We start from the raw sequence: 144,179 nt of genomic DNA on the forward strand, positions 1-144,179 counted from the left end.
TAAATAACAAGTCAACATTTGGCAATATTTTTTTTTCCATGTTACAAAAGAAAGCACACATAATATTTTAGAGTAGACTAAATGTGAATCAATGCTAGTTACTGTCACAAGATCCTCCACATACAGTACTTTTGAAGGCAGAAACATGGGAATATCTCCACTATTTAGTTGAATGTACAATTAATAGCACTGCAAACAACAACAACAACAACAATAACATCAACAACAACAATAAATGAGAAAGAGATCCTTGCCGTTTAATAGAAACCCATAAAGTATGCCAGCCAGTAAATTCATCTTACCAGTTCCCACTATGCAAACAAATTATGTAAATACATCACTGCTGATTTCTGATCACAAGTTTACTTCCAACTCTATTTACATCTTTTTTGTGCTTCCATTGGAAAGGTAGCCAGTGCAGTCTTAATGACAATCAGTCACAATGACAAGATTTATTCTACTCACAGGTAGATGATATTTAGCTTGTTATTCATTCATTAAACATTTGTCTGTTGACATGTTATCTGACCTTTGTATGTTGTGTGTTTGAATACTGCACTTTTTATTTGTTTTATGTTTCAGGTCTTTGCCTGTTATTGATTCATCTTGGTGAGTTTTCTTATATATTATTTCTGAAATCATTTCCTTGATTTTTACTTATCCAATCAATATACTGAATCATTTTGTTTAAAATTAGGTTCAGCCTATCAGCTTATATGTTACTTCACCAACTGGGCCCAGTACAGACCTGATCCTGTGAAGTATGTGCCTACCAATATTGATCCCTTCCTGTGCACACATCTGATCTATGCGTTCTCCATCATTAACTCTGCAAATCAGCTGGCCACCTACGAGTGGAACGATGAGACTCTCTACCAGTCATTCAATAGTCTGAAGCAAAGGTGAGGTTTTCCTTTATTGGAGACATGATATTATAGTCTGGGTTAAAAACTGACTTGCTAATCCTAGATACTAATTCATTTAACAGTAATCCAAGCTTGAAGACACTTTTGGCTGTTGGAGGATGGATTTTTGGTACAAAACAGTATGTATTGGTTTTTGGTTCAGCTGTAATGTTGTTAAATCTCTGCAAAAGTAAAAAGGACTGAACTGCATTCTCTGTGTCCAGATTCTCTATCATGGTGTCCACACAAGCAAACAGAAATACATTCATCCAGTCCTCCATCAGCTTTCTCAGAAATTATGGATTTGATGGACTGGATCTAGACTGGGAGTATCCTGGAGCCCACGGCAGTCCTCCAGAGGACAAGCAAAGATTCACTCTGCTCTGTCAGGTCAGTACATCACATCTTTATTCTCTATATTGCCATCATGCACTATAGTGTTATGCAGATAGCTAAAAGATTAAAGGTGTTCAAAATGAGGCTGGAAAGAAGGGCATCTCCTATCAATTTTTATCAGTCAAAATTTTAAGAAAGGTGTATGTCCAAAGGATTATCTGATATGAAATGTTATTTGAAAAAAATTAAATAAAATAAAAATAAATCCTATAAATAATCATGACTGTGCTTCAACTTGCTTCAGGGAATGTTGAACCTAATATTAGTCTGACTCATCTTGATGAAACCAACTTGATGAAGTTGATATAATAATAAGAATAATAAGAAAAATACTAATATTTAAAAACAAGTTATTGTTTTTAAAATTTAAGTAAAAAACAAAAAATAAGATAAAACAGCAACACTAAACAGTTATGCTGTCTTTTGAGTTCTCTTATAATTTCAAAATATTTCTTGGATTTATTTGATAATGCAAAATAAGTGTAATATAGGGCCAACTACATCCAGTATAAACTTTATAAGGTACAAGAACAATCCCATAGAACAGGGGTTCCCAAACTAGGGGTCACTTGATTTACAAATCAAGGGGTCCCAATTGACTCTCTTTTGTTTCATTCATTCATTTTTTTTTTTTTTTTTTTTTTTTTTTTTTTTTTTTTTTTTTTACAAATTAATATTAGAAATATTGATGAGAGATTTTGTGTACTATTGGGGTTGCAGAAAATGCATTATGCACATCTGGGGGTCATTTGCCCAAAAGGTTTGCAAACCCCTGGGATATTTTTGTTGGTTTCACAAAGGACTAATTATTTCCTGCTACAATTAAATATTTTGGGAAATGATTCTTGGGTAATTGTGGCACCTAGTATATGGTCATACAACAATTGTGTGCAATTGGCCAGATTACAACTTAACCACTGAGTGTTTTTACCTTTTTCTTTCATACTAGTACAGTTTTAATAAATGTGTGTTTTTGCCCTGTAGGAGCTTAGACAGGCCTATGAGGCTGAAAGCAGTGCGACAGGACGTCCCCGGCTTATGGTCACAGCTGCAGTAGCAGCTGGGAAATCAACTATAAATGGAGCATATGAAATTCCTCAGATTGCTCAGTAAGTTTTGTTGGATAACATGAAATAAATCGAGAGAACCATGTAACAGTTTTGATAGAATTTCAGAGGGTTTCAGTACCTGCAAAAATATCAAGAGAAAATATCCTAAATATAGTTGAACTGATCTAATATTTTTTATTATGAGAATGATAAAGCAATATTAGATTATCAATCATGTTTCTACTCATTTATACTCATCTTAAGATTGAAATGAGTACACATGCCAAGAAATATGTTTAATAATTTGATCATAATCTCATAATTCTATACTAAATATTAAATAAATATTCAGAAAATGTTCAATTGTTAAAAAAATATAATTTCACTTCATATTTTTGCAGCGCTCCAAATTGCTTTATCACGTATTTACATCTGTGTTTAAATGTTCTAATTGGGATAAGATTTACAGTGTCACTGATCTGGTTACTTTATTAATATGCAGGTACCTGGACTTCATTAGCGTGATGACCTATGACTTTCATGGGTCTTGGGAAAGTTTCACTGGCCACAACAGTCCTCTGTATCAATGGTCTCAGGAAACAGGGGATCAAATCTACCTTAATACTGTAAGACAAACTTTCTATAACTTCACTTATACCTGAGCTTGGCAATCAGAGATCTGCACGACAACATTTTGTTTCTGATTTTGCAGAATTATTCGATGACATACTGGAAGAATCAGGGTGCTCCAGTGGAGAAGCTGAGGATGGGTTTTGCTACGTATGGCAAAACGTTCCATCTGTCATCTACAGCGAGTGGCCTGGGAGCTCCAACAAGTGGCCCTGCTTCTGCTGGCACCTACACCAGAGAGGCAGGCGTCTGGTCTTATTATGAGGTTTGTACACCACTTAGGTGAGCCACGCGAACCCGTTTTTATTGTTTTATTAAGACTTACATATTTATTTTTATTTTAATTTTTTTAAAACAATTGTTTACAAGTGTTTACCCATACTTTAGATCCTTTTCTAAACTCTTTACACAGAAACACACCTACGTACATCACACATTTTGCCAAATAGTTAATTTTCTGCTCAAAACCACATTTTGTTCATTAAATACCAACTCTACATTTCAAAATGCAAAAAGCCTTTCTGTACACACACTAACTCTATCAAAACACAGCAAACCCAATATCTAATTATTCTCTCAAAATGCTAGCACGTTTTCTATCTGACAGGACCATTTAGTCAATCCTGCACAACGGCTATCAAAATACTAACAGTTGACTGCATTATATAAACTGCATTACTTGTCAGTTCAGTTCTACCTGCATACAGTAGACAATATGAAATCCATTGCTTTTTATCATTCAGTTTCCTTTCACTGTAAACCACTCATTTTTGGTTGAGTGTCGAATGTGTGCATTCTTGGCCACATACTATCTAAAAGTGACTTTATTGCTTTGCAGAAATATACAGAAGGTAAACCAGACTTGAATGGGCTGCAACCCATGTCCTGATATTTCCTTCTGCCTGTTCCCTTTCTGCTTCTGGCACTAGTTATTAGTGGAGGTCATCTAAAAACAAAAGAAAGCACTCCAATCTGGCATTTCTGCCGGGCCAAACCAGTACTCGTGATTGCAGCACACATTGTGATATTTGCTCCTCTCTGACACAACACCTCAACAGTGGCCCTTTTCCCAGTGATGTTTCTTCCCTGCTGATATTTTTTTTTTTTTACAGGTTAAACCTTGCTTCATCTACATGAATGATTTCATGCAGGGTTTGATTAGCCTCCAACTCCATGAGTCTCTGAAAGAAATCAAACACAGAATGTGTAAATGCTTTTCATTATGTCCTACTGTATGTATATGTAACCCACGTTAACATGTAGCGTCAACAAGAAATACTGGATAGACACATTACCTGAACATATTGGTGCGAGCCGAGCAATGTCCTCGCAACAACTCCGAGCAATGTTAGCCAGGCTGATGCTTTACACATATGTAAAATATCAGGTTGTCCTCTACAATTCTGTTCTGATTTTCTCTCATTATTATTGCATTGTCAGCAATGACTATTGCTACAATGGCATACGCTTGATCTTCACTGAGGACATTTCCTCTTCCCCGAGATGGAGGAAGATGCTGTGTCCTTTAGAGGAACATAAATACAATATATATATTTGCATTGGGACTGGTGGCCTACAGTTATTGTGGGACATAGCAACAGTAATGATAGAAGAAGCCCCTGTGAAATGCATTACATACCTGTTGGTTTGTTGAAAATTCCAGATAATGGAAGCCATGGTTGCCTGTCTGAGATTAGGCTGGACTCTTTCACTGGACTCTTTCATTAACCTCTTTCACCAATCTCTCTCAGTGGTAGACCATGGTTTATCACATGGTCTATGATGGAGGTTCTTATTTCATCAGTGACAACAGCTCTTACTCTCCTTTGAACACCACCACACATTCTTACTGCTCTCCCCCTACCTCTCCCTCTCCCTGGTTCAACTACTCCTCTTCCTGGTCCCTGGTACAACTATTCCTCTTCTTTGTCCAGACATTATTATTTCCCTCTCTGCTCCTCTGTGTTGTTATGTATTCACACTGAACAAAACCAATCCAAAAATCCCCTTTTTACTGTGTATGTACATGTAATGGAAAGAACAACTGGCTATGTAACTGATTAAGATTGGGATAATCTATTTCTCAATATTTCAATGATCTGTTAATTAAAAAATGCTTATCCGCTGCTTCAAGGTAGCCTTTGAGCTGCTATTGTTGCGAAGTAGAGGCTTTATGCAATATTTAGGTCTTCATTTCTGGCATGCTGTGTGAAAGCATTTGTAAATAAGACAAGAAAGATCCATGATTTTACTATAGGGTAAGCTTGTATAAAAAAACATTTAAGCATTTTAAAAATGAGTTAATTGACTGCATAGTGAAAACAACCTGAATTGTGTTAATGGTATGGTCCACAACAGATGGATGTTGTGCTAATTGTTTTTAGAGGTTTGAAAATGTGACTACAGATTGGACAAAAGGATGGTTATTTCCCATCAGATCTGCAGCTTCCTTCAAGGAACCAGCATACATTGGATCCAGGATCAAAAAGTACCATATGCCACGAAGGGGGATCAGTGGGTTGGCTTTGACACCAAGGACAGCTTTGACACAAAGGTTAAAAAAAAATCTGAATTATAACATTTTAATAATGAGATCAAAAATCAATTTGTTGTTATTTGTAGTAAAACTCTATTGGAATTGTACTTACACATCAACTTACACATTCCATGCTAAAAATAAGAAAAACTTAGACAACCCTACAAATAAGCTAATGATCCCACAGTACATTAAAGTGTGACTATTTACAATGTAATTGCTAATCAATAAAATGCAATACAAAAAAACAAACAAACAAACAAAAAATAAAAAAAACAACTATAGATCATATAGAGTGCTGAATGCCAGGGGAAAATAATGACTGCTGAAATGTGAGGAAGAGCATTAATGGAGAAACAGCAGATACCTAAATTCTATACAATTCATAGAGTGACCTTATTGTTCTTTTTATTTTTTTTATTTTTTAGGTGACCTATCTCAAAGATAATATGTATGGAGGGGCCTTTGTGTGGGCTCTTGATCTGGATGATTTTCGTGGACAGTTCTGTGGACTGGGAAGCTACCCTCTCATCAGCCAGCTCAAGAAACGCCTCAGCAGTTGTATATAAATTAATTACAATGCACCATTTTCAGCTACTGATATATTACTGATATTTTAACTCCATCTGTATTTATTACCTCATCTGCTCCTCTTCTTTCTCCTTTTGCTGCAGCTCCTACTGATCTTCCTGCTGCAGCTGGGTCAGTCCATCTCAAGTGGTCCAATAATAGTACAGTTGGCTGCTTGATCATTTTTATTTTTTCAATTTTTTTTTAATGAATATTTTTATGTAATGCCATTGCAAAACCACCAGGTTTAATATATATATATATATATATATATATATATATATATATATATATATATATATATATATATATATAATTTTGTTGGTCATTTCAACTACGATGGCCATCTTTTTTGGTTATACAGCATAATTTTCAGATGTACTTTTCTAGTAATCCTGAATACCTTGGTTTGCTGGTTAAGGTGTGTTTGATTATGGTTGGAGCTAAACTCTGCAGGACAGTGGACCTTAAGGGCTATCATGTTGGTGCAGGAGTACAGTTGGTACATGTTAGGATAAAGCAAATAACAGCTTTATCTTCACCTTTCCTCCGTCAGCCTTCAGCCATTCTTTTCTATGCTACTGCGTGGAAGTGGATTGCCTCAGAGCGTATACGGCCCCGGAGAGAGTCTAAATGAACACACTGGCAACCAGAGCAGTTCAGAGAGACTTCTGATTTATTGTAGAATAACAGAGGTTTATATACATATACAGAGGTACAAATAGCCGGGGTAGGCGTACTGCTGTGTGGAAATAATGTGGCAGTTAAACTGACTGTACACATCACAGACATGTCTGGAAAGTTCATGAGACAGAAATTAAACTATAATCAAAACATACTTATACATATCTGAGGGAGTAGAGAATAGAGAGTTTCCCACAGTACAAGTGAATAGATTTTATCCAAATATCTCATTACAGTGATCAGTTGCATGTTTTACATATGAACAATGTCATAAAACAGAGCTATGGCATTCTATCTCCGGTGATGAAAGCAGTAAGTGACTACAGCTCAGAAGAAAAGGGATTACTGTGTTCAAGGATAGGATGTGATGAACATCACATGTTCATTTGTAAAACACCCAGCTGAACATCCATATTTGGCTAAAATCTATTCACACATTCAGCATGATAGATCAGGGTTCTTGGAATCTGTCCTCTAATCTGCCCTAATCTAACACTCTAAGTGTTGTACAAGCTAACCAAAGTCTTCAGGATTACTAGAAAATTACAGCCAGGTAAATTTGGAGGATGGAGTTAAACTCTGCAGATTTGAAGATCTCTGTGATTGATCAGGCTTCACTGTTGCCAAAATAGACCATATTGGCTGGCAAGCATAAGCATATATGTGTGCATATATACAGCATACACAGTATATACAGTATATACAGTATATACAATATATATATATATATATAAATATATATATATATATATATATATATATATATATATATATATATATATACACACACACACATTTACCTTGTAATGTGCTCTAGAATTCTGTTTTCCAAGGCGCTAAGACCATCCTGAGCTGTGATATTGAGGTAAATAGATGTATAACCTAAATTTGGCAATAAGATGGCTGTCATATTGAAACCAAGGAAAACATGGTGGTTTTGCAATATCAATATGTAAAATTAAATTTTTTTTAAAAATTACAAATGGTCAAGCAAACTGTATTGGACCACTTGAGAGGGACTTCTGATTCTCCTGCTGCAGCTCCCACTGATCCTCCTGCTGCAGCTCCCACTGATCCTCCTGCTGCAGCTCCCACTGATCCTCCTGCTGCAGCTCCCACTGATCCTCCTGCTGCAGCTCCTACTGATCCTCCTGCTGCAGCTCCCACTGATCCTCCTGCTGCAGCTCCTACTGATCCTCCTGCTGCAGCTCCTACTGATTGATCCTCCTGCTGCAGCTCCTACTGATCCTCCTGCTGCAGCTCCCACTGATCCTCCTGCTGAAACTCCCACTGATCCTCCTGCTGCAGCTCCTAATGTTCCTCCTGCTGCAGCTCCTAATGAGCCCCCTGCTGAAACTGATGAAACTGATCCTCCTGCTGTAACTCCTACTGATAATCCTGCTGAAACTCCTGCTGTGTTATGAAGCATGCTGTGGGGTGCTACGTCACTTCATTTAAATTAAAACACTTAATGGAAATGGAGGAGCATGTTACATCACAGAGAACACATCCTCTAAATTATGGAATTTACATTAGAATGTAGCATGGCATAACTTCAAAAACATAACATCATTTCAAACGAGTAATATTTTGATTTGTAATCATTTGTGTGTGGGAATGTTAGAAAGTGTAAAAGCAGAGTGTCCCTAGTTAAATCATGCCAATTACCCACTAATTCACTGATTCCAGGCTCTGAAAGCTAAGATTCAACCCCAAAGCTTGTGAGTCGATTCTGTACACTGAAAATCAAACACTGCAAGCAAAATGTATTTATCATTGGAGTGTTTCAGTTAGCAAGACAACCCATGGATATTCATTTTGCCTTTATTTTGAATTTGTCAGATTTTGAATTTGGAAATGAACAAATCAGAAATTGAAATGCAGATACATACACTCACCATCCATTTTATAAAGAACACCTGTACACCAGCCATCTGGTACCAACAACCATGACAGTCATGGAGATCAAACTTTTACTACATTCTGATGTTAGCTGAAGCTATTGAACTGTAGCTGCATGATTATTTGTATTGCACTGCTGACAAATGATTGGCTGAAAACCTACAGAAAGCCTATAGAGCCAGTGCAACATTAAATACGTGAAAAGTGCAAGTCATCTTTTGTCAATAATAAATTTTTCTTGTTACAAAAGAAAGAACACATGACAATATTTTAGCATAGACTACATATGAATCATTGCTGATTACTGTTGCAAGATCCTCCACATATAATACTTTTTTAAGCAGAAATATGGGAATAGAAAAATGATACAGATTCTCAGCAACTTTGCTGAATGTACAATTAATAACATTGCCAAAAATGAAAAAAAGACAAAGAGATTCTTGCCCTTTAATTGAAAACCATAAAGTATGCCAGCCAGTAAGTTTATTGTACCAGTTCCCACTATGCAAACAGATTATGTAAATACAACATTGCTGATTGTACACTACAAAAAATCTATTTACTTCTTTTTCGTGCTTCCACTGGAAACTGCAGTCACAATGACAAGATTTATTCTACTCACAGGTAGATGATATTTAGCTTGTTATTCATTCATTAAACATTGTCTGTTGACATGTTATCTGACCTTTGTATGTTGTGTGTTTGAACACTGCACTTTTTATTTGTTTTATCTTTCAGGTCTTTGCCTGTTATTGATTCATCTTGGTGAGTTTTCTTATACATTATTTCAGAAATCATTTCCTTGGTTTTTACTTATCCAATCAATATACTGAAGCATTGTGTTTGAAATTTAGGTTCAGCCTATCAGCTTATATGCTATTTCACCAACTGGGCCCAGTACAGACCTGACCCTGTGAAGTATGTGCCTACCAATATTGATCCCTTCCTGTGCACACATCTGATCTACGCGTTCTCCATCATTAACTCTGCAAATCAGCTGGCCACCTACGAGTGGAACGATGAGACTCTCTACCAGTCATTCAATAGTCTGAAGCAAAGGTGAGGTTTTCTTCTGTTGATATTATATTATGGGTTAAAACTGATTTGCTAATCCTAGATACTAATTTATTTAACAGTAATCCAAGCTTGAAGACCCTTTTGACTGTTGGAGGATGGGACTGTGGTACAACTCAGTAAGTGTTTTTTTTTTTAATCTTTATTTAATTTTAATTTTTTTTTTCAAATATTGTTGAATCTCTGCAAAAGTAAAAAGGACTGAACTGCATTCTCTGTGTCCAGATTCTCTATCATGGTCTCCACACAAGCAAACAGAAATACATTCATCCAGTCCTCCATCATCTTTCTCAGAAATTATGGATTTGATGGACTGGATCTAGACTGGGAGTATCCTGGAGCCCGCGGCAGTCCTCCAGAGGACAAGCAAAGATTCACTCTGCTCTGTCAGGTCAGCACGTCGCATGCTTATTCCATATATTGCCATCATGCTTCACAGTGTTCTGCAGGTAGCTAAAAGATTAAAGGTGTTCATCTTGAAGTGCAAAACATGTGATTTATTGGCAGCTTATGTTTGAGACAAATGGGGTAAAATAAAATAAGAGGGAATGGTGTCTCATCAATTTCCATCAAATTTCATGATAAGAACGGATGTATGCCTGTTGTCTATAAAATATACTACTACTACTACTACTACTACTACTACTAATAATAATAATAATAATAAAGATTTTAGGGGTATATTGAACCTAATTGATGGGTGAGTTAAGCCTTTATTTGACCTACAGTGGAGATATTGACCTTTTACTTTCTTTGTTTTAAATATTTCAAAATTCTGAAACCTTCTGTTTAGTTCCAATTGGAGTTTTCAACCCCACTGTCTGTCTTCAAGCAAACAGCTGAACATAATCAGAAATAATTTGTTTCTATAATTAACTTTATCTTTCTACTAGTTTGTTAACTTTATTGACATTATTAAACTAAGCATGTGATTTTTTTAAAAAGTGATCATTACAACCAACTTGACAATGTTTAGTAATATTTTAATGCATTAAGTACAAAAAAAGTACATAAATAACAACATTTCAAAAGAAAACGCAGTGAACATCTATTCTGGCTTTTGGATTCTCTTATAATTTCATTATAAATCAAACCATTTGTTGAATTTATAGGATAATTGTCAAGTATATTAATAGTAGCTCTAGCTACTATTTTCTTGAAAAAGGCATATCCCACAGAATTTTTTTTGGTTGTTGTTCTTCCACAATGGAAGAATCATTTCTACCATAACAAACCTTTCACATAATGTAGAGCCTTTTTGAGTCAATGTTGGGAAATTATTATTCAGTTTAATGTGGCACCAACACCATGGTTGAATAATCATACTGTACATTAACAGTGTTTTTTCCTTATTTTGCTCATGTTGTTAAAGTGAAGCTCCAGGGCATTGTAAATGTGACTAATCATTGTATATGCTCATGATTAAGATGATGATCCATCCATCCATTCATTTTCTATACCACTTATCCTACTGGGTTGTGGGGAACCTGGAGCCTATCCCTGGGAGGATGGGGCATAAGGCGGGGTATACACTAAATGGGGTGCCAATCCATCGCAGGGCACAATCACATCCACACACCCATTCATACACTACAGACACTTTGGATATGCCGATCAGCCTACCATGTATGTCTTTGGAATGGGGGAGGAAACTAGAGTACCAGGAGGTTACCCCCAAAGTACATGTAGTACATGCAAACTCCTCATGCAACAGGGCTGCGATGGGAATCAAACCCACAACCCTGGAGGTGAACGTGCTAACCACTAAGCCACCATGCGCCTATGATGATGATCAGTTTATTATTATTATTATTATTATTATTATTATTATTATGAATGCCATTCTAAAATGCTATAACATAGTTCGGAGCATGTCATTGGAGTAAGGTCTGATCAGGTCAGCCAGATTTTTGATGTGATGTATAAGGTTGTTCATTATTATTACCTACCACTTTCCCCATATATTTCACACCATCAAAGCCTCATTGAAATGATGGGTACTTGCCTAATACTGTATATGGTCATATGACAGTTGTGTACAGTTGCCTAGATTACAACTTACCCACTCAGGCTTTTTTCCCTGTTGTCTTTAGTTTTAATAAATGTCTGATAGTTTTAATAAATGTGTGTTTTTTGCTCTGTAGGAGCTTCGACAGGCCTATGAGGCTGAAAGCAGTGCTACAGGACGTCCCCGGCTTATGGTCACAGCTGCAGTGGCTGCTGGGAAATCACCTATTGATGCTGGATATGAAATTGCTGAGATTGCCAAGTACGCTATGCTAGATAAGCTGACTACACAATTGTTATTTAGGCCCTGATAAATAAAATCATAGAATTGAAGGGGGGTGTACGGCCTTTTCCCATAACTGTGTAAAAATTTTAGCCTGTTTCTACACATTTATTCATGTTTAAAACTGTTTTGTTCTAGTTGTAGATTTCTTGAAGTAAATGCATTAAATAAGCAAAATTACCTGTTAATAGAAAAAGATACTTTTAATCTTGAAGACAAAAAGAGTCAAGAGGTTTATAATGTGTTTAATCATGATTTCATAATGAGATATGTTAGATAAATCTTCATGTAGTTTCATGTAGTTCACAACAGTTTGCGGAAGACCCACATATGCGTGTGAAGGTCCATTGTCCACATACTTTTGGTCATATAGTGTATCTTTGCAGTGATGCAAATTGCTTTAGATAGTAGTTTATTTGTCTATAAAGAACAAAATGAAAACAATGTTCTAATTGGGATAAGATTTACAATGTCACTGATTTGGTTACTTTATTAATATGCAGGTACCTGGACTTCATTAGCGTGATGACCTATGACTTTCATGGGTCTTGGGAAAGTTTCACTGGTCACAACAGTCCTCTCTACCAATGGTCTCAGGAAAAAGGGGATCAAATCTACCGTAATATTGTAAAGACAAACTTTCTATAACTTCACTGATTCACAATTTCACTACAATCATACCTGAGCTTTGCAATAAGAGATCTGCACGACAACATTTTGTTTCTGATTTTGCAGAATTATTCGATGACATACTGGAAGAATCAGGGTGCTCCAGTGGAGAAGCTGAGGATGGGTTTTGCTACGTATGGCAAAACGTTCCAACTGTCATCTACAGCGAGTGGCCTGGGAGCTCCAACAAGTGGACCTGCTTCTGCTGGCACCTACACCAGAGAGGCAGGCGTCTGGTCTTATTATGAGGTTTGTACACCACTTAGGTGAGCCACACAAAACTCACTTTTTTTTTCTTTATACATACATACATACATACATACATACATACATATATGTTTATATATATATACACACACACACTTGAACTTGACTTGAACTAGCATTGAATGGTTATTTCCAATCAGATCTGCACCTTCCTTCAAGGAACCAGCATACAATGGATCCAGGATCAAAAAGTACCCTATGCCACGAAGGGGGGTCAGTGGGTTGGCTTTGACACCAAGGAGAGCTTTGACACAAAGGTATGAAATCTGTATTATGACATTTCAAGAGTGAGGTCAAATGTCAATTTGTTGCCATTTGTAGTAAACACATGTACTTACGCATCACCTTACACAAGCTTAACTTAAGAACCTACACATGGGTGATTCCACCAGGACATTGTGATGTGAGTACATACCATATTAAATGTGCAAGTGTGTGTGTGTGTGTGTGTGTGTGTGTGTGTGTGTGCAACAGCAGCTACCTAATTTCTGTACAGTTCCTAGAGAGACCTTGTCTGTTTTAGGTGACCTATCTCAAAGATAATAATTTTGGAGGGGCCTTTGTGTGGTCTCTTGATCTGGATGATTTTAGTGGCCAGATTTGCGGACTGGGAAAATACCCTCTCATCAGCGAGCTCAAGAAACTGCTAAGCAATGGTATTTAAATTAATTACAGTGTATTGTCACCTCTAATAGTATTGATTATAATATGAATACCACAAAGTTTGCAATCTCATCTGCTCATTCTATCCCTCTTCCTGTTACAGTTCCTATTACATATACTGCTGAAGCTCCTCCTGCTCCTCTTCCTGATATAGATCCACAGTGATATTGTGCAGCCATGAAAGATGATATCTAGCCAAATCCTTTTGATGATAAATCTTTCATCCAGTGTGCTGTTGGGAAAATATTTGCATGTCCCAGCCGTGCTGGCACCATCTTCAACAAGAGCTGCCAGTGCTGCAACTGGCCATAAAACTGCCACAGGTTGTTACACATGATGTAACATAATTTAAATGACATTTGCAACAGATTAACAAAATATCTGAACAGTTATTTGAGCATGGCTTCACTGGCTTTATACATACTTACTTATGATTGGTATTTTTATTTATTTATATAGTATGGGATCTAAAAATGTTATATATTAGACAAGTTAAAATGCTCTTTACTGTCAGAAACCCAGTTCTGTATATAAATAGTGTTGTGAATGTCTTGCAGTGTCCAATATTTACTTTCAGTCACATTTCTACATGGTTTTCCTAAGTGTATTATACAACATAATTATGTTGTATATGATCAAATTCTCCACCTTCTGCATATATAGAACCACTTCTGAATATACTTTCACATGAAATTCCAGCTCTGGTGTAAACAAAACTCACTATAAAGAGAGCAGAATAGTTGCACAATACACTGACCTTTATGCCACAAGTTTCCAGGGATTTTGGGAACAGCCATTGCTTTAATGTGGCCTTCATAGGACGTGGGTGTGCTTAATTTTGGTCCCATCTTTTATCTATCATACTAAAAGAGAATTTAAATAGCTCTATTGTTTAGTACAGACATATACATACATACATACATACACACACACACACACACACACACACACACACACAATTATGTATTTAAAAAAAATTGGAAGACATTTTTCTAAAAAAATATTTAATTTTCTCTATGTATGGAAACTTTGGGACACCCTGTAAATAGTACACAACACACACACAGGGAAATTTAAACTATATTTAAAGATTGATTACAATAAAACAACCTTAAAACAACCAAAAAATGGTTTTCACAACCATAAGAAACATTCATTTCTTTTATATTCTAACACTAAAAAAGTAATTGTATACATAACATTTCATCAAATAACAATTAGTTTCGATAACAAGCCTTCACAGCCAATGTAACACTAAAGACATGCAATGTGCATATCATTTAGTAATAATAGGTTGGTTTTTTTTAAATATCTGCTAGTCATTGTCACAAGATCCTTCAGACACTTTTGTAGGCAGAAGTACAGGAAGAGAAAAACCAGACAGGGCAGCTTTGTTGACTGTACAATTAATCAACCACAAACTATTGAATAAAAATCAACAATGCAAATAAAATTCCAAAGAATAAAGAGGTCATAAAGTAAAGCCAGCGAGTAAGTTCATTTTTTTACCAGTGCCCATGAGGCAAACAGATTATGCAAATATAAGACTGCTGATTGGTTACTGTTCACAGGTTCATGTATAATGCTATAATAAAAATATCTCCACCTGAAAGGTAGCCAGTGTAAAACTGCCACCACTATGACCAGACTTATTCTACTCACAGGTAGTGATCTTGTTATTCATTAATGTTATTTATTAACACAGCACTTGTGTTTAACAGTTGTATTTTTCATTTCACTTTTCAGGCATTTGCCTGTTATATATTCATTTTGGTGAGTTTTCTCTTTGCACTATTTTTGAAGTAATTCCCATGTTTTTATTTTCTCAAATCAGATCAAATCACCTGATGCATTTTGTTGGAAATTTAGGTTCAGCCTATCAGCTTATATGTTACTTCACCAACTGGGCCCAGTACAGACCTGACCCTGTGAAGTATGTGCCTGCCAATATTGATCCCTTCCTGTGCACACATCTGATCTACGCGTTCTCCATCATTAACTCTGCAAATCAGCTGGCCACCTACGAGTGGAACGATGAGACTCTCTACCAGTCATTCAATAGTCTGAAGCAAAGGTGAGGTTTTCTTCTTCTGGGTAAATTATTTTATACTCTGCGTTAAAACGAATTTGCTAATGCTAGATGATAATTAATTTAACAGTAACCCAAGCTTGAAGACACTTTTGGCTGTTGGAGGATGGAATTTTGGTTCAACTCAGTAAGTGTTTTTCCATGGTTCTGCTGTAAAATATTTTTAAAAGCAAAAAAGTACAGAACTGCATCCTCTATATCCAGATTCTCTACCGTGGTGTCCACCAAAGCAAACAGAAATACATTCATCCAGTCCTCCATAAGCTTTCTCAGAAAGTATGGATTTGATGGCCTGGATCTAGACTGGGAGTATCCGGGAGCCCGCGGCAGTCCTCCAGGGGACAAGAGAAGATTCACACTGCTCTGCAAGGTGAGCCTGTTTCTCATGTTTATCATAAATATTATCCTCATATCGGGAGCACAATGGCTTATTGGTTAGCACATTCGCCTCACACCTCCAGGGTTGAAGGTTCGATTCCTGACATGACCCTGTGTGTGTGGAGTTTGCATGTTCTCCCGGGTACTCCAGGTTTCCTCCCCCAGTCCAAAGAGGTAGGCTGACTGGCATGTCCAAAGTGTCCGTAGTGTATGAATGGGTGTCTGAATGTGTATGTGATTGTGCCCTGTGATGGATTGGCACCCCGTCCAGGGTGTACCCCACCTTGTGCCCCATGCTGCCTGTGATAGGCACCCTGAAAATGGTTGGATGGATTATCTGCATATTCTACAGTGCTGTTGTGACCCAAACTACAATTATGCTACTCCCTATATATACACACAACAGATTTCAATATGTAGTCAATTCTCCCAAAAAGTAAACCTACATTCACAAACCAGGTGGGAAAATATAGGTACATCCCTCCTACTTCCACAATCCTTAAGAGAGTAATTAGAAGACAGGTGTTACTAATGAAATACACAAGATTAATTAATCATCAAGAAGTGTGACAACTTCTAGAAAATCTGAACTTTTGGTAGTTCATTCCAAGAAGAAAGAACATGATCCATGACCTCAGAGAAGCAATTGTTGCTGCTCATCTATCTGGGAATGGTTATAATGCAAACAATTTGAAATTCACCATTCTAAACTAAGAAGGACTGTTTACAAATGGAGAGCCTTGAAGACAGTTGGATGTGTTTTGCAGTCACTGGACCTAGTAAACTTGCAGTAATTGAGACATCGATAACTCCGCTTTATACCAGAAAATTCCAGAGACAACTGTGAGACCATATGTCCAGCATCTTAAGCTGGGCTGAAATTAAATCAAGCAAAGGACAATGATCTCAAGAACATCAGCAATTTTACATCCGAATGGCTAAAGAGGAAAGAAGTCAAGGTGCTGGAATGGCCAAGTCAAAGTTCAGACTTCAACCCCATTGAGAAGATCTTAGGAGAGCTGTGCTTAACATCAATTAACTGAAGTAATATTTTACAGAAGAGTGGGCCAAAATAATGTAAGAGACTCATAAAAAGTTATTGTTGCTAAAGGTGGTTCTTAATGTTATTGAATTATACTGAATTATGGTGTGGACTTATTTTTCCCACCTAGTTTCTGAATTTGGATTTAATTTTTGGAAAAATGATTACATGTTGAAAACGGTTGTGTTTTCTTGTTGTCACCTGAGGTTATTTGTTTGTTTATAGAAGGTTGGTAAGGACCACATACATATGTAATGAACTCACTGGTACTGTAAAATCTTATGAGACAGAATATACAATGCTGTAATTAGGGAGAAACGGCTGTTCATGTAAAAAAGAAAATGGAGATATTGACACAATGACAATTCTTCAAAGAAGGTTACAAATCGGTTCCCAACACAGCACAGCAACTTGTCATTTCTACTAAGGAAACAGACAAACAAATTAGCACAAAAAAAAAGCCAACACAAATAAATAAGATGATACACACTCCCAGTACTCAGCGCATACATGATGCATTGACTAGGACACACAAATGAACAGATGGCTGGAATCACACTTGCCACAGTTTACTAGGATGTAGCCCTGTAGGAGTATGGGAATGGCATGTCCAATAAAAAGGTATGTAATTTTGTCACCATATAAAACTATTAAAGTGATACTTCAGGGATGCAGCACTCTGTAACAATAAGAATAATATTAATAATGGTAAAATACCAAGATCACAAAAACAGTGTTAACATTCTGACCTCAAAAGCACATTGCTGTGTTATACACAAGATCAAAGGCACAGGCTAACTTATAATTTTCCATGAGACTCACACTAGTCTCAGATATTATACTGAAATAGTAAACTCAGTAGTTTGATAAGAAAAGAGAGAAAAAATTAATGTACTACTACTGGCATCAATCAAATTAAAGTTATTCACTTCCTTCACAAAGAGCTTGCACCTGACAATCCCAGCCTGGCTTACAGTGCTGGACCCCTGGAGAATTATTCATGTATAAATCCAGGGAATTGGTTTGTTAAAAAAAACAATTGGGGAAAATTGATACACTGGAATTTAGTGACACTATCAAACATATACTGTACATATCAAATGCACAGTCTACAGTACATTACATTTTCAATCATTTCACCAAAGGTATGTAACAAATTTGACCTTAACCTAACTTAATTTAACCTACCATATCATGTTACCATGTGCCCAATTGTGTTTGCAGAGAAGAGCACAAACGCTGTAAAAAGTATAGCCATTGGCTACACTCAAAATGTTTACTTACCCACTGAATCTTTTTACCTCGTTCTGTGCTAATGGCATAGTGTTAATAAATGTGTGTTTTTGCCCCACAGGAGCTTCTCGACGCCTATGTGGCTGAAAGCCGTGCGACAGGACGTCCCCGACTTATGGTCACGGCTGCAGTGGCTGCTGGGAAATCAACTATAGATGCTGCATATGAAATTCCTCAGATTTCCCAGTAAGTTATGTTGGGTATGGGTAACATAAAAGAAATTAGGTAGTGTCAAACTCAGTACTAACAGATTTGATGGATTTTAAGAGAATTACAATACCTGCAGAATGTATCAGGTGAAAATTTCATCTTAAATCGTTGAACTGCTCTAATATTTTACATTATTAGGCATGATAAAGCTATATATGCATATTTAGCCTATTTCTACATATTTATTGCAATGTAAAGCTTGCATATTTTTTTGTCCTAGTAGCAGATAATGTTGCCCATATCTAAAAATAAATGCGGAAAAGAATCAAAATTACCTGCCAGTAAATTACCTGCCAGAAATTAGTAAAACTGTGACAAAATATGCTTTAATAATTTCTTATCATAATCTAATAATGATCTGTATGAGATAAATGTTTAGAATATGGTCAACATTTTTTTAAATGTCATTTTTGCAGTCCTGTCAACTGCTTTAAAAAGCACTTATATCTGTCATGTTTAAATTGAGATAGATTTACAGTGTCACTGATCTGGTTACTTTATTAATATGCAGGTACCTGGACTTCATTAGCGTGATGACCTATGACTTTCATGGGACTTGGGAAAGTTTCACTGGCCACAACAGTCCTCTCTACCAATGGTCTCAGGAAACAGGAAATCAAATTTACCTTAATTCTGTAAGACAAAGTTTCTATAACTTCACTTATACCTGAACTTCACAATAAGAGATCTGCACAACAACATTTTGTTTCTGATTTTGCAGAATTATTCGATGACGTACTGGAAGAATCAGGGTGCTCCAGTGGAGAAGCTGATGATGGGTTTTGCTACGTATGGCAGAACGTTCCAACTGTCATCTACAGCGAGTGGCCTGGGAGCTCCAACAAGTGGCCCTGCTTCTGCTGGCACCTACACCAGAGAGGCAGGCGTCTGGTCTTATTATGAGGTTTGTACACAGCTCACTGTACATGAGCCAAACAAACTTCACTGTGTTGTTCTAAGAGACTTGATGAACTAGCAGTGAATATTTCTTTCCAATCAGATCTGCACCTTCCTTCAAGGAACCAGCATACAATGGATCCAGGATCAAAAAGTACCCTATGCCACGAAGGGGGGTCAGTGGGTTGGCTTTGACACCAAGGAGAGCTTTGACACAAAGGTAAGTAATCTGAATTATGACATTTCATGAGAGAGATCAAGACTTAATTTACTGCCATTAGTAGTAAATATCTATTGATATTTGTATTTTCACATCATCTTACATATACAGTGTACCACAAAAAAATGTGCAAAAGTTCAATCCTGCATACAGCATTAGACTCTGTACTGCTTTGAATTACTTTCAGTATTGACAAATTGCAGAGAGCATATATAATGAAGAAACATCAGCTTAACTTATTTCTGTATAGATCATAGAGTGACCTTACTGATTGCTTTTCTGTTTCAGGTGACCTACCTCAAAGATAATAATTTTGGAGGGGCCTTTGTCTGGGCTCTTGATCTGGATGATTTTACTGGACAGTTCTGTGGACTGGGAAGCTATCCTCTCATCAGCGAGCTCAAGACATTGCTAAAGAATGGTGTATAAATGTATGAGAATGCGCCATCATCAGTTACTCATATGTTACTCATAATATGAATCTCTCTGAATTTACATCCTCCTCTGTTCCTTTTTACCATCCTCATGCTGCAGCTCTTATTTCATTATATCCATATTTTATTTCTCTTTCTTTAAAAAAATATTAAAACAGATAATCGAAAATGCTCACTAACTTTACTAGCATTGATCTTTTCTAATCAAATTTAATTGTGATTGGTATTATCTGTTGGGCTTGAAAACTACTATGTTATCTTTGAGAAATGTTCTTTATTGTTAGTTGTATTAGTCCAGGTTTACCAATATTTATGGTAATAAATAGAATAAATCACAATTTTATTCCTGGGATCAAAACCACAGGCTTACACTATGTATTGATTCAGTTTGAATGCATAAAATTGTTTTTGAAAAACACAACCCAAGCAATTCTTTACAGTCTCAGAGGTCTAAAAAGACCAGCAGGAGAGTTCATTAATTTTCACAGAAGTGGGAGAACGATCAGATACTACTGAATCTGATGCTGAATCAGTGTCATATGGAGGAGTTGCTAGTTTCCTTGATGCATATCAATGCAAGGCCAAACACTCTCCAAAATCTCTTACTCAATAGCTTTAACACTTTAAATGTTCAATAATGTTGATAAAGCTTAGCAACATACTAAATAATCTCTATATATTGTTGTAGTGTGAAATGCTGAAATGTTTCCTTGTCTCCTTCATTAACATATTTAAAGCATGGTGGCAGAATACTACCACATTATGTATGAAGTGGTTTTTAAAGCACAGTGCAGGTTCTGGAATTCAAGCTGTGCATTCAGATATAATCTTTTTATAACATCCTGTGTAGTATTTTAAGCAACACAGCTTATTTGAAAAGACACATCATCAACTTGCTCCTTGGTTTGAAGACATTATTTGGCCTTCAAACATTGATCACAATTATTTTGAAACAGAGACAATAACGAAATGCAAGATTATATTATATAAGCTGGAATCACGCAATAAGCACCATGATATTCAATATTTGTGATAAATTTTTGACCAATTAAATCAATAATTTTATGATCTGCGACGCCTACTTCGATAAAAAGGTGCAGGCTATTTGTTGATTGCTAGAATAGTGAAGGCTACAGCAGGGGGAAGCCCCACAGTTATGGAACAACCTCCCATTTAGTGTTTGGGATTCAGACACAGTCTCAGTGTTTAAGTCCAGGCTGAAATCATATTTGTTTAGTCAAGCTTTTTTCAAACAGCTTTTGTCTTAGATAAAGGAGCCGGTCTAGAGGGCTCACAGGCCTAGAATGTTGTGGTGAACTGGGATGTTTGGATGCTCTCAGGCCAGATTCAGACTCATATGTAAAGTCTACAAGCGCCTGAGGGGATTTTTTTAGCAATTAAAACCACCAAGTAAGTTTAAACTGTGCAGTGTTGAAGTAGTTAATTAGCCAATAGTAATTCCTGTTTTTGAATAATTTGCTGGAACATTCTCACCTGTTTCTGCATTAAAACTAAACTAAACATTTCCACAACACAACAAACAGCAGTCACCCGCATCAGATCTGTCCAATACAAATGCTATTAACACAAACAGAGATCAGAGGGTCAATCTATTTAATTAATTTTCCCACATCAGAGAAGAATCACCAATCAAATCTCCTCTGAAGATTTTTCACAAAGCATTGAGCTTACAAAGGGTGGTGCAATCAGCTGGGCACACTATCCACACTGAGCTCCCTGACCTGTAGGTCAGCAGCATCTACAGCAGGCAGTGCTGGACCGAGGCCAGGAAGATACTGAACTATCCGAACATGGACTCTTCTCTCTGTTGTGGTCAGGGAAGCATGATTCTGCTCTCTGAAGGCCAACACATAGAAAATTGAAAAGGAGCTTCTTCCAACTGGCCATTTGGGTCTTGAACCAGGATAACACCTAGGACTAGACTTTGGATTTGTTTGCACAACCATTTACCATGTATTTATAAATATTTATTATATGTGTTCGTTATTTCACTGCTACTACCTCAGCCTGATGTTGCACAGCATTATATTGTACATATAACTGCACACCACTGTACTTTATTCCACATATAATCCTTACTTTTTCCTGCCATCTATCCTTTATATTCTTTATATTAATTTTTAAAATATTTTTCTTGTATGCAATAATCTACTTGTATGCAAGCAAATTCTGGGAGACTGGAGCATACCTGGACAGAATGCCAACCCATCGCAGGGCACAATCGATTACACTCACATACCCATTCCCACACTACAGACAATTTAGAGATGCCAATCAATCTACAACACACGTCTTTTGACTGGGGGACAAAACCGTAGTACCTGGATGAAAGGAATGCACATGGGTGTGAGGGTATATATATATATATATATATATATATATATATATATATATATATATATATATATATATATATATATATATATATATACACACACACACACACACACACACACACACATATACAGTTGTTGAAACACCCTCTTTCAGTTCTATTTTTTAGTTATCAGGGTCTAAATAACAATTGTGTGGTACTCACAAACTTCTATACACTAACAAATAACCTCAGTTGACAACAAAAAACAACTGTTTTCATTCAGAAACCAGGTAGGAAAAAATAAGTACACTCTTCCTACTTTCACAGTTATTAAGAGAGTAATTAGCAGCCAGTTACTAATAAAATGCACAAGTTTAGTTAATCATCAAGAAGTGTGAATACCTCTATAAAAACAGAACTTTTGGCAGTTTGGTGTTCTGGAACATTCCCGTGTTCATCTACATCATGCCAGGAAAGGACAATCATGATTTCTATACATTTTCCATTAAATTGTGTGATGTAATGAGCATTAAGTGTCGTATAACGCTCTCCCTCTGTCTAGATACCGGGATAGATGACTATGACTCACAGACAGATGATTTGCTACAGGTCTGTCAGTAATACTGTGCTTATAATTCCCAACTTTCACATAGCAGACACTTTCATCCAAAGTGACTTACAAATGAGGATATACAAGCAAAGCAATATATATAACGCAGAGAACAATACCATACAAGATTTTTAATTGAGTGCTAGGGGAACAGAGTAGAGGCGTAAGAGCTCAGATCTGTATACTTCTCTGAAGAAGGCACTAAGTATGATTGAAAAAACTGAGAGAGAATGAGTACGATGAGATGAATGAGGTGATTAGTAATAAGTTTAGTCCACTGTAAATAATCTGAGACATTAAAAAAGCCATCTGACATGACATTTTCTTATTTGAAGACTGAGATGTTAACCATTACCTGACCTACTTACCTGAACACCCTTACTTTATTCAGCAGATGTATTAACTTATAACAGTATAAGGTTATTTGCCTTACCTTGAAGGTGGTCCTGCTGGTCTTTTTTTTTTTCCCAGACGATTTTTCCACTGTTTTCATATATGTGTATTTTGTGTGATAGTCAAGCAACAACAGCATCAGCTGAATCATTATGTTAAGCGAAGTTTCTAGTAGGAATTTTCATTTCTACTCAAATGAGCACAGAAACTGAGGCCCTACCCATTGTTCATGCTCATCAATACCTGAGATATGGAATTGGAAACTTCTGCTACTTTGTCTTTCTTCTCACTTGCAAGAGTTTGTTCACATTGCAGGTGGTTTTGAATACACAGCAAAAAATTGGGGGTATTTCCAGGGACAGCTCTAGCCAGGGACATGTTGCCAAAATCAGGGATGTCTGGTCACCCAAATCTGAATTCATTCTGCTGCTACAATTATGCGTTACGTCATCAATAAAGATTAGTGAGCCTGTTCCAGAAGCAGCCAGGAAAAGCCAAGCCATGACGCTAACTCCACCATGTTTCACAGAGGAGTTTCACCTTCTTTGAACGGTGGATGATGATACTTTTATTACTGCTCTGTGGAGGTTGTTGATGTCACTGACTGTTATATTTGGGTTTTTCTTCACAGCTCTCACAATGTTTCACCTTCAAATGGACCCATGCTCTAAGTTATTTAACACATCTAGATATAAATATGAGTACATGAAAGCTGAACTTCTGATCTATCGTTTCATATTCATCTTTGATCTCAAACCCAAATGTCTTCAGGGTCTAGCAAAAGCAAAACAACTGATCTTGCTGTTCCAATATTTTCAGAGGAGACTGTATGTATTTTCACTTCTTTATCTTTTTGGTCACTTTCACAATTGCTTTTTTATATCAAATAACATGTGCAAACTCTTTTTAGAGACTCTTTTCCAGTTTGATGAGCATCAACAACTCTTTTTCTGAGGTCCTCAGAAATCTCCTTTGTTCATGCCATGAGACACTTCCAGAAACATGTGTTGTGAAGATCAGACTCTGATAGATCACTGTTCTTTAAATAAAACAGGTCGTTCACTCACACCTGACTGTCATCCCATTTATTGAAAACACCTGACTCTAATTTCACCTTCAAATTAACTGCTAATCCTAGAGGTTCACATACTTTTGCCACTCACAGATATGTAATATTGGATCATTTTCCTCAATAAATAAATGACCAGGTATAATATTTTTTCCTCATTTGTTTAATTGGCTTCTCTTTGTCTACTTTCGCAATGGCACACCTAAATACAGTCACTCTCCCTCCCTCCCTCTCTCCCTCCCTCTCTCCCTCGTTCAGTAGGTAGCGAATCAGTATATTGTGTACATGAGTTTGGGCACTGGTAAGGACCCTGGCTCATTACACATTGGGCCACTGATAACTGAATTTCCAGTGACATGACTTCGTACTCACGTTGGAAAATTGGAAAACATCATCAAAAATTAAAGATTTAAAAAATGCATATAATATAAATTTGTTACCTTAATCACACAATTTTTTGTCATAATATGTCTAGTAGAATCATAGGCAAGCTTGTGGATTCTTCTTAATCTTAAAAATCGTTAGAATCAAACAAACCACATATAGAACATCTAATAATGTTTAAAAATGCTCACGTAAGAAATCATTTGAGAGCTACGACAACATTAACAAGCTACTTACATTTGTACCTGGAAGTTGGCTGAGAGTTTGTCCCCCATTTTGTTTTGGCTGAAAGGCTTCAGAAACATTTCCTGTAACATAATGTTCATCGATGCCCCATGTTTTTGCGGTGCATTGTGGGATTATTTTTGGGAGTGAAAGTTCCAGTTCATTGGAAGGATTTTCCAACTGAGACAGCCCTTAAAATGGCAGACTCCCTGATCAGTGGACTAACTACTGAACTAGGGAGCTGGTTGAGACACACCCAAACACAAACACACAAGTAAACTTGGGCTAATCCAACACAGGTGAGAATCACCTGCCGATTCAACCCGCCTCCTCTCCATCCATAGCCGACGCTTGACAACGCCCCTGCCTCCACAATCGCATATGTAGAGTCCAAAATGTTACAGTGCAAAATAAACACCGAAATGAAATGGCCGGATTTTTTCCAGTCTGCTTTTCCAGTAAACTTTATAATTCCTGCACACGTTGGCCAGCACCACAATTTCTTAGTGGAAACGCTGGAGAGTGAGTGTGTGTGTGTGTGTGTGTGTGTGTGTGTGTGTGTGTGTGTGTGTGTGTGTGTGTGTGTGTGTGTGTGTGTGTGTGTGTGTGTGTGTGTGTGTGTGTGTGTGTGTGTGTGGGCTAAAATAGTTATGAGCTAAATTCATAAATTCAAGGAAACATTGAAAGAACATTCATGATTATGGCACGGAGCTGATGTGTACTAACACTAATGATTACACTCAGTTTGCACTTCCTTCTCTAGAAATATTTAATAGCAAATTAAACAGCATGAGTATGAAGGTATGAAGCTAAAGACATTTACTTTTATAATTTCTGTTTACTGTAGAACCTGAAATTACAGTTTGTTCAGATTTTTTTTAAATTTTTTTATTTTACTTAAAATTCTTAGATCTAGTGCAACACGGAGAACATGTTTAAATAGTTGAGCATGTTTAAAGTTTTTCAAAACAAATTCCATTTTTTGGCCATTAGTAAAAAGAGTTAAAGAGTTTTCCTCACACAGACAGCTTTACATGATATCTTTACATTATATTTATTATATTATATCTGTCACAAAAGCTATAACCATTTCTCAGCTTTTCATTTCAGACATTGTGATTATAAGCAAGAAAAGCAGTGATTCTTGGTTATATCGACTGGCAACTTCCTTTTAACTCATGTTCTGCAAAATAAATAAATAAATAAATAAATAAATAAATAAATTGGAAAACGTTCCAATATTGAGCAACAAGACACTGTTTCTGTAAACCTTATGCAAGAATACTGAAGACTATGTTCTCTAAATGCATTTTGGTTTTAAAGTAAACACATGGTCGAAAGTTTAAATTAATAAATTAATAAATAACTAAAACTACTGAACTGTTTTAGATTTTCTTTTGTCAGGGAAATGAAATAGGTTATAGAAATAAAAATGTGAAAACGTATTTACACAACATTACCACTTCTTTTCTTCACTTCTTTTTTTAATGCTCTGCCTCTAAAAAGTGGGTTTTGTACTGCAGGGGAACAAAGCTGCTGCATGCATATTGTCATCAAATAAAAAGTTCTATTGATATAACACCTATTGAGGTTTTCTGTCACATATGCTTTGGTACCATTATATTTAGTGCTACAGTGTAGCACTACAGACGTGAAAAGTGCAAGTCATTGTTTAGCAATAACAAATGTCCGAAAGAAAGGACACATGACGAGTGATACATTCTAGAGTAGACTGCATATGAGTCACTAGTCACTGTCACAAGATCCTCTACACACTTTTATAGGCAAAATCTATGGAAATAGAAGAAGAAAAAAAAACTTTTTTCAACAGCTTTGTTGACGGCACAATTAATGAACCACACGGTATTAGTATTGCAAAATAAAGCTTTAAAAAACAAAGAAGTGTTTACAAATTAATTAAAAGCCATAAAGTAAGTCCAGTTCATCTTATGTTCACATTATGCAAACAGATTATGCAAATAGGACACTGCTGATTGGCCACTGCTCACACATTCAGCTTCAGTGCTACAATATAAACAGACACGGTTCTGGTTTTGCTTCCACTTGAAAGGTGGCCAGTGTACAACTGCAGCCACAATGACAAGACTGACTCTACTCACAGGTACTGGTCTTGTTAATCATTTATTAACATTTGGCAATTGACATATTATCTGACATTTGTACACTGTGTGTGTGATCACTGCACTTCATATTTGTTTTTCCTTATAGGCCTTTGCCTGTTATTGATTCATCTTGGTGAGTTTTCTCTATCCATTATTTCCAAAATCATTTCTTTGTTTAAACTTATCAAGTCAACATATTGAGGCATTTTGTTTACAATTTAGGTTCAGCTTATCAGCTTATATGTTACTTCACCAACTGGGCCCAGTACAGACCTGATCCTGTGAAGTATGTGCCTACCAAAGTTGATCCATTCCTGTGCACACATCTGATCTACGCATTTGCTAGAATTAACTCTGAAAATCAGCTGGCCACCTACGAGTGGAACGATGAGACTCTCTACCAGTCATTCAATAGTCTGAAGCAAAGGTGAGGTTTTCTTCTGATAGGTACAGAAGTTGATTTTTTTACTCTGGGTTAAAAGTTATTTGCTAATCCTAGAGACTAATTCGTTTAACAGTAATCCAAGCTTGAAGACACTTTTGGCTGTTGGAGGATGGAATTTTGGTTCAACTCAGTAAGTGTTTGATTTATTTATTTATTTTCATTGTTCTGCTGTGAAATATTTTGTTAAATCTCTGCAAAATGTAAAAGAAAAGACAGAGACAGAACTGCATTCTCTGTGTCCAGATTCTCTACCATGGTGTCCACACAAGCAAACAGAAATACATTCATCCAGTCCTCCATCAGCTTTCTCAGAAATTATGGATTTGATGGCCTGGATCTAGACTGGGAGTATCCTGGAGCCCGCGGCAGTCCTCCAGAGGACAAGCAAAGATTCACTCTGCTCTGCAAGGTCAGTACATTGCATGCTTTTTCTGGAGAGTGTCATCATACTCTAGACTAGAGTGTTATGATAGCTAAAAGCTTCAGGGTATTTAGAATGATGTGGTGACAGATTGTTTGTATGGGGAAAATGGGGCAAAGAAAAATAAAACAGAATGGAATGACATCACTTATTCATTTCTCTCAAGTGAAATGATGAGAACAGACACATGCCCAAAAGCTTTAAATATATTTTATAAAAATCCTCTGAACAAAAAAATGCTTGAACTTGCCCCAGCTTGGGTGTATGGGGATTCCTGACTGACAGGTGAATTAAGCCTTCTTAAATTGACTCAACTATATCTTCAAGTAAAGAGCTGAACATAATCAGAAATAATTAATTTTCTATAATTGACATTATTATTATACTTTAATAATTCTATTAACGTTGTTAACCTAAGCGTGTGATTAAAAAAAAAACAAAAAAAAAAACGGCAGTTAAAACAAACTCAATAAAGTTTAACAGTAATATTTTAATGCTAAGGGGGGTATTAGTGGGTTAGTGGTTTGCATGGTTGCCTCGCATCTCCGGGTTTGGGGGTTCATTTCCCGCCTCTGTAGAGCATTCTTGGAGTTTGCATCTTCTCCCTGTCTCCCGGGTTTTCAGCCGGGTATTCCGGTTTTCTCCCTCAGTCCAAAGACATGCATTGTAGTCTGATTGGCATCTCTAAATTGTCCATAGTGTGTGTGTGTGTGTGAGTGATTGTTCCCTGATGGGTTAGCACCCTGTCCAGGGGGTTCCCTGAAATAGGATCCAGGCTCCTCGCGACTCTGTGTAGGATAAGCGGTACGGAAAATGGATGGATGGATTGACGGATTTTAATGCATAAATTTCATTAACCTACCACTTTCCTTATTTGTTTTATTTCATCACAGCCTAATAGAAATATTGGGTGCGGTGCTTGCCTAATATATGGTCATATAACATTTGTGTACAATTTCCTAGATTACTTACCCACTGCTTAAACTTTTTACATCATTCTCTACAAATGCTGTGGTGGAGTTTTGATAAATGTGTGTCTTTGCCCCATAGGAGCTTCGACAGGCCTATGAGGCTGAAAGCAATGCGACAGGACGACCCCGGCTTATGGTCACAGCTGCAGTGGCTGCTGGGAAATCAACTATAGATGCTGGATATGAAATTGCTGAGATTGCCAAGTAAGTTATGTTACTGTACATAAGCTGAAAGAAAGAAAGTTGCATCAAACTGAGTATGAATAAGCATGAAAGAAGCAAAATTACCTGCCAGTAGAACTTGTAATTTTAAGTTTGAAATTAGTACATTTACATTTATCCATTTAGCAGACGCTTTTATCCAAAGTGACATACAAATCAGGAAATACAAGCAAAGCAATATATCAAGCGGAGAACAATACAAGTAGTGCTACCATACACTATTTTTAACTGAGTTCTAGAAAAGCAAAGTGCGCAGAGTAGAGGTGTAAGTGCCAGAGTAATTTATTTATTTATTTATTTATCCATCCATCCATCCATCCATCCATCTTCTACCACTTACTCCTTTTCTTAAGGATAATGTGGGGTTGGTATTTTAGGGGTTAGTTAGGTGTTCACGGAAGAGGTGGGTCTTTAGCTGTTTTTTGAAGATAGTGACAGATTCTGTGGTCCGGATTGAGGATGGAAGTTCATTCCACCACTAAGGGACAGTTAGTGTGAAAGTTCTGGAAAGGGACCTTGAGCCACTCTGAGTAGGCACTACTAAGTGCCGGTTGTTAATCAATCGCAGATTGCGTGAGGGAATGTAAGCCTTCAGAAGAGTGTTGAGGTAGCAGGGTGCTGTTCCAGACAAGATCTGGTACGTGAGCATCAAGGCCTTGAAATTGATACGGGCAGCTATAGGAAGCCAGAGTACTTTAGTAAAAGTAAAAGTGAAATTTTGTTAAATAATTATTCAATAACCTTAATACGATTTAAAAATATCATATCATTTGATATTTTGGAGTGCAATGCTGGTAATTGTTTGAAACATTATATATTATTTAGAGTGTCACTGAACTGGTTACTTTATTAATATGCAGGTACCTGGACTTCATTAGCGTGATGACCTATGACTTTCATGGGACTTGGGAAAGTTTCACTGGCCACAACAGTCCTCTGTATCAATGGTCTCAGGAAACAGGGGATCAAATCTACCTTAATACTGTAAGATAAACTTTCTATAACTTCACTGATTCACAATTTCACTACAATCATACCTGAGCTTGGTAATCAAAGATCTGCATGACAACATTGTTACTGATTTTGCAGAATTATTCGATGACATACTGGAAGAATCAGGGTGCTCCTGTGGAGAAACTGAGGATGGGTTTTGCTACATACGGCAGAACGTTCCAACTTTCGTCAACAGCGAGTGGTCTGGGAGCTCCAACAAGTGGCCCTGCTTCTGCTGGCACCTACACCAGAGAGGCAGGCTTTTGGTCTTATTATGAGGTTTGTACAGAGCTTACTGTACATGAGCCAAACAAACTTCACTGTGTTGTTCTATAAGAGACTTGATGAACTAGCAGTGAAAAGTTCTTTCTCATCAGATCTGCAGCTTCCTTCAAGGAACCAGCATACGATGGATCCAGGATCAAAAAGTACCCTATGCCACGAAGGGGGGTCAGTGGGTTGGCTTTGACACCAAGGAGAGCTTTAACACAAAGGCAAGTAAACATGCGTCAGAAAGAATTTCAAGTGTACGGTCAAATTTAAATTTGGTGCAAAAGTAATTTTTTTGTATTTGTACTATGTGTATACATCAACTTCTACACATTTAACAATTCCACCAAGACATTGTAGTGTAAGTACATACCATATAAAATGTGCAAAAGTGTGAGCTGATACAGCATTGAATTGAATTCAGAAAGTGGAGTGCTGGGGGGGACCCTTAATATTAAAATGGGAAGAAGTGCACTTAATGGAGCAACGGTAGCTACCTAATTTCTACACAGATCATAGAGAGACCTTACCGGTTACTTTCTGTTTTAGGTGACCTACCTCAAAGATAATAATTTTGGAGGGGGCTTTGTGTGGGCTCTTGATTTGGATGATTTTACTGGACAGTTCTGTGGACTGGGAAAATACCCTCTCATCAGCGAGCTCAAGAAACTCCTAAACAATGGTATTTAAATAAATTACAAATGTGCCATCACCAGTAATACTGTTACTGATAATATGAAATGAGTTTAATACTTCATCTGCTCTTCCTGCTGAAGCTGCTCCTGTTGAAGGTCCTCCTGCTGAAACCACTCCTACTGAAGGTCCTCCTCAAGAAACTCCTACTGCTGAAACTAATCCTGCTGAACCTAATCCTACTGAAACGAATCCTGCTGAAGTTCCTACTGCTGCAGTTCCACATCAGTATTGTGCAGACAAGAAAAATGGTATCCGTCCAAATCCTTTTGATGTAAAATCTTTCATCCATTGTGATAATGGGAGAACATTTGTACAACCCTGCCCTGCTGGCACCATCTTTGACAACAGCTGCCAGTGTTGCAACTGGCCATTTATTGCAATTTAAGACTTGTTTCTACATGGCTACACACCTGGTTTGATATTTATGCAAGCACTTTATTTCTTTATCTGTAAAAAAAAAATAATAATTCCATAAAGTTTCCATTTTAAATCTTTTATAATAGGATTTAATTAGGACTAGTATTTTCTATTTTTATATACTATTGGCTTGAAACAAATATGCCATATAAACATTCACACAAGTTACGATGCTCTTTGTTGTCAAGTGATTTATTCCAGAATTTGCAATATGCATTGTTAAATGCAGTAAATTAAATGAATCACAATATTATTCCTATGATCAAACCCACAAGCTTACACTATTCAATGATTCAGCGTGAATGCCCATACCATCAAATACATAAAATGCTTCTAAAACATTATGCAACAATGCAATCAATCCTTTACAATCTCAAAGTTCTAATATGTTGGCAAAGTGGTAAATGATCTGCCAGTTACAGAGCACAGTAACTTAATTTGGAGAAGGATCACATACTACTGGATCTGAAGCTGAATCAGTGCAATGTATAAGTGCATTGAGGAGTTGCAAGTTTCCCTGTTGTACAGCAATGCAATGCAAAATCTCTTTGTGCATTTTACTCAGTAGCTTTGACTCTTCAAAACACCAGTTCAATGTACATGTTCTCTGTATAAAACTCTAAAACAGGGGTGTCCACTCGTATCCACAAAGGGCCAGTGTAGGTGCAGGTTTTCAGTCCAATCATGCAGGAGTCACACCTGATTCTACCTGTTGAATCAGTTGAGCTTAGCTTTCAGTAGACTCTGGTGTGGCTTCTGCTTGATTGGACTAAAAACCTGCACCCACACAGGCACTTTCTGGATAAGATTGGACACCCCTGCTCTACACGGAGGATACTGACATATCCATCCACTCACAAGTCAACAAAACAAAAAACCAATCACATCAACACATCACAAAAAGGCACATCAACAGCATGATAAATAACCTATGTAGTGTTGCATTCTGAAATGTTGTAATGTTTCTTGGTCTGCTTCATTAAATATGAAACCATAGTGGTGGAATACTGCAGTATGTATAATGTATCACACAATCACACTGGCATTCAGGCTGTGTATTTAGACCAAAGTATGTGGACACCTGACCCAAACTGTTGACACAAATTTGGAAGCGCACAATCTTATATTATGTCTTTGTATGCTGTATCATTACAATTTTCATTCTCTTGAACTAAGCGTGAGGTTCATGAACACTTGGTTTACCAAGGTTGAAGTGGAAGAACTTGAGTGTCCTGCACAGAGCCCTTATCTCAAACCTACTGAACACCTTTGGGATGAACTGGAATGCTGACTTCACCCAAGGTCTCCTTTAGCATCATCAGTGCCTCACCTCGCCAATTCCCATACGGCTAAATTGGAAAATCCATACAGTCACGCTCCAAAATCTACTGGAAAGCTTTCCTAGTAGAGTGGAAGTATAAACGCAAAGGGGGACTAAATCTGGAATGGGATGTTCAACCAGCACATACTGTATGGGTTTGACTGTCAGGTGTCCACAAACCTTTGACCATACATGGTAAGCTTTTAACAACATCCTGTATTAGTGTTATTTTAGCAACACAGGACTTACAGTATACGTTCCTATTAGAGATGCACAGATGTATTAGCCAATACCAATTATATACCAATACCAAAAGGCTATTTTCGCACTATGGACCATCGGCCGATAGTTTAAAAACATCCGATGATCAGGGCCGATTATATCCTGTCAATCAAAAGAGGGCGGGAAAACACATCATTTCGTGCTGTGTGTAAAGAAGATGTCTCTTGTGTGGAATGATGACAAAACTGCAGTTTGTAAGCTCTGTAATATTTGTAGTGTATTTCAAGTATATTTGTAGTGTATTTCATATCCAGTTAATGTTAATATATAAAAAAGTTGATATTATATATTACCAGTTTGATGTTCAGTGATATAGTAGAAATGCTTTTGCTTGTGGTGAGTGAATGTGAGACTAACAGGAGGTTTTTTAGAATTCAGTCAATGTTAATATGAATTAATAATATTCAATAAGTTAAGAAATCTTACTTTAATCTTCAGAATTTAGTTCATGTGTTAACGTTAATTTGAGTAATGTGTTTTCTGTTTGAGAGACCAGCTACTGTGAAACAACTTGTTGAAATGGAGAGAATAAAGTTTTTATTTGTATTTCTTTCAGAGTTGTGGAATTAATTATTATTAATTTAAAAGAAGGTATAAAAGGCAGAACTATCGATATCGGTTATCGGTATCGTCCAATATCACTCTGAATAATCGATTATCGGTATAGGTGCATCTCTAATTCCTAAGTTTGAAGTCATTATTTGCCCTTAAAAACCTCAATCACATTTATTTTGAAACAGGGATAATAAAGAAATGACATATCATAAGTTGGAATCAGTATGTAAGCATCATGATAATATTAAGCAGCAGAGCTCTTGTTATTTCCAAAGCAACTAAAACTGATCATCTCATCTAAATCTCATCCCCTCATTTAAAAATTGTTCCTATTGACTGAAGACTAAATGGCCAATTACCAATTCATCCCATTTTCATTACCACTATATGATTATAGTATGATATCATAAAATTCAGTCCCTACTCCAGTTACGTTAACATATGATTTGGATACAACATTCCTTCATTTGTGTATATCACATTGCATTTAAAATGATCCCTGAGATTGGCTGCCACTGATTAAAGTGCTAAAGTCAAATTCATTCACACAAAAATTCAGACAATCTGGAATAAACTGAGCAATCAATCTTAAATCGCAAATTGCCTCATACATCAAAATATCTGGATGTTTTGATTAGGCAATCTTTTTTGCCTTTAATTGTTAATTGTTAATTACATAAGAGGCCTGAAACACACTTTACCAGAACAGATCAGAGTTCATGTTGGCTGGTGTGCGATGGTGGTAGGTTTTTGTTGTCACAGTTCTGGATGAGTCGAAAGTAAAAAAGGACAATCTCCTCGTAATTCTTGGAAGAGATCCTTTCATTGATGCCATGGAATCTAAACATGGGTGTAAAACGGAGAAAGAATTGATCTCATATTATAGCATTCCTACCTGAACTTTGACCTACCATGTTGCTAGGATCTGAAGACATATGGACTACAGTTGCCTAGAGAGATTTTAAAGAGATATGTATGAGTAAGTATATACACAAGAACCTGTGCAGTGTTGATGTATAGCATGCTAACTGCTTAACACAAAGCAGCTGCTTACCTAAAGCACCTCACAGCAAGACAGTATACTCTGTATTTTTAGGCCTGGACAGGTCAGAAGGACACATTCAAACGTAGCTCAAGTTAGTAACTCATAAGTCAAAACTTGTCTATTTTCTCTCTCCAGCTCTCGTATTACTCTCCTGTCTTTATTTCATTTTGCACTTCTCTTCACTTCCAAAATTTATTCAAAAAATAAGCTCAAGACTACAAGTAAATAAAGATTACTTAAGTGTTAATCTCTCACATAAGAAAGGCAATCTCAGGCCTTTTCTTCCTTGTGTGTTTTTGCTCATTAGACTTCAGGGGTCTCATTTATCAAACTGTGTTAAATGCTGCTTGTTTCAGACAATATGGAACATGCCAAAAGGTCTAACAATATGAATGTCACTGACAATGAAGTTAAGATAGTGTTGCATGAAGAAGAGCAAAACCGTCATTTGTAGTATATATTATATTACATATAATGTAATGTATTACAGTGCGAGTGATATGAATGAAGGTACTCTAAGATGTGTCATTATTCAACAGGTAGTTGCTACAGAAATGCCTTTATCAGCTAGAATATACCCATAGCTAAAAGCCCTAGAAGAGAGGTCAACTAAAACTGACCCACTCCTCACTATCAGCATAGAGTTTCCACAGGTGCTAAAACCACATTCCCTCCTCAAAGCTGCATGCACCAAATCTTCCAACGTGCCATAATCGCAATGGATCATTAAATGTTCCTTTTACTTTACATCCTGTCACCTGTCTGACATCTTGTGAGTGCCGAAATCAGTAATTACTCTCTCAGTTATGCGGAGAGTAAATTTACCTGCTGTTTCTACCACTAGTTCTTGCATATGCATAGGCAGGAATGTGCAGAAATATACACACATCCTCATACATAAACAAAACTTGATGAATCCCATTCAGTGCTTAGAAACGTGTGTAGCCCGATCAAATCTCTGTCACTCATTAATTTCATTTATAGTACAAAATATACATTACTTGATGTTTTAAACTGCTTCCTTATACAGTTCCCCTTAACAAATCATTATATTATGATACAAGCCCAAAAACATTTTTTTTACTCATTCATAACCACATTGCTGCATAAACAGCAGCTTTTTAAAAACATTTTTTTTAAAAAGATATTTTTGCGAGAAAATGATGAATTCAAGTGTTTTGAAAGGCTTTGACAAACTACACTGTATCACTTTAAATGAAAAAAGAAATCCATTGAATATGGAGACCTCACATACTTATGTATAATATTAAACCAAGACATGCATTTAAGTAAATAGGCTACTGAATCCTTGGTCAATACCACATAATACTTATCTTTGGACCTTGTGCCATGGGTGAAACGACAGCTTCCTTGAAGTCTACATATTGTACAACCATGTACTGTATATGTTGAAAAAAGGATGTTACACAATTCTTTCACAAGTGGTATTAAGCCCTAAAAGGCCACCCCTAACACCACTAAATCCTGCCTTTAACCTTTTTACTTATAAACTCACCTCTGGGGGTCACCTGGTTTGAACCAGGTTGGGGCGAAGCGATAAATGTCCTTGGTCAGCGGGGTATAATGACGGCTATCAGTGTTGCCAACACAGATACCTGAGAAGCAATAGAGCAGCAGCGGGGGAAAAGCAAAGATTAACCATGATTTGGATAAAATGAAACCTGGTGAATTTTTTTTTTTAATTACAAAATGAAACTTTGTGTTCAGCTAGTCAGCTTCAGTAGTGGTCAATCTAATCAATAATAGTTTTACACAACTACACTATATGGTCAAAAGTATGTGGCCACCTGACCATCACACCTATTTGGGGGCCTTCCTGAAACTGTTGCCACAAAGTTGGACACACACAACTGTATAGAATGTCTTTGTATGCTGTAGCATTACAATTTCCCTTCAATGAAACTAAGGGGCTCAAACTTGTTCTAGCAATGCCCCTGTGTACTGTGTCCATGAATACATGATTTGACAAGATTGGTGTGGAAGAAATTGAATGGCCTGCACAGAGCCCTGACCTCAACCCCACTGAATAGCTTTGGGATGAACTGGAATTCTGACTGTGCCCCAGGCCACCTCGCCCAACATCAATGCCTGACCTCACTAATGCTCTTGTGGCTGAATGGGCAAATCCCCACAGTTCCAAAATCTATTGAAAAGCCTTCCAAGAGGAGTAGAGGTTATTATAACATCAAAGGGATCAGGAATGAGATGTTCGAAAAGCACATATGGGTGTGACGGTCAGATATCCACAATACAGGCCATACAGTATAGTGAAGTAGAGTGTGTTATTTTTATAATTGGTAAATACTGTAAGTATAAAGTTATGTTTGTTTATTTGCATAACTTTCTGAATGTTTGTTTGTTACTAGCTTCTTCAATGAAATTTAGCTAGCTAGTTAGCAGCTTAGCTGCTTTTTAGTGCAACATGGCAGACACTGATAATGTTGTCGAACCTATTTTGGAAAAGCCTTTTGATGCTTTTACTTAAAATAAGTGACTGAGAACAGAAGGTCAGATCAATAAATGAAAACAGAACACACACAGATATACTGTGACGTCCATCCACATTGGATCTGTCTAAAATAACATCAACTTATCTTTGACTAAGGATAGTTAACTTCTCTAAGACTAATCTTAAACACTCAATAAGGCAAACGCTCAGTTTGTGCAGTGTGTTGAGTACAGGATATTTGCTCATTCTCACGCCGTCGTTAGAAATAGCTTTATTTGTGCTAAGTGTATACTAGTTAGCTCTCTGATGGAGACAACTGCAGCATTAGAGGTGCACATCCAGACTCTAGAGGGTTAGTGAGAGAGAGAACAGCGTTGTTTCTGTAGGGGAAAGTCTGGATGTCTCAGGCGGAGATAGCAATCCCCCAACACCGGCATTAGAGCCCTCACAGCGGGGAAAATGGGTGACGACTGGGCGGCATAATCTCAAAGCCAAAGCTAACGCTAAGGCTCACCCACAGGAGCACCACTCCTCTCTGCTTCATGTGTCTAACAGGTTTGCTCTCCTCCTTACTACTGTAGCAAAATTAACTAGGAATAAAACCACCATAGAAACATGCACAAAATCATTATATAACAGCGATGATTTCATTAATTTTTTCATTGGCAAAATTAAAAATATTAGACAACAAAATTCAGATTATACATTTAAAACCAGACAGTCTAGACAAGTCTATAACAATATCAGAGCAACGATTAGAATGTTTTACTCCCCTTCGAGAGAGCAAAATAATTTAATTGATTTCTTCATAAAATCATCACTTGTACACTAGATCCCTTAACTACATGTTTCTTCAAACAGATTATTCCAGAAGTAATCAAACCCCTTCTAAAAAATAATAAATGCTTCACTTAGCACTGGTTATGTACCTAATTCATTTAAAGTAGCAGTTGTTAAACCCCTTAAAAAACTTGACGTTGACCCCTATCAATTGTCCAGCTATAGGCCAATATCAAATCTCCCCTTTATCTCCAAGATCTTTAGAAACAGTTGTAGCACAGCAGCTATGCTCGTAACTACATAAGAATAACATTCACTAAATGTATCAGTCAGGATTTAGGCCTCATCATAGTACAGAGACAGCGCTAGTTAAAGTGGTAAATGACCTACTACTGGCCTCTGATCAGGGTTGTGTCTCCTTGCTTGTATTACTTGACCTTAGTGCAGCTTTTGATACCATTGATAATGCTATTCTCCTTGGTAGACAAGATAATGTTGTTGGTATTAAGGGAACAGCCCTCTCCTGGCTCAGGTCTTATTTGACTGATCGTTATCAGTTCGTAGATGTAAATAGTGACTTCTCTATGCATACTGAGGTAAAGTTTGGTGTTCCACAAGGTTCTGTTTTAGGCCCACTATTTTCTTCTTTATATATGCCATCTCTGGGTCAAATTATTCGTAAACATGGAATTAGCTTCCATTGTTATGCTGATGAGACACAGTTGTATGTTTCAGCAAAGCCAGTTGACAGACACCAGGAATGTGTAAAGGACATTTGGCACTGGATGCTTATTAACTTCTTTTACTTAATACTGACAAGACAGAAGTACTTGTACTAGGACCACATGCAGCTAGAAGGAAGCTTTCTGATTACACAGTAACTCAGGATGGACTTTCTGTTTCATAATGTGCAGGAGTAAAAGACCTTGGTGTGATTATTGACTCCAGTCTTTCATTTGAAGCTCATGTAGATAATATTACTAGGATAGCCTTCCTTCATCTTAGAAATATGGGTAAGATAAGAAATATAATGTTACTGAAAATTAGTTTATGCTTTCGTCACCTCTAGGTTGAATTGCAATGCCTTACTGTCTGGATGTTCCAGTAGTAGCATAAACAAGCTCCAGTTAGTCCAGAATGCAGTTGCAAGAGTCCTTACTAGAACCAGAAGATATGACCACATCACCCCTATCTTATCCACACTGCATTGGCTCCCAGTAAAATTTGGCACTGATTCTAAAATACTACTATTGACCTATAAAGCACTGAATGGTCTCGTGCCACAGCACCTGAGCGAACTTTTGGTCCTTTATGATCCGCCATGCCTACTTCAGTCAATAGGTGCAGGCTATTTGTTGGTACCTCGAATAGTGAAGGCTACAGCAGGGAGTAAACCTTCCTTGTACAAAGCCCCACAGTTATGGAACGGCCTCCCAATTAGTGTTTGGGACTCAGAGACAGTCTTAGTGTTTAAGTCTAGGTTGAAAACTTATTTATTTAGTCAAGCTTTGTGGTGAACTGGGATGTTTGGATGCGGGACATTACAGGACAATAAACATATCTAATAATCTCTCTTAAAAACCACTTAAAAACCATAAAGATGGCTTTGGACCTCAATTCATATGAACAGTTATGCTATGATGGATAGGACTACAGTTGCTATGATAGCTTTAGGACTGCAATTGCCATAAACAGTTTTGAACTCAAGTCTCCATCAATGCACAGTGCATAAGTTCAACAAAACAGACTTCATGTAAAAACTGTAATGAATTTTCCTGGTTACACAATTGCACTATTTGACCATGTAGTATTAGCACATTTATAGAAGGGATTTATTTATAATCGTACTATCCAGTCTTACCCAGATGAGGATGGGTTCCCTTTTGAGTCTGGTTCCTCTCAAGGTTTCTTCCTCATTCCTCATTAGCTATAAATTTATACATTTAAAATATATATCCTGAATTTATATATTTCTGTAAAGCTGCTTTGGGACAATGTCCATTGTTAAAAGTGATATACAAATAAAACTGAATTGAATTTAATTTAATTGAAGTGAAAAGTCCAATCATGGACTCTGTGTGTCTGTTTCTCTAAACTGTTTATACTGCGGATATAATAAATCACATTTTAAAATCAATTATACAATTTGACAACTATATAAAAAAATATTCTTTTCAAAGTAGTGCACAGTACATAAGGAGATGGAAATGAAACAGATTTCAACAGCTTAAGATTCACTTCGATTGGATGAGTAAAATAAAATTTTCACCTGGAGCAACAGTGACCTCAGGAAACATGTCCAACACTGTTTTCTTTATAATCTGAAACCCAAACGACTGCTCGTCATAGGAACTGATGGGCAGGGGGTCAAAGCCTTTCATCAGCTTTACTTTTACACGATCATCTGATATAGTGGATTCAATCAATTCCAGTACCTACAGAAGAACAGGTGATGAGGAGGTGAAGAAATAAAACAAAATGGGAGGATAAATGCATTTTTTCGTTTTCACATTGTAATATAATGCCTGCTTTGTATGTCTAAATTCATGCCCAACAACCTGCAGCATGATAACTATAACTGAAATAGCAGAAAGGAGATTTTAGGATAATATTCCCCCTAACCAGGGGGACACTGCCTCATGAAACGATCCATCTATTCCATACTAAAGGACCTGTACAATAAGTAAAGCATTCAAGCCAAACTGCACAAAGGCAACATCTCCACTGCAACAGTATGATCTCTGACCTCTTGCAGTGTTTGGGCAGAGTGGATGCGCAGGTTCACAACAGCCTCTGCATGTGATGGAAGGACATTGACCTGTTGATAGAGAAGGAAAGATGTGCATCCATTCAAATCATTCATTACTGTTTGTATAATAAAAGAAATAACAGTATTTTACCTTCACACCAGCGTTGAACATAGTGACTGCTGTGGTAGTCCGCACAAAAGCATTCATATCAGGCCTCCTTTCCATTACCCTGGAAATACACTTCCGTTTAGGTCAGGTGCATAAAAAATTGGCAGTGTCACTGGGAGTTAATGTTGAAATTATGGAATAGTTAGCACCATGTTCTGTATAAAATGATACTATACAACATATCTATGACCTGCTCATCAAAGGGTTGAAAAGCCACAAATTGGACATGATGAATCTGAGAGGCAGGCTGAACTGCAACAAAAATCACAGAAGATTAATCGAATGCATTTAGATCACCTCATTGTTTTACAACGTCTGAATGTGGTTTTCCCCTTTCTCAATTTACCTTATGTGCAAGATGTTCAAAAGTGCTTTGCTCAGGACCAGAGCCAAACAGTCTAGGCATTGGGTATTCCTCCAACCTGCACATAGAACAATGTGAAATGCTGTGTGCTATATTTAACAAAAGTTAGCTTTAATAAAAATGTTCAGCTTTTTTTCTAAAAAATAAATAAATAAATAAACTCTACTGTATTGTATTAAACTGTTATCTGCAAGAACTTGGACACATTTACAAATGCTGAAAATAACTGAAAACTCCATTACTATGGAAATTTAAGGGCATTAGTTTGTGAGTCAATAAACGTTATTTTGAAAAAGCATACATCTCTGTAGGGCAGCATGGTATCTTTCCTCCCACCTCCCAAAAACATGCTGGTACCTGTACAGTAGCTATGCTAAAGGTGTGAATGTGTGTGGGATAGCCTATGATAGGTAATACACCAACCACGGTGTATTCTGATACTCTGACCATAAAATATAAAGCGGTTACTGAAGAAGAATGAATGAACATATCGTTGTGGAACATTTTCATGCATTTCTTTATTCAGAGATATTTAAAGATTAACAACTAAATCTGCATAATTCATCGTCTTAGAGCTGAGATAACTTTTTTAGTGGGAAGAATTTCTGGTTATGTATAATGCATGTAGACACATACGCAAGGATTCAGTCTCATTTTGAACCAGCATTGGTGAGGTCATAGGAACAGCTTTGATAAGACTTTCTCTCACACTTGTATTATTAGATTAGAATGATTGTGGTTTTGAATTTGCAACATATTTCACATTTATTTTACACACTGCAACATATTTTAGATGTACATTCGGTTCAGGGAAAGTTTTTGAAATTATTGTCCGTGGTAATTGCACAATATCCTACAGGTGGATAACTGTTGAAATTCCTTTAATGCACAAGTAACTATGTAGTTTTTAGTGCTAGTGGAAAAATCTGAATTTTTAATAAGGGATAATAAAAAAAAGTACAGATGTCTTCACAAGAAGACAAATCAAGTGTAAGTATAAGATAAAATACAGGGAAATAATAAGAATAACAATAATTATATATGATACTAGCAGGTTGTGTGGTTCACCTTGTGACTGCAGCAGCCAGGATGCCAATGCTGCTCTGCTTGGGAGGCATGGACGAATGGCCTGGCTTCATACTCACACTCAGCTTTACTGTGGCATGCCCTTTCTCACTGATACCTATCCTACAACATACATATACAAATGAGAAAAACACCTGAATAAACACATGTCTGAAAAGAAGAACAAGACTAATTACATATGGAACAGCTCAAGAATAATTGGCATCCTTGGTAAAGATGGGTTTTAAAAAATTTATGAGTTTATTTGGATTAATCTTACCCAGAAAATATGAGAGAAACTGGGCTTTTTGATAAAAAATCAGTGTTGGTTTGGCATAAATAGAAGGATAGATATACAGAAAAGAACCTAATTCCCACTGTTGGGTATAGGGGAGGATCTGCAATGCTGTGGAGCTGTTTCTATTCCAAAGGCCATGGGCACCTTGTTAGGATACATGGTATTATGGACTCCATGAAGAACCCGAAGTTGAAATGAAAACCTGGCTGCCTGTGGCAAGAAGCTACATCTGGTTTGTAGTTGGATCTTCTGGGAGGACAGTGATCCAAAACATACATCCAAATGCACACAAAAAAGGCATCCAAAAACACAGAATCAAGCTCACCTAATAGCATGAGGGTGGATCCTGAAGGATCTGGATAGATTCTGAAGAGTGCTCGCAGATTCTTTTTTTTGTATTCTCAAATCTCATCAAGCATTATAGGAAAAGATGACAGTGCTATTATATTGGCAAACAGAGATTCCACAAAGTAGACGCACAGGTGCTAATACTTTTGGCACAGGTAGTTGTGTTTCAGTTTTGCTTTTTTTAAAAATATATTTACTTCAATTACTGGTTATATTCCTCTTATGTTCTCTTATGTTTTTAGTGGGGGACTAAGGTAATTAACCACAAAGACATTTTTTTGTAACCCTTTTACCCATCTTTATCCAGGGTGCCAGTAATTCTGGAGCTGAGTGCATGTTAGACCATAAAGGGAAAAGGCTCATTAATAAGGTCTTACACCGCAGCTGGTCCATTCAGACCACTTATAATTCCATCCAGTACAGCAAGGCCTTCATCTACAAGAAACTGTAGCTTCACCCCACGACTCTGTAGCACTTTGACTATGTTTGCAGCTCCAACATAGCCACTTATCTGTACAGACAAAAAAGAATGTCAACCATCATCAGGTCAAAATTGAAGTCATTGTGTTTTGCTTAAAATCCAGAAAATGTGTGAAGAATGTGTGTGTAATGTCGTAACATCCATGGTCGCTGAGGAATATTGTTAAATATTTTATTCTATTCACCTTAAAATGCCACTTTACAATTATTTTAAGTCTAAAAATACTAAAATATAATCGCATGGCTCATGATCTCTAATGAGTATAAAATATAAATGTACATATAATATTCCTATTAAAAAATTGTACTTTGTACATTTTAAACAAACGATTTCAGACCCTTTTATATTACTTCATTTCTGCACTCAGACCTGCTATCAGAAGGCTCTCCAGTCATATGAACAGGTTTTGTGTATTTATTTCCATAAGAAACATTTGTTAATAATATGCAATATACTGGGGTCTTTGTAATATATTTTACAAATTTAGTGCTATGCAATCAAGAGATGAGATGTGGGTCAAAGGGACATTCACTACTATGTGAGTGTTTCACCTCTTCATCGTGACCCAGGCCAATGTAGAACCCTCGCCGTGGAACATATCCTCGCTCCAACAAGTACTCCAGAGCCTGAAGGATCCCCTTCACAGGCAGATGTAATCATATTCAAGAGCAGTTTTCCACAGACAAATGTAATATTGTTTTTACCAACAAAAAGAGATTGCTGCCCGCTAGGCCCACCATACCATGACAGACTGTTTATTGTCGATGGTTCCTCGTCCATAAATAAATCCATTCAGCTCTTCGGCTGAGAAGGGTGGCACCTCCCACCCGTCAGTCTCATTGGCTGGCACCACGTCAATATGTGCCAGCAGCATGTAAGGCACCAGCTCAGGATCGGTGCCTGACACGGTGAACAGGTGGCTGTAATTCCCCACCACCTCATGCATAACCAGATTGGATGAGAAGATTGTTGGGAAGACTGAAAGAGACAAATAGTTAAAAAGTCAACTTATAGTGGCAGGCAGATCCCAAGTAACAAGAAAAAATATCAAATGGTTGTTAACTTTTAACGATTAATTACATTTGGTCTGGCCCTATGTCCAGACCGAAGGATGTCTAACCTCTTTTTAGAAGATGGTCAAACTCTTGCAGAGCACTTGTGTTCTGGTGAGTCTCTGAGAATGACACAGTCGGAATACGAATGGCATCTAGTAAAAGGAACAGAAAAAAAAACTGAAATATTTTCTTTCGTGAACACTTAACTAACCCCTAACTTGTCCCCTGGTCCACCCTTAATTAAAAAATAAATCTGCACCTACACTGGCTCTTACACCTCTACTCTGTGCACTTTGCTCCTCTAGAACTCAATCAAAAAGCATGTATGGTAGCACTGCTTGTATTTCATAATTTGTAAGTCTCTTTGAATAAAAACATCTGCTAAATGAATAAATATAAGTCTTCAGTAAGTTCCTTATCCTGGGATCACTTGATGCTAGGAAGATAGTGCCTATTAATAAAGGTGTTACACTTTATCAATTAACACATACAATTTACATTTTGTAATAAATTTCATAATTTAAATTAACAAAAAACAGATCAGTCATATGGAAAAAGTAATTACACCCCTACATTTATCAGACCTTCAAATCCATATAATTAGAGTCAGGTGTTCAAGATTGGGTGCCAGTGATTAGAAGCTGCTTAGGGAGTGCAAGTGGAACCTGTCTTATTTATACTCCTCTCATATCTGTGTTCCCTTAGCTATTGAGGTGTGTGGTGTCACCATGCCAAGATCTAAAGAGTTCTGTAAAGCCTTCAGAAACAAGGTTATTGATGCCTATGAGTCTGGCAAGGTATTTAAAAAGATCTCCAGGTTATCTGAAATACATCATTCCACTCTAAGGCAAATCATCTACAAATGGTGCAGATTTCAAATGACTGTCAATTAGGCCAGGACTGGCCATCAGAGCAAATTCAGCCCAAGAGCAGACCATCTAATGTAAACAGAAGTCTCCAAGAACCACAAAATTTCATCACAGCATCTGCTAGTAAGTCTTGCAGCTGTTAGTGTTAAAATGCATGCTTCTACAATCAGAAAGATATTGCACAAATTTGACCTGCATGCGCCAGGAAAAAGCCTTTGCAAGACTACAGTTCGGCAATGAGCATATAGGCAAAGACCAGGCCTTTTGGAATAATGTGCTCTGGACAGACGAATCAAAGATAGAATTGTTTGGCCACAGTAAATGCAGACATGTTTGGCGGTAACCAAAGACAGATTTTCAGGAGAAGCACCTCATACCAACTGTGAAGCACGGAAGTGGAAATATTATGATTTGGGGTTGCTTTGCTGCCTCAGGGACTTGACAGCTTGCATTCTTTGCTTCAACTATGAATTCTGCATCAAATCAAAGGGTGCTTGAAGATAATGTGAGGCCATCTGTCTGGAAGTTGAACCGAAACTGGACCTTTTAACAGGATAATGATCCTAAGCACACTAGCAAATCCAAGAAGGAATGGCTCAAAAAGGAGAAATGGAGGGTTATGGAGTGGCCTAGTCAAAGAGCAGATTGAAATGTTGTGGGCGGATTTGAAACGGGCAGTACATGCAAGAAAACCCTAAAAACATATTGCAACTGAAAGAATATTGCATGGAAGAGTGCTCAAAAATTCCAGCAGGCCTGGTGGACCATTATGCAAAACGCCTACAAGAAGTTATTTCTGTTAAAGGGGCAATACTAGATTCTAAGGCCAAATGTGTACTTCCTTTTTCCACAGAAGAATATTACATCTATTAATATTTCTGTATAATAAATGATTGAAAAACTAATTTTCCTTGTGGTTTTGGTAAAGTATATCAACTTCATTAATAGGCACGGTTTCAAAGAGGATCAAATGTTTGCTTATCCAAATATGTCAAAATGCCAGCAATTTCCGTAGGGTGTACTTGTTTTTTCACATGACTGTACATGTTTGTTACATAATATGATTAAAGAAAACAAACAAATAAACAAACACTACTCCCAAAGTCCAAAAAAAAATCTTTAGGCATGACCTGATCCCTTCTAGAAATGTTTATGTACTTCTGTACAATTCTTCGGGGGGATCTGTGCCCCAGTACTGATCAAACTCTAGAAACGCCCCTGCTTCACATAGTTAGAATGGGAGTGAATGACGCCATGTTGTCCGCCATGTTATAAAACATGTTATAAACATAAAACTAATAAACACACTGAATCCATAATCATTGCTGTATCTGAAACTGCTCCTCATCTCCTATATAGTGTACTATATAGGGTGTCGGCCATTTTGTAATGGTGTCCGAATTCTGAGTGAACAACTTCTTTCCCTACATTCGTTCACGTATTTATACCCAGAATGCACTTCGATCCACTCACCAACGCAATATTTCCCATACTCCAACGAGAGACGGCGATGGAACGCAAAACCAAAATAAACATGGCGGATGGCAACATCGGAGGCAGCAACTTTAACAAATGTAAGTGTAACTTTTTATTAATTAAAACACATCTGTATCAAGATATTTCGAAGCGAAATGATACAGATTATTGATTGGCCCAGTATTTATTTTCAGCCACTTAGTTTGCGATTTAACTTTTAAATTACCAACTATACATATCAAATGATAATTTGGTGGATTGTAGACATTTATATGTGAACACATTCAGAGTACAGTATTCATATACATATTAGAAAATAATGTATTGATGACTTTTTAATTAAGTTAAGGATAGATGGAGGAAAATATATTTAGTTGCATTTGTTTCTTACAAGAGTTGGAAGGATCTAATCATCAGATGTTTAGTTAACGTCTGGATGTATTTTGTCTAATGATAGATGGCATCTTCGAGCTAACAAAGTACGCCTTAAAAATGTTACTCTTTCTGAAATCCACCTTTTTCTTCTCCTCAAGAAAAAGAATTGTCACCAAAACCAAAACAATCCAGGAGTAGATTTTACGGTTTACACCTTTACCTCAGGAGTCAGCTTCACCTCAGGAGTCAGCTTCAGGAGACTGACAGGAAACCCTATGTAAATCAAACCCAGCAAAAATAGTTCTTTTCTGCTTTTTTCCTTTTTAACACAGTAGTGTTTTTATTCTTATATATATATATATATATATATATATATATATATATATATATATATATATATATATATATATAAAATAACTAAGTCTAATAGTAAACAAACATGACAAGCCATTGTTTTTGTTCTCTTTAGAAACTAATACAATAAACGTGATAAATGAACAGTGAGAAAATTGACTTTACTGTTTTAATACAATCCCTAATGTCCACGGAATTCGCTCACTCATTTTCCTTCACTTCTTCCACATAGAGTGATCGAGTGAACGAGTGAGTGGTTTCAGACATAGCAAATGTTTTCTAAGACCAAAGGCGTCATGGGGCGGGGTAACGTTTGTTTCCCCGCCCACCACAACAGCCACAAGTCTACCAACCAATCAAATTACTTATGGGCGGGATTATACGTATAATCCCTCCCCCTGCCAAACTTCCTGACGCAATGAGGGTTAACTGCAGAAATTTTGCGGCACGTGAGAGTACAAAGTGTCATAAACAGACGTATAAAGTGTTATTGGGGGTTTACAGATAGCTGCCTGTTCGGAGGAGTCTTTTTTGATTAGTTATTTCCCTTTTGTAAGTGTACTGCCAGTTTAATGAGACTCATTAGCATGTGGACAGAGCAGCACTGTATAAGTGAAATGACTGACATTTACACTCGCACACAGAGTCAGTCCTTAAACTCAGTAGGACTTCAACTCGATTGATTACCTTTGAAATTTGCGAGCAGGCCCGCCCTCTGTTCAGTGCTTATATCAGCCGATATGTATGTTGTTTTCTCCCACTGTGCAAGCTGAAGTCCTGAATTTACTTCTAACGTGAAAGTCCTTGCTGTAGCCAAGAGAAACAAAATAAGCAGCGTGAGTAAGAGACTTAACGCCACCACTTTCAGAAATCGGATTATTCTCAGCGAGGTGCTGCTGCGGCCTGTCATTTTCAGCAAGTGTTTCAATCGATGGCAATGGGGTTGCCAGATCTGCGTGCAAAACACCCCAAATAATAAAACTTTTTCGGTATATGAATTCATTCCAAAGTAGGTTTTAATTTAGACCCGTTACCAACATACATAACACTCTGTGTGTGTGTGTGTGTGTGTGTGTGTGTGTGTGTGTGTGTGTGTGTGTGTGTGTGTGTGTCATAACATTCGCACAGTAGCATAATACATTCTTAAGAGTGGCCTCCGTTATATATTTCCTAAATAGCTGACAACACCATTCAATCACGTACAAATTCTACATTAAAAGAAAAGTACACAGCAAAATCACCAGTGTTGATTTCACACCCTACAGTATTTATACGAGTCCATTGGACTCGTATAAACACTGGGTGTTAATTCAACACTAGGGATTTTACTGTGAATTCAATTTTAACTTCCTATTCATTTATTGTGCTTATTTTCCACACTAATCAGCCTGTCCATTCGCCATATTCTTGTCATAAACGTGCAATAATTGTCTCTCCTTTTATATTTATATATATATATATATATATATATATATATATATATATATATATATATATATATATATATATATATATATATATAGTGTGTGTGTGTGTGTGTGTATGTATATGTATGCATAATTACACACCGCGGAGCTGGCAACACAGCTGTAACATTAAAGGACAGTACTCGTGGACGCCACCTGCTGTTGTGGAATGAAAAGTAACGGTGTATCAGCACTTAAATGGGAAGTGACATTTTATTTGAAAGGAACTTAATAAAAAATAAACTTGAAAGCACTAAAAAGCATTATATACATTCATAACTCTTATAGGCTATAAAATTAAAAAGTTTAGGTTATTACATACAACAGTACTCATACATAGTCAACCAATTATTTATTTATTCAAGAACATGACACAATGGAATAAAAACACATTTGCATACAGTACTCCTGTGGGTCCCTGTGGCAACCAAGACTTCAACGGTTAATTTTATTCATCTACTTCAAACAAGGTAAAATCCTACACAAGTAGGATCAGCAGCTCAAACCATATACATCCAAGTGTATTTGACTTGAACCAAGAGAACATCACTATTACTATAAAATTCTGTGCAAGTCCAATGCACAATAAACCCTCTATCAAGTTTGAGTGTCCTGAGAGTTAGGGACAAGTGCAAGGTCATCACTGCTTGGCTCGTGGCTCGGGCCGTTTAGCAATACGCTGAAAGGATTCTCCAGTGGCTCTTCCATTGATACATAAATGAAATATAGGAGTGCAGCCACCAAAAAAAAGACCACAACCTGCACCCATAGAGAAACCAGATGCTGCCGGATCTCCCGTCTCTCCAGTGATGCAGGACTCAGTGGGGTTTCTGGGTATTTGAACTGTACAGGACGACCTGCTGCCCCCTTTATAGATCGTCTCTTGGTGGCACTAAAGAGCAAGGAAATAAATTAGATGAAACCATTATCTGATGATGAATAATAAAAGTAATGATTAAAGCTATAGGATGTAGGATTTAATGTCATTAATTTGATGTAATTTATTACAAGCTACTTTTGGAAGAACATTTTATAACACGGGTTGTGCTGTGCTCTTCCTACCTTAATCTCACTGTGCACACAATTAGGTAGAATTCAAGTCTGTGTCTTAAAGTAGTGTTAATTAGCAAAGACACCAATGATGTGGTGACATACTATTTGGTACGGTAGTATGCACCTTGGGACACGGCTTAAATATTAGCTCGTGATTACTCAGTATTACAAACATGTTATGGGAATAAAATACATTTATTGTGCACTTCAATTTGACCATCACCGTTACCAGACGAATAAGCAAAACCTCTCAAAAAGCATGTTTTTAAGCTACCATCAGCCAAAGCTTTTACTGTGACTGCCTGATCAAGCAGCAGTACCCCTGCATCACTATCCTGCAGTCATTCTGTAGTATCATAAATCAGCCTAACATTAGCTAGCTAGCTACAGTATAAGCTTGAAGGGAAGATGCTAGCCCTGGTGTAATTGAATAGCACACTGCATGAGCAGGTGGCTCAAATCACTCAATCTTGCCCGATATAACAGAATCTGGAATACAGAGAAACTCGGCAACACATCCTGTTAGTCACTGGTGACTCTCAGGAGTTCTCAACTCGGTTACAAACACAAATTCCCAAATGAGAATAAATTGGCTGACTCATCGTTCATTCAGTAAGTTACAACCAAACCCGAGACCAAATAAATCCCTTAGCTGTTCAGAAAGCATAAAAAATAAAACAGCATTAGTCCTGAATACGTTTTCCTATTATAATGTAATTATAGTGTCTCTCTCTCTCAGTGTTTGGGTGTAATGACATGTAATGACATCTCAGATAGTGTATGAGGAGTACAAATTTCCAACCAATTTTAAATTGAAGAAGAAGAACGCCTACAAGCACACGGGAAAAACTACAGAAGGTTAGCTTAGTTTAACAAGTTTAGCTCCGCCCCGACTCATTGAGAGGAACAGAGAGGAAGGCTAGCATCGGTTTCCGGTGTGCAACCGATGCTATCGTTCATTTCAAACAAAACAAGGAAACACCTGGAATTTGGCGAAGCACCTGAAAGACAGTTCTATATTATGTTTGTTTGAGGCAGCTGGCATTGTGGCCGTGAAACCAGCTAACGTTATGCTCCATGTAATGTTTGCGATAGCCAGTTATTTGTTAACGACGCTAACACATTGCAATGTTATAAACTACCTCCTAATGGGCCACCATGCATCGCCATTCAGCCCGTGTCCTGTCAGCAAAACGTAACCTAATGTCACTAATAATTATTCAAATGTTCATGCTTTTAATAAATCTTTCTGTCCTGCCACCATATCAGCGAATTTAAACTAACGCTTGCATTCAGAGTATAAGGGATGTGTGTGTGTGTGTGTGTGTGTGTGTGTGTATGCGTGTGTGCACGCGCGTCTGTGTGTGTGTGTGCGTGTGTGCACCTCCACTCATTGTCAGACAGTGTTTGATAACTAAAATACCTCTCTCTCTCTTTGCCAGTATCAGCCAGGGGAGGATGTCCTCCAGGAACTTTTAAATTAAACTTTTTTAATTTTATTTTTAGACCACACCGTGGTATCAACTTTGGTATTGAGTATCGTGTTCTTTTGGTGGTATCGGTACAGACTTCTAGATTTTTGGTATCATGACATCCCTACCCCTGACACATCACTGGGTACCTAGTAGCTCAAAAACATCATATGATCCTAGCTAGCTAACATTAGTGCACTTGTTCGCTTGATTCAGCTAGGTATCGAATTTCCTATGTTTTCTTTGTTTTTCTTTGGTCAGCGTGGTAAATTGCTCTTATTTTCTGCTAACTATGAGAGGTTAGCAACTTGCCTCTACTCCAGGAAAACTGCATCCGCCGCCACCTCCGCTGTCAAGTATTGAAGCTTATATACACCAGATACGAATACCTTACTGTTGTCAACACTCGAGAGACAAATAAGCAACTGCAGCTTCAAAAACATGCGCAAAACAAGCCCAATATTATTATAGCCTGTTATAGCCTCAATGTAAACAAACGCAATAAATGAGTCTGCAACATTTTAAACTGAAACCACTAACAATTTGAAAAGCAAGAACATAATTAATTTCAAATTTTCAAATTTCAAATCAAACGGCAAACGACAAAGTTTATAGGGAGGCCAGGAATTATACACTCATCTATGTTTGCCTGCGAGCAGAATATGATTGGAGAAATGGAAAAGGAGATTACATTAGAACCATAACTACTATTAGTATACGAGTATGTTATACTTCTTGTAACAATTGTGGGAGGGCGAAATACACTGTAGCCTTTCTGTCAGCTCGAACCAGTCTGGCCATTCTCCATTGACCTCTCTCATCAACAAGGCATTTCCATCCGCAGGACTGACACTCACTGAATGTTTTTTCTTCATTGCACCATTCTGAGTAAACTCTAGACACTATTGTGCATGAAAATCCCTGGAGATCAGCAGTTATAAAAAATATTCAATCCAGCCTGTCTGGCACCAACAATCATGCCACAGTCAAAATCAATGCGATCACATTTTGTCCCCCTGATAGTTGACGAACATTACCCGAAGCTGCTGTCCCGTATCTGCATGATTTTATACACTGCACTGCTGCCATACAATTAGACAATTACATAACTGCACGAATGACTAGGTGTTCCTAATAAAGTGGACAGTGAGCATATAGGTCCATAAATATTTCAACATCGACAAAGATATTGTTTACCACAGTATACTGGAGTTGAAATTAAATACTGAATATGCTTTCATTTGAAAGTATTTACATCCAAATCAGGTGAACGGTTTTGTAATTGTGGCACTTTTTATATGTGGTCCTTTTTAAGGGACCAAAAGTAATTTGACAAACTAACTATCATAAATTACAACTTTTTAATGCTTGGTTGAAAACCCTTTGCAGTCACTGACTGCCTTGAAACCCTCAAACATCACCAGACACTGGGCTTCGGCCCTGGGGATGCTCTGCCAGGCCTTTACTGCAGCTGTATTCAGTTCCTGCTTATTCTTGGTGCGTTTCTTTGCTTTCTTTTGCCTTCAGAAAGCCATTGCAGAATGTTCCACTTCTTTGCCTTAAAAACTCTTGGGCTGCTTTCGAAATATGCTTCAGATCACTGTCCATGTCCTGCAGTGTGAAGCACCGTGCAGTGTGTTTTGAAGCATTTGGCGAAATCTGAGCAGATTGATCTCATCTGTCCATAGGATGTTGTTCCAGAACTGTCTGGGCATATTTAGATGATATGGTCTGGTCACATTTTGTTGTATACCCTCTGTATTTATTCTAGTAATGTCTTCTTTTGATTGTTGAAGGAGTTTTCTTCAGCAGGGAAAGAATTCGTCTGTGATCCACCACAGTCGTTTTCTGTAGTCTCTGGGCCTTTTGGTGTTCCGGAGCTCACAAGTGTATTCTCTCTTATTAAGAACGTACCAAAAAGTCGTTTTGGCCACACCTAATGTCTTTGTTATCTCTACGATGGTTTGTTTCAGCCTATTGATGGCGGTGCTTTACTCGCGATGACAACTCTTTGGACTTCATATTGAGTGTTAGCAACAGATTCCAAATGGAAATGCCAAACCTTAAATCAAGTCTGGACCTTTTATCTTCTTACTTGCAAGTGAAATAATGAGGGCCATGGAACAGCTGGACCAAAAAAAGAAGTGCTGTAATTCCTACACTGTTCACCTGAATAGGATGTACACACCTTCAAACTAAAATTGAAAGACTGAGGTCATGTTCATTATTTAATTTCAACTCCAATATACTGCAATAGGTAAAATAACACTAACTTTTAACTTTTTCAATTACATAATTATCACAGTCTATTTTACTGACTATGTAGAAATACAGTTTATTCAATTCTGAAGTAATTTTAGCCATCTTTCACCTCTAATCACTGCAGCAAAGCCAGAAATTCAGTCCCAAATATAGCAACAGAATAATCCCATGACAAACACTAGAGTAGATTATTTGTGTTCTCGCCTGACAAATTTTTTTTGTAGACAAAAGTCATACACACTGTAACTTTAAAGAATAAGAACGATAATGTTTGCAATGAATTTCTACTGGATGGACTCACGTGATCCCAGTTGGAGTAACTACAGTGTCTGGGAACATCTCCATCAGAACATCAGTCATGGCTTCCTACATCAGTAGAAACAGAAAAGAATTACATGAAGCAACCTGACAAGACAAAATGGTGAAGTAAGGTGAGGAGTGGAGACTGAGAGGACAGCAAACCTCTTGAAAGTGACCAAGAAATAAAAGTGACAAAAAGAACAAGACTAAAACCTGTGTCTTTGGAAATGGTGAGCAAGCCATTGGATTGTTCAAGATGAACCAGAGAAAAGGAAAAAAAGAATCACTCAAAAGTTAATAAGGAGAAAATTATAGTTAAGCTCCTGCAAGTACAAGAAAAAACACACAGCAGAGTGTGAGGAAAGATACACATCAAACAAAGAACTGAGTTACAATAGCTGGTTTTATTGTGGTAGTTTGTTTCTGAAGAGGTGAACACTCAGGGGTCAGATAGAAGGACATGTTCGGTGTGCTTCCTTTGAGCTGCTGGGAGTATTAAAAACACAATATAGATTTAACCAACAAACAACTCTACATTTTACCGTAAAAACCACACAGAATGAAATAGTGTATAAATATTTAACAAGCTGTAGCCTATAATTTTAGCTGATCCCAGTGTGTGGGGGGGTTGTGAGTGTGAGAGAGAGAGAGAGAGAGAGAGAGAGAGAGAGAGAGAGAGAGAGAGAGAGAGAGAGAGAGAGAGAGAGTTAGTTTACCCACACATTTAATAGGATTACTGACCAATTGTGCCCTGCTTGCCACTGGTGTCTGGCTACAGCTTCCCTTAGTCTCTGCTGACTTTGATTGTGGATTCAGCCTGTTTTCAATCTGCAGGCCATACAGCCACTTGGATTATAATTCTCACTCACAAACAACAAACAAATTTATAGCAATCACAAAAATGTAGAATTTCTCACAGAAAATAATGTATGTGCAACGTACATTATAACAGCAGAATTATTCATGTCATGGATGCAAAATACCCATAAATTAATGGTAAAGTGATGTACAGTTGCCCAATATTCATCATTCTATCTTTACTCCAAAGAACCTGAGCAAACGGCTAAAATTAATCTAGACTCAACATTTTAGAATTTAGTGGACACTTCTCATTCTTGAAAATATGTTTTGTCCACCACAGCAAGACAATGAAAACATACATACCACACTTGCCACATACCATACTTGCAAAATAGCACGTTCACAACTTTCTCCAGCACACACAAACAAACATACACAAACACACACACTCCCCTCCTCCACGAGCTGTGTGATGCTGAAGGACAGGGAGCTGCTCTGGAGGCTGTCCAATGACTCCTCTAGATTCTTGTCCTGTAATTCATATACTAGTTCAGTAATAACTACAATTAAATCGGCAAATGCTGTGCTCTGCATCCATACAACAAACTCCACCATTAACACAAGACAACATAATTTAGTACACTAAAACACAACTAATTTAACCCAAAGAGCAAACATAAAACCTAACACCTTGTGACATTTTGGTGCAAAATGAGCTTAGAGCCTAAACATCATTTTAATCTAGTTAATTTCCATTTGATCTAATAGTATATGAGAGAAGACAACATAGAATGGCAAGGGAATGCTTTATTTTCGCTGCACAAAATACACCTCCACAAAAAAAAGGAAAACGTGCAAATATGATGTGCTGGCTACATTTTTAAAATAGATGAATAATAGCCAAGATCTAAAAATCTTTTTATTGAGATAATACCAGAAAATTATATGCAATTAACTGATACTGATGAATGTTTAATCAGAAACAGCCATAGTTTTGTGTACGTGCTCAGGAACTGGTCAAAATCCACATTTTGAATCTCTCAATATTTTAATAAAAGTACATTTAAAGCAGTTTCATCTGTGCTGACCTATAAATGTGGACCACTGGAGAGTTTTGCTCACTGTGATCCGGATTATTGCTGGGGGCGCGCGTGCAACACACACATTTTCTGCATGTGTGCATCAATGCCAATATCTTCCAACAAGGTCACATAGTGAGGTATGACACAGAGTCAATATTATGAGGAACAGGACTCCTTTAAAGCTGCCCAAAAAAGTGCTCAGAAATGGCTCTCACTCCCACACCCTCTGGAAGGGTGACATTAACCTTGTAGAATCTGGAGAAAGTGCATATAGTGATACCAATGAAGCAACAGCGCAGACTTCCTGGAGCAGCGCACCTCTAAATAAGGCCCAGAGGAGGATACGTGTAGAATATCATGTCATAGTTGAAGCTGAGTGACCAGCTGGTCTATAAACCTATGTGATGACATCCACCACCCAGTCGACCGGCTTCTGATTAGACAAGGGAGGCATCCACGTTTTACTTCCATAGCAAATGAACCACTGTTCTGAGGATAAGATTTCCGGTCCAAATATTAAAATTTGTAAATGTCCAGTTATATAAATGTCCTTGCTTATAGAGGTCTGGATAAGCAACTAACCTGACTGAAAGGTATCAAGTTACCTTTTTCATACCTAACCTTTAATAATTAATTTATAGCTAAAACAATTTGAAGCGGTTCGTTTTGTAGCGCAGTTTCACATTACGACATGTGACAAAAGCCATGGACTCATGAGACACATCTATATTGAATTTGATGTAGAGAGTAAACTAGAGCTGCAATAACTACTCGATAAAAATAGATAATAATCGATTATGAAAATCGTTGTCAACGAATCTCATTATGGATTAGTTGGTCTGCGCACAGCACGGGGTGCATTTACTCATTATGTTATTTCTGTTCCGAAAACACGCATCGGAGAGTTAATACTAAAGTTGTGTCCCAAATGATGCACTATACGCTTACACTATGCACTCTAGTGTATGAATTTTAGAAGGGTCTCAAATGGAACACTAGCGGTTGTTTTCCTAACCGGAAGTATAAGCTGTTTCTTCAGTTTACCATTCACATCAGCGTTACCTTTTATGCCCAACATAAGCTCAGTCACCATCTGATGGAGGTGTAATCGTCAAGTGACAGCAGAAAAACGTGTGCTCTAAGTCAGGGGAGCATTTTATATTAAATGCCGTGAAGCAGATTGTAACTGGCAAACTTTACAAAGTGGAAATTGTGTAGCACAGAAGCACGACAGTGATGTGCGAGCACAAACTTATGTTTATATCCAAAATGCTCCACTGTGTGCAAGGTGTGAGTTGCTTAAAAGGTCTGGTTTAATTCATGTGTGATCAGGGGTGTAGAATCCCCTGAAAAAAAGTAAATCCACTTTTAATAAAACAAAAAATAAAATACTTTTTTTTTTTTTATCCCCCCACATACTTTTTCACTGGCCATGGCCAATTTGTATATCTTTGATTTCTATACATATACAGTTCTATAAGACTTTACATGACCTGACATTGCCATGACAACTGGTCACTCACATCATGTGTCACGTCCATGCTCACACCCACGCTGAGTGCTCAGAAGTTGCCATGAGCTCAAAGTGGCAAAAAACTATTCACTCCTCAGGTCTTTTGGTATGTGGTATTCGTGTTGCACAGTGATGAATAATTTGCTACATATTTCCTTTTAAACGCTGCCTATTTCCATTGATGAATAATTAGCGAGATTTGATGGTAATATTAGCTTACCCGCAGCCCCGCACAAACGTGCATTTATTTTCAAACTCTTTTGTAATGTCTTATTTTTATTACAGATGTGTTATCTGAGTCCTTCACATTAGAATAAGATGGTGAATTGTTAATGTTGAATTCGGATTTGCATGGATTACATATGTCTGGATATGTCTTCTTTTACTGTTGATATAACATATTATCGTACTGATAAGGTCTCCTTACAGTCACATGTTTGTTAGTTTAGTTCAATTACAGTCTCTTTGCAACAGTGTGGTTTGAATGACATTTCTTTTCTGTACTGTGGACAATTGAATAGAAGAAAATAATGAAGTATATACAGTATATATTATATACTGTGAATATGCAATACAATGTACACTAAACAGAATTTGCAATATTTAAAAAAATACAGTGCAATATACAATATAACATGCAAGTACATAATCATAAATTGCATATTAAGCCAATTAAGAGCAAGAAGACATAAAACCCATCAACTAGACAAAGGTCAGGGAAAGGGGGCTGGGAAACCCCCATAGAATAGCCTTGACATTCTCCATTCTATTACCACCCCCCACACACACCTGAAACGATGGTGATCCATTACATTTAGACCCAGTGATAAACAGTGGGAGCGCAAGTAAGATCAGTAATGTCTAATTAAAATACTATGATCAAAGTAAACATAAATTAAAAAAAAATAGATATGCTTAAAGGCACTTGAACCGCAAGGTGCAGTGAAAGTGAGATTTTATTATTAATTTAGGATTATAGTTTAATTATCAGTACTTTTTGTGCCTCCATTAAAAAAAAATGCATTTTATATTATATGTGTACAGTTGTGTTAGTGTAAAGTTGTGTGTATTTTATTTTAAACAAACGAAAACAAATGGTATTGAAATTTTGAGGGTTTTCTCCATCCGATTAGTCAATTAATCAAAAAAAAAATAATACTTAATACTACTTAATTTACATAAATGCAAATCATAGGATAATCTATAAAAAAAAAAAAAAGGATGTGCTACAGAAGCCACACTGATTCATATTTAGAAAACAAGAGTTGCTAAACCATGGGAATTTTGTTTTACCCAAGTTGATCGACTCTGCTAGAGTATATTCAGAGTGTTTAATTACTGCCACATACAAGTTCAATGTAGATGGGGAATTTCCACTGTCTAACAGTCCCTGAAGCAAAAAAGTCAATGTGTGACACGATAATGGGAACCAAGGTCTTGCCAGGCATCTCTGGGGCACACAAGACACTATAGCCTAGATGCTGAATTTTGTGCACTGTGGGGGAAAAAATCATGGGAAGGGCATACAACTGTGAGCTAGTCATGGGTAGGGCATAAAGGGAGGGCCACACCTGGTAATGGGTTGATTTGGCACTGGCAAAGAGGTCAAAGTCTTGCCAAACCTCTCAAATCTCTGGGTTTAAATGCCATTCCCCTGAACATACTGTATATGCCATCTTTATGGTGCATTCCCTGCACAATTGTATAACCCTGGTAGGTGAGCTGCTCTCAGTGAGGCAAGTTATGCATGAGCCCACCTGTGGAGTCTGACCTCATACCATCTTGATATTTGATATAGCTGACAGTGACAGCATTGTCTGAACGGACCAGCATAGGTCAATGTCTGATAACGGGCAAGAATATCTTCAAGGACAGATGCAAGACCTCAATACCAGCTAGGTGGTATGTTCTGACCTTACACTGGGGGCCCACGTTCTGCCATGTGGATACCCCACCACGGTGCTACACTCCCAATTGGACTCTTTCTCTTAAGAACGTCCTCTACCTTTGGGGGCCAATGCTTGAGCTCTGATAACTGAGATAAAGAAATTTTATAGTCCTTAAATTTCAGTTTGGGCAGTGGGCTGATACGCCACTTCTGGAATGCCCACAGCTCCAGCATGCCCAGCAGGATATCACATGCAGCCGCAGTCACACAGATGTGAATACCAGCCACAGTAGCCTGGCTGAATCAGTCAAGCATAATAATATACATCACACGTAAGGGTGATAGAGTGGCTAGTACTTTCAGTAAATCTAGCCTCATTCCAATGAATTGTGTGACCTGCTTCAGTGTTTTGGAGCTCATTTTGGACCCACCACGACACAGAGTGCTGCAATGTGGCAGGCAGGATGACTTGCTCCTTGGTGGGGTCACACAGGAGTTGGTCATCCAAATACTGCAGTATGCTATTGCCAGTGGCTATCGGGAGAAACCTGAATGCTTTTGATTTTGTTGGAAATGTGTATATGTACATGCAGTAGGAGCTATCTAGGTGTTTCTCGCTCCTAGCAGAACCTTTTAATGCTAAGAATACTTGTCATTAAAATATTTATTATTAATTGATAAATATTTGAGAAGTGATTTAAAAAATAAATAAATAAATAAAAACACACAAAGTTTTACTAAGCCATGTTTAGGTGCTGATACTGTACCTGTCTCACAGGGGGGACAAAGCACAGGGGATAAAAGGTTTCTTTGCTCCGACAGTTCAGCCCCACCTATACATGTACAAAATGTAGCAGAAAGCACATTAAATCTATGCAACATCCCCAGCTACAAGCTGGTCAAAGTATGTACCATCCTATGAAAATACTGCAAGGTTCTCAAAAGCTGAACAAAACGTAAAAATGTTTGAAAAATGAAATGAACAATATATTTATAGATAGTGCATTCAGAAAGTATTTAGAGTTTATTCAGAGAAAGTATTCATTCTGTTACAGTACAGGTTTATTCTGATCAAAAAAGATAAAGTAAAAGCACCTTACAATGAAAAAAGCATAAATAGGTTTTCAGAAAGCATCCTAAATGATAAAAAAAAAAAAACCTGAAACATCACATTTACACAAGTCTTCAGAGTCTTTGCTACGTCACTTAAAACTGAACTCAGGTGAGGCCTATTTCCACTGATCATCCCAAGAGCCCATGATTTGATACTGTCTGTCGACACATTTTTAAAAAAAAAAAAAAAACTTTTTTAAAGGAACTTTTATTAAGTCAGGGAGGGAGCATGTCAAAGGACTTAACTGACTTCCACAACAGTCAATAACATTTGAAATAAGCTATTCCACATGTAAACAGATCTAAACAAATCTAAAAAGACTCAATAGTAGATTAGAAAACCGATTAAACAAGTATGAGAGTGTTTAAAGAGTGCTTTTCAGCTGTATAGGGTTTCTCACTGCCAATTTGCCCATGGCGACTTCCTAGAGTCTCCTCGGATGGGTACCAGGCTATGGGTCATTTCTTATCGGCCTGCAGCAGTTTATTCTTCCTCACGTTAAATGGTTCTCTCCCCCACGGAAAGCTTAATACGGTCACACTGCGATTTAACACAAGGCACTAAAATAACACTATCAAAAAATTAGCTTTTGGGACAACTTACTCACAACTTAAAGTGAGAGTGAACTTTACTGGCTGTGTTATCCAGACACATTAGTTGTGTACTAACTGCACAGACCACTATCGCCAGTGCAGCCATAATGTTCTGAATGAAGTCGTGCATTTTTCGCACTTAACATCATGAGTTTGGAAGGGGAAGTGGCACAGACACATATAGTATGGGATGGTTTGGGGTTCAGGGGAATTAATAACCAAAACTACACAAACAATCCATGTTTGATGCCAACTTGCTGTTGCTATAGAGCAATACTTGGTCTGTTTACAGAGTGGGACAAATGCGTTAAATCAAGTATCTTATTGGATTAAAGTATCAAATTGGACTAGAACAGAATGAGTAATCAAAAATAAAATTAAAATAAGAATATCTAAAACATACTGTATGTTTGCCTTTTTAAAGTATATAATGGCTTATTTGTGTTCACAAGACCGAGACTTTAACAAAAAGCACATGATGATTTCATAAGATTCAAGTTTCTACAACTTGACTAAATTTACCTGTGGTAAATTCAGTTCATTGGATAGTTTGGAAAGACACAAAAAGCCCATACAATATATAAAGTTCACAGCTGATGTCAGAGCGAAAACACAAGCCATGGGGTCAAAGGAACTGTCTATAGACCTCCAAGACAATACTGTGCTGATGTACAACAAAACATCTGGAGTTTTGAGGGTCCTGCAGAGCTTAGTGTCTTTGATCATTTTTAAATGGAAGAAGTTCAGAACCACCAAGATGGATGGGTCACAAACTGAGAAAATCATGGAAACATTTATTTTAGTCCGGGAGAAGACCAAGAACCTGAAGAACATTCTAATGGGACTCCACCCTTAGGGTGGTGGTAGCATCACGCAGTATCAAGTCCTGAACTTTCAATACGTCCAGTTTTTCCCATGGGTGAATCACGTTACACATACTGCTAATTAAGAGTGCGCAGGGACGCAAACCACACACATATTATAACATGATAAAATCATTGCTGACGTAAATCCATTTGGTTTCCTTTTACAACCACAGCATGTCGAAAGACGGTGGCAAGTAGTCAAGTGTGGACATATTTTGCCTACCTTGCAGATGATCAGGGTAATCCAAAAGACCACCTCAATGTAGCAAAATATATTGCTGACAAGCATCCTGACCTTAATTTCATCTTAACCAACTAGAATACTGTAGAGTGACTCGTTATTTTTTTTTTTAAACAGGTTACAAAACACAAAAATTATTGCTCTTAGATAAATATCTTTAATTTTCCATGTGAATTTAAACAAGCTTTTTGACACCAAAAGTTTTGGTGTAAGTAAATGCATCAGTTTAATTAAGCAATGTGTCTCATTTAATTTTATTAACCTCACCTAAAACAACAACAAAAATCCACTTAAGAAGGAGTGCAGTGAAGCTTTACTAAAGATAATCAAAGTATCAAGTCATTAAAGGATAGATAGATAGATATTTCTGTGGACTATACTATAATTGTTATATATAATATCTTATAATTATTCTGTTATTCAAAACTAGTATGGACAAAAAATGTCATTAATAATTGCTTAAGCAGAATCATTTCTGCCATAGTATCTTATTAGTATTGAACGTTGTGATAGTCAAAATTCTTACAACCCTAGAGATTAGGAGATTACTCAAGATCGGTAGAAAGATGAAGGTGCAGAGACATTCTCAGGGAAAAGCTACTTAAGAGTGTTGACAACCTGGAGATTCACCTTTCAATTAATCAGTTACCAGAAACACACAGCCAAAAGAAAGCTGTAACTCTCCCTTCAAATATCCAACTCTGTCAAGATCCCCAAGTGCTCCGACCATATAATTATATTATATTATATTATATTATATATATATATATATATATATATATATATATATATATATATATATATATATATATATATACACACACACACACACACACTTAATATATATTATTATACACACAGCCATATAATTTGCTTTAAGCACATACTGCTTTAATAAACCTATGTAGCTCATTTAAAATCTACTAACTAGGAAACAAGCTAGTAGATTTTAAGTGAGCTTCATACTGCTATCAAGAAACTAGCTATCTAATGCTAGATAGCTAGGTCATGCTCTTACTGAGGAGTTATCTCGAATGGACACTTTTAGCTTGCTAACTTTGTTCAGCTAACAAAGGAGTTTATGGCATCTGGCTGAACATTACTTTGGCTTTCAGTGCCATCCTCGATGTTGTACTTGTAAGACATTACACACTGAACATGACCACAAAATAAAAGTTGTAAGCATCAAGAGAAAATATGCCTTCACTTTCCCTGTAGTATGAACTATTATTGATGAGATATGTATACATGTCTAGCCACTGCATTTTAGACCACTACTTAGGATCGTTTGACCACAGACAGGACGCTAAACCATACAGTAAATATCTTCTCGAGTTACGCCATTTGAAAGTTTTAGTTTAGCCGAACAGCACTCATTGTCTTTTGCTGGCAATCCATTATAATAAGTGGATAACATTTTAGTTAATGTCAATCCAATTCATAAACAAAATTCTTGATCGATTCTTCAGTCAGATTATCATCAAGTACTGTCAGGTTGCGAGGCTATTCAGGTCTTTTTGTAGCCTGGATGCACGAGCATCTCTTTTTGTTACCACCCCTCAACTAAATTTAATAATTTAACTAAGGAATTACAACTAGGCCAATCAGTTTGTCAGTGCTGTCAGTTGTTGCTATCTGTGATCCAGAAAATGATCAAATAAAGTACAAAGTATAAAGTGTCTGGGTTGTACAGAAGAATATGAGATTTTACACACCGCACTACGCGTCGCACCGAGATCAGTATGGGACACACTCTCTGGGCCAGGCTGTTCTGATCCTGTACAAAAAACACACAAAAGTAAAATATTAGCAAAGTAAAGTTTTAACAGACATTTTTGCAACTCGTTACTGTCCAAAACCCCCAAATTTTTCAAGTCACACCACATTTAGTACTCAAGTACTCTAGCTCTTATCATGTGTGCCAGGTGATGTGTCCCAAATAAACCGACTCAGATGTGTAAAAATTTGTAACAATGTTTATGTTTTATATATATATATATATATATATATATATATATATATATATATATATATATATATATATATATATATATATATATATATATATATATATATATAAATAAAAAGGACTTTAAGGAATAAATGAAATAATAATCCATACCGGACTCCTCTTCTTCTTCTTCTTCTTCCTCCTCCTCACTATCAGAGTATTTCCCATCATCTTTATTGTTGACACTGTGCTGTGAGCACTGGGTCATCATCCTGTGCAGCTTCCTCTCATACAACGCTCGCGTGCTAGCTACCTCCCCACACACACACACACACACACACACACACACACACACACACACACACACACACACACACACACACACACACACACACACAATTAATGTTAGGATCCATCCATGTAATATCATTCACCACCACACAGTGTAATTTTCAGGCCGTGAATAAGCCTTCTTCAATTGTCTACCTCTACAGTAGTAACCCAATCTATTTATGGAAAAAACATTAGTTACAGTTTATCAAATGTTTATTCATTTCCATTTTAGATTTATAATTATTTTCATCTTAAGTATCATTTGCATTATCCTCTAGCCTGATCACTTGTTTTTCAGTGTAAATGTCAGTCATGACATTTGATGAACGGGGTCCTATTCGTCACTCTTGGCTCAACTGATCCGCTCTTACATTCATGCTGAAATAATTGCTTGACTAATTAATTCGGTGACTTTTTTTGTGTTGGTGATTTGTTTTAATGTGCATTTTTATAAGTAGTGAAACATTTTGCTGAAACAAGCCAATTGTCCTTTTCCGTCTCTACAGAGTCCACAGCACATAAGTATTTATTGAGCTTTTCAAACTAACTAATTAGACTCAAGTCTGTTTTGCGGTGGTGTGTAACCAACAACTTGATCAAACCAAAACCAAAAATAAATAAATAAAAAATCAGCACATTAGGAAAGCAAACTAGCAATTAAAACAATAGACTGACTTTTTACAGTTCGGTTTGTTAAGCTGGCCACTTATTTACCCAACATGATGGCAAGGTTAAAATGTTTAACACACACACACACACACACACACACACACACACCTGTTTCTGTTTTCTTAAAGTAGAAATACCAAAATATAATTACAGGCAAAAAATTTTATCTTGGTTAAATGCTGCTTATTAAATAGTTTTTGGCTGGATGTCAGAATTCAGTCACAACGACATCCATCAGGTTTTCCCAGACCACCATACAGTTATTGTATTACTAATGTGTATGTAAAATCAGTCATTGATTACAATTCTATTTGACCTCTACAAAACAAAAATATTATCTAAATTATAGAGGAAAATTTAGGTTAAAACATCAGAATATACTGGAGCAGTTTGCGTTTTAACTGATCATCAGTCAGTGAGCTCAGGTTCACCATGTCTGAATCCTCTTCTCTCTCTTCTTCTTCCTGTGTTATCACACACACACACACACACACACACACACACACACACACACACACACACACACACACAGTTACTTCACCAGGATACTCCATTCAAACATTTCACATGCTTAAATAAGTAAAATAGACTGAAGTAGACATGACAACTACAGAATAATAAAAAGGATAAAAAAAATTTTAACTCGATACTCTTACGGTATTTACATGGACATACTCGGATATTAACCCGATTAAGAAACTACCATGTAAACAGCAATTATTGATGACCTTAATCCGACTAAAGTCATACTCGAAATAAACACAAATCGAATTCATACATGGAGTATTCCTGTTTTCGTCGCATTATGGAAGTGCATTACAGACATGTACACACTTTAATCACACTATTAACGTCGTGTGAGAGTTTTCACCACATTTTGCGAGAGGACACGTGCACACATGGCAGTGCTCAACCGTTTGACGGCAAACAAGAGCGCATGACTGCGTCCAAAACTTACCTACTATATAGTAGACTAAAATGCATGTATCAAAGCTACTATATAGTAGGTAAGTACGCGGTTTCGGCTACTATACAGTAAGTAAGTACGTGGTTTGGGACGCAGCCCATGGCTTCAAGCAGTCGTCTATTTGCACGTATAGCATGACAAATAATTTAAAAAAAGCTTTCGGAAAATTTAAAATTAAAAAACACCCAAAACTTTATACGTTACCATAACGAAGACGAACTGTATGTTGATACGTGAAATTCTGGAGGGAACGTCGGACGGCGTGGCGTGGGGACGTAATGACGTGTTCCGTTAATCGATCTATGTTCTATAACATGTAAAACCTGAACATGAAATTAATATTCTAAAAGAAACTCATGTAAACACCTTAATCACAATATTGTCTTATTCAGAATAAGGTCAATAATTACATTACTGCTGTCCATGTAAACATAGTCTTACACAAACTGTTTAAAAAGTCACGTAGTTCGGTAACTAGTCGAGAGATTTGAAATGGTTTTTGGGGTTTTTTTCGGAGAGGCAATATAGCGGTACTGATCATAAACTGTAAATCCGACACCCAAGAAGTTTCTGAAGCATGGCTCAGATTCACAGCCTTGTGCAAGACTCTCCCTGCCACACACATACACCCACCAAGTAATGTACTGATATTACACTCTGTGGCTGGTGGATGTATAACGGACAGCTGCAGCAACATTCTGAACTCATGTTTCAGAATCTTAAAAACCAAAATGGAAACCCTTTCTATTTTGGTATCCAAACTTAAGTTGGTCAGCTAATAATGAAATTTCACAGTAGGCAGTTAGGTTTCTGGTTATATGTAAATGGAAAATAATAAGCAGCGTTCTGATTTGCATGAATACACCATGGTGGCAGCGTGTAAACTAAAACAATTTCAAATAAATGACTACATATTCATAATTATTAACAGTATTTACTTTATGCTGTGTGTACCCCCTATTTAAAGTCTGTCTGACATCGAATCTGTTAAATAGCCAGTCAGGAGAGATTTATTACTCTCAAAGCAACCGTCGAGCTTTTCCTTACAGCTTCAGCAGTATCAGGTGACGGAAAGTCACCCCGTCCCACAGGCCCATCCCATGGTGGCCATGCCAATCATTTTTCTTCTTGTGTCATTACACCGTAAAGCACGTCATTTAAATAGTACGAAAGCATGGTTTTTAACTATATACTAGAGATGTCACGATACCAAAAATTTAGAAGTCTGTACCGATACCACCAAAAGTACACGATACTCGACACCAAAGTCGATACAAAAAAAAATAAAATTTGATTTTTTTTTTTGGTCAGCTCCCTGACTACGTGGGGAAGTTTCGCAGTGGCAGGAACTGGGAGACTAGTCAGGATCGAGGGAAAGATGAATGCAGCAATGTACAGAGACATCATTGATTAAAACCTGCTCCAGAGCGCTCTGGACCTCTAACTGGGGCGAAGGTTCATCTTCCAACAGGACAACGACCCTAAGCACACAGCCAAGATAACAAAAGAAAAGCTACAGGACAACTCTGTGAATGTCCTTGTGGCCCAGCCAGAGCCCAGACTTGAACCTGATTGGACATCTCTGGAGAGATCTGAAAATGACTGCACTGACGCTCCCCTTACAACATGATGGAGCATGAGAGGTCCTGCAAAGAAGAATGGGAGAAACTGCCCAGAAATATGTGTGCCAAGCTTGTAGCATCATACTCAAAAAGACTTGAGGCTGTAATTGATGGCAAAGGTGCTTCAACAAAGTATTGAGCAAAGGCTGTGAATACTTATGTACATATGCTTTTGTTGTTTTTTATTTTTAATAAATTTGCAAAGATTTCAAACAAACTTCTTTCACATTGTCATTATGGGGGATTTTTGGAAAATTTTGAAGAAAATAATGATTTAATCCATTTTGGAATAAGGCTGTAACATAACAAAATGTGGAAAAAGTGAAGCGCTGTGAATACTTTCCGGATGCACTGTAGATGGATGGAAAAATAGATTTTTTTTTTTGCTTTTGTGTTTTTTTAATTAGTTTTCATAACCTTTGATTTAAAAATAATAATAACTTATGGCATTTATAAAACTATAACAGACAGGTATGGAACATGAATGATCAAAAATGTTTCTGAACAGTATAAGTACTTTGAACAAGAGTACTAGGCTGTAATAACGTGGACTATTTTACATGTAAAACATTCGCATATGAATGATGTAAATTGGTACGAAGGGCGCATCTCGTTATTCATGACATGGTTAAATCTCCGGCTCTCAGCCACTCAGACACAGAGAGAGGTGTGAATGCAGCAGGAAAGCAAAACCTCGAGCTTGCAGGACAGTACTGACGACATTTGAAAAGTCGCTAATGTTTGTACAAAAAGTCACTGGATTTACCACTAGGCACTTTTTTTTTTTTTTGCACAAAAAGTCACTAAAGGAGGCTAAGCTCCGTGTCTCCCCAGCATAAAGAAAATACAGAGGGAGAGGGAACACGGGGTTTTTCCATTTAAGAAATTCTATTTGAAAAGCAATAAAAAAAAACACAGAATCCCCAAATAACACCTTATCTATCTTTTTTTGTTGTTGTTTTTTTAAATTTAATTAATTAATTTAATTAATTTGCACCCCCTGGATTATAGGAACATTTCTCAAATTAAGTTCTTCAAATACAGTAAGTAAGGGTAGCTGGAAAAATGTTTCACAGACAGATATTAAAGTGGCAAACAGCCTACTGCAGAAAGTGAACATGTCTTACATAGCACTCATTTTAAAATGAGTGCTATCCTAGTTCGTGGACTAATTCTTTCTTGTCATTAGCAGCCTGAGGAGTAAAATGCAGAATGAAGCATGTGGGGTTGAAGCAAGCTACTCTGGTGTCATTTCAAAGGTGTGTTGTGCGCTGTTATTGCATTATCACCGAACCCTGGTTCCATATAGTGCTAAAAGCAAAATACATATTTAGTCTCTATGTTTTTATAGACAAATGACAGATGTACCTCTTCTCTCAGACAAAAGGTTTTACCCTACAACTTTTGTAGTAGTGATGCCACCCTTGAATATTACATACACCTCAATCACGTCAAACACTATTAACCAAATGTCTTTTTAAAGTCTTATTATTATTATTATTATTATTATTATTATTATTATGGTGAAAAATCACAACACATCATTATCGAAGTTATTATATTTACTATTGCATTGTTATAGTTATTATCCCGTTTGACTGGTCACTTAAACTGAATGGGTTTAATTCAAACCTCAATAAAAAAAAAAACTACAATATATATATATTTTTTTTTTTAAAGAAAAGAAAGAAAAAAAAGTAACTCTACATATAAAGTCAACTTTAATCTGATCCAAAAAATAAAAAGTTTGTTTGTTTTTTAAATGTGTGGACATTTCAGGGATAAACAGCTCCATACTCATTTGAATAATACGCCTAATGTTTGAATAATTTGATTATGTTTGTTAAATTAATCTGTACTCTTTTTTTAAAGTTTGTAAAACCCCTAGTCAGGACAGCTAACACACAATATAAACAAAAACATTAATGGTGTACTTTTTCATGTGAACTTACATTTCCATTTTGGACCTGCTCCTCTTCATCACTAGAGAAATCGGCAGTGTTTTTATTCCCCACATGCTTCATATAAACCTCCAGATAAACCTGTTTTTCACTCTCTGCAGGTGGTAACTCCACACTATGGGAAATTAACTCCGACTTCAGACGATGTTTAGAAAATTGAGCGGGATTTTCCACAAACACAGGCATAGCAGCGCTTAGAAAACAATTTCACCTTAAATACTAAACACACATCCTGTACATACACACTAACTCTCTCTAGTGTTGCAGTAGGACTGAACTGGGCTTTTTTAAGCCTCTGGTAACCAAACACTTACAAGTAAACCTACACAGAAAGTTCTCAGGTTGCAAGCAGACATGCTTGAGTGTGTGGAGAACAGGTGGGGTGTGTGGAGAACAGGTGGGGGGGGGAGCACGATGTGTGTGACAGAACGCACTGCTACAGGCCACGTGAGCTATGTAAGCTATGCTAGTTTACCTTACTTTACCTTTTTTTCTTAGCCAACTAGTCATGTCTCGCCAGTTAATTAGTCAAATCGTTAATATTAAATGAAATGTAAATATTTTCGGACAACACAACTGTATACAGACATCCCTGAGTCGTAAACTCACCTCAGATTGTGATTATTTACTCCTCGTGAAGGGCGGAGACGCTGCAGCTTGGAGAAGCGATAAAGACTGACGTTTTTCACGCCAATTTGTAATGACGTTGAGCAGAGCTCTATACTTTATAATATTTGTTATTAATAGTTGTTCTCAATTTGTGTGTGTGTGTGTGTGTGTGTGTGTGTGTGTGTGTGTGTGTGTGTACGAATTAATTATCCCTAAAGGAAGAAGCCTAGTTGTAAACCTAACTTTAGAATAGTCTAACTCAGGCAAATGTTTGTCTTTTATTTTGTTGCTGTTGTTGTTAATTGTGTTCTTTTATTTAGAATTTGTTGTTGATTTCTTAGAATAACTTTTTACACATTTTGGGTTACTAGCTTTGTGACTCACAACCCTGCTATAAATTTAAAAAAAATAAAAATAAAAAAATAAATCCAGATTGGTCCAACCAACTGCCAAAACACAGGCTGTTTGTTCATGTCTATAGCAAAACTCAGTTATCCAGTAGGCTTAAGTCACTTTCACTAGTGTGTACAACAACCAAAAAACATGACTGACCGATTGAAAGAGTCCAAATTTACACTTTAAGAATCAAAAGGATTCAGGACTTGCTGAATTTTTTATTCATTCATTCATTTTCATTAAGAGCTTTATTCTGGTCAGGATAACCCCACTGCACCATGCCATCACAGTTAGTTTTTATTATCCAAAACAATGTTCTGACATGTGATTTACACCATACCATTCCTTTTAGAGTTTCACTAAGATCTTCAGTCCTACATCTTCAGTGCATCAAGATACATCATAAATTCTGGACTGACCTAGATGAAGATCGTGAAATGATATCTATGCTAGTTGGCTGTCAGATATTGCAACCAGTCCAGGAACCACTCAACCAGTTTGAAATATAGTACAGCATACACAGGTAAATAAAAGAAGTATACCTGAAGTGGAACTTAAATGTTAGTCTCATAACTACCATAAACTTTGTCTGCAGGTGTTTGTACAATATAGGGTTTTGTATTTAGTACTGCTATGTATGACATTCTCTAGAATATTTGGTTAAAGCCTGTTGCATTATAAAGTTCAGAAAGTGCAGAACTGTGTAGCCTTTCTGGCAACAAAAGATGAGTAATATTTTAAACAGCCCAGCTCAATGCCAGGGCAACAAAACAGAAAGAAAACATCAGTATTCTAAGATTTACCAGGCTACTAATAATATCAATAATACCAATAACTTTAAATTGTAACCAGGTAAGTGTAAAATATGTAGTTTATCAATAGACTTGCATCAGGCACTTTTAGTACTTGCAGCTTTGTCACAGTTTTGGAAAGGAAGTAAAAGGCAACAGCCCACAAGGACCTTTAATGGTCACTCAAATATTTATTGATACAAATCAGGAGTTTGCAGTTGAGTAATAGTCAATTGTATAGGTCCATTACATCTTTAAATAACAAATCAACAGTCTGTGAAACAATAGTGGGAGAGAGAAATGGGTATAGGTTAAAAATGAGATGTGGAGGAAAGCCTGGAGTCCTTCTAATTCCCTAACTATTGGAGACTTTTGTTGGGAGAATTTTTATCACCTCAAAAATCTAAATATATAATAATAAATTCCCAGGATAGGGTGCCTACTGGCATGTTTTGATAAGGGTAAGAGGAAACCAGAGATCCCAGAAAAAAAACCATGTGGACGTGGGGAGAACATGCTAAGAAACTCTGCACAGACACTAACCCTGCATATGTTGCATAGTTCCATAAGTATTCAAGGTCCGAGGACACAATTGACTTATAATTGGCCTTCACCTATGAAATATTAAAGCAGCTCCTATTTTCTGAACAAAAACTTCAACTGCGAATTCAACTCAGTTGAACTGCACATTGAAGTGACTGTCAGTTTGAACGAAACTGAAAATAAAGACTAAGGAGCATACTAAGGAAGTTAATGATAAGGTAATAGAATTTCATAACTTAGGAATAGGGTGTAAAATTATATCTAGTAGGTTGGACATCCCAGGAAGCACTGTTGGATCAATAGTGAGGAAATGGAAACTGCATCACACCACCCAGACACTATCTAGACAAGGCCGTCCCTCAAAACATGGCAGAAAAACAAGACAGAGACTAGTGAGGGAAGTCACGATGACACCAACAGTCACTCTGAAGGAGTTACAGAGTACAGTTGCATGAAGATACAGAGTGTGGAGTGAAGACCGTTTCAAGAGCTCTGCATAATTGAGGACTGTATGGGAGGGTAGCTAGGAAGAAACCACTGCTATAAACCACTGGAGCTGTGGTTTTGGTGTGATGATATTTGTGCAAGTTTCAAAGCACTATGTGTGGTGTAAACTTAATGCAGGCCACACCTCAGTTAGCACATTCCCTACTGTGAAACGTGGTGGCAGCATAATGCATGATTTTCATCCTCAGAACCTTTTTTGTTTTTTGTTTGTGGATGATTGGATCTTGTTTGTTGTTGTTACAGTCAACAAACAAGATCCAACCAGCCTGAAGAAACCAGAGCAAATCTGCCAGGACAAATGGATGAAAATCACTCCAATACAGTGAGCAAAGCTGTTAGGAACTTAACCCAATAGACTTAAAGCTGTTATTGCAGCAAAAGGTGATTCTACCAAGTACTAGTTTGAAGGGGTTGAATACTTATGCAAGCAGCATTTTTCAGTTTAAATTTTTTTTAAAGATCTGCTGACAAATAATGAAAGATTTCGTGTCTTTGTCCAGGCTTATATCTTCCTGATGCATTGCCGTGCCCGGCTCCAAGCAAAAGGATTATCCTGTACTACAAGACATTTTAATGGGCTCCAACAGTCCAGAGAGATCTGCCAGCACAGAACGTGCCGAGCATAACAACTGCACTCGTTCTCCCTCGTGCCGCCAGGGAGTGGAGGTGCAGATGCCCCATGCTCCTCTGCTGTGGTGCTTCCCGAATATATCATACTTATCCTCATTCTGGAAATGCAACATTTCTCCTGTTGACCAGATTAGAGAGCCACTGTGACGCTCATCAGCATGCATTGCCTGTGCATGTTTTCTCCCTCTTCACTGTTTTTTTTATTCTCTTACTGAATGGATGCATTCGTTCTCCTAGGAAACCATGATGCAAAAGAGGGTCAATTTGAATGTGCTTCCTTCTTTACATTTGTGCAGATAAATGCAGAAGCGAGGCCAACACAAACAGCAGTTAAAATTGCTGATGAAAAAATTTAAATGCAAAGTAGTTTTAAGAAAAGCAAGTTCCCAGAACTAGTCAAAGCAATGTATATGACTAAGTAAAGTACCAATAGTGTGACATGATCAGTGTGCAGACATACACTTTTTTTACCCCATTTTCTATACTTGTTGATAAAAGCCTTTAAGGTGTTCCATGGTACATCTAAAGTGGTGCTTGAAAGTTTGTGAACCCTTTTGAATTTTCTATATTTCTGCAAAAATATGACATCAGATTTTCCCACAAGTCAGTGTAGTCAGTGAGAATCCAAACAAAAAATTGACACAAAATATTATACTTGGTCATTTATTTATTGAGGAAAATGGTACAATATTACATATCTGAGAGGCAAAAGTATATGAACCTTTGTTTTCAGTATCTGGTGCAGCAATTACTGCAACTAAACGTGTTGATCAATCCTGCACATCAGCTTGGAGGAATTTTAGCCCATTCCTCAGTACAGAACAGCTTCAACTCTGAGATTTTGATGGGTTTCCTCACATGAACTGCTTGATTCAGTTCCTTCCACAACATTTCTATTGAATTCAGGTGCGGACTTTGAATTGGCCATTCCAAAACATTAACTTTATACTTCTTTAACCATTCTACAACAACAACTTGTGTGCTTAGAGTCGTTGTCTTGCTGCATGACCCACTGTCTCTTGAGATTCATATCACGTACAGATGTCCTGACATTTTCCATTATAACTCACTGGTATAATTCCAAATTCATTGTTCCATCAATGATGGCAAGTCGACCTGGCCCAGATGCAGCAAAAAAGGACCAAACCATGATACTACCACTAGCATGTTTTACAGATGGAATAAGGTTCTTATGCTGGAATGCAGTTTTCTCCAAACATAATGCTTCTTGTTTAAACCAAAATTTCGATTTTGGTCTGATCCATCCACAAAACATCTTCTAGTAGCCTTCTGGCTTGTCCACATCATCTTTACCAAACTGCACAAGGATAGCAATGCTCTTTTTGGAGAGCAATGGTTTTCTCCTTGCAACCCTGCTATGCACACCATTGTTGTTCAGTGTTCTCCTGATGGTGGACTCAAACATTAACATTACCCAATGTGAGAGAGGCCTTTAGTTGCTTAGATGTTACCCTGGGTTCTTTTGTGAACTCACAGACTATTACACGTCTTGCTCTTGGAGTGATCTTTGTTGGTCGACCACTCCTGGGGAGGATAATAATAGTCTTGAATTTCCTCCATTTGAACACAGTCCAGCTAACTTTGGATTGCTGGAGTCCAAACTCTTTAGATTTTGTAACCTTTTCCAACCTGATGAGCATCAACAACTCTTTTTCTGAGTTCCTCAGAAATCTCCTTTGTTCATGCCATGTGATGTGAAGCGCAGACTTTGATATACCCCTGTTCTTTAAATAGAACAGGGTGGTCACTCACACCTGATTGTCATCCCATTGATTGAAAACACCTGATCATTACCTCATCTTATTAAGTTTTAGGCTATATTTATGAAGAAATATAAGGGTTAACAAACTTTTAAGCACAACTGTAATGTTCTGGAAATTATTTTCTAATCCTTTCCTAATCGATACCTTTCAGCAATGAGATTCTGTACAGGTTTTGTAAGAATCTTGTGGACAATGGCCTGACACCAATGGCTTGACACCAACAAGCAGTAAGATGACACCAACAAGATGTCAATAAAATGTAAAGAAACCAACATATAAAGTAATAGTCTGTGTCTCACATTAAAACATTGTTGCATTTGTCTTAGATCTGCAGAGATAGAAGCAAGTGGGAGCCAAAGTCTACTGAAAACCCAGGACACGTTGATGTGTGAACACTCTAGCAGCTGATTTCCTTTTAAAATGATAAAACTGCTCAACAGGGATCCCTAAGAGAATTGGTGCAGTTATAAATGCAAAAGATTGTCACACCAAATCTTCAAATTAGTCTTCTATCCTTTATAGTTGTTTTCTTTATATTTATATTTAAATCATATTCCCATTACCTTATTTCTTTACATGTGCCTAAAACCTTTGCACTGTTCTGTAAATCACCACTAGTAATTAAACAAACTTTGGACAATATTGCTATACTTGTGTGACTTACTTTATTGCCATACTGACGGCTATGAATAATTCATTTGAGCTCAGTTTTCCTCTTGCAGATTTGCCACTCTGTATCTAATGGCTTTGAACCCTACATGACATTATTAAAAGAATCACATAGGAATAGAAAGCCATAAAACACATGAATGATTTATGCATCATTTCATTGAACAACAACAATAAACTGAAATGGCAATAAGTTGTTCTGCTTTGAGCATCTTACTGCACTGCTTTATCAACCACGATATACAGTATAAACCACTCGAGCCAAGTTGCAGGCAACTCAGAAGATTAAAAAACTCATATCAACATGAATAATTAAACAGAAGAATGAGAATTATTCAACTTTCTTTCTGTGCTGAACGGTTTGAAGTGTTTGTGTCTGATTATTCTTTTTAAAATAACTCTTCAGAGACTGTTCACTTTTTTTCACTCCAAGCCACCTCTGAGCTCGGCTTACAGCTTCAGTAGTGAGATCTGACTGAAAGTCACTGGGTCCCACAGGCCATTCAAAACACTCTTTGATGCAACTTGGTGCCCATGCCAAAGAATAAAAGGTACAGTGTTAATCAAAAGTTGTTGTTTTTTCTGCAGTTGCTATGGCCTGGTGAATGCTGTGGTGATTACATAAACATTCATTTTCAGTTCAACACTAGAGCTCTTCTTGGCTTTTATGCTACAGACAAAAGACTTTGAAAATGACCTCACTGTGGCTGCTTCCAGTGCAGCTACACAGTTTCACATAATCAGCCCATCATTGTGCTAACAGTAAACTTGTGGTTTGTTGTAATTGATTATGATGTCACAATAAATGATCTCTTGATTCCGTTTAAGTTACTTATAAAGTTATTAATGAAGGACAAAATATGTTTTAAAGAGTTTTAATAAACTCAGAAAAATCATCTTAAGAATTGTGTATAAAATGTTCTAGTACACTTGAAGCACTTGCAGTGCCACTGCAGTGTTGTATGTAATTTTATGACACACACTATAAAAATGTGAAGCTGGCAGCATGTACTGAAACCTATAACACTGGCTTTTTATGTGCATCACATGGCCATTTTTTACCTTTGCATTCCATCTGTGGTCACATTTATGTTCTATTATTTAGTTGATAATATATATATATATATATATATATATATATATATATATATATATATATATTGTTCTTATTTTATTTCTTATATTATCTTGTCAATTCATTATCATAATTTTTGTAGTAGCTCCATTATACCGATATTTTTATAAGTTGAATATTGAGTTGATTCAGCCTTAAAACGAAAACTATGAGGCTACTGAAAAGTACTCTGAGTACAGAACTTTTAAAGTTCAAGATTCCTTGATTTATGAATTATACAGCAGAGAACATTTGCAGTTATGTTTATCATGTATCCTTTATCCAAAGCATTTTACAAGAGAATCCTCTCTAATATATATATATATATATATATATATATATATATATATATATATATATATATATATATATATATATATATATATATATGAAGCTTAAAACAAAGGCAAGTGCAAGAGCACAGTCACACTTTTTTACAAACTGACTAGAAACAAGTTCAAGATAGTAAGAAAAGCAGAGAAAAAGAGAAACAGCAAAACAATGTTTAGGTACTGATGCTCAAGAGTCCAACAAACAGTAGCCACAAAGCCATCAGGTAAAATGAACAGTGAACTTACATAACAAATACAACGATGTCATTTTTGATCGTAGAGGGGTTGGTTTGAGTATTTCAGTAAGTGCTGATCTCCTGTGATTTAGATTTTTTTTTCACAAATAAGTGCTCTCTAGCATTTACACAGAAACAAAAAACATCCAGTGAGCAGCAGATCTGAATGCCACACAACATGCCGAAGATTCAGAATGCAAAATACCCGAACTTTGAGGCAGATGAGCTACAACAGCTAGATGACAAGACCACATTGGGTTCCACTCCTGTCAGCCAAGAACAGGAATCTGAGGCTACAGTGGGCACATGATCACAGAAATTAGACATTTGAAGATTGGAAAATCTGTGCCATGCCTGTCCTGTTTCTGGCACCAACAATCATGCCATGGTGAAAGTAATTGGAGTCACATATTTTCCCAGTTTTGATGTTTGATGTGAACATTAACTGAAGCTCTTGACCTGTATTTGTTTGATTTTATGCATTATACTGCTGCCTCATGATTGGTCAATTAGATAATTTCATGAATGGGGAGGAGTTCAAGTGTTCCTATTAAAGTGGCTAGTCAGCATATATCCTGTGAGAAATACAGGTTACTGATAATTTCAACAGGTTGGTTAGAACAGAACACACAGATCATTTACATGCACACACACTCAAAGGAAGCATGCCAAAGGAGTTTGAACATGGGTCTTACTGTTATTTTCATGTTAGAAATCTAATATTATAGAGTGCCCTGAAATGCTACAGTACATACTACAACTGCTATCTGGAATTACAGTCATTATTTTCTGGATGGGCAGATACATCTGTATCACCCTCATGCAGTGTGTGAAAGGGCATGTTAGGAACAAGTTCATGTAATTAGAATCCCACCCTATAACTGACCATGTTACTATTTGATTAGGCTGAAACGGAACATGTACAATGTTTGTTTCATGAACACATTATATACAAACATATATATATATATATATATATATATATATATATATATATATATATATATATATATATATATATATATATATGCATTAGTATATAATCATGGCATTAATATTTTTCTGTTGCATACAATAGCTCTCACAGCTATGCCATCATGGTTGATATTTAATATTTTTAATGGCTTCAAAGTAGTTTCTAAAGAGCTTGATAATGTTAATAATTTTGTATTTAGTGCTAATGTTCATATAGTTTAAATTAATTAATTAATTAATTACTTAGGCGGGGGACATGATTGCCAATCCATCGCAGGACACAATCGCACACGCACTCACGCACTATGGACAATTTGGCAATGCCAATCAACCTACAATGCATGTCTCTGGACTGGGGGAGGAAACTGGAGTACACACACATATTTGGTTTTTAGATCAAAAGATGGATATTTCAGCTTTTATTTCCTGGTATTTAGATCTTGATGTGTGAAACAACATAAAACATAGATCACTAAATTGTTAGTTTCTTCTTTTGAGAGATTTTGCAGGCTTTTACCGCAGCCTCTTTCAGTTGTTGTTTGTGTCGGGGGGGTAGGGGGGGTGGGGGGGGTTTCTCCCTTCAGTCTCCTCTTCAAGAGGTGAAATACATATTCATTTGTGTTAAGGTCTGGTGATTGACTTGGCCATTCTAAAACCTTCTACTCTGCACCCTTATAAAGTCTTTTGTTGAGTTGGAACTGTGTTCCTGTAAACTTCTGAATTAATTCTGCTGCTAATATCATGAGATACATCATCAATTAAGATTAGTGAGCCTGTTACAGAAGCATGCAAGCCCAAGCCATGACACTACCATCACCATGTTTCACAGATGACCTTCTTTGTTTTGGATCATGAGCAGATCCTTTCTTTCTCCACACTTTGGCCTTTCCATCACTTTGGTAGAGGTTAATCTTGGTTCCAGAACTTTTGTGGCTCATTTCAGTATTTCTTTGTAAATTCCAATCTGGCTTTATGATTCTTACTGCTGATGAGTGGTTTCCATCTTGTGGTGCACCCTCTATATTTCTGCTCTCAAGGTCTTATTCAAATGTTGGATTGTGATATCTTCACTACTGCCCTGTGGAGGTTGTTGTTGATGTCACTGACTGTTGTTTTGGGGGTTTTCTTCACAACTCACAGTTTCTTTCTTTTTCAGGAAATTCCAAATTGTTGTATTAGCTATACACAATGTTTGTGCAATGGCTCTGACAGATTTTTCCTCTGTTCTCAGCTTAGACAGCTTTCCTATCTTCATGTTGGTTTATCCTTTTTAACAATAAATGCAGTCTTCACAGGTGAAACTGAAGGCTAAATCCAAGAATAGATGTTCAGAGCTATTTATTGTTTAAACAACCAATCTATCAGGACACACCTGGGTCACAAGGAACACCTGCCAGTCAATGTTCCTGAACGCTACCAACCCTTTGTTTTCTGTGCATGTTTCCCTGGTTTTTGATCTTGTTTTATGTTCTAGTTTTTGCCCTGTTTTGCCTGTTTGCTCAATGCCTGACCCGTGCCTGTTATTTGACCATGTTATTGCCTTTTGTTTTGCATTTGTTTGCCTGCCAGCCATTCTCTCCAAATGGAAAAACTTGGCACAGTAGGGAACCTTCCTAGATGTGGATGACCTTCCAAAATTCCCACAAGAGCACAGCAACTACTCATCTAGGAAGTCACAAAAAAACCAAGGACAACATCAAAGGCCTTAGAGGCCTCTCTTGCATCAATAAAGGTCACTGTTCATGACTCGACTATCAGAAAGACACATAATTTCACAAAAAGAACATCATACCTATGGTCAAGCATGGTGGTGGAAGTGTGATCGTGTGGGGATGCTTTGCTGCTTTAGGGCCTGGGCAATTTACAATAATTGAAGGAAAGATGAATTCTTATCTCTACCAGAAAATTCTGTAAATTGAAACTCAAGCGCAACTGGATTATGCAGCAAGACAATGATTCAAAGCATAGGAATAAGTCTTAGCCCTAGAAGTAAGTGAAAGACTGATCTCCAGTTATCTGTAGCGTTTGGTTGCAGTTATTGCTGCTAAAGGTGGCACAACCGGATTTTAAATTTAAGGGGGCAATTAGTTTTTCACATTGGTGATACTGTATGTGTTGGATAACTTTTTTTTTTTGCTTCAATAAAATAAAGAAAGAAAGAAAACCTTCATTGTGTGTTTAGTCAGGTTGCCTTTGTTACATGTTGTATTTTGTATGAAGATATAAAACAAAAACAGAAGAAATACTTTTTTTCACAGCACTGTTTGTCATTTAACACTACATATAAATACCAGAAAATAAAAGCTGAAATTCTAAACTCTCTTCTCATTTTCTTCTTTTGATTTCAAATCCAAATGTCTTCATTCTACAGCAAAAATTATATATATATATATATATATATATATATATATATATATATATATATATATATATATATATATATATATATATATATATATATATAAAACAAGCCATTCAAGCCATTTTCTGGATTAAAATTTTTTTGTAAGTTGTGTAAATATTCACTCAGACATATCACCAGCAGACTTTTCATGTTATTTGCAGATCTGTGTTGTGTAATTACAAAGGCTAAAGACCAGTTGATTTGGGAAAGTGATGCTTGTGCGAAAAGAAACATCTTTCTGCTAAGAAGCTGTGTTAATAGGAACAGGTTCATTTTCAATCAGCCTGCTTTTATTTTCCTCTGAAATGAATTTTAATTGGTGGGGAATCTTTTGTTATGGCTTGAGCTCTTCAACAAATATTATTGCATTTTCTTTCTCTAATTTGAATTTATTGTTGTTTTCTCCCAATAACAGCTGATGTTTTAAACTTGAAAGCCTGCAAAACTTTTTCATCAGTGCATTGAGCCCAGATCCTGATGTTAATCTCACAAACATAACATGCAAACATAAACGAGCAAATTTCTGGCTGCCTATAAGTCAATCATCTCTGATCCGATCCTTCCTGCCAATTTAAATATTCATATGGATATTATATAGGGTATGCTTCATTAATATGTGAAGTAGCACACTTCAAAGCTCCCTTCTAAAATGGATATCTTTAAAGGGATCAGCTGATGAACACTGCTCTGAAAAACCATTGTGTTGTTTAATATGAATGAAACCATGAAGTGGAAAATTGAGTTAGAGTTGGAAAATAAATGAAAGTAAACTTTTTGTTTATAGATGAATCACATTAATGTTGTATTTGTAGCTATAAAACAGCTCTACATAAGCTAAGATTACTAATACATGGAGTAAAAAATTTGCATAATCATGGAAATGGTGAAGCTTTCTATGAGGAGACATTTATGTAACATTTATAAAAGAAGTGTTCAAATGTTTATAAGTGCTATAACGCAAGTGATAACAGGTACTAACTTATTACATATGGACATTCCATATAAATGTAAGACGTAATAAATTTGAAAATTTGTTACTTTTCACAAATTCAGAGGAACAAGGAAAAAAATATTTTGGACTGTGCTGTTATAAAAAAAAAGGTCAAATTCAGTGTGCTAACAGGAAACACAACACACCCGTTGTGTTTCTTAATGAAGAAAACCTATTAGGCTACACACAGAACCTGGTGAGTTTTTGGTTCAAATTCACAGCAGTGTAAATTAGCAATGATGGTAGCGGATTAGTCAGTAGTCAGCAAGACCAACAACATTTAAACTTTAATATCCACCTGGTTGTAACCTCTATAATTATTCAGAAACCTGGCCTCCAATGCAGGATGTTATTTGGTTGCATGTCAATTGTTTGAGGTCATTAAAGCAGTAACAGGGTATAAACTGATCCACACTACAGATATTTGTGTGTAAAGCCTCCCGTGTGTATTACTAGTAAAAATAAGAAGCTTCAATTACTAAAATACAGTAGAAATATAGAAAGTAAGGCATTCGCTACCATTTTAACCGCTTTTTTCTTTACAAGAACAGCACAGATCTCATATTTTAAAGAATAATATACTGAAAAAAGAGTTTGCCTGAAATAGATCCATTTGAAGGTGCAGTTTCCCCAATCTGTTTATAAACTTGCATTTCGTAACTAAATTGTATGAATGGTTGTTGTTGTTGTTGTTGTTTTTAAGATGGTATAACTGAATTTCCCAAAATACAGATTCATTTTTCAAGACGTTTGATTGATTTTTCAAAATGGATTTGGTCTTACTCAATTAATTTAAGACATACTCTTTATTATTATTATTATTATTATTATTATTATTATTATTATTTATACTGTCCATTTAGCACATTTGGTCCATACATATGATAGAAAGCCAATACAACTGCATGTACACTGTTGAGCTTTACTGCTTGTCTGACATTAACAGCTGTTATATTCTAGGAAGTTTAGTTACAGTATGTATATTTTTATATAATTATCCTTCATTACAAAGGTAGATGGTAGGCTGCAGCCAAATATAGGAAGCAAGATTAAAAAGCACACGTACCTGCATTTCCACATATTCTGGGTGCGATCATGTGTGACACAGACAGACAGGATAAGACTGTTTCGGAGACAAATATGTTTCACAATCTGGCTAGATATGCCCTTTGTGCAATATATATGATTTATATTTATATATATATATATATATATAGATAGATAGATAGATAGATAGATAGATAGATAGATTTTTTTTTTACCTCAAAGCATGCAGCATGGCTTGGTGAGTGGAATGTAAAAAAGGAGTTTAAACTTTCCTTAAGAGCAGAATAAAGGAAAAGAGAGGGTGAGATTGGGCCCCAGCTTCAAGCGTCATTCTTATTTTTGTCAATGAGCCCTTGTGCTTTAGCTTTGGCTGTTTGCCCCTGCCTCTTAGGTGGAAAGAATACAGAAGGAGGGGAGAGAGCTTTTATGTCCCTCCATCACCCCCTACCCCCCTCGAGACTACAACTCCAACCGATATTTGAGCTGCACAGCCATCAGGTGCTGAGTTTTTATAGTTCAATTTGACATTTTTCTCAATTTTCATTAATCTGAAAAGAGAACTGTGAGCTATTTTAATATCCTTTAACATAAAAACATTTGATGACATACCACCAAGACTGACTTCCATGTGCCATCACAGACAAGGATTGACTTCATTTAGAAGTACTGTACCTCATGTCAGGGTTGGAAAAGAGATTCTCTGTGCAGTCTTTTTCTTTTCCTCCGTGGCCTTTTTCCTCTGGATCATTTCTTTAGCGCAGGAAATAGGTTGTGAAGGGCAGCAGGTGCTCTTCCGTCCTCAGAACCACATTCCTTTCCTCCTGTGTGCTTCTCTTCTTTCAGCCTCTTTTCCCTGTCCCATTCTTCTTCTTTTTTTTCACTCTCTCTCAAATGCCTCTCTACAGAAATTCTTCGGGCCCTCTAGGACACCCTGTAGCATTACTGGCTTATTTTTTTAAATGAAAGAGAGAGAGAGAGAGAGAGAGAGAGAGAGAGAGAGAGAGAGAGAGAGAGAGATTGAAAAGAATTTGAGTTGGAAAAAATTCCACAGTGAGTCATCTTCAGGACTGTCCGCCTGCTAACAGGACAGAGAAAGAAATGAAAGGAAAGAAAGAGTGAAAGAGTACACAGGCAGAGGGATTATTTGGCTCCCTCCATTCTCCTCTGCATCCCTTCACTGCTCTCTGCTTTATCCTCACAGCTCTCACTGCATCAGTACACACACACACACACACACACACACACATGCACACACACACACACACACACACACACACACACTTGTCCTTGCCCCCCTCCTCAGTCAGTCCCTCTCCTTCTCTCTCTCTCTCTCTCTCTCTCTCTCACTGTCAAATAGACACACCAGCTTAGTTCATTACTATGCACCGACTCGCACTGGTACTCTATAGAGAGAGAAGGAGAAAGAGAGAGAGAGAGGGAGAGAGAGAGAGAGAGAGTACAGGAATGAGACATTTAACATTATCTAAACATTCTAGTGTTTGTGGCCATTTGAAAAATAAATAAATTACTTCTGACATTTCATGGATCACAATCAATCCTGTTATATATTCTTTACTATAGCTCACAAATATCACACAAACATAAACCCAAACAAAAGAATCCATGATGCAATGCATTGTAATGTTTCCCCTTCTCTGCAGTATAAGACACTGTGGCAGTGTCCTGCCACCAAAACATTTAGTAAAAGTCTGAGTTGTCCCATGTTTATTATTCCATCTTCCACAGAAAGCTGTCACAACCCATTGACTAAAGCCAAGCAGAGAGAACTGATCCTCTCATACTGTGTTCCTCATTCTCACCATCTCCTGCTGTCTGCTGCACTCAACATGTAACAGTGGTGTGGCAGTTAAGGAGAGAAAATGAGTGCACTGGGGTTAGTCCACCTTCACAATGCTAACAGGCTTCACACTTAAGCACTTCAGCTTCACACTAACAGCTAGCAGCTGCCCCCAGCACCGTCATACCTCCAGGCTCTCTTCTCAGAGCAGCTGAAAGGACATTGTACAGGACGTGTTTACAATATCAACTGCTGTTGAGAAAGTTGGTGTTGTATGATGTCGAGGTGTATGGCCTTTAATTAACCATTAGCAACTGTCATTTGCAATTGCATTTTTTTTATTATTTTGCCTGGTAAATAGGATACTGGACACATGCCCATAATAGCTTATACAATATACCACTACAGTGCTGTGAAAAAGTATTTGCCTGATTTCTTCTGTTTTGTGTATATCTCATACTACATAGTTTTAGAAATGAAAATAAAATCTAACATAAAACAAAGGCAACCTGAGTAAACACAAAATACAGTTTTTAAATGATAGCAAATTTGTCAGACCTGTGTGAAAATGTATTTGCCCCCTTAGTTACTAATTCTCCAAATGAAACTGCATTCATAATGGGGTTCAGCTGGACTAGACGCAACCAGGCCTGATTACTGCAAACCCTGTTCAATCAAATCAACACTTAAATAGAACGTCAATAGAACAGCATGAAGTTGGTTAAAAGGTATTACCCAGTAACACACTATGCAAAAGTTGAAAGAAATTCCAGAAATGATGAGGAAGAAGGTGATTGAAATACAGCAGTCTGGGAAGGGTTACAAAGCTATTTCAAAGGCTCTGGTACTCCAAAGAAGCACAGTGAGAGCCATAAATTCCCCCAAGAGCACAGCAACTACTCATCCAGGAAGTCACAAGGAGCCAAGGACAACATCGAAGGACCTACAGGCCTCTCTTGCATCAATAAAGGTCACTGTTCATGACTCCACTATCAGAAAGACACTGGACAAAAATGGCATCCATGGTAGAGTGGCAAGGCAAAAACCACTGCTAACCCAGAAGAACATTAAGGCTCATCTGAATTTTGCCAAAACCCGCCTTGATGATCCTCAAACCTTTTGTGAGAATGTTCTGTGGACTGATGAGTCAAAAGTGAAACTGGAAGACAGGGGTCCCGTTACATCTGGTGTAAACCAAATATCGAATTCCACAAAAAGATCATCATACCTATGGTCAAGCATGTTGGTGGAAGTTTGATGGTGCAGGGATGCTTTGCTGCTTCAGGGCCTGGGTAACTTGCAATAATTGAAAAAAATAAATAAATTAAAAATTGTATTGTGTGTTTACACAGGTTGGCATTGTTTTATGTTCTATTTCAGTTGAAGATCTAAAACTATTTAGTATAAGCTATACACAAACAGAAGAAATTAGGATGGGGTAAATACTTATTCACAGCACTTTATATAACTATAATGTAATTATAATAAATTATTTAGAAGTGGTATTTGCAGTAGATTTTTCCTCTTGCATCTAGCATTTTGTTCTAATTTGCGAGCACTGTGTTATTCCTATCACCTTGGATTCACCATGGTTTATCATGTACCTCTTATTGTAATTTAAATTATAGTGGGTCAAAGGGTCAAAATGATACACTTTGTAAGTGTTTGATGGCACTGTGTTTAATTGCTTAACTTGAGTCTGATGCCTGAGGTAGCCTTCCACAAGCTTCCAACTATACTTTGCTGGAATTTCTGCCCATTTCTCCCTTTTCCTTTTTCCTCCATACATACTGCTGATCAGAACTGGTGTAACTCAGGTTTTTGGGCCTCCTTGCTCAGACACAGTTCAGTCCACACATTTTCTATAGGATTCAGGTCAAGGTTTTATGATGGCCACTCCAAAGCTTCTATTTTGTTGTCCTTAAGCCAGTTTGCCAGAACTTTGGAGGTATGCTTAGGATCATTGTAGTGCTGTGAGACCAACTTGTGACTAAGTTTTAACTTTCTGGCTGATGTCTTGAGGTTTTGCTTCAGTAATATCTAGAAAATCCTCCTCCCTCATGAGTAGATCATCTATTGTCTGAAGTGCACTAGGCCATTTTTTCAGAAACCCCCCCCCCCCCCCCCCCCCCAACATAATGCTGCCACCACCATGCTTCACAGCTTATATGGTGTTCTTCAAATTAAAAGCACACATTTCCTCTATACATAGCACTGATCATTATGGCCAAACAGTTACATTTTTGTTTCATCTGACCAGAGAACACTCCTACAGAAGGCTAGGTCTTCACCCAGATTATTAGCTGACAAATTCAGCCTGGCTTTATTATGCAGGTCTTGGAGTAGGAACTTCTTGACTTCCATTGTAGGACTCTCTCTTAATGGTGAATGTACAGTGCCCCCAGTGAGTATTTTTCTTTTTACTGTATTGCAACATTAAATTATAAAAGTATGTTAGTATCTGTAGAAATAAAAGTAAATTAATTATTTAGATATCCTCAGAATTATATATATATATATATATATATATATATATATATATATATATATATATATATATATATATAAACATATCAATAAACAGCTCAATTCTTAAGTATTTCCACTCCCTTTTTTACAGTGTAAATTAGAACAAAAATTGAATTTTCTTAAATTATTTTTACACTAAATATGTTACAAAACACACGTCTGTGTTAATTTCAAATCTATCTGTGTCCAGCTGTATGGTTGCACAATAAATATCACAGCTAAGACAGTAGATCAGATCAATCATGCTGTCATGAGGACCAAGAACTGTCTGTGAAGCTTGGAGATGAAGTTGTTAGGAGGAAAGCGTTATAAAAAGTTATAAAAAAAAAAAAAGATCAGCAAAGCTTTGGACCTTCCTAGGAGCTCTGTAAAATCCATTATAACAATGTGGGAACATATATGGCACAACCCAGACACTACCAAGGTGAGGCTGTCCTTCTAAATCAAACACACAGGTAAGCAATTGTCACAGAAGTGCCCAAGAGGTCAGTTGTGATACTGAAGGAGTTACAGAGTTCACTGCCTAAAATAGGAGAACCTGTGCAGACATCAACAATATAATCAGCTCTTCTCAGACCTGGCCTCTATGGGGATAGTGGCCAAAAGGAAGCCATTTCTGAGAATGTCTGAAATAAAGTATGCCTGGAGTTTGCTAGAGGGCATGTGAAAAATCTAAGAGCTTTTGGAAAAAAACATTTTGAGACATTTGATCTAAAAGCAAGACGTTATTTTTGGCACAGGCTAAATACAGCCCAATACCCAGGTAACCCCATCCCTACCATCAGGGTTGGTGCGGGGTTGGTCTGGGGTTGCTTTCCTGCTCTGGGATTGCTTTTCCGCAGGAGGAACTGGAAATCTTTTTGCCGTCAAGGGCAACATGGATGGAGAGTTTTTGAGGAGAACCTGTTCCAGTTAGCCAGAAAACTGTGTCTAAGCCCATATTTAAGCCCAGACTTAAATCCAATTGACTTAAGACCGTAAAATCGCTGTCCACCACCATCCACAATCTTATTTGGGAGATTTTAAGGGAACATTTGCATTGCAGAATGGGAGAAAATGCAAAAATCAATACAACTTCAATACATACTTAATTGGGGCATTAGGTCTTTACTCTGGGGTAAATGTTTATCAATTAAGCAGTATATATATATATATATATATATATATATATATATATATATATATATATATATATATATATATATATATATATATATATATATATATATAATTTTTTTTCTCCATTTAATCATTCTGAGGATGTCTAAATGAGTTATTTAATTTTATTTTTGCAGAGAGTCACTTCAAAAAGAGCAGAAAAAATCCCATTCTAATATACTTAAATTTGATGTTGAAGCACATCAAAAAGATCAATAAGCACTAGGGGTTGAATACTTTCTGGAGGCACTGTACATACTTTGATAGCTGATGCCTCCAGCATCTTCACCAGTTCCTTTGTTGTTGTCTTGGGGTTCAGTTGAACCTTTTGGACCAAAGTTCTTTCAGTCCTTGGAGTTACATTATATGGTCAAAAATATGTTGAGATTTGACCATTAAAGCCATATATGCTTAAACATCCCATTCCAAACCATGGTCATTAATATGGAGTTAATGGCCCACCCCTTGTTGCTATAACAGCCTCCAATCTTCTGTGAAGGCTATCCACTAGATTTTGGAGTATGGGGATTTGCCCACTGAGCCACAAGAGCATTAGTGATGCCATTCACTGATGTCAGATGAGAAGGCATGGTGTACAATCAGCATTCTAAATGATCCCAAAGGTATTCAGTGGGGTTGAGGTCAGGGCTCTGTGCAAGCCACTTGAGTTCTTCCACACTATACCTTGGAAAACCATGTCTATATGGACCTAGCTTTGTGCACAGGGGCACTGTCATGCTGGAACATGTTTATTCCCCTTAGCTCTAGTGAAGGGAAATCATAACGCTGCAGCATACAAAGATATTTTAGGCAACTGTGTGCTTCCAAATTTGTGGCAGCAGTTTGGGGAAGGACTACACATTGGTGCAATAGTCCAGTGTCCACATATATTGTAATTTGTGCCTCCTTCCTGAATGATGCAGTGTGTTTGTGTTATCCCAAGATTTTTTTTATTTGCATACAATTCTCAATACAGATGCTTGTGATACCTTCTGTTATTTGGAAATTGCTCCTAAGGAGGAAATGGACTTGTGGAGGTCAGTCATTTTCCAAGGTAGGCCCAAGGACTCCAAATGTAGGCCCTTAAATACAGTCCTGGGTGCACTCCCAGTTAACTCCTAATTATGACATTGGTCAATCAGAAACTTCTAATGGTCATTATATGAATTTATGGAATCTAAGAGACAGTCAACTTGATGTATGTAAACTTCTGAGCCACTGGAATTCTGATAAAGTGAATTAAATATGAAATAAATCTGTCTCCAACTGACTGTTTTAAAAAGACCTCTGATGTGTACAAAGCAGATGCCCAGATGCCCTAACTGACCTGTCAAAAGAAATTTATGGTAAAATTCAATATGTGGAGTTAAAAACAATATGTGAAAAAATACTGCGATTGAATATCTTGAGCCTAGGTGTATGTAAACCTTTGTCCTCAACTGTACCTGTAGCCAGTTAAATACCAAGACAATGTTTATTTTAGCAGTTAGAAAAATAGACTCAATACAGAGGCTCACTAAATGGACAACCACAAGCTCAATGCAAAGAATGCTGAGGGGTTTGAGAAGACAAACATACTGCAGCTAACATTAGCTATCAAATGCTTCTCAGGTCAGGACCCAACTATCTACCTACAACTAAAGGAAAAAGATGTAGACATAATGGAAAGACTCCCTATGAATCAAATTGGACCATAATCATCCATGAATCATTTGTGAATAACCTCTACAATGCTCTTGAAAAGAAAAGTAGAAGCCTGTTTACAGATTTTCAGCTGCCCTTGTTTGAATTCCTGGTGGTGGAGAGTGCTGTTTATCACATCAGTACATAATCTCCCATAGTTGTTCAGTTGGTCAGAACTCATGACCGTTAAGGCCATAGCATATGATTTACCTCAGGTTTATTCTAATGAGCCATCATGTCCTGCGAATCTGAGCATTATCATCCTGGATGAGACAACTCCCATAAGAAATATTTCCTCATAGGTTGAATGTGATAAGTCCAAAAGACTTCATTTGTAGTGACCCTTACCTCTAAGTGAACAAGTGGACCCAATCCAAGCCAGCAAAATTCTCCCAAAATAATCTCCATAGCATGACAGAGCCACCAGCTTTTCCTTTAATTTGTCCTTCATGTTTCTTTTCTCATATATCTGTCTGCTTTGAAATCTAGAATTCTGTGTGAACCACATTTGCATCTTGTAAAGCAAATCTCTGCAAACAGAGGTATAAACACAACTGACATAAAGCAAAATTACATTACTTTTTCTGTGAGCCGCTTGCGTTTACATGTTTCTTTCAGATAAGCTTACAAATCATTAATATGGATACAAGAGTGTGGTGTGTCTGTGAGTGTCTCAGTTTGCTCCTAGTTCTTTGCTCCAAGCTGTCTGGACTCTATTTTAAGCTGGGGCTGGGGGATGGAGACTCCTGAAGTGGGGTGGCATTGTAATGAAATGTTCATCAGCAGGGAAAAGATCCATCCAGACAATCCGGGAGCTGAGACACTACTTGCACTCTCCTTTGCATATCAAATGAGATGATTATGATTAGTCATTAGCAATCAGTTTGAGTGTGCTAATTGTATCACTGGTGTTTTAATAAGTCTAATCTTATTGTGAAATAATCATGATATAAGAGGACATTAAAAAGGTTCTTAATGTGATGCCGTTCTCAGTTATTTATGTTGGTCTTCTCATTGTCTCCGATTCTTGGTAAGCTGATTTGGTCACAGTGTTTGAAGCTGACTATCAATGCCTCGTCTTTCATTTAGACCTGAAAGGGAAAACAGCAAAGAAACCTCATCACTGAAACAAGGGCACTGTCTCTGTAGGGCTACCGCTATGTTATCTCGCCTCTGCCAGCCTGCTCTGTTTAACCACCATCCAAGAACATCAGAGCATCCCACATAAATCTGGCTGTTCAATTGACAGCCACTTTGTCAGGTTGATCAAAACACAGGCTTGCTCTTGTGTTAAAGGTCATCTATCACTGCTGCAGATCTTTATGGACAGTTAATTCATCCCCCATTTCAAACCATCAGACAAAATCTGCAATCAGTAAACAAGACAATATTTATTTCCTTACCTTCACCCACAGCATTAAATACAAATGTAATTGAGCAAATGACAGAAATTGAGATTGAGTGGCAGCCAAATCGTGCTAATGATTGCAGTTTTGACATCTTAAAAATCATTAAACCATTCGTCCATTGCTTTCAGCAGTGAGTAAACTGAGAGCCAATGATGCTTGACAGCGACAACCTGGGAAATCAATGGCGTCTGGAAAGTAAGACAGAGACACTCGGTAATAGGGTCCAACAACAGTGTAGAAAGAATTGAATTCCAGTCTGAAACTTGAGGCTCCTTTTGAGTTCCCATAGGGTTGAACTCATTTAGGAAACCCTGGGATCCCTTTAACAAGGGCACTTTACTAATGAACTTCTAGATTCTTTGTGGAGCCTTTTTATTCTGCATAGTCTGTAACAGCTAGAGGTAAAACTGTTATGGGAGCAGTTCAAACTGTTTGAGCATTTGGGTTAGGAGGCCTGCTACACTATTAGAAAAAAAGGACTCCTGAAGAGTGCTTTGGATAGCTAAGCTTTGGTAACTTTCAAAAGAGGTTCACTCTGCTAGTTAGGCACTCTGTTCTGGGATTCAACACAGAAGCTTTAAAGGTTCCTCCAGAAAGAAAGAAAACCATAGAACCTATATGGGTTTGAAATTTAACCTTTCTTTCTAAAATACTAATACTACTATTTCTAAACACAACTGTGAACAAAACAACAACAACAACAACAAAACCAACAGTTACTACAAGCCGTGCTTAATACTGGACAAGGATCTTTACTTTGGATAAATGGTTCTCCCTTTTCTGAAGGGGAAACCTGTTGCTATGGGATTCTACATACTGTGAGCCAAAGCAAATAACATTTATGGATGCTAAGGGGAGATTTTAATAGTGTATGTTTAATGCCAGCCTGGAACCTGGTGACTTTGTCACACCTTTCTGCAAAAATGAATTGACGGTAAATGACTGATATGTATTCCATCATATAGAAAGTTTTTAAGCCAAACAACATGGAGTTTTATTTTCTGTGAACAAGCTGTTGAATTAATGGCATCATCAGCTTTTACAGTGTAGAGGTCAGATAGACAGTGCAACAGCAGGGGAGACACAGAAAAGTCCAGAAAGCTTGAATGACTGAACGGCTCCCTGCCTGCACACAGCCCACTGAAGCCCATTCTCATGCCTGTCATGGCCTGATTTATCTTGTTTAGAGGAGTGAGATTGGCTTTCTGATAAAGCCGAGGATGTAGGCTTGCATTGCCTTGAGGCAGCGAGATAGATAGGCTGCCTTGGTGTGTCACAGTGTAAAAGATTGATTTGTGGTGGATGTGGTCTTGGGGATACAGGATTCTGGAAGCACACTGACATTGTGGTTTTATACTCTATTAATTGGAAAGGTCTTCTTGGCTGGCGTTATGCTGTTATAAAAATATAGCAGATATGTGTTATGTACCAGGGGGCCATGATATTAAAAAGGGAAATGATTTCCATGCAAGCATTTATACTGACAATTGCTTATTCAATACTGCATTATTCAGAGATGCTGAACTCCCCTGATCAAATCATATATTAAATAAATAAATAGTCATTTGTAAGTTGTTTGTACAATAATTAATCTCTCAAGGCTTGCTTGTTGGACAACTAAAAATGCCCTCAAGCAATTCAACCTTGCACTTGTGGATTTTTTTTTTTTTTTTTGCTTACCTGTTTTTGTTGTTGTTTATTTTTCATATAAGAGCTCCAGTGCTTTTACGAAAGCCACATTAATAATTATGCCGGTGGAAGATCCTCAAAAGAATAGAAATACAAACAGTGTGTGTGTGTGTGTGTGTGTGTGTGTGTGTGTGTGTGTGTGTGTGTGTGTGTGTGGGTGGGTGTGTAAGGACATTTGTCTGGGTCCTTTCTTCAATACACAAATGGAAGCTTGTAGATTTTGGTGTAGCCGTAGCATTCATTTGCTTAATAAATAATTATGCCAATAAGCATTCCTCCCAGGGATAATAAGACAAACATGTCTGGGTGTTTCCAAAAGCGAGTGTATTAAATGCCAACCAGCGGTGGAGGGGCTTTGGCTGTATTCCTCTTTTAATGGTCTAGCATTTCACTGTGGTACAGGTTCAGTGTGATTGTATATTCTCCAATTCTTCAAATGCATACAGTCACTGCAGTTAGATAAATGTCTATTGTTTTTTATGCAACAAATGAGCAAAAGCTTTGGCAATAAAAGCCTATGGTAGCATTTATGTCTAGCTAAAATTACAGCTTCACCCTTTCAGACTTATAACTAACAAGTACTGAAGTAATCCATTACATTAACTGTGCTGTCTAGACAGCTGTAAGTATCTAAGGCCTGACATCTAGTGTTGAAAATGAGTAATAACTACAATACTTTTCAATTTTTTTTCAAATTTTCAAAAAAAGATCTCTATTATTCTTAGTCATCTTGCATCTCCATCTTGCAGGCTTCCACGTATCAGTGTCTCTTTATGTTCAATCATAATTATGGAATACTCTTCTTGTTAGTGTTCTACTGCTACTGGTTCTTCATCTCGGAGATCATGACTTATGATTAGCCTTCCTGCTGTAACAGATAATCACACCTGGATACTACAGAGACATGCACGTTCCCAAATTTCTGTCTAGGGATTAATAAAGTTATCTTATCTTACTTTCCAACAGCTTCTATACTGATGACTCACCTTCCTGCTGAAGTTGACAACCTTAGCTGTGTACAGGAGAGACGCACTTTGCACAGACATTCCCCTGGGCCAATCATTTGGCTACAATTACAATGGCAAGTCTTCTGGGATATGTCTCTGCCAGCTTTGCACATCTGGATCCAGATATTTTTGCTCATCCTTCTTGGAAAAATTGCTCAAAACCTGTCAGATTGGATGGAGACCACTGTATATCAGCAATTTGCCATAGATTCTCAGTCAGTCTTGAGAATCTTTGACTTGGCCATTCTAACCCACTCCAGTGAAGCTTGGCAGTATGCTTAGGGTTGTTGTGCTGTTGGAAGGTGACTCTGGAATAAAGTTTCTTTTTGGATTGGCATGTTATTGACTCCATCCATTTTTCCCTCAACCCCAATTAATTTCCCATTCCTTGTTGATGGAACACATCCCCACAACATGATGCTGCCAGCACCATACTTAAATGTGGGATTGGTTTTCTCAGCCTGATGAGCAATGTTGGGTTTTCTGCCAAACCTATTGCTTTGTGCCAAAGCCTCAAAGGTCTCATTGGGGGGCAAGGTGGATAAGGGGTTAGCACATTTGCCTCGCACCTCCAGAGTTGGGGGCTTGAATCCTGCCTACACCCTGTGCATGCAGAGTTTGCATATTCTCCATGTGATCTAGGGTTTCCTCAGGGTACTCTGGTTTCCTCCCCAGTCCAAAAACATGCCTTGTGGTCTGATTAGCATTTCCAAATTGTCCATAGGGTGTGTGAATGTGTGTGTGATTGTGCCCTGCAATGGGTTGGCACAACCTCCAGGGTGTCCCCAACTTTGTGCCCTGAGTTCCCTGGGATAGGCTCCAGGCTCCCCGGTGACCCTGTGCAGGATAGTTGGTATGGAAAATGGATAGATGGATGGTCTCATCAGACCAGAAAACTTTTTTCATGAATTTTTTTTTTTTTTTTTTAAATAATGGCTTTCTTCTCACCATGTCATTCTTTTAATACATTTAATACTATTTCCCTTCCTTTTCTGTATACTGTAATGATTTTTAATCCCACTATCTGGCATCACCTAGAATAGGATGAGCTCATTTTTGAGTCTGGTTCGGTTCCTCTAAAGGTTTCTTCCTCATGTCACTTCACAGAGTATTTCCTTGCTACTTTAACCTCTAGCTTGCTCATTAAATATCGGAATCTACACCTGTATTCCCATAAACATGCTATGTGAAAAGATCTATTGTTAAAATCATTATACAAATAAAATTTAATTGAACTGAAATCAGAAACTAGTGAACTTCCTACTACATTTGGATTGTGAATTGATTGGGACATATTAAGGATATTTTAATTATTGTTTCATAATTAATGCACAACTGTGTGCTGGGATAAGCTCATTGTTTTAACATAAATAAGTGGAATCGTGCCCTCTAAATCTAATTAAAGTATTCAACATGTTTATGTATCTGTTAACAGTAGTTGAAGAAAAAAAAACATCTCTGTAATTGTGAATGACATACATGTCAGTCAAATTTTTTAAAAGAATTTATTACAGTAAAACCATTGTAATGTATCTACGTACCAACAAAAGGATAATGCAACAATTTCTCAAGTGGCTGCAATGGGATAACAGGCCCACATTCATCAAGCTTTTAGAGACAATATGCAGGCAATATCACTACCAAGAAAAATACTACAAAAAAATACATTTCACAATAATAGATAAGATAAATAATTGTGAAAGAACAGTGGACTGGGTGATGCTATATGACTACACAGAACATACAATATAGTGAGAACATGATCCAACACTGTTGACTTTTGTATAGTCTATTACCCCAGTACAATTTAGATTTGCATCATAAGATACTCCTGCTTATTTACTGAACAAAACTCTCTGAGCATGCTCTGTGGTCACTATAATTGTTTATTTCATCTCTTCCAGGTGTTTTCCAGTAATACTTAGCTGAATGAGATTTCCTGAAAACAAGTTTACCCTTTAGCTTCTCATTGAGAAGACTATGTTTTTATTATTACGCAGGTGTATGAGCTTTGATGCCATGTCACAAGAAACTCCAGGATCATAACATTATGTTTGCAGATATTACTCTGACCTGGGTCATGGTCAGTTCTTGCTCTGAACCACTACTAGATAATGAGAAGTACTGTATATTCCCAGTAGTTTCAGTATGTTTATGGAACAGTTTGGGTCTGGTAACTAAAATATACAATAATAGAGACTATTTCTTTTCTTCATTTTTCTCCTCTGTTTTCATTTCTATTTTCTCCCTTATTTTCTCATCTGTTTTCTGTTCTACTTTCTCCTCTTCTCTCTCTGGAGCTTCACATGGAGCCACCACTGATTCTGGTTGTTCCACCATAGCTGTCTTTTTAGATGTTCCTGTTTGCAGAGGGAGACAATATGTACTATAGATATAGAATATATTTTCTAAATCACTTTTGATACCTGTAGAGGTCAGAAGATAGCCATTTTACCTCTGAGGTAGCTTCTGTGGAAGTAGTGACACAGCATGAGGCCAAACAAGAGAGCAAATCCAATGCAGCCAGCGATCATGCCACAGAGGAGGAAACTATAGCTGCCTTTTGTCTGAATGATCTAAAGCCAATATCATAGACATAATTAGTCTACATGATCTCAAAACTTGAAAAAAGCTGGGAAAAAAACAAATTTCATACCGATCCAATCATGACCTGGAGGACCATTTCTCCCATTCCAGCACAGGTCACTACAACAGTGGTGGCACATCCTGACAAAACAGAGTGATGAGATGTGTGTGAGGGTTTGCTGCCCGAAATGTGCAATGTATTAAAAAAGATTGAGTGTTTTGCCCCTTTTAGTATTCACCCCTTTTAACTTCATCCCCATTTTGTAGTGTTACAACCTGGAACTTAAATGGACTTAATTGGGATTTTTGCCATTCAATTTACACAATATGTCTAATATTTGAAGGTGCCATTTTTTATTGAGACAAAAATATGAATTAAACAAAAAAGCAGTCAGTTGTTTGGTTTGTCTTCTGGATATGCTGCTATCTGCCTTAGCCAGGTTATGCCATATTCTAGATTTGTGATATATAATCCCAATTAAGTACATTTTAGTTCCAGATTGTAAAATTACAAAAATGTAGAAATGTTCAAGAGGGTGAATATGTTTCCATGGCACTGTAAGAGGTATTTTACAGACCAAAAGCCAAAATATATAAATAAATATTACATTAAATAAATAATACAAAATATGTATTTTTTTAAAACTACTGAGGTTATTGAACTACAGTACCTTATGGCATTATATATAGCTAGAACTTTGAACACATTAGGACTTTACAATTTGAAGATTAGTCTTATGATTAATAAGGTGTAGTTTATACACTAATTCCAGCCCTCAAAAGTAAAAAAAGAAAGTGACTTGTAGTCTACATATGGATATGTTTGACATACCCTGGTAGTTTAGAATGTCCTCAGTGTAAGCAAGCATGCATGGAAAGATGCTGCTGAGGAAAAGACCGAGTAAACATGTCCCTACGAACAGGAATATGCTACTAGTGTAGAAAATCAGCAGTAGAGATACTGTCACTATTACACCAGCCTGAGGAACACATCCAGATACAGAAACAGGGTTTAGTAGAAAGTGTGTACATACACTGTAAAACATTCAGGTGGTTAAAAACGTGAGTAAACATAACTTGAGGATAAGCGTTGTTTCAACTCAAAAAGTTACATTTTACAAGTTTTACAAGTCAAGACAATGAATTATTTAAGTTAAAAATTTTAAAACTTATAAACTTGAGTTCAAGTTTTACAGTGTAGTAACTGAAATCATAGAACTATATCAAGACCTTTACCAGGCTAAACATGAGCAGGTACACTGGTCTGAAGCGATAGGAAAGTGGAATGGACATCAACCGTCCTCCGGTGATAGCAGCCCAAAAGATGCAGGGTAAATAGCCAGCTGTTTTAGCATGTAGTGACATTGGAGCCGACACAGCGTATGTATACGCAAAACCAGCATAGGCGCCCTATAACCAAGACTCAGTGTCTGTTACACATGATTCATAAAGCTATATACAATATGTATACACTATATGGTAAGAGGTTTGTGGACACCTCACCATCACACCCATATGTGGTTCTTCCCCAAACTGCTGCCACAAAGTCCTGACCTCAACCCCACTAAACACTTTTGGGATGAACTGGAACACTGAGACCTCCTCACCCGACACTAATGCTCTTGTGGCTGAATTGGCAAATCCCAACAGCCGCATTCCAAAATCTAGTGGAAAAGCCTCCTCATAAGTTTTTATAATATATATAACCATAAGAGGTTATTATAACAGCAAAGGGGGACTAAATCTGGAATGGGATGTTCAGAAAGCACATATGGGTGTGATGGACAGGTGTCCACAAACCTTTGGCCATATATCGTATATATCTATATACAGTAGCTACAGTAATGACTGCTGCTCACCACAATGCCATCAGTCATGAAGAGGACCAGTCCTCCCAGAATATGGACTCCAAAGAATGAGGCAGGAAGTTCATGCAGGTTAACATTCATACAGCAGCTGAGAAGGTCTCCATGGCCTGGAGAAATGGAGAAAATAAGTCAGAAACTCCAAAACATCAAAATGTCAGGACAACCTGCTCTGTTCTTTATCTGTACCTCCAGATTCTTGATCTTGTGCCTCTGGGCATTCAGCTGTGTTGGTCTCCATGGCCAGCTCATCATTGTCCGTAAGATGTGGAGGGCTATTTGGGCAGCATAGGATCACTTTCTCGTAGTACATTAGCACAAGTACTGCAATTGGTACTGGCAACTGGAACAGAAATGACTTGATTTTAGGACCCAAACAGTACTGTTCCACTTTCCTGCCTTGTTCCTATTTTCTTTCATCCATCTATACTCTGATAATGTCAGATGATTATTGTTCTCAAATGGGTTTAGTTTGTTTCAGCTATCTTGTCTTGCAATGTCTGTCTGTGTACTATACATAGACATCTTTGTTTGTCTTGTGTCTCTGTGAAGTGTTTATAGCATTGCAGCATTCTGAACTCATAGGCTACTTAGTTCCATAGGTCCCTCATTTCTTAAACTCTCACTTTGTGCATTTGAAACTTTTGCACTTTGAGCATTTTTAAACTACCCCCTTTTGGCTCCTATGTGATACATCTGCAAGTTGTCAGTTTCTATTTGCTGCAATAAACAAAATGAAAAAATGGTAATATGTTACACCAGAATTTCCCTGCACCATCCACAGGGAGGGCAGCTGGTGTTTGTAAAATCTATGAAGCAGGTAATCACAGACAGAACTCTCAACCTCTCTAAGGTTTCTTGAGAGTCATAATATTAATTGTAATCCTTACTGTTAAATAAATGATGATTCAATCTATACATGATTTTCCATTCAAGGCTTAATTTAAACCCTAACATGAATATCTTGTCAGTGTCCAAAATTTCCCCTAAAGTTTTTTGAAGCAAGAGTAGCAGGAGATTGCTCAATATCTTACATTAATCAGGGCCATGATCCAAAAAGCATAGGACACATTGGACTGCTCCATGATTCCTTCAATGTGCTCTGAGTGGTTGCGAAGCATTGGACTCCTGAGGCCTGCCAGACTGTGTCTGAAGTGGTGCATTATTGCCTCATCCTCTGTGCTGTTCATACTGGGACAGTGCTCGGAAAGAAAAGGATCTGCGATCAGGGGACTTACCAGAGCACCAAAGCCAATGAAGAAGTGCAATGCCTAGGAAAAAGGAAGACACAGAGAGGCAAAATTTACTGTGTCTATCCAATTTTTGCCCACCTGGAGAATGCTCACGAAGCTCTGTCACTATTTAAACAGTTGTTTAAAGCATGAATTATTATTATTATTTATTTAATTTATTATTCTTATTATCAGTTACAGATGTCACACTATCTATCTATCTATCTATCTATCTATCTATTGATACTGTATATATATACAGTGCCCTCCACTAATATTGGCACCCTTGGTAAATATGAAAAAAGAAGGCTGTGAAAAAATTGTCTTTATTGTTTAACATTATGATCTTTTGTTCAAAATATTCACAAAAATACTCTGCTCACATGGATATCAAACAATTGCAAACAAATCATAGGTTTATAAAACAATATATATTTGTTAAATATATGTGTGCAACAATAATTTCTCAAACAGATCAAATAGATTTGTCTCAGTTTTAAGGGATGTAATTGTTTTTAGTAATTTTTTTTATACTGTATACAGTATATTGTATACACCAGATACTGAATGCAAATGTTCACATACTTTTGCCACTCAGAGATATGTAATATTGGATCATTTCCCTCAATAAATAAATGACCAAGTATAATATTTTTGTCTCATTTGTTTAATTGGGTTCTCTTTATGTACTTTTAGGGCTTGTGAGAAAATCTGATGATGTTTTAGGTCATATTTATGCAAAAATATAGAAAATTCTAAAGGGTTCACAAACTTTCAAGCACTACTGTATCATCTATTGAATTAATGCAGTATTTATTCAATTAATGTCGTGAATCTACTTAATGTTTAAAATGACTATTTCTATCTCAGAGGTACAATAGATATGTATGTATTCACTCAGTCACCTGTAGGAAGATTGCAGAGTCTTTCCGGTAAAGCACCACCAGCTGAATATTTGCAATTGTATCAATGATACCCATCGCCAGTCCTGACACAGCCATGGCTATGGCTAATTGTAGCACATTGTAGCAGAGAGGAATGATGGCAAAGATCAGAGAAATGAGGAGAGTGGACAGGAGGAGAGCAGAGAGGGCACTGAACAACCTGAGAATCAGACAGAGGGGCGGGGGGGGGCGGGGGGGGGGCGGGGGGGGGGGGGGCACAGGTTCTTAATGAGTTTAATATATGTCCATAGTACTGTTACGTCTGTATTGTTTGCATTCATCTAGTCAAGAGATCATCATGTAAGTAATAGGTTTCAAATTAGGTACACTCTTAGAAGAGATTGAACCTTTGGAGTTCACAAAACGATCCCTTGGTTATTTGGCATGTATCATCAGTTCTTTTTAGAATCTTTGTTGTGGCAAAAGGGTTCATATTAGAACCTGGCCTGTTGTCGAGGTTGCTTTATGAATGGTTTCAAAGATGGACTGTAAAGATTTTACTACTATTTTGTTATTAGCTGTGGCCTGTGCTTTGCTTTTAACCCTGAAATATATTGTACATGCACTTATTGAACGATGTGTGTGTGTGTGTGTGTGTGTGTGTGTGTGTGTGTGTGTGTGTGTGAAAGAGAGAGAGAGAGAGTATACGATGTTTAATCTCACATTGTTTTCTAAATTGTAACACTTCTCTGTATACTTCTCATAATACCAAAACCAAAATGCCACCCATAGTAATTAAAATGGCCATTTTTATTTATTTATTTATTTTTGCTTAACTTAATGTACAGTTCCCTTCAAAATTTTTCAAACAGCAAGCAAGGCTGCTTTTTTTCACTATAGATTTGTGTTTGAAATAAAATAAATAAATAAATAAAATGAATATGAGACGATATATCAGAATTTTAGCTTTCATTTCCTCAAATTTACATCTACAGTCCCCTCCAAAACTATTGGAATGGCAAGGCCAATTAAATATGTTAGTGCTAAACACCAAAGACATTTGAGTTTGAGATATGAGATGAGAGTTTAGGATTTCAGCTTTTATTTCCTGGTATTTACATCTAGATGTCTTAAACAACATAAAACATTTTTTATGTTTTATGAATCAGACCACCCAATTTATAGGTGAGCAAAAGTATAACAACAGATAAGTCTTGAAGTAAAGATATTTTCAGCAGAAATGTTCAATAAAAATGAAACTGGAAAAAAAAGTCTTGAAGTAAATTAAATTAAATAACACTTAATATTTGGTTGCATGTCCCTTGCTTACAATAGCTGCATTAAGTCTGCGACTCATTAACATTATCAAGTTGTTGGTTTCTTCTTTTGTGATGCCAGTCTAAAAACTTCCACTTTTCCCTCTGATAAAATCCTTTGTTGAGTTGGCAGTGTGTTTTGGGTCATTGTCTTGCTGCATGATAAAGTTCCTCCCAATAAGATTAGATGCATTTCAATGTAAATTGGCAGACATATTGTTACTATAAACTTCTGAATTCATTCTGCTGCTACCATCATGAGATGTCACTAATAAAGATTAGTGAGCCTGTTCCAGAAACAGCCATGCAAACCCAAGCCATGACACTACCTCCACCATGTTAAAAAGATGAGCTTGTATGTTTAGGATCAGGAGCAGATCCTGTCTTTTCTGAATAGACATTCAGCGCTATCAATTCTTTAAACATTCAATCTAACATGGCATACATGGGCAGTAAGAAACACCTGTTAGGCACATGTTCCAATACTTCTGATCACTTTAAAAAAATCAGTGGGTTCAAACAAAAGGTGTCATGTTCTAATTTGTTTAACACTCTAGGTGAAAATATGAGGAAGTGAAAGCTAAAATCCTGATCTGTTGTTTTATATTCATCTTTTGATCTCAAACACAAAGGTCTTCTTCAATGTATAGCAAAAACAATAAAATTGCCCTTGTTGTTCCAATACTTTCAGAGGGGCTGTAAATACATGATGTGGAATGGGTTGGTATCTTGTTTTAAATATTATCTTATTTACTAAATATTACAAATATTCAGTTACATTCTGTTAAATGTTGAATGAAATTGATGATTCATAAACGACAATATTCCTTTATTCCAAATAATTCTATTTGTTCAGTGGTGTTGTGCACAAATCATATATTTATGTATGAAACATTTTATGGACAATCAGTGTATTGTGTTGTGAAATGGGTTTAAAAGAGTAATGTATAATAATAATAATAATAAGGTAAGAATGTCTAAGCAGGTTAAAAAATGATATGTACCTTTAAGAGAGGATTCCAATTAGAAACTTTTCAAAAGTGTTAAAAATTAACCTTTAACGTTTCCCCACATCTCCAGGAACCTCAGAAGGTTCATTTTTTAACCTTTTCTTCTTAGAGTGCATAAAATCCCATTTATTATTAAAAATAGCAAGGACACTTTAGCACTGGAAGAATTACACAGGTCCTTACAAAGAGAAATACCTACATTTACCTTGTCAAAAGTAAAAGAAGTAATTAAAGTATTAATGTACAAAAGATTCGAAGTTTAGCCTTCACACTTTGCATTATACTTCCACAAATTGAATGTCTATACATAATGGACATTCACATGGATGTGAGCTTCAAAGCTCTATTATACAAAAAGCATGAGCATAATGGAAAAGCTGAGTGGGTTACTCTACATCAATGAAAAGGTGATACAGTTAGATTTTTCAGTGTGTAGATCTAAAACATTTCTCTTTGTAATAAAAAAAAATACACAAAAATTTTACCAATAAGAAGACCCACATTGAATAACACCAAATAACTCCATAGTGGATCAGATGCATAATACACTAATATTAGTATTGCCCCAGTACCACTGTTTTATTTGATCATGTGAGAGTAAATTTTATATATATATATATATATATATATATATATATATATATATATATATATATATATATATATATATATATATAAATAGAGTGGCGATTGGGATTATGTGTCCAACTCCATAGTGGAGTTTCAAAATTGGTGACATTTTACTGTGAATACATGCAATCAATCAAATGACTTGTGCAGAATTTGATTTGTCTCTTCCTAAACTCTAAATGCAAATGTTTTTAGAGGGGAAGAAAACCCCAGTTTCATTTTCTAGTGAATATACTGTGTATAATGCAACAGCGAACTCACATTTTCTTGAAAACGCCGCCAATCGAACTGCCAATAAGTAGACAGACCTGCTGCGAGAAGAAAACCCAAGTGATCTCCTGTAGTGTTGAGTTGGTCTGACATTTCAGATCTAATATAGTCGGCCCCAGGAATGCTATACAGAGTCCAAAACTAAAGAACACACTCCAATATGTCAGTGTGTGCTGCCAGTTCTGTTTGAAAAGTGTAATAAGACGCTCCTCAATAAACATGCTGACCTCAGAATGAATGAATTATTGAATGTAAGGGTTCTTGAAGATTCTGAGGATTTCTTGCTCACTCTGTCTTTGCTCAGGTCTAGATAGTCAAAAAGTAGCAGATGATATTTATAGAGGCGTTGACGGTGTCACAGAAATACATTTCAGGTTAATACCTGAAAGGGAGGATGCAACATAGCTTTGTCTAGAGCTGTCAATGATTTTCATGTATGGCATCATGTTGAAATCGGATTTCACTGGAAACTATAATTTTATGGTTCAGTCCCCCTATCCTGCCTCTTACGGGGTTAATTAGTGTGTGAGACTAGAAGGTCATGATGTCCGTCTTGTGGTCTACATAGATTTTAAGCAACTGGAGCATTTATTCTTCTCAATTAGTAAATAAAATTCATTTATCCTAAAAGGTGACATACTGGTTCTGGCTTTTGTAAAAAAAAATAATTGAATTTTTAATTCCTGTCCACTGCTGAAAGCACCTACAATGAGCATCGGTGAGCACTGATGAGCATCAGAACTGGACCATGGAGCAATCGAAGAAGGTGGCCTGATCTGAGGAATCATGTTTTCTTTGACATCATTTGGACAGGTGCGTGTGTGTCGCTTACGATTGTTCAGGAATGGTTTGAGGAGCATGACAGAGAGTTCAAGGTGTTGACTTGGCCTCCAAATTCCCCAGATCTAAATCCGATTGAGCATCTGTAGGATGTGCTGGATGCTGGACAAACAAGTCCGATCCATAGAGGCCCACCTCGCAACTTACAGGACTTTAAGGATCTGTTGCTAACGTCTTGCTGCCAGATACCACAGCATACCTTCAGAGGTCTTGTGGAGTTCAATGCTTGATGGATCAGAGCTGTTTTGAAGGCACAAGAGGGACCTACACAATATTAGGCAAGTGGATTTAATCTTATAGCTGATCTGTGTATATGGTGTGCCTAAGGTCTCTTAATAAAATGCTAAATATTTTGGCCTTTTTTGAAAAAATTAAATTACATCAAGATTCATTCATTCATCATCAATAACCACTTTATACTGGGAAGACTGACCATGAAACCACTATATACATGCACATTTGTACAATTATTCACACCTAGGGGCAATTTAGCATAGCCAGTTCCCCTAATGGCATGTTTCTGGGAGGTGAGAGGAAACTTGGAGGAACCCCGTGCAGACTCATGAGAACATTTAAAACTCCACACAGACAATAACCACAGGATCACACCAGAGATCCTGGAGCTGTGAGTCGCTACCCATTGCATCACCATGCCACATAGTTCTAGGTTGTTGCAATAAAATACAATAATTTCTCACATTTCTCATTTCACTTTTTTAATCTGATAATCTTTTCAGATAGAAGCAGAGGTAAGTCTTAGAGTGCAGATATATCCATTGAAGGGAGAAAATGAAGCCTTATACAGATGAGTGTTTTTATTATTGACACACATTAACAACAGTAACTCATCTCACTTCCTCTTCATGAGTTACACTGACACAGATGGTCTTAATGAAACACGCTTTTAACTGAGAACTCAAATGTTTCTTAGTGCTTCAACTTGTCAGTGTTAAACTTTAACAACACATTTCCTGTCAGAGTTACACATAGGGATTTAGAAGTAGATGGCAGATGAGTTACATATGGATTGGAGAATGTTCACAAATGCTGATTGTGCAATGCTGATGTGTTAGATGGCCAATCAGGTGCACATGTTATACAACAGGATTTGGTGTAGTTCAGATGTAATAGTTATTTTTCACTAGTGGCTTTCTACGACAGTTTGGAATTCTCTTTTCTTCTTTCTTTTCCCGCATGTAACATGCTGGATTTCATGTACAAAAATATATTGGCACCCTTGGTAAATATGAGCAAAGAAGACTGAAAACTTGCCTTTATTTTTTAACCTTTTGATCTTTTGTTTAAAAAAAAAATTCACAAAAATACTCTGATCTCATGGATATGAAACAATTGCAAACAAAACAGCATTATCAAAAGAAAATATATTTGTTAAATATAGATATTCAACAATTATTGGCACCCTTTTAGTCAATACTTTGTGCTACTACCCTTTACCAAGATAACATCTCTGAGTCTTCTCCTATAATGCCTGATGAGGTTGGAGAATACATGGCAAGGGATCTGAGACCATTCCTCCATACAGAATCTCTCCAGATCCTTCAAATTTCGAGGTCTATGCTGGTGGACTCTCCTGTTCAGTTCACCACACAGGTTTTCTATGGGTATTAAATTTTGTGGTCAGTAAACCATTGTGTTGGTTTTGATGTATGTTTTGGATCATTTATCCTGCCGGAAGATCCAGCCACGACGCATTTTAGTCTTTCTGGCAGAGACAGTCAGGTTTTCATTTAATATCATTCTGTTGATATTTGATAGAGTTCATGATGTCATGTATCCTAACAAAATGTTCAGGTCCTCTGGCAGAAAAACAGCCCCAAAACATTAAAGAACCACCACTATATTTAACCGTGAGCATGAGGCACTTTTCCATATGGCTACCTCTCTGGGTGTGCCAAAACTACCTCTGGTGTTTATTACCAAAAAGCTCAATTTTGGTTTCATCTGACCACAGAACCCAATCCCATTTGACGTTCCAGTAGTGTCTGGCAAACTGAAGATGCTCGAGTTTGTTTTTTGATGAGAGTAGAATTTTTTCTTTCTTGAAACCCTTCCAAACAACTTGTGGTGACGTAGGTGACTTCAGATTGTAGTTTTGGAGACTTTCTGACCCCAAGACACAACTAATTTCTGCAATTCCCCAGCTGGGATCCTTGGAGATTTTTTGGCCACTCGAACCCTCCTCTTCACAGTACATTGAAACAGTATAGACACAAGTCCTCTTCCGGGTTGATTTATAACATTTATAGTTGACTGGAAATTAATTATTGCCCTGATGGTCGAAATGGGCATTTTCAATGCTTTTTTCTTATAGCCACTTTATATATATATATATATATATATATATATATATATATATATATATATATATATATATATATATATACATATATATGATAAACTTTTGTTTGCAATTGTTTCATATCCATGAGAGCAGAGTATTTTTGTGATTTAAAAAAAAAACAAAATATCAAATGGTTAAACAATAAAGACAATTTTTCAGTCTTCTCATTTACCAAGGGTGCCAATATCAATAGAGGGCACTGTATGCCTCATATTCTCTCATTCAATAGTATATACACTGGACCAGACTTCTTGTTTCTTCAGATACTGTATCAGGACTCATACAACACTTTAAATGCAAGATACATTTTATTTTTCTTTGTAAAACAAATATTCCAAAAAATCAGATCAGCTCAATTAAAACTTTTTTTTTTTTTTTTTAAATTTTAGTTGTATTTTAGATAAATTATCATAGATTGAAAGGCTACATAACTGGACAAAGATAGAAGTCATGGAAATAGACAAAAGAAGCAGACAAAGCTCAGGATGGTGATGAACTGAATTACATTCTGCTTCACCACCCAACTGGCTCCACAGATAATTTATCTGAAAGGCATCTATAAGCATCAAAATACTTAAAAAATACACATATGAAGCATCACAAAGTCAATAATAAGGTTGTTACTAGCTCGCTTCTGACAGTCTCTGACTTTTCATACATCCAAATCGTACACTTTCCTGTCACACCATCTAAATATTACTCACGACACGTAATGCCACTCCATGAACTGCGGTATTACAATGCAATTATAGGCTACATTTAAACTGCAGAAATCTTCAAAGCAAAACTGTTTTAAAAGCATTATAGATGTTAACATCTTTTAATGTCATCATTTTTTTTCAACTGTTGAGAGAGTACAAGGCAATAACCAAGGTATAACCTTTCACTCCTTTCCAGCACACAAGCTTTTTGCAAAACTGGTTTGAAATTAGTTTGAAAATATGCTTCTATTTGGAATTGAAAAGATCCAATTTCTTTATATATAAATATTTTAAAAATTATGTTTACACACAACTTGCTGAGTAAAGCCTGAATTAAAAACTGATGGCAGAGAAAGTGGTGGTCTGTGTTTAAAGACAATGAAACTTGCCGAAACTTAACTGATATTGTGGCGAATTTGGCGCTCTACAAATCCACAGAGCAGCTCGATGACAGGAAGTCTAACACATTCACTTAACAATAAAACGAACCAGCCCACAGCTATGAAAAGCATTTAACAGAGTGAGATCATACAAGCTTTGCTTATGTGGTGAACTAGCATAAGGTTTCCCCTCAAAAACCAAATATCTTTACGGCAGTAATTTTGTATTTCGCTTCAGGAGGTTACAGCATTAATTCACGTAGCTAACACTCCAAGCATTAGAGCAAATCATTGATCTAATATTCTAGATTTAAATCTGCAATAACAATTTTGAGAGATTGTGACATTGGAGCTTTAACAAAACAAATCTGCCATAAATGTTCATCAGTGAGCACTATCAAACATATCTTGATGGTGTGATAAGGTTTCCACCACTTTCTTTCATTTGTAATTGAATAAAGATTAAATTAGCAAAAAGGTCATCAAGCAATGCTCAATATTAATATAGATTACTATAAGTTGGATATAGAGAAAGTGGTGCGGGTACTTCAGCGATACTGTTTGCAAATAGTGTGGATGATACTTCACAGAGAGTTCATCTGAAATATTGTATTTACAGGATGAAAGAAATAAACAAACATCCAAAACACCCAGAGCAGTGTGGAAACTCCACTGTTCCACAATAAGAAAAGACAAAAACGGGTAAAACAATTTTTCTGCCATCAGAAAGAAGACGATCAGTCTTCGCCTGATGGAGCATCCTCCTCAGAGGCATCGTCCTTTTCCCCTTTCTCCTTCTCACTCTCTCGCCCTTCCTTCTCCTCGCCATCGTTGTCCTCCCCTTCTCCGGTGCTCTCTTCAGCCTTCTCAACTGGGGGTGATTTTTTCTTCTCTCCTTTTTTCTCTCCTTTCTTCTTGTCCTTCCCATCCTTCTCCTTCTCCTCCTCCTCTCCCTCCCTGGGGCTCTCGATGTCTTCGTCCTCGTCTTTAGGGATAACTTTTTTGGTTACAACCTTCTTTGCCTTAGTCTGACGCTTTCCTCTCTTCTTTTTAGGCCCCCTGCTCACTAAAATTTAAAAAAAAAAAAACAATATATGTGGGTTAACACAGAACACGTGCATGTGGCTTTGTAAAGTTGGTGCTGTTTAATATAACACAACCTTTATCCTAGTAGCCAGTACCTGAAGTTCTTATTCTGGATTTTGGGGACTTCTTGTCTTTGCTCCTCCTGCTGACTTTCACGTTCTTCCTCTTGGGCCGCCCATAGTCGCTGTCATCATCGTCATCTTCCACCATAAAATCTTCATCGCTGCCTGAATCCTCTATGGGAGCAAAAACATTCAGAAGTGCTCCAATTAGGATCCTATTAACTTATTAACAGTCCACACAATATTTTGAGATTTTTTGTGATTGTTGCAGCAAAAATTCTTGATTTTGCTGTGGCTTTAAAAAAAAATTGTGATGTGATGTGCGGAGGTTTTTTCTTTCTTTCTGAAAACTACCTGAATCTGCTAAATTGCAATCGCATGATATTGTTTTGCACGGCCTTTCGCAGTGATGTTTGTTGGTAAATGAAACTTTTTTGCTGTACTCATGTTAGACGCACGTGATTCGAAGAGGGCTTTGGCTGAATGCGTGTTGTGATGACGTCACGCGGCGCGTTGTGATGATGTCACATGACACGTCTTGGCAAAAATCTGCGGTAATTTAGAACAACTGCAATCTTCTCCAAATATTGCGGAGTTTTATTGATTTTACATTCATTTCTGCGATCGCAAAATGCTGGAGAGACTGACATTACATATCCTTGCTCTGCAATATATACTGTCAGACACATTTATTTTGTGGTATAATGCATGAAAAATATTGGCACCTCCTGTATAAACATCACTGTCGTCTTCATCTCCCTCTTCCTCCCCCTCTTCTTCTTCACTGCCTCCGTCCCCAAGAAGAATCTCCCTCTGTTTGGAGGCTGCTTTACTAGCAGCCTGCCGCACCTGCCGACCCTTCTTCTTCACAACCTTCTCTTCATCATCGCTGTCATCTGAAAATATACAATAAAGACAGTCCTTACTTACATGTACATGGAATTAACTCCTAATAATATACTATTTAGCATGTCTTCTTACCAGATTCATTAACTGTACTGGTAAGATGAACGTTTATTTTATTTTCAGAAAGGAGTCTGTAAATTAAGCAAGAAAAGTTGTAGGTGATACCTGCAGCTCTTTTCCTTTTAGCGGTCGCCTGCCTTCCCTTGCTAACCTTTTTAGTCTTGTAGTCACTGTCACCGCCGTCGTCATCCTCTTCCTCCTCACCATAGTCATTATCGTCATCACTAAAGTCCTCTGGAACCGAAGAAAACAAGGTTCATTATGAAAGACCAATGGGCTCTTCATTAAATATGCTTGGAAACTAGCAGCAACAGAATCTTGACTTACTCTTATGGTCTTTAACTCGAGACTCATCACTGCAAAAGACAAGACACTGGTTATTTGGACAGATTATGTAAAAACATTTGAAGAGTGTCCTAAGTAATATGCTGAAGTGTTTGTTAGTAACGGTTCACTCATTCAAAATAATTGCCAACATTACCAACGTCCACACAGAACAGTCACATGTGTGTGTCTCTTAAATCAAGCATGCAGCACATAAGTGAAGCAGTATATTTACATTATCATGACTGAAAATGAACTCTTATTTAAGAAACCAACCTCTGTTTCACGGCTTTCTTGGGTTTGTCGGACTCTCCTTCATATTCTTCATCTGCATTCATTCAAACAATTCAGGTTAATCAGACATAATAATAATAATAATAATAATAATAATGATAATGATAATAATAACAACATCATACCAGTTACTAAGCAGTTACTAGGTGAAATGTAATTATGTAATCATCCCCTCGCCAGTCGCACACAGCATGTGTGTTCAGTGGTGTTTATTATGTCTCTTATTTTTAAGCATGCAAATTTGGCAATTAATTTTATTTTTGCTCTGTTTAAAGGGGCAGAAATACACAAAAAATTCTATGAAGTTGGTAATTCTGCAATCATTATTGACTTGTTAGAGTGATGTGCCAGGCACGTGCCTTGTCTCCACCATCTCTTGAGGAGGTTTGCAGCTTGGAAACCACAGGAAATGATCTGGCCTTTTATGGCACAGGAATACCTGTGTGTGTGTGTGTGTGTGTGTGTGTGTGTGTGTGTACTACTTGCCCACTTGCACAGAAGGTTATATTCTTAACCCTTAACCTCCGCATAACCTTCTTAAGTACCACGACTTTAGCAGTCAGTTGTACTGCATGCCAGATTATAGTATTAACAGCCTATTATTTGGGTTCATTTCTGGTCATTTAAGGCAGGGGTTCCCAAACTTTTCCAGGGTAAGGCCCCCCAAATGGCATTAACATTTGACCGAGGCCCCCCTTTTGCAAGATGTCTTTAAAACACATTAAAAATACAGACTTCTGAATATATCCCCTTTTTTTATTTATTAATAATTACATCTTACATTTTTACATTACATTAGAAATTGATTGTGTGTGTGTGGTTGTCTGAGAGTGAGAATTATTTTTCCACACCAAATTGTTGAGGCCCCCCAGGCGCCCCCTGGCGGCCCCCACTTTTAAAACCACTGATTTAACGTATGTTGGCCTATTAAGGACCATGCCATGTGCTGTTCAAAATTAAACCAAATAAATAGAACAAATGGCAGAACAAACCACATCATGGATTTTAGGTCCACTTTTATTAGTTCTTGAATGTTCTAGACCATTAACATTCTGATCTGCATGCTTTTCAATAAAGCTAATCTAATCAGTTACTGAATATTAAATCCGAGCTATGCATAAATTTTTCGATATGTAAGAGGAACACTCACCAGCATCGTCAGACTCTTGAAACTGGGCGTAATCAACTACCCTCTTATTCCTGTAGGGACAAATTGAAACATTTAAGTAATTCACAATGACACAAACTACTGAAAACGTATACGCCTGTCCTCTCAGATAGAGTTCTCACGGTTCGGAGTTAGTCATGGTATTCGATCGGATGGTTACCTCACCAGTGACGTTTTCAAAACACGGGAATGAATTTTCGTCCATTACTGTTTAGACCTGTTTTGGGTTTTTTTTACTTGGTGTGGTGCCTTTCCTCACAGGCATGCCCTTTCAGCTTATAATAACAATGTGATAAACTAATAACAACAATGTGAGACACCTCCGTGTAAGGGGGTTTATCGAAAAAGTTATTCTCAAAAATAAGAAAGAAGAACAATTAAGCGATTCTTTTGTCCTGCAAAGAATTTATAATATTTCTGTCACCCCAAGCTTTGTGTTCTTAAACGGTCGATCAATATCGTGATACAGTGATATTTTTAGACTGCTTTATCATACCGTGAGAATGTAAAACCGCAACCCCCCTAATTCGTTAGCTATATTTAGAAAAACAAAAACAAACAAACAAACAACAACGATGCTTGGTAGGCTGTTTATTCCTATTACTACGAGTTCCTCCATAGTCCACTCATTTATAACCACGTATCCGTGTGTTAATAACGCTGCTATAGCCTAGCTGTTACAAAGTTTAATAAACAGCTATGAACTGCAGCTAACAGTCAGCAACAGATGATGTTTTATGAACGTGTTAATAACGCAGCCATACTCTCAGCACTGGAGTAGGCGGGGAGCTAACAGGCTAGCAGCGCTTCATGTTCACACACGGAGCTAGCGACGCAAAGCGCGGACAAAACTTAGCTAGGCCGTTAAAGTCTCTACATAGCTCGACTCGTCGAATTTTTATACTATTATATCAAATAAAATAAACCACACTTTATTTAGTGCGCTTAGTTGACACTGTTTAGGTAATTAGGCAGGTTTTTTGGGTTATTCAGAAGCTAATTGGCAGCTGCCCAGATAGGAAGCCAATTACAGTCATGTATTTTGTTCATGAGGACAGCTTGCGTGTGCGTAATGTTGGCTTTAAATACGCGACACTGGTGGTACTATTTTTTTGGGTGGGGAAATATGTTATCAGTGTTGTTGTTGGTTTTTTTTTTTTTTTTTTGGGGGGGGGGGGGGGGGGGTTGGCACAAAAGTAAACCCAATAATCCACTTAAGTAAATGAGCTAACCAGTTCGCAGTGGCCGATTGAGTTAACTGGTGCTGGTTAGCATCCGTGCTGCTAGCAAACATGGAGAGGTGCGAACTGTCCACTCCACCAGCTAACGCAGTCGCATTACTAAACATTTACAACCGCAACAACAACAAAGCTTCGTACTAACTGCTTAAAACACGCAACACAAAACATGAACGTACCTCGAAGGCCTCGCCATTCTGCAGATCTGAGTCCGTAACGTTACTTTTCAATGTCCCAATAATGTTGGAGGAATATTTGGCGGCAGGTTTGGTTACACAGAGCAACCACTAGCGTGCTAAGGTACAAGCCAGGTAGTTTTCAGCAGGCTAAGCTAACTCGCTTGCCTAACGTTATCGGAATAATAGTGCGAAACTTAAAACGTATGACTTTCTCACGGTATATTTGCGTTTTGGTTGGAAAAAATGATCTGGTTTGGCTAAGCACAGACTGGATTGACCTGGTTCTGCCTATCGATGAATGGTAGCTAACTCGCTAGCCAGCTACTATTGAGAGCATTGCGCCTGGCCTGTTGCAGCCAGGAGGCGTTTAGTGTGTGTAAAAAGTGGGATGGGACTGAGAGGCTTAGATGCCCGTAAAATGCGGATTGGACGACCAAACTGTTCTGTAGGACAGGGGTTCCCAAACTTTTCCAGGGCAAGGCCCCCCAAATGGAATTAAAATGTGACCGAGGCCCCCCTTTCGCAAGATGTCTTTAAAACACATTAAAAATACAGACTTCTGAATATATCCCCCTTTTTTATTATTAATAATTACATCTTACATCTTTACATTACATTAGGAATTGATTGTGTGTGTGTGGTTGTCTGAGAGTGAGAAAGAGAAAACATACATTTATTTATTTTTCACACCAAATTGTTGAGGCCCCCCGGGCGCCCCCTGGCGGCCCCCACTTTGAAAACCACTGCTGTAGGAGATCCCAAACTGAGACCATAAGATATTGTCACTGAAAGCAGTGAAAAGGAGTACTAAACTGTACTTTCATGGTAACTGGGTAATATCCTCCAGGATGCATGTTTTGTACATGTGGCATGTATAGTTTACTTATCAAGGTGTATGTTGTGTATCTTTAAAGCTAGCTACTTTAAAAATGGCCCACTTATGTACCTTAAACAATTTTATCCAGTATCCACCTTTCCAGGTGAAAGATCGATGTTAAAGGTGCCACAAGCTACAAGGAAATATACAGTTTAGCGCTGTTTGTTTTTCTTCTTCTGAGAGTGTATTAGGCATGCATTTAAGCGCTTAAGACCTTCTTCGAAGGAATATATAAAAAGCAGAACCATTTCATAAGCTTTATTACAGATGATTAAACAATCCTGAGCACAAAGGAAGTGAACAGTGTTGATTCATAAACCTAAGCAGCTTTTGGGCTATGAATACCCATCACACAACGAACATCTAATGGCTAATCAATGAGATAGTATTATTATTTTATTAAGATAGTACCCTTTGCAGGAAATAGAGTAATCAAAACAGCAGGGTAAAGTCAGCAATTTAATCAATGTGTTGTGCCTTTAGCTCCAGTTGCAGCATGAGCAGCTTGTGTCAAACACCAAGCCAGTTGCACATTGCTGGAAATAAGTCTGGCCTCGACTGCACTCGTAGAACTTGTTGCTGTTGGTGGCACATGGGTACAGACCGTTGGTTTTGCCAACACAGAAGGAGCTGTTCATACCGCTGGTGCTGCTGGAGCTTCCACTGCCGGAGCTTCCACCGCTAGAGCTTCCACTGCTGGAGCTTCCTCCACCAGAGCTTCCTCCACTGGCACTAGGGGTTGTGGTGCTCACTCCTGGTATTGGGGGAAGAGGAGTTGCAGGAGGACTGCAGGCTTAAAAGAAAACAAACGATCATGTTAATAGCCCTGTATTTGACACTAAATGCTTTACCAAAAGCATTTAAGAAAGGAGAGGATCTATACTGCTGTTATCAATCCTGTAGAATGTAATTCTTACATTGTTGGTCCAGGTTAAAGGCCTTGTGGAGCACATTAATTAGAGGGTATTTGCCCTGATTACAGAAAGTGCCCAAATAGTCATCCATGTCAATGGTCCACACCATAGCACCTCCAAAATTGCTTTTCATCAGCCACTGAACCTACAAAGACATTAAAAAAAAAAAAAAAAAAAAAAAAACCTTTGCTTTATTCTTCTAACGGTTTGTTAACTAAACATTTGCATAGGCATCTACACATGGTATTGAGGTTAAACTAAACATTATTATGTTTACCTTGATCTGGAAACTCTTGATATTGTCATAGCCAACCCACTGGTTTCCCTGATAGGCATAGGGCACATCTTGTTGAGCGTTCCACACCTCAGTTGCACCCCCTTGCAGGAAGGTACAGATCTACCCAGGCATAAAAGATTAAAACCAATGAATGCAACTATGGAATGGAAGAAAAGTCCTCTCGTACGCAGAATAAACAATTTATACATAGGAAACATAATACACATAACCTGCCTGAGGGATCAAGGTACCTCAAAATAAGCCAGTTCCCCAGCTTCCTGAGTGTATTTTCCTGGTGTTCCTGCTCCAGAAATTGGAGCTCCAATTCCATGGTTTGCAGGGTTTGTCAAGGTAAAAGTGTTTCCATAGGTGGGGAACCCAACAAGAAGTTTCTCTGCAGGAGCACCATTGTTCCTCCAGTAATTCATGGCATAGTCCTTAAGAGCACCATCAGATTAGCATAAGAGGCATTTAGTGTCAAATCGAACTCAAACATAGCCAAAAGATATTGATTAGCTGATGTCTTGTAGTTGTATGTAAAGGCAGTACTAATTAGAGGTGCTTCAACAGTTTGCATTTAAAGAACACAAACAGATGAGTAGCAAAATGTCAGTTTTTCAACAAAAAAATATTTTAAAAATATGTCCATATGGCTGAGACTTAGTACCACTATGACTGAAGTTTTCACTGGCACATTGATTGGCTTATTAACATGCCTTACAAATACAGATGTGACAAACCTACCACATTAAAATAGATGTAGTTTCCACTGTCAAAAGAATCCCTGTACAGGGGGCTGCACTCTCCGGTGAAAGGATCCCATGATCCATGCATGTCATAGCTCATAACATTAATCATGTCTAGTGATCTGGGTGAGAAGAGGATCATTAATAATATCAAACCCATCAGCTACCAACACCTCAATATATATTGTGGGTGAAATGGCCTTGACTTACTGTCCAAGCTGAGGAATCTGGTAAGCTGTCTCGATGGTGCCTAGACCTGATGAGACAGCAGCAGACATCAGCAATCGGGCTCTGCTGGTCTGCTTGGCCTCTGCCTCAAATGCAGCTCTCATTTCCTATTCACAGATGCACAAAGGAATAAAGAATATTTAGAGAAGTTATACTTTTTTTGTTGTTGCATATTTATGTTGCAATTATCAGTACTAACCACAATGCTTCAAGAATGATGTATGCATTTTATGAGCAACTATATATCAAATACAGCATTACTGATATCTACAGTATGAATTTCAATGTTGAAAAATCAGATACCCACAGCTAACAGAACAGAGTACAGTTGCTGATCTTGTGGTGGGCTTCCCCTGTTGGCTGGGTACTCCCAGTCAATGTCCAATCCATCAAATTCATACTTCCTCAGAAAAGCAATTACAGAATTGATGAAAGTCTGGCGGTTGGCTGCACTGGCTACCATGGCAGAAAATCTAGTAGGAAGATGGAGAACCTAGTTCAGTACGACCTGCCACATGATTTGTGCTTTTGTAAGTAATTAATGTTCAGGTTCTTACCCCGAGGAGCCAAAGTTCCACCCACCAACTGACAGCAGGGTTTTCAAGTTGCCGTTCCTGTAAATATGTTGGAAAGAGAAAGACACAAAGGAGGAGAGAGATGCAACATAGTCATAAAGTTCAGTTTATCACTTTGAGCCTATGTGAACAAAAGGTTGAGATGGTAACAGCAGAACACACTCACTTGTCCTTCAGGGCATTGAATTGGCTGTAGAGCTCCACGTCATTCCACTCAAATGTAGCAATTTTGTAGTCATTGGTCATGGTGGCGAAGGCGTAGAGGAGATGGGTACACAGGCAAGGGTCGATGTCAGTGGGCATGTAGATAGTGGGAGGGGGGCGATACTGTGCCCAATTGGTGAAGTAGCATGATAAAATGTAGGCTGAGCCTGTACAAAGCAGCAGTGTATTTAAGTCAGTTAGTGTTGTCGTTGTATGTTAATTCCTGATTTTAAAAAAGAACTCATGAATCACATCAACATACTTACCAAGCTGCATATGAAGCAGCAGGGCCAATGCTGGGTATACAATAGATGAACGAAAAAGACATATTGTGAGAGTTTTAAATGACTTACCACTCAGAGACTATTATGCATTTGTCTAAATCAAAGGTTGTTCTTTTAAGTCACTTACCCGAAACCAGGACTACCTTGCCCATTGTTGCTGTGTACAGAGAATGTAACACAGGGCCTGCTCTTTTAAATACCCACAGTTGCCCCTCAAACTCTCAAAACCTGGCAGAGGTAATGTTTACAGTAGATAGCAGATAGTAAATGGTGCTTAAGATTACCTAAATGCCTGCCAACAAATGAAAACACAATAATTTATCATAATTCCTGTGTAATTATACCAACGCAATAATGGATTGTAGACCTGATGCAGACATTTAAAGAACACTAGGCTAAAGAAACAAATTGGTGAAATGCATTCTTTCAAATATCAAGTTCTGAGTCAACACCTTAGTAAAGAATTATTGCTGAAAGTCAAGTGCAAATGCTGGTATATCCTTAGGACAAAATGAAGAAGACAAAGAAATATGGTGTGTTAGATTTCATGGATGTTCCTTTAGTGTCATATATGTACATTATCACATATACATTCAGATATTACTAGGAACTAATAATGAGCAAGTAATACTGTGCATAGAGCTACAGTTCTCTGTGGAGCTCTCCACAAAAATAATCATTTAATACATTCATAAAAAAAAAATAATATTGTAAATCTTTATTGTAAAAATTGTAAGCTCGTTGCATGTGTTTTTCATCGTTCTTAAATTATCCTTCTCCAAAATGTTGCGAAAATGTTCTCCAAAGATCATGTGGCCATTATAATGAAATGCCACTTAAAGAATCCAATTTTGACTCACAGCAGTGCTATTAGTGCATCCCAGATTCAGAACAGATTCTGAGAAACATTTCTCATCTTTCTGGAATGTAACAAACCCAAAAACTAAACAATATCTGATTAAATATTATTAAATGGCGATCATTGCCAGCTGTAGCCTACTATATAACAGCTTCTTCATTTGGGAATGACTTTGAAACATAGTTAGCTTGCTTCTTCAGTCATGCTGGATAGACGATAGTAAGTTTTCCAGAAAGGTCCTCAGGGCGTCTGGTTGAGGAGTTGAATGAAGTTCTGCAAATTTATATTTGTACTTATAATTTGTGAATTAATAGATTCTTCTTTTTCTGGTAGCTCTGGGCAGCTCCCCCAGTGTTCTCCAGTGTTTCTAGAGCATAGTGTTAGGGTTAACATAAAAAAAAAAACTTTCCAGTATACACCATGCCCACTTCCAGCTTAAATCCAAATATGAAAGCAGATATGATTATTTTGAGCACAAACAGATGCAGACACAAATACAGATAATGGCACTGTGTTACACATTATTAACATATATGACACATTTTCACATATCACAAATTTTGGTATATTTTGTTCTTCCACTTATTTATAAGGTTTTAACAAGTTAAACATACTACACTTTAATATATCAGGTTCATTCAATATAGATCTATATACAACTTCCAGAAAACTCAAACAGACCACAAGGACAAGGAGCAAAGTGGAATTCCTTATCTGTTATCAGAATATGAAGTATGGTTAAAAATAGGGTACAACTCTTTTAAGAACTAAAAGAACAATGTAGTAATGATATTGTTATCGAAAGTAAACAAAGTCTGGTTGACTCGACTAATATAGTCACACATGAGTCAGCATGTGTTATATATTTAATTCAGGCAGATTTAATATTTCCACAGATAATCAAGTTTTCCATGCTCTCATCACGGGAATTTTGAGTATTGGAGCTTTTTACACTTCTCATTTATTAATATACAAATTTACAGAAATTATATTTTTGGTATGTGTGTGTGTGTGTGTGTGTGTGTGTGTGTGTGTATATATATATATATATATATATATATATATATATATATATATATATATATATATATATATATATATTGCATGGCATCTAAGCTACAATTAGTGTGTGAGTGTGAATGAAAACCGGTGTAAAGCACTTTGTAGAACCAGTAAGGTTAAAAAGAACCTCTATATAAGCGCAGACCATAAATGAGGAGTGAGTGTTTATAGTGGGTTAAATTCATACCAATTTAAGAAGGTTATCAACAAAGTCATTACAAGGAAGGTCACCACTGGTTTTAATAGTTGTGTAAAACACACAACATAGTCTGAAATACTGCAAATAAAATTAATGATAAGACAAACCTTGAAAGACTATTTAACTGTGCCAAATAGCCATTTATATGTTTGTATATTTATAATCGACTAATGATGAATAACACAAACCTTTATTGTAACCTAAATAGGACAGCATTATACAACATGAGCAAGATATATAAACATACACATATATAAAAAGTAGTCCGTGTTCTTTATTTTCATGGTTATATTCAGTTTTCATGTCTCCCACTCTTACTGAGGCAAAGACTTGTGTGTCTCTGTTGCAGTGTTTGGGGTTCAGATACAATCTGTTAGCCCACTTCTGAAAGTCTCTTACTTTCAACAGGCTCAAGGGAATTACTACTCTAGCTGCAGTTAGAATTCCTAGCATCCTCAACAGGAGTCAGTATCACACATAGCCACCTGCCAGTTGGCCAGGTGTGTTTATGGTTACAGGATGGATAGTATTCTGTTTGTAAGAAGTATCTTGAAACCAGCTATGATAGGCATACACTATATAACAACTCCAGAATTTTTGGGACATGTCAATAAAATAAAAATAGACAGGGATGCATCAGTATTGATACCAGTATCGGGAATCAGTCAGATGCCTTACTCATTTACTCATACTTGTAAAAATACTCTGATACCAACATAAGATATCTTATGATACTATATTAAGTATTGTAAGTGTTTAAATAGTATCTGTAATAGAGATCAGAAGGGTGGCAGACCTGAGTGTGCAGTGTATCATATGCAAGGTACAGTGAATTGCTGACACACTGAGTATTTGGGAGCATGGAGCAGTGGAGTGAGCATGCAGAGAAACTGTTGCACATGAAATAACCTCAGTTCTATGAGCACTGGGACATACACACTTACCTTCCCCAGGGTCTACACTTTGCTTGCTGGTCAAAGTGCGATTCAGAGCACTGAGCATGCTGAATGATATTGCTTAAACGACATAGCATTTAAGGTAGCGATGCATCCCCAATTAATACAGTATGTACTGCATATACTGTACACATAGGTTTTCTGGAGCCTTTATGCCAAGTTCCAACTGGATTAGTGTGGTTTTCCTTTCAGTTTACATCCATCCATCTATCAATTTTCTACACCGCTTATCCTACAGGGTCACAGGAAACCTGGAGCCTATCCCAGGGAACATCGGGCACAAGGCGGGTAAACCCTGGCCGGAGTGCCAATCCATCACAAGGCACAATCACACACACATTCACACACCCATTCCTCTCAGTTTATAGAATGACATTTACATATATATTTAGTGTTCTGTTCAGTCCATACAGGATTTCGTGGAGTTTTTGTGTGTGTGTGTGTGTGTGTGTGTGTGTGTGTGTGTGTGTGTGTGTGTGATTGTTGCAGCCAAAAATGTGTGATTTTGCTGAGTTGTGCTTTTTTTTGCAGAAAACTACTTAAATTTGCAAAATTGCAATTGTACGAAATTGTTTTGCACTGATGTTTTGCAGTGATGTTTGTTGGTAAATGAGACCTTTTAGCTGTACTCATGTTCAACGCACGTGAATCAAAGAGGGCTTTGGCTGAATGCGCATTGTGATGACGTCACATGATATGTCTTGTCAATTTTGAAAAATTGCAAGCTCCTCTGAATGTTGCGGAGCTTGTATTAATTTCTGCGATTGCAAAATCGCGGAATCCTGGAGGAACTCTCTTCCGCCCCTCCTAACCAACAGGGCAGTGAATATGTCTGGACTAACTGGAAAGATGGCCGTAGATTACCACCACCCTTACGCCACTGGGAGAGGGCAATGTTAACCCTGGAAAACCTGGAGAAGGTAATACCCAGGTAGTAACAGCATAGATTTCCTGGAGCAAAAGTATATATATTTTTGTCTTATTTGTTTAATTGGGTTCTCTTAATCTGCATTTAGGACTGGTGATGTTTTAGGTAATATTTATGGAAAATATAGAAAATTCTAAAGGGTTCACAAATTTTCAAGCACCCTGTTACCTGTGCATTCTCAAACTTTGCCCAGATTTGTGACACCACTTCTTGGTGCAGATGCTACTCTTCTGGGCATATCTGCTGCCTTGATGGCACATCTGCTACAGTGCACTATTGTGAGCCCTTGAGGACCACTCAACCATGCTAGCAGTACGTATTTACAGGCCCACAGGTCACTAGATTTCAGGTTATGTGGTAAAACATATTGCAGTCAAGAAAAGATGATCAGAAATGACAGGTATCTCCAGCTTTGGAGGACAGGGTACCTGAAGCTATAAACAGATAGCTCCAAGAAGAGGTCCCATGAAAAAAAGAAAGGGAAATCAAATACTAGGCAAAGGTTTTCATAGGACATTTTAGAATTTATATCCAGATGGCCATTGCAAAACATCCATTTTGTTCATGCAACCATTTCTGTGTTGAATTGGATGCACACAACGTGCATCAATGGCCACCAGGTCTTGGGCTAAAATACATGCCATGTTCTTATATACTGTATTTTTCTTCTATCCATTTGGACTATTCATTATTATTATTATTAGTAGTAGTAGTAGTAGTAGTAGTAGTAGTAGTAGTAGTTTATATATGTATTTATTTATCTACTACTACTATTATCTATTATTTATTATTTTAATTATATCCATTACTATCCAGTATTGGTAGAAAAAAGTAAGTAGTTTCACCAGTTGTTTGTGTGGCATCTGTTATTATTATTATTGTTATTATTTTTAATAGTTTATTTTATTTTATTTTATTTTATTTGTATTTTTCAATCCCATCAGAGAATCTAAATGACTGTTTTATCACATAATATTTAATATTAGCTACCTCTTTACTATTATTATTATTATTATTATTATTATTATTATTATTATTATTATTTCAAGTCTGGGCTTTTGTATTCAACCTTGAAGTTCGTCCCAGCAGCAAAGCATTGTGGGAAGGCATGGAACCGTGAAACCCTAAAGTATGGCGGATGGGGAAGAGCCGTAAGTAGCGTTGAATGAACGAAGTGTTTTAGGAACAGATATTGTTGATATTTTGACCAGTAGCCGGTGTAACAAGGACGTGCTTGTTCCTCTTTCATTTTCTCATTTTAGGGCGAAGAAAAGACAGAGAATAGAGGAGCAGCCTGAGAAGTTAGTGATGAAATGCTAAGCGCTGGCTGCAGGTTTGAGTATTGCACAGCATAGGGAGTGTGAAAATTCATCCTTTTTTCAGACAAGTTCAGTATACCCAGATAGCTACAAATGGACGGATATAGTTTGGGAAAGTAGGAACGTAAACCCCAAGGTGGAATATAACGGCTGGGTTATTTTGGTTCCGGTTTGTGCTTCATTTTAAGACGTGAACTGGCTAAAGGCTAACTCGCGTTAGCTTCCCAGCTGTCAACACAAACAAGGCCTGTGAACGGATCAGAGAGAAATGATGATCTGTGAAGTGGTGATGAATTTTCACATAATGCACTGTGGCCAATGTTAGCTATCATGTCTTATTTTATCAAATCAGTCTCGACTCTTGCCTGTGTTTTGCTCTAATTGTTTGTGGTGGTGGGGGATGACACGAAACAAGCTTTAAAAGGGGTTTTTTAGTTAAAATAACATGTCCTTAATAAGCCAGACAGGCCATAACACACTCAGCTAATAAAGCCAAGGGCTCTTCTCTTGGGAAACAGACTCTTAAAAAAATATATTGTTTTCAAATTTTCATGGACAAAACTAATAATATATCCTAAAGCATAATAAAAGTCAACTTTTTTTATTAGGTCTAAGTTGGCGGTAGTTTTGTTGGATGATGATAAGCCATGATGTCATGTGGTTCTTCCAGAATTGTTCAAATAAGCTTAAGCTTTTGGACTGAGCAGATTTGTCCAAAAGCATCGGAATGGCTTTAGGTTTAGCATCCTTCATGCAACCATACCTTAAAATGCTACCTAAACGAAACTACCTTGAACATATCGTAAAGTTCAAACGATCCTCTTAAAAAGTACAACGTTAAAGAAATGTAGAAGTTTCCTTTAGTAAACAACATGCTTGCTCTGAACCTCAAGGTTTCCTTGGGGTAGACCCGAATGCTCAAATACTGCACACTTAAACATTCATTCAGTCATCTTCAGTTATCCTGGTCAGGGTCGTGGTGCAATTTAAGCTGCGTTCACGCCATGTCGTCATTACCGTAATTACAAGATTCCGGCTTGTAAAAAGCGTCCTCGTAGAACTCATGATTACACCTTGTGCACAGGGGAATGTTCTGAGAGATCCGATTTGTACCACCTGACCACTGCAACGTCATGCGGAGACACTCAAAGTAGTTATCTCGTAATATTTCTGTGTAATAATTTATGATGATGATTATTATTAATGTCTTAATAATGCAAGATTAATCTGCAAATAATCAAAAGACATACAGTACAGTTTAATGTAGCTCGCACAGAGTTGGGTAACCATCTGATGTCTATTGTTGCATAATTCCGACTCCGAGGAAGTGAAGAGCTCCGAGCAGAACGTCCGGGTTGTCATCTAGTAACTACAGTAAATCCAACATGGTTTGAACGCAGCTGTATACTGGATGGGCTGCCCGTCCATCGCAGAGCAGCATGCAGATATACATTCACACCTAGGGGCAGTTTAGCCAATTCCACATGGGGTGAACATGCTGTTAATTCTTAAGTAGAGAAAAATGAAAGTTTACTTTATATATGGATTTGTATCTGGTCAGGCCAGTGTTGATTTTTGGTGCAGGCTAGATGATGATGATGATGATTTTTTTTTATTATTATTTCCTGGTTGAAAATCATTTCAATTTTTGAAAATGATTTTGCTCTCCAGAATGGCAGTGGATGTTAGCAGCAGCGGTGATTGGGATGGCCGATGGAGCCATGTGCAGAAGTTTCTGGAGAGGTCTGGACCCTTCACGCACCCTGACTTTGAACCAAGCGAGGAGGTAAATAATTAATAGATTTTGACAATGAATTACATATGGTTCATTTTTTTGCATATTAGTTTTATTTTTTTGTCTTTTTTTTTTTCCAGACACTCCAGTTTTTATTGGAAACATGCAAAATTCTCGTGATTGGAGCAGGTGGTCTTGGCTGTGAGCTACTTAAAAACCTGGTAATGTTCACATACAGTTAAAAAGATGGGTTAGGCAATCAAATACACCATTTGATTTTGTGAACTACGGCTATTTACTTGTGCTAACCAGGATATACAGAGAATACGCTGCTCATCATTAGTGTGAGTAGTTTTTTTGTTTTTTTCTCCTACTTTAGGCACTGTCAGGGTTTCGGAACATCCACGTAGTGGATATGGACACTATCGATGTGTCGAATCTGAACAGACAGTTCCTCTTCAGGCAAGGATTTGGTTTATTCAGCTGAATCATTACTACACTACATTTCTGATCAAAGTTGTTGGTAAGCAGGTTTCATTTTGAGCTTTTTGTGTTTAAAGGACTAAGGATGTCGGGCGTCCCAAGGCTGAGGTGGCAGCTGACTTCATCAACAATCGAGTTCCAGGATGTCACGTTGTACCGTATCTTTCATCACATTAACAAGACGTTTATGTATTCTGTTGTGATGCAATATGTATTATAAATCCCCTGTTCTTCTCTACTTTGGTACTTTGCTTCCTTAACTGGTGTAATTTAGACACTTTAAGAAAATTCAAGATTTTGATGAATCTTTTTACAGACGTAAGTTCCATATCCAAACAGGGTCTGGCTTGTAATTGGGCAGTTATATATTGTTAAGAAGAAATTGTTGCTTCATCATCTTTTTTTTTCCTTGTCCCCTGGGGTTCTTTTGCAGAATTTCACATAATTGTTTGCGGGCTGGACTCTATCATTGCTCGCCGGTGGATGAATGGAATGCTGGTGAGAAGTGCTTCAAAGCTCCTATAATTCCACCATCATCTACATATTCACAAATATTTAAAATGTTCCAGCTACAAAGTCAGTGTTAATTCAAACTCAATAGCTGATCAAGATTAAATAAGAATACATGAATGATTTTATGAGTGTAAATCGATAGCAAGTGTCTGGTTTAGTGCCAGATCACTTCTCTCTCTATTGAAAAGGTGGAATTAGATGATGAAATGTCAGTAGTGGGATCTTGCTAAACACTTGATGTGTGTCCTACCCTCAGTTGTCATTGCTCATCTATGAAGATGGGGTTTTGGATCCTAGCTCCATAATTCCACTAATAGATGGAGGTACAGAAGGCTTTAAAGGGAACCTGAGGGTCATCATGCCTGGAATGACAGCCTGTATAGACTGCACACTGGAGCTGTATCCTCCACAGGTAGTCTGGTTTCTAGCATAAACTGGTAGAGTGCTGTGGAAAAGCATTTCTTGATTATTATTTCTTCTTCTTCTTCTTCTTCTTCTTTATTTATTTATTTTGTTGCATATTTGTCTCACATACTAGTTTCAGATCCTCTAGCTAAATTTAATACAAGACAAGCTCAACCTGTGAAAACACAAAGTACAGTTTTTAAATGATCATTTAATTTATTGAAGGACAAAAGTTATCCAACACCAACTGGCCCTGTATGGGGAAAAAATGATTGCCTCCAAAATGATGAAATCAACCAAAATTAACTGATAAAAGTAGGGCTGCAACTAATGATTATTTTGATAATCGATTAATCTGTGTATTATTTCTTCGATTAATCTATTAGTTGGATTAAAAGGCCGATTTTAATTTTCTGTATGTTTTCAAAAGAACATGTTATTTCACATTCTGCCCAGTGTTGTCTATCAAACATTGTGCAAATTGCAGGCTATGAAAAACGTATTAAATGTGCCTGTGGGCTATGCTATATATCATTTGCTGTGCAAAGGATTTAAAAAAGAAATATTAACATTATATTTTGAATGCAAAAAAAAAACTGATTGTCCACAAACTTTAAAGCACAAACTAAGTGTTACCTGGTAAGAGGTTGAATATTCTGCAGTAACACACACATTCACTCATCTGAACACAGTAACGTTACTTTATACTGTAAATGTATGACATTTCTTACATTTCTGTACAATTACATGTTCTAACCCCATTACAGTTCTCATAAAAAAACACAATTACTTTTGTTTCTGAATATAGCATCGAACAACATATTTGATCAAAATGATTATTTAATGAGTTATTGCGTGCTGTTTGATTGATACGCATGCGTGGATTCGCACTCATTCGATGAAGTTTAATGAAGACTCACTTGCTGTCAGGACGAGGTTTTATGTAAAATGGAAACAGTGGCGTGAATTTCTAACATTTACACATAAGGATATAAATGAGAAAATGTCGTTTCTGTGCTGAAGAAAACATGTCTGGAATGCATTAAACAGCATACGCATCTGTCGCAGCATCTGACATGACAAGCCACTTTAATACACTTATGAGTTTGTTTGAAGCATTTAATATAAAACACTCATGTTTTGGATGACCTGAATCGTGCACTTTTCCCACAGCAGCTCACTGTGTGACCTCCGCTGTTTTTCAGATGTATTTTATTCATAGAAATGCATTTTTCACCATTGTGAAGTGACGCAATGATGGGGTTATCCATGGTGACATCAGAGTCCCAACTAAAAGATAAAGAAATTTGTTGTCAATTATTTTAATTATCGATTTTATCAATTAGTTGTTGCAGCCCTAAATAATAGGGTTCGATTTTAATTGACCCACCCAAGCTTGATTACTGACAGCACTGTTGATTATAAACATCACTTAAATAGTATACTTGCAAGCAGTTTGAAGTCTCAAAGCTGTCACGATGCACAGCACTCTGGAAATTCTGGAACAAAGGGACAGAATGTTCTTGAAATATATCCATCTGAAAAGGATTTCAGCGCTGTTTCTAAAGTTATGGGACTCCAGCACCCTACAGTGGGAGCCATTATCTCCAAGTGGAGAAAACTTGGAACAGTAGTGATTCTTCCCAGAAGTGATTGGCCTGCCAAAATTACTCACATCAACTCCTCTAGGAAGTCTCAAAAGAACCCATATGAACATCTGGGGAACTGCAGTCCTTGATCACCTCAGATAAGCTCAGCATTCATGGCTCCACCATCAGAATGAAACTGGGAAAAAATGGTATCCATGGAAGAGTTGCAACCACTTAAAGGCTCATCTCACATGTGCAAAAAAACACTTTGATAACCTCCAAATTTTGAAATAATGGCATGTGGAGCTATTTGTAAGACACGAGTCCCATTGCATCAGGCGTAAAGCTAAGAGCTTTCCATAAGAACATCATATCAACAATCAAACATGGTGGTGGTATTATGATGCTTTGCTCTTTCAGGGCCTGGGCGACTTTGCATAATTGACGGAACTATGAATTCTGCTCTCTGTCAGACAACCTTGAAGAAGAATATTCGGTCATCTGTCCCTGATCTGGGTTCCAGTGTTGTTGCTGGTAAAGCACAACCAGTTATTACGTTTAGGGAGGAAGTGAATTTTTTTTATATGTGTGATATAGGCCTTACATTTTCATTCCATAAATGAAATGATCATTTAAAATAAAAATAAGAAGCTTAATTTAGAACATTTAAGCTGGTTTATATTAATGAGTTTTATCATAGCACCCAGTAATCATGTATTGATTAAAGTATGAATAATTCTTGGTCAGATGTAATGTATAGTTATGTATGATTCGGTGCATTGAGACTAAGGGTTGTCTGTGGTTCTATTGTGTGTTTCCAGGTTAATTTCCCAATGTGCACTATTGCATCGATGCCACGGCTGCCTGAACACTGCATCGAGTATGTGAGAATACTGCAGTGGCCCAAAGAGAAACCATTTGGAGGTAGTAACTTTCCTCTCTATCTCTGGCACATGCTACATTTTGCCACAATTATTCTTATGCATAGATCATGTGAAAGAGTTTACAGGATGTCAGCCTGGTACATACACTATATGACCAAACATACATTCACCATCCACTTTATTAGGAACACCTGCTCATTCATGCAGCTATCTAATCAGCCAATCTTGCGGCAGCAGCACAATGCATAAAATCATGCAGATACAGGTCAAGAGTTTCAGTTAAGGGACCACCAGTGGCCAGATATTATATAGTCAATGGTAGTGGACTGTAGTCAGAATAACAGTGATATTGGTATGGCAGTCTGTAAAACATTGGTGCAGATATCAGGCACAGCAGCATTGCTTAGGTTTTTTTTTTTTAACTTCAATGCCACTGCTGGGTTCAGAAAAGTCAGACAGAGAAATAACTGGCCAACAGCAGTCCAGAGACTGGCAACTGAACAAGATGATTACCATAGACTTTGCATAGAAGAAACGGACATCTCAAACTGTACACCTAAACACGGTAGGCATGTCTGGTTTGGGATGCATATGACCACGTAATATTTGTAGTGTAAAAACAAAAAGTGTCTTGATGTGTACCATCTAGATGTGTACTGTCATTGCCCTAACCGGAAAATCATTGTAAGACCGTTTGGAAATCACGCTCAATGGTAGAGTTCTCCATCATTATGCTAATGGATAAAGGCAGTGTTATAATAGCAGATACAAAACCAGCTGTAGCATTTATAAGTTTCATTAGAAGAAGAATATTGATGTTATAAAGTGAGTAACAAACTGCCAGTATTGGGCCCTTAAATAAACCCTCTCTGCTCTTGGTGTCCTTGGCTTTATAACAATTTCACTGTAATGTACTTGTTTATGTAACAGTATAGGCTATCGTCTTTAAAAATGTCCATTCAGTGTCCAGGATAATGTATTAAGCAGCATACATAGTGGAAAAAGCACTCAGATATAGAGAGATATACTGAAATGAAGGCATCTCCCAATTCTGTGCAGATGGCGTAGCTTTGGATGGTGATAATCCTGAACACATTCAGTGGGTGTTCCAGAAGTCTCTGGAGAGAGCAGCTGAGTTCAACATCACTGGAGTCACTTACAGACTCACACAAGGTAACTGCATGAGGGGGGAGGGGGTTGAGTTCTGTAATATCTTTAAATAGTTTATGAGCACATCATGTACACCATAAGTATTCTGCTCCAAGGTTCCATTTCTGATCTATTGGCTTTGTTGCACTGATCTTTCAGGTGTGGTTAAACGAATCATCCCTGCTGTCGCATCCACCAATGCAGTCATCGCTGGTATGTCCAGACCAGGAAGCACACACTGTTCTTCTTTGTTCCTCTGTACTTGCTTTAATTCTAAAATGCGAAGAGATTGTAAACACCCAATCCAACGAACATACTTTGCAGCCATTTTGCACTCAGTATTCTCGGCTTTCGTAACTCAGCAAAATCATTTGAAACAGCAGGACTGATCTTTTCCAAACATTGTGGTGGATCTTTTTTTGGTTATTTTGGCAAAGGTGTGAATCTCACTGAATGTCACTGAAAACCTCATAATGTTATGCACACACTAACTAGCTCTGCTAACTTTAATAGTAGGAGACTTCAGTTGGTCACCTGCCTGAGACACACATAGCTTTCCAGAGGATAGAAGTAGATTAAACAAATATTTTGTAAGGTGCTGACAATGTAATATCACCCCAAACTGAACCACTGAACTCAATAATACTCTGATTTATCTTCCGAATTCTTTTGCTTTTAAGTTTTAATAACAGGCGATGTAAGGGTGAGTCAAATTAAGAACTTTTTTTCTCTTCAGTTTTGCATTGTTTATTGCAAATAGGTATCACAAAAGTTTATCTTTATTTATTTATTTTTTTACTTAATATCCATTTTGTTCACTGTAAAGTGTTCCACAGAACAAGGGTCCTCATTCCTCTAGGAATTTGATTCAATTTAATTTATTCCACACTTTTTTTTTCTTTTTCTTTTTTTTGACTCACGTGAGAACTCAAGACAATATAATTTTTTTTTAAATAGCAATATAACTAGATAATGTTCCATCAAATTAATATATTTTAAGATCACATGGCATGTGTGTAGCCTATGATTTCCTGAGGAAAAAAAAATCAGGTAAGACATGTATGAATTCCTGTAGTGATTGCAATGTTGGGAGCATAATATATGCTTGAAAATAGGCTCTAAATGTTAATACACTAGCTGTTAAATCTTTATTGCTTAAACTGCAAGTCTAGCAAAGCAAAAGTGCTTCATAAAAGCATGATGCTTTTTGGACCATCAAAGTGATCTCATTTTAAAATAGTGGAGTTTTCCCCGTGATCGATTTTGAGTACACGTAGCAAAGTTGTTGTCGCATGGCTGTAACTGCATCTGGTAACCTCGAAAAGGTCCCTGCTACATCACTCTTGTCTTATGGCCGTTCTTGTCGAACTGAGCTCCCAGGTGGCCCTGGTGGTTACATATGTAACCTTCTGTTGTACTTTATTTCTGCCACCATGGAGATTTCCTTCAGCACTATTTGTAGCCGTGTATTATTGTTGTCATGAGGGTTTGTGATGCGTCCTGGTGCTGTACATCCCCAGCAATAGCAGACACTGCTCATAAACCCAACAAACACTAAATTGCGAATGTGACCCACTCTACATTTTCCTTCCTGTTGAGGAAGTGAATCTTTTAAGGTGTTGATGCTGTTCTTTAGGCTATTTAGAATGACAATCACTTTGCTAATAAGTAAGCAATATCGCAGGAGCAAGAGTGCTGTTATCAGCATGACTGCGATGGGCTATTTTGCACTGTCAACAAGAATAGTTCCCAGAGAGGTGACCGCTAGAATTTTATGTAGCGAACAGACAAGTGGAGTGATAAACAGTGAAATGTACCACTGCTGTTATACTAAATTTCAGAACTCAGCACAACGCTGCTTGTCCAATCTTTAAGTAGTGGGGGAAATAACGACTAATATTCATTATTGAGGATAGTCACTTAGCAATCTGATATTGTACTCTGAGGATAATAATTGCTCAGTCTTAATGCTATGTTTTATTAAGGGTGGGGATTGTACAAGCACAAAACACATGGAGTTGCGATGAAGCATCGTGTTGAGGGTGAGGACGAAGATGATGAGGGCCCATGTGAACAGCAGGTGGAACTATGGATTGGCTGGCCTGCAGGGACATGTGTATCAGTGACAGTAATGGGAAGGCATAATCATAGATTTGGCCAATCATTTGCGAGTGCATCCTGGTCCAAACCCTCTGTCTCTGCCTGTCCATGAACCACAGTAAGCAACGAGTTCTCTCTCTGTTTACAAACAACCTGAATTCCACTCTGCTTTAGATGTTCCAAGTAAACTGTACCACCTTGTGGATTTGCAATTCTCTGAGTGCAGAGATGCAACATTTCCACTTTTATCTCTGGGGTCACTGCTGTCAATATCCATGCCAGAAGGAGACGGTTAGTGTATGGCCAGCGAATTCATTCAAAAATATATCAGTATATCATCATTTTCTGTCCGCCTGTCCAGTCGAGACAGCTGTTTTCTGTCAAAAATACATGTATGGCCTTCATGCCTATGAACTGCACAGTTTGCTCAGGTGTCAAATGGCTCTTACTGTAATTGACTTTCAATCCTAGAGCTCTCTGTGTGAGATTAGTAGCCCTGTCAGGTTTGTCACTTGCTGTTGGCACTGTCCAGACAGCAGTCAGTTGTCCAGATACACCCTGAGGTACTCTAGGGCAATTCTCACACATTTTGTAAACACCCAGGGCCAGGGTGCTAAAGCTACTGGAAACAAGCAAACAGGAAAACTCGGCTATAATAGATGAAAGCCACCCTGGTGGTCTGGGACAAAGTAATGTTACTTTGAAACAGATGTGAACCAGTAACTGTAGAACTAGATGTGTAACCAGAACTGTGAAATGTAAAATTGTTATATCTGATCTTTTTTTTTTTTTTTTGCAGCTGCTTGCGCTACAGAGGTTTTTAAGATTGCTACAAGGTGACATATTTAAAGCATATCATAATATTTGAACACAACATTCAGTGAAATTTTATGAGACTGTATGTATGAGACACTGAGTTTTGTTTTTCAGCGCTTATATTCCTTTGAATAATTATCTGGTGTTTAATGATGTGGACGGCTTGTACACCTACACCTTTGAGGCAGAGCGAAAGGTAAGCTTGCTGTTTTCATTCACAAATGATCCTTGTACATTACAGTTGAGTTAACTTCAGGGTTCATACAAGGTGCTTGAATTTGGCTTTTTGAAATTTAAATATTGGAAAACCTTGAAAATAGCCATGTTTTTAATCTAATGGTGTTTAAAAAGCTCTTGAATGATAAAAAGTCAATAAATGCGAAATCGCTAAATAACTTGAAAGTGTTTGTATTCATGTTCTATCAAAAATAATCATTTCACTGTTCCACTATTCAGGCCCCTTTAGTGGCTTTTTTCCACCAAAAAAGCACCTAGTGACACATCTGGCGACTTTTTAGACAAACCTTTCTGTAGGAGAGCGTGGCCAGTACTGCCCCACAAGTGTGAGGTCCTGCTTTCCTGCAGCTACTCTGTTCACTGAGGGGCGGAGACGAGCAGCACATTCAGTGTGATAGACAGCATAGGAAAGACATTCTGTCACTTCTAACTTTCTCACTGAGTGAACATTTTACATGTAAATATCGCCAAGATCACAGCACAGCCATTGTCTTTAACTTAGGTGTCTGGTGATTTTGTCAGACAACGTCGTGGTTATCAATCAGGATTTTAGCAGTGTAGAGTAGCAGCATGGAAATGGCTTGGAAGTGACTGCTGGTTAACATGGAGCCTTAATGGCCGTGTTTCGGTCACCATTTCATACTCGTTCCATTGTCTGACAACAGAAACAGAAAAATATGTAAATGAGAACAGCTTTACTGGGAATTCAGCTTTATAAAAATACAGTATGTGAGCACAGAGAGTAGGAGAGAGGTAAAAAGATGTAAAGGGACGACACTAGGCAGAATGCAAATATGTGACAATGTAAGGAATATGCTAATTAGTGCGTGACATCATCCAACGATATTTAGAGAGTTTCCATTGAAAGTTGTTGGAAACAGTGCACCTGTCACTCACCTGGAGTATATAGACGTTATAGTGAAGACGAAGCAATGTTTGGGAAATGCAAATGTAGTCCAGCATGGCTGGAAAAGGCACCATATAAATTTTTTTTATTATTATAATAATATATAAGAATATGTTTGACATCTCTTGTATAGTACTTGAAAACAAAAAATAGTGCTTGGAAAGTCCTGGAATTTCATTATGAATCATCCGTACGAACCCTGCAAATTATAGTTGCAGATTCTTTCGGTCCCAGAAAAAGTATGGTATTTTTGTGTCTTTGGTCATCGTCCATCAAACAGGAAAATTGCACGGCATGTAGTCAAGTTCCTCAGAAGCTACAATTCCCACCGTCTGCTAAACTACAGGAAGTGCTGGAGTATCTGACTGAGAATGCCTCCTTGTGAGTATTGCAGAATGTCTTCTACCATATCACCGTCTTTCGCTGAGGAATGGGAGCATATATTCATTGATGGGTGTTTTAATATTTTCAGACAAATGAAATCTCCAGCGATCACCGCAACACTTGAAGGCAAAAACAAAACTCTTTACTTACAGGTAAGACTTTGTAAAACTGTAAATAAATAAATAAATAATAATAATACATAGTCTGAAATGGTTTTGAAAGATCATTAAGATACTTGCATGTTGTGTGTGTGCTTGTCTAGACTGTAGCTTCAATTGAAGAAAGAACAAGGCCCAATCTCTGCAAAACTTTAAAAGGTGAGATATACAGTCAGCTCCAGAATTATTGCCACCCTTGTTAATGATGATGGGTTGGATTACAAATATCTTATGACAAATAGCTGTGTTTTCATCCATGTGTTTTTAATATGACTTTTGAGATATCGTATTAAAAAAACGCTGGATGGAAACACCAGATGCGAATAAAATCTCCAAAATGTGTACAAAAAACCCTATATGCTCAATTCAGATGGATGATTTTTTTTATTCGATAAGATGACCTGCACATAACCTATGATGGGATCATATCTATCCAATAAATTCCTAGATGCGCATCAAATAATTAATGTGACGTTGCTTCAACAAATTGTGCGGCTTGATAATCGACTGAAATGCGTTTTTTCTGTTGGAACTGGGCAAATCTGGACAAATCTAGTCCAACAGCATCTCAAATGTTGATTTGTCATTCTGAAATGCCTGAGCCATAGTCTGTCGTCCAAATGATTTGGTATAATTACCTCCCTGAACTGTCTCACACGCTTCCGTTCCCAAATATCAGGCATCCGTTTCCGATCGCAAGATAGCATGAGGTTTGTGATGGCGTTTTGTCTCACCCTCTGAAGCGCAAGTCATTTATTATATTGGGGGGAAAAAAAGCCACAGCGGCTTCTCCGGTTGCAACAACTTCCATTTGTGTTGATACTTTGCGCCAGTTTCCCCAGTAGTGACGATTTTGTTCTCTTGAACACACGGGATGGAAACGGTGCTTTATTCACGAATGTTTTATGCAATATTCCAATTTTTCTTCCAAGTTAATTTCTCAAACTTGGGGGGAAACATAATTAATTCGACTGTGGTTAAGTAGCTTAACACGAGAGAAATCAAACCTTTAATTGAATACATTTCAATTAGGAAAAGGAAATGTTTATCAAAAAAGAAAAAAAAATGTGCAAATTGTCATACCTAGAAATGCGTACTAACAAAATGTAAATGAAGCTGGTTCCCTTTTTACTTTTCCCTAAAAACCCTTTTTTTTTTTTTCTTTTTTTTTTTGGGAGAGATTCTCTATTGAAGAGTGTTCTTAGATTCCTCCATGAATTTCCATGTGACATCAAGCATAGGAGAAGACTTATTGTTTGCAAAGTGGGGTTGCACAAAGTATTACATTCAGGGGTAGCAATAACTGCGACATGTTTTTGTTAAAATAAATATCTTTTGACATTTTTTATTTTTAGTGTGTGGAAGCCATTTTAATTAGAAAAATTCTCCCCATAACCTTTTTTTTTTTTTTTTTTTTTTAAATCTATACCAAGGGTGGCAGTAATTCTGTATACATTAAAATGATTGATTTTCAAATTATTGAACCTGAACATTTTTTTTATGCATTTGTTTGTTTGGGTTGATCCAGAGCTGGGATTGGCTGATGGACAGGAGTTAGCTGTGGCTGATGTCACCACTCCTCAAACAGTCCTCTTCAAGCTTAACTTCACATCCTGAACACAACTAGTATACAACTGGACACTATATAGAGACCCCTTTAGTTAATAGAATACAGCACTGAAGGTGTCATCTACATGGCTGCCTCTCATTTACAAGAAAAGATGTATCGGAACCTATTAGATGAAACGGAGTATTTAAGAATATGTTTCATTGTGTAAATAAGGCACTTCGCAGTGTATGAATGAAGCAGTTTTGCTTTTATTGTGTTCTAATCATCTACAAAGCTCCTGAAAAGCACTTCAAGGGTCACTTGAAGATTCATTTTAAAACCAGCTTCACAAGCCATGAGAAAGTGAAGGAGAGATTACTAGCACATATGCCGTTGTACACTGGGGATGAAGATCTATTTTGAGCATTTAATGATGGTTAATGTTTTTATTAAAAAAAGATTTTTTTTTGTGTCCATCTGCTTAAATGTAAATATCGCTGGTTACTTGTATGCTTGTCAGTCAAAATGCTCTGTAATAAAAGGAAGTCTTTGCAAGGGTTTTTGAAGAAGGTTTTCCCAATTTAGTAACTGTATATCACACCATCAAAAGTTTGTGGTATGTTTATCTCTTCATGCAAGTATATTAACACGTGCTAAAAGCACAGGTCGAAAAGACCAGTTTGGTCACTCATCACTTGTCATGCATCACCGCAGTAGTTGATTATTGTATCTTTTGAAGAGACGCTGTTATATTGTTAGAAGAATTTTTCCAGGGTAATATCTTCTGTGGAATCCTCAAAACCCAGTTATAATGGAAATGTATGGGTAATTTGTTAAATACTGTCAAATGTGTAAAATAACTATAGAATGCAAATTCATAACTAATTAACAATAACGGTAAAAGTCTTAGGATGACACCGACATTAGATCTTACCTAAAGACGTATTTCTATCCTTTTTTTTCCTTTTTTTTAAAAATATTGTGTAAATGTGCAAATCAGCAAAAATGAACGCATGGTTTCCATTGTTGTATCCATGCGTTAGGTATTTCCAGCTTTAAGTACTAATGCACACCAACAAATTCATCCTTCTGAATAATTAATTCTGAATAATTAATTAAGAAAAAATACCTTTTGTACATTTTTGTCCCACAATAATGTTTCACATAAGCACTTATTAACTGTTCAAACAAGTTTTGAGTAAACAGGTTTTTACGTTTTTTTCCCCTCGGTACAAGGAAATGTTAAAATTCTTTGTTATAATGGTAGCACAGAATAAATAGCAGATACATAGTGATAAATGGAAGTTTGACAAAACAATAAACATTGGGGTATTCATTTGAAAGTCTGATTTTCTGTTCCATTTCCAGGATACTGCAACAGTAGTGTTGATAATTGTTATGTCAGCAATCATGTGAGGGAACAAAGAGAATCTATATGTATATGTGGTCAAAATGTACATGATCCTTTGATTGTTTATGTGGACAATCACTTTACATTAGCATAGTCCTAATAAGAGGCATTAGTAAGTAACTGAGTGTTCAGATTACTATTTGATGAATGCTTCTTCAGCAGTGTGCCAAGTGAGGGCAGTGAATAAATCACTCATGGCTCTGTGATTAATGATGGTCATGTAGTGTAACTGTATTAATTCCAATCTGTTTCCGGAGCTCATGACTCGGAGCCAAACGTTCGGTCACTTTGAACTGACAAACTACAGAACAGGATTCATTTTTTATTCATGAAATTTCAAAATATCTTTACTACTTATGGTAATGTCAATGTGACAAATAGTTTGTGTACTTCATTTGACTGACAGCTTTTGAACTATGGAGCCTTAATATTTAAAATATTAGAATGACATGAATTTTATATATTCTACACAATTATACTGTATATATTGTCCATATGTGTGTAAGAAATATAGCACTGTGTAAAAATGTTGATTAAAGTACAAAAAATATTCAATTATATTTAAATTTTATTGGTTAAAAGTATTGTTGTATGCCTTTTATAAAGACAATTTCCCATTAACGTTCTCCACATAATAAGGCAGACTTAGAAAAGGCCTAATGAAATGAAATTTAAAGGTTCACATGTGGGCAGTTTTAGGATGAACGGCAATGTGAAGATTGATTTGTCTGCATCCTTAAACGAGCACATTATCTTCTATTATCAGTCTGTGATCACAGTGTCTTTTAAGTGGCTCCTGTTGCTTACACTCTCCATGGTGCTGAATTATAGGCGGAAGAGGACGTCATCTAAAATCTGAACACTCTGTGTTCACAGTAGGGGAGGATGTGGATATGTGAAAATAAAAAATTGTACATCACTCAATACCGCATAGTTATGTATAACAGTGTCTCTGTTATGTGAAAAAATAAGTACACCCCATGGAAATAATAATAATAATTATTATTTTAACATAAGCAAACAAAGCAAAAGCAAACATTTTGATCATCTTTTAAACATTGTCTATTAATAAAGGTGTTACACTCTATCAAATGGCACATAAAACTGACATTTTGTAGTAATTTTCACAATTTAAACAGATCAGTCACACGGAAAAAGTAAGTACACCCCTACATTTATCACACCTTCAAATCCATATAATTAGAATCAAGTGTTCAAGATTGGGTGCCAGTGATTAGAACCTGCTTAGGGAGTGCAGGTGGAACCTGTCTTATTTATACCCCTCTCATCTAGTGTCTGATGTTCCCTTTGCTATTGAGGTGTGAGGTGTCATCATGCCAAGATACAAAATTTAAATTATAAGCACATTAAAGTGTTTTTTTGTTGTTGTTGTTGTTGTTGTTTTGTTTTGTTTTTGGAGGCATGTAAATCAATTGTATGAGACCTTTAAAACAAAACGATGCACGTTTCAACCCCATAATAGGTGCGCTTTAATACGGAACTGAAAGCATTTAAGTCATTCTAATAATTTTGGTTTTTCTGTGTAAAAAAATCGCAGCTTTGATTTTGTCGTATTTACTGAAACACTGAATCGTTTGTTTTTTCTCTCAGTGAAGTATGAGGGTTCTTCAACAGCCATTTTATTCTTTCTTTAAGTTAAGTTTAATAAACAAGAATATCATTAGAATAATGATATAATAACTGCTTTGGTAGGCTACGCATGCAGTGTTTACTTACATGGTTTACTTACAGCTCCATATAAACAACTTAATGTGCATCATGTATCAATAATAATTCAAAAAGACCTTTATTGAAATAAACATTTAACCTAGCTACAAAGTCAACCCACCAGGAGCTGAAACGTTTTGCTTTAATCTGTCTTTAACAAGCCTTCACTTCATACCAGTTAATAGTCATTTCACTCTATGAAGCTTAATCCAGTCATAACTTCGACTATAGTTCCTCAGTGATGTCCAAACACTAGCAGAATGAAGCAGAGAAGTAAACCACTAAATCCTCGCCCACTGATCATCAACACGAAACTAATCTGCTTTAGAGTAATAACGGGAGAGGTCTGCTGAAGCAGATGGTCATTTGATTAAGTTTGTAGCGATGGATAAAGGCTCATCCTGCCTTGTGTACAGCATGGCTTGGGGTGAACTTGTTCTCTTTCTCGCCCACACACACGACCGAGAAGCAATGAAGACATCTGTAGTCTAGGCATTATATACTGCAAAATACATGCACAGCAAGACCTCAAGCTCAAGGCAACTGTTATTTGTTTTCTTCTTCTTTTGCCGGTCGGGTCTGGTGGTGGATGCAGAAGTGACTCATTCTGTTCTGTCAGAATTGGAAAGCATTTGGAAGACACACACATGCATGTAGAGTACATGAACACAACGGGGTGGGACTGAGCGAAGCGAGCGCGAGATAACAACAAGCGCGAGACACTGCACGAGCTCATTTCCACAAGCTCAGCTAACTTAGGAATCACTTTCGTTCACTTTTTAGGTCACGTGATTGCGATTTTACGTGCGTTGTGCACTTAATATATATTTAGTTATTTATTCTTAACTTTTTTATTATTATTATTATTATTTTTTTTACCGTGAACGAAAACTTCCACGATGCAGAAATGTGTTTGTGCTTTTCCTCAGCATCAGACATCCGACTGATTTCTAACTCCACAACAGGGATTCAGTGTGATGTTGAACTAAAAGTGGAACACACAGCTCTCTCTCTCTCTATCTATCTATACTTCTTTTTCCCCCACCAAACTGCTACAGGAGTTTAGAAGGTAAGATCCACGGCTATCTTTGCTTATCAAGTTTGTATTATTTTGACATACAGTGCTGTTTAGTACAACACTAGTGTGTATACTGTGCTGTTAAAAGAATTGAGGAGGCATAATATACATTTGAGCACTGAGTCTAAGTTTGAGTAAAAGTTTAAAGTTGGGATAAAGTTAAAATCTCTCTGTAATTATTGATACGAGACATACAAGACTCATTGTCTATAAACCATGCCTACAATGTATGTACTAAAGCAGTTCATTATTCTAATGTAATTGCTTTACTTAATTAATAAAATGTCTGCTTTGTATTTATTATTATTATTATTATTATTATTATTATTATTATTATTATTATTATTTAAGAACCCTCTTCTTTGCATGTTTGTACTGACTGCCAAGTTATGCGAAGCTGTGAGCTTAAAATTAGATCTCTATTTTTCTTAATTAACTATCTGGCCATATGAATAGGCAAGAGATTTGAAGAAGCACGAAAGAAATGAATATACAGGATATTAGAGAGAGTCAAGATCAAGATCAGATTAACTCAAAGAACATTAATACTAACACTAATCTCTCTCTCTCTCTCTCTCTCTCTCTCTCTCTCTCTCTCTCTCTCTCTCTCTCTCATACAGAAGTAGTGTATGCCAGTATTTATTACATAGTTTATCCCTTTAACTCTTGGTATAGGTATTGTCAGTAATTTGAATATTAGGCTGAAATATGAATTTCTGTCGCAATGCATGCTCTGCTGGATAACAAACAAACTGAGCACTAAGCGTTCTCTTTCTCTCCTGGTCCCCTGTTTACCACCTGTAGATGTGTGAGAAGCTGTTTGTGATTGCATTGCTGCTGCTGGTGTGTGTGTGGCTCCTGTGCGCTCAGTCAGTGTCCAGCAGCAACCGAAGCTCTAGGGGACATCCAGGTGAGCACTCTTTCGCTCTCTCTTTCTCTCTCTCTCTTTCGCGCTCTCTCTCTCAGGACTCATTACACCACTGGACACACACCAGTAGAGCTCCTTTGGGAGAACTTTCAGACCATCAATAATGACTAATAAAGATCTATTTGTGGCTCAACTACCTCATACCTCGTACACATGCAACTATACTACTGAACTCAGAGATCAGACTGCCTGTCACCTTTGTCACAAGCACACACATTCCTGTAAAAGAGTCAGGCAGTTACCAATGTAGTTATGATGTTGCGTCATGTGTGGCACGCACTGACAATACATTAGCTGTCTTACTGTTAGCACTGGAGCAATAAGTCAAGAGAAAGGAATGCCTATGTGAGGGAACTGATTTTAGTGGTGAGACACCTAGGCTTGGATATAGGGTGACTCTGCCAACCTGGTACAGTATATGCACAACATCAGGAGTGGATAACACAGTCCAGCTTTGGCATGTACAAATCAACCCTGCATAATCTGCCCTGTGTACTGGGGTTGATCTTTGGGTCTGCTGTTAAAGAAGCCCTGGATTAGAAAGCATTTTTTTGAAATCTCAAAACTAGCACAGCCAGATCATTCATGTGGCATTTTTTAGGTCACCACAATCCAGTGAAATGTTCTGATACCACAAGGGTCCTATTTGTGATGCACAGTTTCATCAGGATACCGTTGTTCTTGCACTTATACAGATATGTGCTTCCACCAAGGAGCAGACCATTTGAGACACATCATTTCCTTGCACACATTATGGTGTTCAGTGTCCCAATGGTGCTCCCTTACAGGTCACAAAATCAATTGGTGTGAGACTACATTCACTGAGAATTCTAGCCGCCCAGTCACCCCATTACAATGATCTCCCATTGATGATGGTAGCTGCAGCAGTAGTTTAGCTGGTTTCCATTATTACTTTTAGGAGTGGTTTGAACACCCTGGTGGCTTTGCCCTCAGCAGATTTGGTGGCGAAAACAGAGAGATTTGACACCCTCAACCAGATCTACTGTCCCTTTGGGTTTAGCCCCTCAGAACTAATTGACAAATGGGTACTATGACCCAGCCATCCAAGAAGCACTCCTCAATGCAGTCAAACAGCCCCTAGAAGACGGGTCTAGTAAGCTTTTAAAGCTACAGTATAGTTCACCCAAAATGAATATTCTGTCATAATTTACTCACCCTCATGTCGTTCCAAACCCATAAAACTTTTGTTCAACTTCAATACACAGATGAAGACATTTTTAATGAAACCTGGAAGATTGATCTCCCTCCTTTTACAGTCCAAATATCCAAAAATGTAAAGCCCCCAAAAGACCATAAACGTATCGTAAAAGTAATCTATATGACTCCAGTGGTTTAATCCCAATTTTATGAAGCGATACAAACACTTTGTGTGTGCAAAAAAACTAAAATCAAGTCTTTATTCACAAAATATATAGCAACATGAGGGTGAATAATTGATGACAGAATTTTCATTCTTGGGTGAACTACCCCTTTAAGTGGAAGCTGTTCCATGCACTGTTTAACCCCCTCCAGCTGAATTCAGTCCATTGAACAAGTCACAAAATACTAACTTGAAGTCCCCATGTATATTAAAGCAGAGGCTCGATCTCAGAAGATATCACCATGATTAAAAGATGGGCTAGATACTCAGAGTCTATCCTTCAGCTTGTTTGTGCTGCTTCTAGCTATGTGTCACCATGCACTTAACCCAGTGGTGTGAGTGTAGCGGTCATCACTGGTCACCTTTCTGGTTATGAGTCCACTGTTGGAATACCACACCTGGAGGTTAGGACAGGTGAAATGAAAAACTTGTTATGTATTTTAACTGTGGTTCTATAAAACCCTGGAGAACCGCCAGGGGGTTTCTATGTCTTTCCAAAACGACTCAGTAAGAACTTGACAAGAAGATTTCAGTGTTCCAGGGCTGTATGTTGGCACTATTTATTGCAAATGCTGAGTCCTATGTCAAGACACTTTGTGACATGTTGATGGTATCCAGCAGGTTCTCACTTCCCCTGGCATTTATCTGGGGTTCAAAGAACCACAGTTACATACCTAACTAGCGATCTGCAGTACATTACCTTGTCTAAAATATCTTTAATATTTATAACTTAATATTTATGTTATTCTTCACCATAAATACCATAAAATACAATTTAAAAAGTAATATGTTTTCGATTTTAAAAGTGCCAGTAGTTTGTCCTAAAACATCCACTTAACTGTGTCTAATTTGCAACTTTTTTTTTACCAACATCATTTGAGAATACTGAATACTGAGTCACTGCTTATTTTTATGTGAATGTAAAAATACATTTTTTTTTAAAAAACATAATTACACTGAATTATAAGCACATATACAATGATTTATGAATACAGGCTTCGAAGAATGTGTTACCACTTGTTTTTATAATGTGATGAACTGCCTTAGAAATGGGAAATATATTGAACAAAGGGAACGAGTTGCAGTGTGATGGTCTTTCATCATTCTGTGAAGTTTTCCTAAAGAAAAGTGTCCTTAGAATTATGTTTATATACTCAAAATTACTGTTCACTCAAATTATGTTTGACTGACAAACATATGAAAGCATAAAACGATATGGAAATATAAAATTATATGAAAATGATATTTAAATGATATAAGATTTGATTTGAGAAAAAAAAAATCCCATGAGTTACCTCAACAGGTGTAGATGAGACAAAGTTTAAACTGTTCAGTTTGCATCTTCAATTCTTTATGCAGCATCTTATGGAGTAATACACTTAATGTCCATGTGATGGCCCTAGAATACCAGAAAGTACTGCTCTAAATACATTTATACAAAAATCTGGACATTGTATGACATGTATAAATTACTCATCGCTCTCCGTCTCCCTCTCTGCTTTAGGTGGAGTAAAACCTGGTGCGTGTGAGGTGGTGGCCGCCCATCGCTGTTGCAATAAGAATAAGATCGAGGAAAGATCTCAGACAGTCAAATGCTCATGCCTCACTGGACAGGTGGCAGGAACAACCCACGCACG

The 144,179-nt window shown here is 37.2% G+C and overlaps 11 protein-coding genes and 1 long non-coding RNA gene across 21 annotated transcripts in view; 7 read left to right on the forward strand and 5 right to left on the reverse strand.

Moving 5' to 3' along the window:
- Positions 1–391: 391 nt before the first annotated feature.
- LOC108275619 (acidic mammalian chitinase-like) lies at positions 392–6,323 on the forward strand. Its single transcript, XM_017486525.3, has 11 exons — positions 392–467; positions 583–609; positions 698–902; positions 989–1,045; positions 1,130–1,295; positions 2,286–2,410; positions 2,853–2,976; positions 3,063–3,245; positions 5,418–5,534; positions 5,945–6,077; positions 6,191–6,323. Exons 1-11 carry the CDS (start codon positions 443–445, stop codon positions 6,292–6,294), a joined length of 1,266 nt encoding a protein of 421 aa, XP_017342014.2. The 5' UTR covers positions 392–442; the 3' UTR covers positions 6,295–6,323.
- Positions 6,324–8,994: 2,671 nt separating this feature from the next.
- On the forward strand, positions 8,995–14,186 carry LOC108276065 (acidic mammalian chitinase). Of its 3 annotated transcripts, none has more exons than XM_017487378.3 (11): positions 8,995–9,296; positions 9,411–9,437; positions 9,527–9,731; positions 9,809–9,865; positions 9,972–10,137; positions 11,891–12,015; positions 12,540–12,663; positions 12,772–12,954; positions 13,113–13,229; positions 13,564–13,628; positions 13,739–14,186. In XM_017487378.3, exons 1-11 carry the CDS (start codon positions 9,140–9,142, stop codon positions 13,758–13,760), a joined length of 1,248 nt encoding a protein of 415 aa, XP_017342867.1. In that variant the 5' UTR covers positions 8,995–9,139; the 3' UTR covers positions 13,761–14,186. The 3 variants fall into 3 exon arrangements, with proteins under 3 accessions (XP_017342867.1, XP_053542056.1, XP_017342866.1); XM_017487377.3 differs by having other exon boundaries at positions 9,002–9,296; positions 13,496–13,628; XM_053686081.1 differs by lacking the exon at positions 9,809–9,865 and having other exon boundaries at positions 8,997–9,296; positions 9,527–9,590; positions 10,041–10,137; positions 13,496–13,628.
- LOC108276066 (acidic mammalian chitinase) lies at positions 13,820–20,373 on the forward strand. 2 transcript variants are annotated; one of them, XM_017487381.3, is made up of 11 exons: positions 13,822–13,958; positions 15,207–15,299; positions 15,382–15,408; positions 15,505–15,709; positions 15,795–15,851; positions 15,929–16,094; positions 18,499–18,623; positions 19,159–19,282; positions 19,369–19,551; positions 19,648–19,764; positions 20,053–20,373. In XM_017487381.3, the coding sequence occupies exons 2-11, from the start codon at positions 15,275–15,277 to the stop codon at positions 20,191–20,193; spliced, it is 1,170 nt and encodes a 389-aa protein (XP_017342870.1). In that variant the 5' UTR covers positions 13,822–13,958; positions 15,207–15,274; the 3' UTR covers positions 20,194–20,373. The 2 variants fall into 2 exon arrangements, with proteins under 2 accessions (XP_053542057.1, XP_017342870.1); XM_053686082.1 differs by lacking the exon at positions 15,207–15,299 and having other exon boundaries at positions 13,820–13,958.
- A 6,888-nt stretch (positions 20,374–27,261) lies between these two features.
- On the forward strand, positions 27,262–33,924 carry LOC108276064 (acidic mammalian chitinase). Its single transcript, XM_017487376.3, has 11 exons — positions 27,262–27,339; positions 27,447–27,473; positions 27,563–27,767; positions 27,859–27,915; positions 28,029–28,194; positions 29,257–29,381; positions 30,260–30,383; positions 30,489–30,671; positions 30,770–30,886; positions 31,212–31,344; positions 31,439–33,924. The coding sequence occupies exons 1-11, from the start codon at positions 27,315–27,317 to the stop codon at positions 31,741–31,743; spliced, it is 1,467 nt and encodes a 488-aa protein (XP_017342865.1). The 5' UTR covers positions 27,262–27,314; the 3' UTR covers positions 31,744–33,924.
- Positions 33,100–48,764, reverse strand: LOC108276067 (N-fatty-acyl-amino acid synthase/hydrolase PM20D1.2). The gene is made up of 13 exons (XM_017487382.3): positions 48,519–48,764; positions 44,823–44,909; positions 44,445–44,680; positions 44,254–44,340; positions 43,599–43,732; positions 42,579–42,698; positions 41,493–41,568; positions 41,337–41,398; positions 41,129–41,207; positions 40,975–41,046; positions 40,498–40,663; positions 36,495–36,594; positions 33,100–34,773 (listed from the first exon to the last, which is right to left on the reverse strand). The coding sequence occupies exons 1-13, from the start codon at positions 48,739–48,741 to the stop codon at positions 34,644–34,646; spliced, it is 1,572 nt and encodes a 523-aa protein (XP_017342871.1). The 5' UTR covers positions 48,742–48,764; the 3' UTR covers positions 33,100–34,643.
- An 870-nt stretch (positions 48,765–49,634) lies between these two features.
- Positions 49,635–64,740, reverse strand: lemd1 (LEM domain containing 1). Of its 4 annotated transcripts, none has more exons than XM_047160418.2 (8): positions 64,605–64,740; positions 64,198–64,259; positions 60,436–60,501; positions 55,639–55,716; positions 55,126–55,212; positions 54,778–54,867; positions 54,386–54,450; positions 49,635–50,189 (listed from the first exon to the last, which is right to left on the reverse strand). In XM_047160418.2, the coding sequence occupies exons 1-8, from the start codon at positions 64,702–64,704 to the stop codon at positions 49,895–49,897; spliced, it is 843 nt and encodes a 280-aa protein (XP_047016374.1). In that variant the 5' UTR covers positions 64,705–64,740; the 3' UTR covers positions 49,635–49,894. The 4 variants fall into 4 exon arrangements, with proteins under 4 accessions (XP_047016374.1, XP_017342015.2, XP_047016375.1 ...); XM_017486526.3 differs by having other exon boundaries at positions 54,778–54,870; XM_047160419.2 differs by lacking the exon at positions 60,436–60,501 and having other exon boundaries at positions 54,778–54,870.
- A 5,616-nt stretch (positions 64,741–70,356) lies between these two features.
- On the forward strand, positions 70,357–76,499 carry LOC108275542 (uncharacterized). Of its 2 annotated transcripts, none has more exons than XR_006983744.2 (3): positions 70,357–70,441; positions 71,343–71,513; positions 73,332–76,499. It is a non-coding gene; the product is annotated as an uncharacterized LOC108275542 (long non-coding RNA). The 2 variants fall into 2 exon arrangements; XR_008398041.1 differs by lacking the exon at positions 70,357–70,441 and adding an exon at positions 70,458–70,682.
- A 19,289-nt stretch (positions 76,500–95,788) lies between these two features.
- Positions 95,789–104,435, reverse strand: mfsd4ab (major facilitator superfamily domain containing 4Ab). Its single transcript, XM_017486468.3, has 10 exons — positions 104,071–104,435; positions 100,875–101,073; positions 99,772–100,008; positions 98,927–99,080; positions 98,732–98,847; positions 98,109–98,282; positions 97,705–97,852; positions 96,943–97,013; positions 96,742–96,862; positions 95,789–96,646 (listed from the first exon to the last, which is right to left on the reverse strand). Exons 1-10 carry the CDS (start codon positions 104,298–104,300, stop codon positions 96,486–96,488), a joined length of 1,611 nt encoding a protein of 536 aa, XP_017341957.1. The 5' UTR covers positions 104,301–104,435; the 3' UTR covers positions 95,789–96,485.
- Positions 104,436–107,570: 3,135 nt separating this feature from the next.
- On the reverse strand, positions 107,571–114,063 carry nucks1b (nuclear casein kinase and cyclin-dependent kinase substrate 1b). The gene is made up of 8 exons (XM_017488029.3): positions 113,680–114,063; positions 112,245–112,294; positions 111,077–111,128; positions 110,804–110,832; positions 110,582–110,710; positions 110,236–110,406; positions 109,544–109,684; positions 107,571–109,428 (listed from the first exon to the last, which is right to left on the reverse strand). Exons 1-8 carry the CDS (start codon positions 113,694–113,696, stop codon positions 109,100–109,102), a joined length of 918 nt encoding a protein of 305 aa, XP_017343518.1. The 5' UTR covers positions 113,697–114,063; the 3' UTR covers positions 107,571–109,099.
- Positions 114,064–114,799: 736 nt separating this feature from the next.
- Positions 114,800–117,989, reverse strand: LOC108275538 (acidic mammalian chitinase). The gene is made up of 11 exons (XM_017486418.3): positions 117,912–117,989; positions 117,767–117,796; positions 117,463–117,667; positions 117,279–117,335; positions 117,029–117,194; positions 116,704–116,828; positions 116,492–116,615; positions 115,999–116,184; positions 115,748–115,867; positions 115,474–115,615; positions 114,800–115,349 (listed from the first exon to the last, which is right to left on the reverse strand). The coding sequence occupies exons 1-11, from the start codon at positions 117,934–117,936 to the stop codon at positions 115,036–115,038; spliced, it is 1,494 nt and encodes a 497-aa protein (XP_017341907.1). The 5' UTR covers positions 117,937–117,989; the 3' UTR covers positions 114,800–115,035.
- A 4,880-nt stretch (positions 117,990–122,869) lies between these two features.
- uba3 (ubiquitin-like modifier activating enzyme 3) lies at positions 122,870–137,352 on the forward strand. 3 transcript variants are annotated; one of them, XM_017487828.3, is made up of 18 exons: positions 122,870–122,939; positions 123,051–123,089; positions 124,779–124,893; positions 124,983–125,063; positions 125,222–125,304; positions 125,403–125,483; positions 125,600–125,643; positions 125,759–125,823; positions 126,095–126,250; positions 128,654–128,756; positions 129,776–129,889; positions 130,025–130,078; positions 132,765–132,801; positions 132,896–132,977; positions 134,206–134,306; positions 134,398–134,461; positions 134,572–134,626; positions 135,996–137,352. In XM_017487828.3, the coding sequence occupies exons 1-18, from the start codon at positions 122,920–122,922 to the stop codon at positions 136,082–136,084; spliced, it is 1,383 nt and encodes a 460-aa protein (XP_017343317.1). In that variant the 5' UTR covers positions 122,870–122,919; the 3' UTR covers positions 136,085–137,352. The 3 variants fall into 3 exon arrangements, with proteins under 3 accessions (XP_017343317.1, XP_017343319.1, XP_017343318.1); XM_017487829.2 differs by having other exon boundaries at positions 122,885–122,939; positions 123,051–123,121; XM_017487830.2 differs by lacking the exon at positions 123,051–123,089 and having other exon boundaries at positions 122,879–122,939.
- A 1,922-nt stretch (positions 137,353–139,274) lies between these two features.
- LOC108275674 (chemokine-like protein TAFA-4) overlaps positions 139,275–144,179 on the forward strand; it is a 7,386-nt gene continuing 2,481 nt past the window's right edge. Inside the window, exons 1-3 of the mRNA XM_017486591.3 lie at positions 139,275–140,224; positions 141,038–141,143; positions 144,047–144,179. The exon at positions 144,047–144,179 is cut by the window's right edge and continues 17 nt beyond it. Coding sequence (XP_017342080.1) covers positions 141,038–141,143; positions 144,047–144,179 — 239 coding nt within the window. The 5' untranslated portion in view covers positions 139,275–140,224. The remainder of the gene's footprint in view (positions 140,225–141,037; positions 141,144–144,046) is intronic.

This window comes from Ictalurus punctatus, chromosome 15 (assembly GCF_001660625.3).
Source record: "Ictalurus punctatus breed USDA103 chromosome 15, Coco_2.0, whole genome shotgun sequence".
NCBI lineage: Eukaryota > Metazoa > Chordata > Actinopteri > Siluriformes > Ictaluridae > Ictalurus > Ictalurus punctatus.

Coding starts and splice junctions, on each gene's coding strand:
- LOC108275619 (XM_017486525.3), top strand. CDS start 443: ATGACAAGATTTATTCTACTCACAG. Junction 1,296..2,285: donor GATTCACTCTGCTCTGTCAG/GTCAGTACATCA, acceptor TTTGCCCTGTAG/GAGCTTAGACAGGCCTATGA. Junction 2,977..3,062: donor ATCAAATCTACCTTAATACT/GTAAGACAAACT, acceptor CTGATTTTGCAG/AATTATTCGATGACATACTG.
- LOC108276065 (XM_017487377.3), top strand. CDS start 9,140: ATGCCAGCCAGTAAGTTTATTGTACCAGTTCCCACTATGCAAACAGAT. Junction 9,297..9,410: donor AAGATTTATTCTACTCACAG/GTAGATGATATT, acceptor TTTATCTTTCAG/GTCTTTGCCTGTTATTGATT. Junction 9,732..9,808: donor TTCAATAGTCTGAAGCAAAG/GTGAGGTTTTCT, acceptor TTTATTTAACAG/TAATCCAAGCTTGAAGACCC.
- LOC108276066 (XM_053686082.1), top strand. CDS start 13,820: ATGATATCTAGCCAAATCCTTTTGATGATAAATCTTTCATCCAGTGTG. Junction 15,852..15,928: donor TGGAATTTTGGTTCAACTCA/GTAAGTGTTTTT, acceptor CTCTATATCCAG/ATTCTCTACCGTGGTGTCCA. Junction 18,624..19,158: donor GAAATTCCTCAGATTTCCCA/GTAAGTTATGTT, acceptor ATTAATATGCAG/GTACCTGGACTTCATTAGCG.
- LOC108276064 (XM_017487376.3), top strand. CDS start 27,315: ATGACAAGACTGACTCTACTCACAG. Junction 27,768..27,858: donor TTCAATAGTCTGAAGCAAAG/GTGAGGTTTTCT, acceptor TTCGTTTAACAG/TAATCCAAGCTTGAAGACAC. Junction 30,384..30,488: donor ATCAAATCTACCTTAATACT/GTAAGATAAACT, acceptor CTGATTTTGCAG/AATTATTCGATGACATACTG.
- LOC108276067 (XM_017487382.3), bottom strand. CDS start 48,741: ATGACAGGCCGCAGCAGCACCTCGCTGAGAATAATCCGATTTCTGAAA. Junction 43,733..44,253: donor GCCTGGGTCACGATGAAGAG/GTGAAACACTCA, acceptor TTGTCTGTACAG/ATAAGTGGCTATGTTGGAGC. Junction 41,047..41,128: donor TGTTCAACGCTGGTGTGAAG/GTAAAATACTGT, acceptor CTCTATCAACAG/GTCAATGTCCTTCCATCACA.
- lemd1 (XM_017486526.3), bottom strand. CDS start 64,704: ATGATGACCCAGTGCTCACAGCACAGTGTCAACAATAAAGATGATGGG. Junction 64,260..64,604: donor AGAAGAAGAAGAGGAGTCCG/GTATGGATTATT, acceptor TTTTTTGTACAG/GATCAGAACAGCCTGGCCCA. Junction 54,871..55,125: donor TGGCAAGCAGGGCACAATTG/GTCAGTAATCCT, acceptor TAATACTCCCAG/CAGCTCAAAGGAAGCACACC.
- mfsd4ab (XM_017486468.3), bottom strand. CDS start 104,300: ATGTTTATTGAGGAGCGTCTTATTACACTTTTCAAACAGAACTGGCAG. Junction 101,074..104,070: donor GGCGGCGTTTTCAAGAAAAT/GTGAGTTCGCTG, acceptor TCTGATTCTCAG/GTTGTTCAGTGCCCTCTCTG. Junction 100,009..100,874: donor ACTCTGCAATCTTCCTACAG/GTGACTGAGTGA, acceptor CCTTTTTCCTAG/GCATTGCACTTCTTCATTGG.
- nucks1b (XM_017488029.3), bottom strand. Junction 110,833..111,076: donor AAGAAAGCCGTGAAACAGAG/GTTGGTTTCTTA, acceptor TGTCTTTTGCAG/TGATGAGTCTCGAGTTAAAG. Junction 109,429..109,543: donor ATCCAGAATAAGAACTTCAG/GTACTGGCTACT, acceptor TTTAAATTTTAG/TGAGCAGGGGGCCTAAAAAG.
- LOC108275538 (XM_017486418.3), bottom strand. CDS start 117,936: ATGGGCAAGGTAGTCCTGGTTTCGG. Junction 116,829..117,028: donor TGTACTCTGTTCTGTTAGCT/GTGGGTATCTGA, acceptor ATCTGTGAATAG/GAAATGAGAGCTGCATTTGA. Junction 116,185..116,491: donor ACTACATCTATTTTAATGTG/GTAGGTTTGTCA, acceptor GGTGCTCTTAAG/GACTATGCCATGAATTACTG.
- uba3 (XM_017487828.3), top strand. CDS start 122,920: ATGGCGGATGGGGAAGAGCC. Junction 129,890..130,024: donor CACTTACAGACTCACACAAG/GTAACTGCATGA, acceptor CTGATCTTTCAG/GTGTGGTTAAACGAATCATC. Junction 134,462..134,571: donor ACAAAACTCTTTACTTACAG/GTAAGACTTTGT, acceptor GTGCTTGTCTAG/ACTGTAGCTTCAATTGAAGA.